Raw genomic sequence first — 144,179 nt, 5'->3', positions numbered from 1 at the left:
AGCAAAAAGCATCCTGGGATTTATTAACGGGGGCACGGGGCCGAGAGGTTCTGTCAGACTTGTACAAAACACCCAGTCCAGTCCTGGGCGCTGGATTTTGGAGTGAGAGAGAGAGAGAGGAACAGGCAGAGAGGAGCAGACATAGGGAGAGAGAAAGAGAGAGACAAAGGGACAGAGAGACAGAGAGGAGAGAGACACAGAGGGGGAGAGAGACAGACAAAGGGAGAGAGAGAGAGACAGACAAAGGGAGAGAGTGAGACAGACAGAGAGGACACAGAGAGGAGGGAGAAAGACAGAGGGAGAGAGACAGACAGAAAGAGAGAGAGAGAGACGGAGATATGAAGGGACAGAGAGCGAGAGAGACACAGATGGCGAGTAAAAGCTGAATGCCAGAGGTGAACTGAGAGTGACTGCCCTTGACACCGAGGCAGCATTCGACCGGGTGTGGCATCAAGGAGCCCGAGCTAAACTGGAGTCAGTGGGAATCAGGGGGAATCAGGGGGAAAACTCTCCCCTGGTTGGAGTCGTACCCGGCACAGAGGAAGATGGTCGGAGGTCAATCATCTCAGCTCCAGGACATCACTGCGGGAGTTCCTCAGGGTCGTGTCCCCGGTCCCCAACCACCTTCAGCTGCCTCATCAATGACCTTCCCTCCATCATATGGTCAGAAGTGGGGATGTTTGCGGGTGACTGCACCATGTTCAGCACCATTCGCGGCTCCTCAGATAATGAACCGTCCCTGTCCAAATGCAGCAAGACCTGGACAATATCCAGGCTCGGGGCTGACGAGGGGCAAGTTACATTCACACCACACAAGTGCCCGGCAATGACCATCTCCTCCAAGAGAGGATCTAACCACCGCCCCTTATTCAATGGCATTCCCATCGCTGAATCGCCCACAATCAACATCCCGGGGGTTCCCATTGACCAGAAACTGAACTGGACCCAGAATCTATCTCCACTTGGAGAGGCAAGGTTTGATCTGGAATAGTCAGCATGACTTTTTGAATTTTGGGGCAAAAAATTTGAATTTTCTGAGCATGTGACCATGTGTGTAGATGAGGGTAGTGCAGCTGATGTAGTTTACGTGGATTTCAGCAAAGCCTTTGACAAGGTTCCACATGGGAGACTTATAAAGAAGGTAAATGCACACGGGGTACAGGGCAACTTGATCAGGTGGATTCGAAACTGTGTTAGTTGTAGGAGACGGAGGGTGATGACAGACGGCTGCTTAGTGACTAGAAGTCAGTGTCCAGTGGCGTACCGCAGGGATGTGTGCTGGGCCCCCTATTATTCATTATTTATATAAACGACATGGATGACTGTGTGGGGGGTAGGATCAGTAGGTTTGTGGAGACACGGCGGATGGTTAACAGTGAGATTGAGTGTTTTGGTTACAGGTCGATGTAGACGGTCAAACGGGCGGATGGAATTTAACCCTGGAAAGTGTGAGGTGGGACACTTTGGAAGGAGCAATGTGACGAGGAAGTATCCAATGAATGGCCTGACACTGGGAAACTGAGGATCAAAGGGACCTTGGCCTGTTTGTCTATAGATCTCTGAAGGCAGAAGAGCAGGTTAATAGGAGGTGAAAATGACATATGGGACACTTGTCTTTATCAATCAGGGCATAGATTACGACAGCAGGGAGGTCATGTTGGAGATGTATAGAACGTTGGTGAGGTCACAGCTGGAGCACTGTGTGTTATTCTGGTCACCACATTATAGGAAGGATGTGATTGTACTGGAGGGGGTGCAGAGATTCACCAGGATGCTGCCTGGGATGAAACATTTCAGTGACGAAGAGAGGTTGGATAGGCTTGGGTTATTTACGCTGGAGCAGAGAAGACTGAGGGGGCGACCTGACCGGGGTGGACAGGATTATGAGGGACGTGGACAGGGAGGCTAGGGAGCAGACGTTCCCCTTAGTTGAAGGGTCGGTGACGAGGGGGACACAAGTTCAAGGTCAGGGGCAGGAGGTTTAGGAGGGATTCTAGGGAAAAACCTTTTTTCCCCAGAGGGTGGTGAGGGTCTGGAACGCACTGCCTGGGAGGGGGGGTAGAGGTGGGTCGCCTCACATCCTTTAGAAAGTACCTGGGTGAGCACTTGGCACGTCACAACATTCAAGGCTCCGGGCCTAGGGATGGCAAATGGGGTTAGGTTCGGAGGTCAGGTGTTTTCCCTGTGCTGGTGCAGAGTCGATGGACTGAATGGCCTCTTCTGCAGTGTGTTAGTCTGCGATTCATATTAATACTTAGCAGGTCAGAGGCTAGGAATCCTATGGAGATCAGCTGGGGAGTATGGAGTGAGGCACTGCGAAGGGTAAACGGGACCTCCTCTTGTGCGAGGCTGAGCCTGATACAGTTTAAGGTGGTGCACAGGGTGCGAGTGACTCGGGCGAGAATGAGTGGGTTCTTTCAGGGGGTAGCAGACGAGTGTGAGAGGTGTGGGCGGGGGGCCAGCGAATCACGCGCACATGTTTTGGGGTTGTGAAAAATTGGGAAGGTTCTGGGCGGGAGTGTTCGAGGTCTTAGCCAGGGTAGTGGAGGAGGGAGTGGACCTGGACCCTTCGGTGGCGATATTTGGTACTTCCGAGAAGCCGGAGCTCATGGAGAGGAGGGAGGCCGATGTCGTGGCCTTCGCCTCTCTGATTGCACGGCGGAGAATTTTGCTGGAGTGGCGGTCGGCATCGCCACCGGGGGTAGGAGCTTGGTTGGGTGACCTATACGAGTTCCAGCGGTTAGAGAAGATAAAGTATGAGTTGAGGGGGGTTTGAGGAAAGGTGGGGGATGTTTGTGACCATATTTGAGGAGCTGTTCGTCGCAGGAGGAGGGGTGGGTGAAAAAGGAAAGCAATGGGCTGACTGTAGAGTTGATTGTTGGGAAGTATGTTTCCCGGGGCGTTTATTCGCCGTAACCTGTTTTGATACCTGTTTGTAACAAAATACATGTTTTTTTTAAAAAGGAATCCTGCGGAGAGTAACTCACCTCCTGACCCCCCCCCAAAGCCTGTCCACCATCGACAAGGACACAAGTCAGGAGTGTGATGGGACCCTCTCCACTTGCCTGGATGGGTGCGGCTCCCAACAACACTGGAGAAGCTCGACACCAGTGGGTTCGCACCGCTGCCTCTCAGCGCCGAGGTCCCAGGTTCGATCCCGGCTCTGGGTCACTGTCCGTGCGGAGTTTGCACGTTCTCCCCGTGTCTTCCTGGGGTTTGCCCCCACAACCCAGAGATGTGCAGCGTGGGCGGATTGGCCGCGATAAATTGCCCCTTCATTTGAAAAAATGAATTGGGAGGTTCCCCCTCCAAGTCACTCACCGCCCCGACTGGGAAATATATCGGCCGACATATATCGGGACGCCCACTTCCCATAAATTAATTTTGAGAAATGGTTGTCTTTTTCTTGTGGCTTTGTGTTGGGCGCTCTGGTCCCCGTGTCCGTCTCTCTTCAGCCCCCCCTCTTGCTGTTTCCCGCCCCCCCCCCCCCGTTCCTGTGGCTCCCATGCTCCCCTCTCCCGCTCTATCCGTTGTTGGCCTCGAACAGGTCCTGGAGCAGGTCGATGAATGCCCCCCCCCCCCCCCCCCCCCCCCGCCACGCTTTGTGGAAGCCCCTCGTCCGACCCTCGGAAGGCGGAGTTGATCGTCTCCGGGTGGAGAAATTCCGATAGGCCGGCCGGCCAGTCAGCAGCTGCGGGCGGGGCTGCCGATCGCCGGGCGAGCAGGATTCTCCGGCGGGCGATGAGGGAAGCGGAAGCGACTCTCGGGCCCCCCCTTCCCCGTGTGTAACTCTGGCTGCTCCGACACCCCGAAGATCGCCACTCTCGGGCATGGCTCCACCCTCACCCCCCGCAACCCTGGACGTCGCCTCGGAGAAGGCTGCCCAGAACCCAGCAAGCTTGGGGCCAGCCCAGAACATGTGGGTGTGGGTGGCCGGGCCCGTCTGGCACCGCTCACGTCTGTCCTCCGCCTCCGGGAGGAACCTGCTCATTGGGGTCCTGGTCAGGTCCGCTGTGTGCACCACTTTGAGCTGCATTAGGCTTAGCGTTACGCAGGAGGAGGTGGAGTTGGCCCTGCTCAGTGCTTCGCTCCAGAGTCCCCCACCCCACACCCATCCCGCGCTCTTCCTCCCATTTCTCCCTCGTTTCGTCCAGTGTGGAGCGTGTCCTTTCTAAAAGCCGTCCGCACATGTCCCTTTCCCAGACTGCCCGTGTCCAGTAACTCCTCCACCGGTGTGTCCCTCGGGCCCTGGGGTACCTCACCACCTCCTTGCGGAGAAAGCTTTTGATTCGCAAATGTCGGAGTTCCTGTTTGTTTGGTAGTTCTAGGGTTGCCAGTCTGCTCCCCCCCCTCCCCCCCCCCCCCCACCCCCACCCCCCGCCCGTGTAAATGTCCCCAAACGTCAGCGTCCCCCTGTCCTGTCTCCGCCTCGTAAAGATGGCGTCCAGCATGGCTGGTGGAAACCTGCGGATATTGCAGATGGGGGGCTGTGATGGACACCTCGTGCTGCCTCATCTGACTCCAGGTTCTGCGTGTTGCTCTGAATCATTTTGTCAATGGCCTTGGGTGTGAAGATCGGTTTGGATCTGAACAGGAAGAGGACCCTGGGCAGTATGTTCAGCCAACTGGTCATTGACTTCAGGAAGCAAAGTACTGTACACACCCCTGTCCGCATCAACGGGGCCGAGGTGGAGATGGTTAGCATCAAATTCCTCGGGGTGCACATCTCCAAACATCTGTCCTGGTCCACCCACGTCGACGCGACCACCAAGAAAGCACGACAGCGCCTATACTTCCTCTGGAAACTAAGGAAATTCGGCATGTCCACATTAACCCTTACCAACTTTTACAGGTGCACCATAGAAAGCATCCTATCGGGCTGCATCACAGCCTGGTATGGCAACTGCTCGGCCCAGGACCGCAAGAAACTTCAGAGAGTCATGAACACCGCCCAGTCCATCACACAAACCTGCCTCCCATCCATTGACTCCATCTACACCTCCCGCTGCCTGGGGAAAGCGGGCAGCATAATCAAAGACCCCTCCCACCCGGCTTACTCACTCTTCCAACTTCTTCCATCGGGCAGGAGATACAGAAGTCTGAGAACACTCACGAACAGATTCAAAAACAGCTTCTTCCCCACTGTCACCAGACTCCTAAATGACCCTCTTATGGACTGACCTCATTAACACTACACCCTGTATGCTTCATCCGATGCCAGTGTTATGTAGTTACATGTATATGTTGTGTTGTCCTATTATGTATTTTCTTTTCTTCCCATGTACTTAATGATCTGTTGAGCTGCTCGCAGAAAAATACTTTTCACTGTACCTCAGTAACGTGACAATAAACAAATCCAATCCAATCCAATCAATGTATGTCTTGTCCCCGCCTACCCTGAACTGCAGAAGGCCTGAGGGGTCCAAAAGGCCTGTTTGTGGGCTAGGGCCGATTTCGGGCGGGGCCGACGACGGAGCAACACTGCTCCCTGCTGTCCATGCTCAGTTACTGCATCTGCACGGTGTCAAAATGAGATGTCAGGACCAGTCTCTTTCAGCGCTGAGTCAGGCTGAAGCAGAATTCTTCTCGACTGATGAAGGACGGAGGGAGCGCCGCACTGTCAGAGGGTCAGTACTGAGGGAGTGCCGCACTGTCAGAGGGTCAGTACTGAGGGAGTGCTGCACTGTCAGTGAGTCAGTACTGAGGGAGTGCCGCACTGTCAGAGGGTCAGTACTGAGAGAGCGCCGTACTGTCAGAGGGTCAGTACTGAGGGAGCACCGCACTGTTAGAGGGTCAGTACTGAGGGAGTGCCGCACTGTCAGAGGGTCAGTACTGAGGGAGAGCCGCATTGTCAGAGGGTCAGTACTGAGGGAGTGCCGCACTGTCAGAGGGTCAGTACTGAGGGAGCACTGCACTGTCAGAGGGTCAGTACTGAGGGAGTGCCGCACTGTCAGAGGGTCAGTACTGAGGGAGCACTGCACTGTCAGAGGGTCAGTACTGAGGGAGTGCCGCACTGTCAGAGGGTCAGTACTGAGGGAGTGCCGCACTGTCAGAGGGTCAGTACTGAGGGAGTGCTGCACAGTCAGAGGGTCAGTACTGAGGGAGCGCCGCACTGTCAGAGGGTCAGTACTGAGGGAGTGCTGCACTGTCAGAGGGTCAGTACTGAGGGAGCGCCGCACTGTCGGAGGGTCAGTACTGAGGGAGTGCTGCACTGTCAGAGGGTCAGTACTGAGGGAGTGCCGCACTGTCGGAGGGTCAGTACTGAGGGAGTGCCGCACTGTCAGAGGGTCAGTACTGAGGGAGTGCAGAACTGTCAGAGGGTCAGTACTGAGGGAGTGCCGCACTGTCAGAGGGTCAGTACTGAGGGAGTGCCGCACTGTCAGAGGGTCAGTACTGAGGGAGTGCCGCACTGTCAGAGGGTCAGTACTGAGGGAGTGCTGCACTGTCAGAGGGTCAGTACTGAGGGAGTCCCGCACTGTCAGAGGGTCAGTACTGAGGGAGTGCCGCACTGTCAGAGGGTCAGTACTGTGGGAGTGCCGCACTGTCGGAGTGTCAGTACTGAGGGAGTGCCGCACTGTCAGAGGGTCAGTACTGAGGGAGTGCCGCACTCTCAGAGGGTCAGTACTGAGGGAGTGCCACACTGTCGGAGAGTCAGTACTGAGGGAGCGCCGCACTGTCAGAGGGTCAGTACTGAGGGAGTGCCGCACTGTCAGAGGGTCAGTACTGAGGGAGTGCCGCACAGTTTGAGGGTCAGTACTGAGGGAGTGCCGCACTGTCAGAGGATCAGTACTGAGGGAGTGCCGCACTGTCAGAGGGTTAGTCCTGAGGGAGTGCCGCACTGTCGGAGAGTCAGTACTGAGGGAGTGCTGCACTGTCAGAGGGTCAGTACTGAGGAAGTGCCGCACTGTCAGTGGGTCAGTACTGAGGGAGTGCTGCGCTGTCAGAGGGTCAGTACTGAGGGAGCGCCGCACTGTCAGAGGGTCAGTACTGAGGGAGCGCCGCACTGTCAGAGGGTCAGTACTGAGGGAGTGCTGCGCTGTCAGAGGGTCAGTACTGAGGGAGCGCCGCACTGTCAGAGGGTCAGTACTGAGGGAGCGCCGCACTGTGAGAGGGTCAGTACTGAGGGAGTGCTGCACTGTCAGATGGTCAGTACTGAGGGAGTGCCGCACTGTCAGAGGGTCAGTACTGTGGGAGTGCCGCACTGTCAGAGGGTCAGTACTGAGGGAGTGCTACACTGTCAGAGGGTCAGTACTGAGGGAGTGCCGCACTGTCAGAGGGTCAGTACTGAGGGAGTGCTGCACTGTCAGATGGTCAGTACTGAGGGAGTGCCGCACTGTCAGAGGGTCAGTACTGAGGGAGTGCTACACTGTCAGAGGGTCAGTACTGAGGGAGTGCCGCACTGTCAGAGGGTCAGTACTGAGGGAGTGCTGCACTGTCAGATGGTCAGTACTGAGGGAGCGCCGCACTGTCAGAGGGTCAGTACTGAGGGAGGGCCGCACTGTCAGAGGGTCAGTACTGAGGGAGTGCTGCACTGTCAGATGGTCAGTACTGAGGGAGTGCCGCACTGTCAGAGGGTCAGTACTGTGGGAGTGCCGCACTGTCAGAGGGTCAGTACTGAGGGAGTGCTACACTGTCAGAGGGTCAGTACTGAGGGAGTGCCGCACTGTCAGAGGGTCAGTACTGAGGGAGTGCTGCACTGTCAGATGGTCAGTACTGAGGGAGTGCCGCACTGTCAGAGGGTCAGTACTGAGGGAGTGCTACACTGTCAGAGGGTCAGTACTGAGGGAGTGCCGCACTGTCAGAGGGTCAGTACTGAGGGAGTGCTGCACTGTCAGATGGTCAGTACTGAGGGAGCGCCGCACTGTCAGAGGGTCAGTACTGAGGGAGGGCCGCACTGTCAGAGGGTCAGTACTGAGGGAGGGCCGCACTGTCAGAGGGTCAGTAGTGAGGGAGCGCCGCACTGTCGGAGAGTCAGTACTGAGGGGGCGCCGCACTGTCGGAGAGTCAGTACTGAGGGGGCGCCGCACTGTCGGAGAGTCAGTACTGAGGGGGCGCCGCACTGTCGGAGAGTCAGTACTGAGGGGGCGCCGCACTGTCGGAGAGTCAGTACTGAGGGGGCACTCAATGCTGTTGTTCCCTTCTTCGTTTCAGTATATCGTTGCATACATTTGCGGCGCATGGTTCTCCAGCTTTCTGCTTAAATAAATCCAGAACATCTTTCTCAACCTCTTCCCTGTGGAAGCAAGTTCCACATTTTTCCTTTTCTCCGGGTCAAGAAGATTCTCATGAATGGATTTATTGTCAAATACCCCATGTTGATGAGAAGGGTTCCCAACAGAACAGGAACGCTGTCTGGGGCTGGACAATCTGTGGTTTCAGCATAGTTTTGTGGAAGGGGATTTGTTTGACGAATATGGAGGGTCGATCAGGGCGTACCTGTAGATGTAGAATATTCGGATTTTCAGACGGAAGGCAGCCAATAAAGTTCCACTGTGAGGTTCCTTCCTGCTGAGTCCGTTATTTCCCCGTTCTTTTATTCCGTCGTTACATTTTCGCTCCATGGATGGTTATTGGTAATGTGTGTTTGAGGCAGTCTTTATCTTTCGTTCAAGGGGAGAAATCAGGAAGTGACAAGGGAGAACATTCTGCTGGTCTGAACTGGTTTAAACAAGAGCGGCAGAATTGTTGGCACCGCTGACAATCGGGGGGGTGGGGGGGGGGGTGGGGGGGGGGGGGGGACACACACGCAGTTTGATGGGGTTACTGGGTTACGGGGATAGGGTGTGAGCTTAGGCAGGGTGCTCTTTCCAAGGGGCCGATGCAGACTCATAGAATCATAGAATCATAGAAGTTTACAGCATGGAAACAGGCCCTTCGGCCCAACCAGTCCATGCCGCTCAATGGGCCGAATGGCCTCTTTCTCCACTGTAAATTCTATGATAAGAGTGCTGTGGGTTTTTTTTTTGGTTTCAAATGTTTTATGATCAGCTGGTTTCACATCGTAGAAAAAGAACCCCAGGATTTTTCCTCCCGTATGTTTTCACTTGGCCTCTACATGGTCCGTGCCAGCTGAGTTTGTTAGAAAAAGATAGCCAAACTGACGGGAAGGTAGTAGACCATTTTTCCTCCTTTTTAGCTCCTTGACTTGAACATCGAATCGGGGACTAATGGCACACTTGTCCAGTCTGTGAGATGCTATTATCCCACCCCCGTGGTCATCAATGATTTCAAACTCTCCCATGTAGCCATGCTTCGTCGTTAGTCAGGAATCTCGCAATCCCTGGTAGCCCGGCGAAGGATCTTGTTAGTGTGGAAAGATGCGAAGCCACCCCCCCCTCAGTGTGGAAGCCTGGATAAATGACAGGGCAGGGTTTATCAAGTTGGCTTGAGAGGGTCTGTGCAGGGGTTCTCCAGGCGGTGACAACCGTTCCTCGGCCATCTCGCGGAGCGTTAGATGAGGCGCTCCCTCAGTACTGACCCTCTGACAGTGCGGCTCTCCCTCAGTACTGACCCTCCGACAGTGCGGCTCTCCCTCAGTACTGACCCTCTGACAGTGCGGCACTCCCTCAGTACTGACCCTCTGACAGTGCGGCTCTCCCTCAGTACTGACCCTCCGACAGTGCGGCTCTCCCTCAGTACTTACCCTCTGACAGTGCGGCACTCCCTCAGTACTGACCCTCTGACAGTGCAGCACTCCCTCAGTACTGACCCTCTGACAGTGCGGCACTCCCTCAGTACTGACCCTCTGACAGTGCGGCTCTCCCTCAGTACTGACCCTCCGACAGTGCGGCTCTCCCTCAGTACTTACCCTCTGACAGTGCGGCACTCCCTCAGTACTGACCCTCTGACAGTGCAGCACTCCCTCAGTACTGACCCTCTGACAGTGCGGCGCTCCCTCAGTACTGACCCTCTGACAGTGCAGCACTCCCTCAGTACTGAACCTCTGACAGTGCAGCGCTGCATCAGTACTTACATAGACAGTACGGCTCTCCCTCAATACTGACCCTCCGACAGTGCAGCGCCCCGTCAGTACTGACCCTCTGACAGTGCGGCACTCTCTCAGTACTGACCCTCTGACAGTGCAGCACTCTCTCAGTACTGACCCACTGACAGTGCGGCACTCCCTCAGTACTGACCCTCTGACAGTGCGGCACTCCCTCAGTACTGACACTGACAGTGCGGCACTCCCTCAGTACTGACCCTCTGACAGTGCAGCACTCCCTCAGTACTGACCCTCTGACAGTGCGGCGCTCCCTCAGTACTGACCCTCTGACAGTGCGGCACTCCCTCAGTACTGACCCTCTGACAGTGCGAAACTCCCTCAGTACTGACACTGACAGTGCGGCGCTCCCTCAGTACTGACCCTCTGACAGTGCGGCACTCACTCAGTACTGACACTGACAGTGCGGCGCTCCCTCAGTACTGACCCTCTGACAGTGCGGCACTCCCTCAGTACTAACCCACTGACAGTGCGACACTCCCTCAGTGCTGACACTCTGACAGTGCGGTGCTCCCTCAGTACTGACCCACTGACAGTGCGACACTCCCTCAGTGCTGACCCTCTGACAGTGCGGCACTCCCTCAGTACTGACCCACTGACAGTGCGACACTCCCTCAGTGCTGACCCTCTGACAGTGCAGCACTCCCTCAGTACTGACCCTCTGACAGTGCGGCGCTCCCTCAGTACTGACCCTCTTGACAGTGCAGCACTCCCTCAGTACTGAACCTCTGACAGTGCAACGCTGCATCAGTACTTACATAGACAGTACGGCGCTCCCTCAATACCGACCCTCCGGCAGTGCAGCGCTCCGTCAGTACTGACCCTCTGACAGTGCGGCACTCTCTCAGTACTGACCCTCTGACAGTGCGACACTCCCTCAGTACTGACCCTCCGACAGTGCAGCGCTCCGTCAGTACTGACCCTCTGACAGTGCGGCACTCTCTCAGTACTGACCCACTGACAGTGCGACACTCACTCAGTACTGACCCACTGACAGTGCGACACTCCCTCAGTGCTGACACTCTGACAGTGCGGTGCTCCCTCAGTACTGACCCACTGACAGTGCGACACTCCCTCAGTGCTGACCCTCTGACAGTGCGGCACTCCCTCAGTGCTGACCCTCTGACAGTGCGGTGCTCCCTCAGTACTGACCCTCTGACAGTGCAGCACTCCCTCAGTACTGACCCTCTGACAGTGCGGTGCTCCCCAGTACTGACCCTCTGACAGTGCGGCACTTCCTCAGTACTGACCCTCTGACAGTGCGGCGTTCCCTCAGTACTGACCCTCTGACAGTGCGGCACTCCCTCAGTACTGACCCTCTGACAGTACTTAGGTATTAGTTAATAATTAACCAGTTGCATTAGCTGCATCTTTCATTCTAGTTCTTGCTGTAAATGAATAGTAATCATGTTTATATTTATAGTTCTGGTCGCCGCACTTCAGGAAGGATATGACTGCACGAGATGGTGCAGAGGGAGTTCACCTGGGCGGTTAGGATGGTCTTGTTTTCGTCAAGGGTGTCCATGTGCGTGAATCACAGAACATCAGTATGCAGCTACAGCAAGGACTGAGGAAGGCAAACGCCCTGTTGGCTTGCCTTACAGAGGAATTGGAGCATAACGATGAAGAAGTCTTGTGACAATTATACAAAGCATTGGTGCGTCCAGTTTGCGGTCTCCGCACACAAGGAAGGACAACCTTGCACCGGAGGAGCTTCCCCAGACTGGCTCCTGGGATTCCCCCTCCCCGAATGAGGCGAGATCGGGAAGAATGGGTCTATCTTCCCTGGGGTTTCGAAAAATTAGAGGTGATCTCATTGAAACAGGTACAATTCTGAAGGGCTTGGGCGGGGGCGACACCGAGAGGGTGTTTCACCCTCAGGCTGCAAAGTCTGAAGCACCGAGGGTGGGGGGGGGGGGGGGGCTCACAGGATAAGGAGTCGGCCATTTTAGATAAAGATGAGGGGTAATGCTTCTCCCAGGAGGGTTACGTCATTGGAATTCTCTTCCGTAAAGAGCTGTGGACCGCAGTCACCGATTAGATTGGAGGCCGAAATCGAGAGATGGTCGAGACACCGAGAGATATGGGGAAGAGGGCGGCAAGGTGGGCATTTGATGTGGATGATCAGCCGCAGATTAAGGGAGAAGCAGACTCCAAGGGGGCGAATGCCTCCCTGTTTCTTCTGAGCAAGTGCTCCATGTATGTTCTGCACGACCTCCTTACCTCTGGGCCCCGTCCTCCCAGGCAAAATGTTATCAACTTGAAAGATTTGTGCACTCCCCCTTCACGGCTTTTGGTGTCTAGTGGGTGCCACAGGGGCATTGTTGCTCCCAAGAACGTCACTTCATTTCGCATTAGACTTCCGACCTCATCACCCCCCCCCCCGCCGACCACTCAGACGGCCTACCTCCACCTCCGTGACATCGCACCAACTCTGCACGTTACAGCTGTTTCGCTCCTTGAAACCCTCGTCCGTGGCCTTCGTCACCTCCAGACCCGACTATTCCCGAAGCGCTCCCACATTTTGATGACTGTAGGAAATGTTTTTTATATTGTTTTATGTATCAACCGTTGCAGCAATGTTATTAAAAGCCTTGGTGTATATATAAATCCTGTTGCAGTAACATTCTTCAAAAATCCTGCTTTTACAGGCCAGCGGTGTGCCTGCAAAAGGCGCGATTAAGATGTTGTAAAAGTGAGTTCATCGTTTCTTCCAACCAGGTATTTGTTTACAAAGAGGAACATGATGGAATATTATGACTGCTGGAGGCCAGATGATTTGAGACATTGTGTTTAGATTTAGGTGAGGTCAGGGGATTGGAAGGGGACAAATATGGTGCACTTGATTGGAGGAGCCAGGTCTGTCTGCAGTTTGATATAGGTTTGGCAAGGCTGCTCAGAGATTTTAAGCTGAGCAGCAGCTGTTGCCAAGTTGTCAGGTTAAGCAGTAGTCTGACACAGACAGAACAATCACAGTAAAAATGTTTCCTTGTGTTAAGAATTCTGTTCCTGAAAAAGTCATTTTCTGTGATGCTTATGTGTTTAAGCCTGTTTGAAGAATAAAGTTTGTTTTAATTGTAAGGATCCTCCTGTTAAAACCCTGCTGACCCTTGTGATTTCTGTAACTTTTCACTATTGCAATTTTGGTCCATGGCTGGTTAATAGCCTGGACTTTTCTTTCATTTTAAACAGGAATCTCCACCGGGATGCGCTGTTTGGTCTGACCTCAGTGATGATACATCTTGATGGACTTGGCTAGTGGCCAACGAGGTTTCCCATAAACCGGGTTCTTCGAGGACAGGCAGTGATTGTTCGAGGGTTTCTCTGGACTGTTCCTCCCCCTGTGACTGCTTGTACTTCCAATTTGATCAGAAGCTGGAGTGCCACAGTCCTGGTATCTCTCTCTCTCACCTGATGGGAGTCTGTCTAAAGATACAAAGGAAAGACCTTTCTCTCTGCACAGTCAGATTGAACTGCAGGAAGATCCAGTCCAGCAGCTGGTATTTAGAAACCTTTTGGGAAAAAATCGTGTGTGTGGAGCTGTTCTCATCTCAAGACTGTTGGGTACTCTGGCAGAGTTGGAAACAAATAAGAATGATACAGGCTCGAGGCAGTTATTTTGGTGTTGATACAAGTTAAAGTGACTTCCCCAGAGGGAATCCTACAGCCTGGGCGTTCTGACTAAATGCCTATGCCAGAACATCCACATTAGTAATCCACCCAGTGGTTTCAAACGCTGTGCATCCTGGGAGAACAGCCTGCTGCACCGACCTCAACGTCAGAAACAAGGACACTCGTCTGCCCATTTGAATTTTAATTGTTAATAATTGCATATTTCTAACTTTTGAGGGGGGGCAGGGTGGCGCAGTGGGTTAGCCCTGCTGCCTCATGGGTCACTGTCCGTGTGGAGTTTGCACATTCTCCCCGTGTCTGCGTGGGTTTCGCCCCCACAACCCAAAGGTGCAGGTGGATTGAACAGGCGAAATGGCCCTTAATTGGAAAAAAAAAAATGAATTGGGTACTCTAAATCCATTTGAAAAAAAAATTTCAAACTTTGTTCCTGTTATAAAGTTTTGCGTCCAACTTTCAAACCTGGCGGCTGTAACTTATTGAGCAATCAAGAGGCCAAAGATTCTGCAAATTTTATACGAATTGCGTTGGGGCTCTGGAGCCTGTGGGGCTGAAATTGACCACACACTCGCCCAGGGTGTTGTAACGTATCAAAGATAGTTAATAATCAATGGAATCACCCCGGAACCGAGTCTCCTTTCCACACAGTTTTTGTTTAGTGTTTGGCATTCTTATCCAGCATCGTAACAAATGTTGGGGTCTGGCCCGGATCTTAACATTGTCCCCACTGGAAACTTCATCTCCTCTGAAATTCTGCTGCCTCCACACCCCACTACACACCGTGCCAACTCTCAGCATGTCCCCATTCACCACTCAGCTGGCAGTGAGCATCCTGGGTAACACTGGCTCCCCGCTCCAGCAACGCCTCGTTTCAAAATTCCCATCCTCATTTTGAAATCCCTCCATGTCCCTCAAAACTGTTCCCCATCTCTGTAACCTCCTCCTACCGTTACAGCCCTCCCTATCTCTGTAACCTGCTTTGCCCATCCAACCCTATTTATTCCTGTAACCTCCTCCAGCCCCTACAACCCTCCCCATCTCTGTTCCCTCCTCCAGACCCGACAACCCTCCCTATCTCTGTAACCTCCTCCAGTCCTTACAACCCTCATCTCTGTAAACTCCTCCAGCCCCGACAACCCTCCCTACCTCTGCAACTCCCTCCAGCCCGGACAACCCTCCCTATCTCTGTAACCTCCTCCAGCCCCGACAACGCTCCCTATCTCTGTACCCTCCTCAAGCCCCTACAACCCTCCCTATCTCTGTAACCTCCTCCAGTCCTTACAACCCTCATCTCTGTAAACTCCTCCAGCCCCGACAACCCTCCCTACCTCTGCAACTCCCTCCAGCCCGGACAACCCTCCCTATCTCTGTAACCTCCTCCAGCCCCGACAACGCTCCCTATCTCTGTACCCTCCTCAAGCCCCTACAACCCTCCCTATCTCTGCAACCTCCTCCAGTCATTACAACCCTCATCTCTGTAAACTCCTCCAGCCCCGACAACCCTCCCCATCTCTGCAACCCCCTCCAGCCCCTACAACGCTCCCTACCTCTGCAACCCCCTCCAGCCCTCCCTACCTCTGCAACCCCCTCCAGCCCTCCCTATGTAACCTCCAGTCCCTACAACCCTCCCTATCTCTGTAACCTCCTCCAGCCTCTACAACCCTCCCTATCTCTGTGACCTCCTTGGTCCCTCCAATCCCTCCATCTCTTAACCCGCTCCCATCCCTCCAGCCCGGCATCTAAACTCCCTAAGGCCCCTCCAACCCTCCTTATCTCTAACCTCCTCCAGGCCCTCCCGATCTCTGTAACCTCCTCCAGGCCCTCCAATCCTCCCTATCTCTGTAACCTCCTCCAGCCCCTCCAACCCTCTGAGATCTCTGCGTTGTGTGAGTTCAGAAGCTGTACTCTTTTCATCGATGATGGGGGTGGGTGTTAAGAGAGGAGTTGCCATTGAGAGTTCACTGTGTGTTGAACTGCCCCAAGTCATTGGCATGCAATGAAGCTGGGGCTTTTTATCACTGAAGATTAGTGGCCTCCCCCAAACCCAAATCTTACTGTTAGATGGGATTCTGGGACCGGGCAGCACTTGCTGGACAACCCTAAGTGCGCTATTGACTCATTTATACCTGGCTCAAGATAACAAGCATCCCGCACCCAGGGAACCCGCCTGGCCTGCAAACAAAAGGAATGTGTTCAAAAGGCCGAACTTCAAAAAAATTCAATTCTTCGTTCTTTTCTCCATGGAAGCGTGTCGTCAATCAAAGTTGACATGCCCGCAACGTGCCCCCCACCCGGGCAGTAAATGTTGTTGAGAGGCAGAAACTGGGCATTCTTGCGCAGTGTCGGAAAGGATGAGACACCGATCTAGCTTTTTTTCTTCAGGCGGGTAGCATTCACGCTCAACCTACCCCGCACCCACCCCCTCCCAAACCAGCATTGTCGTTCAGAGGCAGTATAACCTGCCCGTGTTAACCCGACTCCTAGGGGTCCGGCAACCAAGCAATTCGAGAGAACCCGCTGCAATTATCACACTCCCCTCCAAAATCCCAGGTTGCTCTCTGCCTCTGCAGCACAGTAGCTTGGGTTCCAAAAGACTTGCCACAATTCCGTCACAGAGAGATTGAGAGGAGAGAGAGCAAAAGAATGCAAGACAGAGAGAGCAAGAAAGGGGACTGATAAGACACCAGTCAGTGTACAGATATCTCACTGAGAGAGAGAGGGGACTGAGAGACACCAGTCAGTGTACAGATATCTCACTGAGAGAGAGAGGGGACTGAGAGACACCAGTCAGTGTACAGATATCTCCCTGAGAGAGAGAGGGGACTTAGAGACACCAGTCAGTGTACAGATATCTCCCTGAGAGAGAGAGAGGGGACTGAGAGACACCAGTCAGTGTACAGATATCTCCCTGAGAGAGAGAGGGTGCTGACAGACACCAGTCAGTGTACAGATATCTCCCTGAGAGAGAGAGGGGACTGAGAGACACCAGTCAGTGTACAGATATCTCCCTGAGAGAGAGAGAGGGGACTGAGAGACACCAGTCAGTGTACAGATATCTCCCTGAGAGAGAGGGGACTGAGAGACACCAGTCAGTGTACAGATATCTCCCTGAGAGAGAGGGGACTGAGAGACACCAGTCAGTGTACAGATATCTCCCCAAGAGAGAGAGAGGACTGAGAGACACCAGTCAGTGTACAGATAGCTCCCTGAGAGGGGACTGAGAGACACCAGTCAGTGTACAGATATCTCCCTGAGAGAGAGAGGGGACTGAGAGACACCAGTCATTGTACAGATATTTCCCTGAGAGAGAGGGGACGGAGAGACACCAGTCAGTGTACAGATATCTCACTGAGAGAGAGAGGGGACTGAGAGACACCAGTCAGTGTACAGATATCTCCCTGAGAGAGAGGACTGAGAGACACCAGTCAGTGTACAGATATCTCCCTGAGAGAGAGAGAGGGGACTGAGAGACACCAGTCAGTGTACAGATATCTCCCTGAGAGAGAGGGGACTGAGAGACACCAGTCAGTGTACAGATATCTCCCTGAGAGAGAGAGTGGACTGAGAGACACCAGTCAGTGTACAGATATCACCCTGAGAGAGAGAGAGGGGACTGAGAGACACCAGTCAGTGTACAGATATCTCCCTGAGAGAGAGGGGACTGAGAGACACCAGTCAGTGTACAGATAGCTCCCTGAGAGGGGACTGAGAGACACCAGTCAGTGTACAGATATCTCCCTGAGAGAGAGAGGGGACTGAGAGACACCAGTCATTGTACAGATATTTCCCTGAGAGAGAGGGGACGGAGAGACACCAGTCAGTGTACAGATATCTCACTGAGAGAGAGAGGGGACTGAGAGACACCAGTCAGTGTACAGATATCTCCCTGAGAGAGAGGACTGAGAGACACCAGTCAGTGTACAGATATCTCCCTGAGAGAGAGAGAGGGGACTGAGAGACACCAGTCAGTGTACAGATATCTCCCTGAGAGAGAGGGGACTGAGAGACACCAGTCAGTGTACAGATATCTCCCTGAGAGAGAGAGTGGACTGAGAGACACCAGTCAGTGTACAGATATCTCCCTGAGAGAGAGAGAGGGGACTGCGAGACACCAGTCAGTGTACAGATATCTCCCTGAGAGAGAGGGGACTGAGAGACACCAGTCAGTGTACAGATATCTCCCCAAGAGAGAGAGAGGACTGAGAGACACCAGTCAGTGTACAGATATCTCCCTGAGAGGGGACTGAGAGACACCAGTCAGTGTACAGATATCTCCCTGAGAGAGAGAGGGGACTGAGAGACACCAGTCATTGTACAGATATTTCCCTGAGAGAGAGGGGACTGAGAGACACCAGTCAGTGTACAGATATCTCACTGAGAGAGAGAGGGGACTGAGAGACACCAGTCAGTGTACAGATATCTCCCTGAGAGAGGGGACTGAGAGACACCAGTCAGTGTACAGATATCTCTCTGAGAGAGAGAGGACTGAGAGACACCAGTCAGTGTACAGATATCTCCCTGAGAGAGAGGGGACTGAGAGACACCAGTCAGTGTACAGATATCTCCCTGAGAGAGAGGGGACTGAGAGACACCAGTCAGTGTACAGATATCTCTCAGAGAGAGAGGGGACTGGGAGACACCAGTCAGTGTACAGATATCTCCCTGAGAGAGAGAGGGGACTGAGAGACACCAGTCAGTGTACAGATATATCCCTGAGAGAGAGGGGACTGAGAGACGCCAGTCAGTGTACAGATATCTCCCTGGGAGAGAGAGGGGACTGAGAGACACCAGTCAGTGTACAGATATCTCCCTGAGAGAGAGAGAGGGGACTGAGAGACACCAGTCAGTGTACAGATATCTCCCTGAGAGAGAGGGGACTGAGAGACACCAGTCAGTGTACAGATATCTCCCTGAGAGAGAGAGGGGACTGAGAGACACCAGTCAGTGTACAGATATCTCCCCGAGAGAGAGGGGACTGAGAGACACCAGTCAGTGTACAGATATCTCCCTGAGAGAGGACAGAGAGACACCAGTCAGTGTACAGATATCTCCCTGAGAGAGAGAGGGGACTGAGAGACACCAGTCAGTGTACAGATATCTCCCTGAGAGAGAGAGGGGACTGAGAGACACCAGTCAGTGTACAGATATCTCCCTGAGAGAGAGGGGACTGAGAGACACCAGTCAGTGTACAGATATCGCCCTGAGAGAGAGAGGGGACTGAGAGACACCAGTCAGTGCACAGATATCACCCTGAGAGAGAGAGAGAGCACTGAGAGACACCAGTCAGTGTACAGATATCTCCCTGAGAGAGAGGGGGCTGAGAGACACCAGTCAGTGTACAGATATCTCCCTGAGAGAGAGAGAGTGGACTGAGAGACACCAGTCAGTGTACAGATATCTCCCTGAGAGACACCAGTCAGTGTACAGATATCTCCTTGAGAGAGAGAGGGGACTGAGAGGCACCAGTCAGTGTACAGATATCTCCCTGAGAGGGGGCTGAGAGACACCAGTCAGTGTACAGATATCTCCCTGAGAGAGAGGGGACTGAGAGACACCAGTCAGTGTACAGATATCTCCCTGAGAGAGAGGGGACTGAGAGACACCGGTCAGTGTACAGATATCTCCCTGAGAGAGGGGACTGAGAGACACCAGTCAGTGTACAGATATCTCCCTGAGAGAGAGAGAGGGGACTGAGAGACACCAGTCAGTGTACAGATATCTCCCTGAGAGGGGACTGAGAGACACCAGTCAGTGTACAGATATCTCCCTGAGAGAGAGGGGGGACTGAGAGACACCAGCCAGTGTACAGATATCTCCCTGAGAGAGAGGGGTCTGAGAGACACCAGTCAGTGTACAGATATCTCCCTGAGAGAGAGAGGACTGAGAGACACCAGTCAGTGTACAGATATCTCCCAGAGATAGAGGGGACTGAGAGACACCAGTCAGTGTACAGATATCTCCCTGAGAGAGAGAGAGGGGACTGAGAGACACCAGTCAGTGTACAGATATCTCCCTGAGAGAGAGGGGACTGAGAGACACCAGTCAGTGTACAGATATCTCCCCAAGAGAGAGAGAGGACTGAGAGACACCAGTCAGTGTACAGATATCTCCCTGAGAGGGGACTGAGAGACACCAGTCAGTGTACAGATATCTCCCTGAGAGAGAGAGGGGACTGAGAGACACCAGTCATTGTACAGATATTTCCCTGAGAGAGAGGGGACTGAGAGACACCAGTCAGTGTACAGATATCTCACTGAGAGAGAGAGGGGACTGAGAGACACCAGTCAGTGTACAGATATCTCCCTGAGAGAGGGGACTGTGAGACACCAGTCAGTGTACAGATATCTCTCTGAGAGAGAGAGGACTGAGAGACACCAGTCAGTGTACAGATATCTCCCTGAGAGAGAGGGGACTGAGAGACACCAGTCAGTGTACAGATATCTCCCTGAGAGAGAGGGGACTGAGAGACACCAGTCAGTGTACAGATATCTCTCAGAGAGAGAGGGGACTGGGAGACACCAGTCAGTGTACAGATATCTCCCTGAGAGAGAGAGGGGACTGAGAGACACCAGTCAGTGTACAGATATATCCCTGAGAGAGGGGGGACTGAGAGACGCCAGTCAGTGTACAGATATCTCCCTGAGAGAGAGGGGGGACTGAGAGACACCAGTCAGTGTACAGATATCTCCCTGAGAGGGGGGACTGAGAGACACCAGTCAGTGTACAGATATCTCCCTGAGAGAGAGAGAGGGGACTGAGAGACGCCAGTCAGTGAACAGATATCTCCCTGAGAGAGAGAGGACTGAGAGACACCAGTCAGTGTACAGATATCTCCCTGAGAGAGAGAGGGGACTGAGAGACACCAGTCAGTGTACAGATATCTCCCTGAGAGAGAGAGAGGGGACTGAGAGACACCAGTCAGTGTACAGATATCTCCCTGAGAGAGAGGGGACTGAGAGACACCAGTCAGTGTACAGATATCTCCCTGAGAGAGAGAGGGGACTGAGAGACACCAGTCAGTGTACAGATATCTCCCTGAGAGAGAGAGGGGACTGAGAGACACCAGTCAGTGTACAGATATCTCCCTGAGAGAGAGGGGACTGAGAGACACCAGTCAGTGTACAGATATCGCCCTGAGAGAGAGAGGGGACTGAGAGACACCAGTCAGTGTACAGATATCACCCTGAGAGAGAGAGAGGGGACTGAGAGACACCAGTCAGTGTACAGATATCTCCCTGAGAGGGGACTGAGAGACACCAGTCAGTGTACAGATATCTCCCTGAGAGAGAGGGGGGACTGAGAGACACCAGTCAGTGTACAGATATCTCCCTGAGAGAGAGGGGGCTGAGAGACACCAGTCAGTGTACAGATATCTCCCTGAGAGAGAGAGAGTGGACTGAGAGACACCAGTCAGTGTACAGATATCTCCCTGAGAGAGAGGGGGCTGAGAGACACCAGTCAGTGTACAGATATCTCCCTGAGAGAGAGAGAGTGGACTGAGAGACACCAGTCAGTGTACAGATATCTCCCTGAGAGACACCAGTCAGTGTACAGATATCTCCTTGAGAGAGAGAGGGGACTGAGAGGCACCAGTCAGTGTACAGATATCTCCCTGAGAGAGAGGGGGCTGAGAGACACCAGTCAGTGTACAGATATCTCCCTGAGAGAGAGGGGACTGAGAGACACCAGTCAGTGTACAGATATCTCCCTGAGAGAGAGGGGACTGAGAGACACCGGTCAGTGTACAGATATCTCCCTGAGAGAGGGGACTGAGAGACACCAGTCAGTGTACAGATATCTCCCTGAGAGAGAGAGAGGGGACTGAGAGACACCAGTCAGTGTACAGATATCTCCCTGAGAGGGGACTGAGAGACACCAGTCAGTGTACAGATATCTCCCTGAGAGAGAGGGGGGACTGAGAGACACCAGCCAGTGTACAGATATCTCCCTGAGAGAGAGGGGTCTGAGAGACACCAGTCAGTGTACAGATATCTCCCTGAGAGAGAGAGGACTGAGAGACACCAGTCAGTGTACAGATATCTCTCAGAGAGAGAGGGGACTGGGAGACACCAGTCAGTGTACAGATATCTCCCTGAGAGAGAGAGGGGACTGAGAGACACCAGTCAGTGTACAGATATATCCCTGAGAGAGAGGGGACTGAGAGACGCCAGTCAGTGTACAGATATCTCCCTGAGAGAGAGGGGGGACTGAGAGACACCAGTCAGTGTACAGATATCTCCCTGAGAGAGGGGGGACTGAGAGACACCAGTCAGTGTACAGATATCTCCCTGAGAGAGAGAGAGGGGACTGAGAGACGCCAGTCAGTGAACAGATATCTCCCTGAGAGAGAGAGAGGACTGAGAGACACCAGTCAGTGTACAGATATCTCCCTGAGAGAGAGAGGGGACTGAGAGACACCAGTCAGTGTACAGATATCTCCCTGAGAGAGAGGGGACTGAGAGACACCAGTCAGTGTACAGATATCTCCCTGAGAGAGAGAGGGGACTGAGAGACACCAGTCAGTGTACAGATATCTCCCTGAGAGAGAGGGGACTGAGAGACACCAGTCAGTGTACAGTTATCTCCCTGAGAGAGAGGGGACTGAGAGACACCAGTCAGTGTCCAGATATCTCCCTGAGAGAGAGGGGACTGAGAGACACCAGTCAGTGTACAGATATCTCCCCGAGAGAGAGGGGACTGAGAGACACCAGTCAGTGTACAGATATCTCCCTGAGAGAGGACAGAGAGACACCAGTCAGTGTACAGATATCTCCCTGAGAGAGAGAGGGGACTGAGAGACACCAGTCAGTGTACAGATATCTCCCTGAGAGAGAGAGGGGACTGAGAGACACCAGTCAGTGTACAGATATCTCCCTGAGAGAGAGGGGACTGAGAGACACCAGTCAGTGTACAGATATCGCCCTGAGAGAGAGAGGGGACTGAGAGACACCAGTCAGTGTACAGATATCACCCTGAGAGAGAGAGAGAGCACTGAGAGACACCAGTCAGTGTACAGATATCTCCCTGAGAGAGAGGGGGCTGAGAGACACCAGTCAGTGTACAGATATCTCCCTGAGAGAGAGAGAGTGGACTGAGAGACACCAGTCAGTGTACAGATATCTCCCTGAGAGACACCAGTCAGTGTAGAGATATCTCCTTGAGAGAGAGAGGGGACTGAGAGGCACCAGTCAGTGTACAGATATCTCCCTGAGAGAGAGGGGGCTGAGAGACACCAGTCAGTGTACAGATATCTCCCTGAGAGAGAGGGGACTGAGAGACACCAGTCAGTGTACAGATATCTCCCTGAGAGAGAGGGGACTGAGAGACACCGGTCAGTGTACAGATATCTCCCTGAGAGAGGGGACTGAGAGACACCAGTCAGTGTACAGATATCTCCCTGAGAGAGAGAGAGGGGACTGAGAGACACCAGTCAGTGTACAGATATCTCCCTGAGAGAGCGGACTGAGAGACACCAGTCAGTGTACAGATATCTCCCTGAGAGAGAGGGGGGACTGAGAGACACCAGTCAGTGTACAGATATCTCCCCGAGAGAGAGGGGACTGAGAGACACCAGTCAGTGTACAGATATCTCCCTGAGAGAGGACAGAGAGACACCAGTCAGTGTACAGATATCTCCCTGAGAGAGAGAGGGGACTGAGAGACACCAGTCAGTGTACAGATATCTCCCTGAGAGAGCGGACTGAGAGACACCAGTCAGTGTTCAGATATCTCCCTGAGAGAGAGAGAGGACTGAGAGACACCAGTCAGTGTACAGATATCTCCCTGAGAGAGAGAGGGGACTGAGAAACACCAGTCAGTGTACAGATATCACCCTGAGAGAGAGAGAGAGCACTGAGAGACACCAGTCAGTGTACAGATATCTCCCTGAGAGAGAGAGGGGACTGAGAGACACCCGTCAGTGTACAGATATCTCCCCGAGAGAGAGAGGGGACTGAGAGACACCAGTCAGTGTACAGATATCTCCCTGAGAGAGGGGACTGAGAGACACCAGTCAGTGTACAGATATCTCCCTGAGAGAGAGAGGGGACTGAGAGACACCAGTCAGTGTACAGATATCTCCCTGAGAGAGAGAGGGGACTGAGAGACACCAGTCAGTGTACAGATATCTCCCTGAGAGAAAGAGAGGACTGAGAGACACCAGTCAGTGTACAGATATCTCCCTGAGAGAGAGGGGACTGAGAGACACCAGTCAGTGTACAGATATCTCCCCAAGAGAGAGAGAGGACTGAGAGACACCAGTCAGTGTACAAATATCTCCCCGAGGTCACTAGGGAATACATCAGGGGGCGAGGAAATGTAAACGAGAGGCAGGCGCAGAGTTCCGTGCCAGCTCATACACGCTCGCGTAGAGAAACCCAATCAGTCACCGTGCAACGAACATATCTCTGCCCAACTTCACACCGCCAACAGACACTTGGTTAAGAACAGATTGATCAACCATTAATTTTATTGTTTTCTTTTGTGGTGTATGTGCGTGTGTGTTGAAGGAAGGGGAGTGTTACAGAACTGGGTTTGGGAGGAGGCGGAGGGTGGTGAGAGTGGAAACCCAAAGTTGTTCTTTTGTTTGAAATGTCCGACAGGGACTATCAGTCCCATTGTAAAATGGTGTTCCCCATTACCGGTAGACAGGCTTCCCACCAGCATGTTCGGTTTGCTCCTTGGGTTATTTTTTGTTTAGAAAGACCCTGCATCCCGTCCCCACATAACAGCCGTCCTTTCCGAATTGTCGATATGCCGAACGCGGTCCATCGTATTACAAAAAAAAAACACAGGGGGGAAAAAAATAATGATAAAAACGCAAAAAGGAAAATAATACAAGGTTTGTTCATCACAGTCTCGAGGGAACCTACAACAAAGCAAAGAGTTCGTCCAACCCGGGGAGTAAGATGACGTCCGTTGCCGGGGAGACCAGATGATCGGGTCTAAGGAGATCTGGAAGAGAGAGAAAGAAAGAGAGCAGTGGAGGAGGTGTCAGTACAAAGAACAAAGAAATGTACAGCACAGGAACAGGCCCTTCGGCCCTCCAAGCCCGTGCCGACCATGCTGCCCGACTAAACTATAATCTTCTACACTTCCTGGGTCCGTATCCTTCTATTCCCATCCTATTCATATATTTGTCAAGATGCCCCTTAAATGTCCCTATCGTCCCTGCCTCCACTACCTCCTCCGGTAGTGAGTTCCAGGCACCCACTACCCTCTGCGTAAAAAACTTGCCTCGTACATCTACTCTAAACCTTGCCCCTCTCACCTTAAATCTATGCCCCCTAGTAATTGACCCCTCTACCCTGGGGAAAAGCCTCTGACTATCCACTCTGTCTATGCCCCTCATAATTTTGTATACCTCTATCAGGTCGCCCCTCAACCTCCTTCGTTCCAGTGAGAACAAACCAAGTTTTTTCAACCGCTCCTCATAGCTAATGCCCTCCATACCAGGCAACATTCTGGTAAATCTCTTCTGCACCCTCTCTAAAGCCTCCACATCCTTCTGGTAGTGTGGCGACCAGAATTGAACACTATACTCCAAGTGTGGCCTAACTAAGGTTCCATACAGCTGCAACATGACTTGCCAATTCTTATACTCAATGCCCCGGCCAATGAAGGCAAGCATGCCGCATGCCTTCTTGACTACTTTCTCCACCTGTGTTGCCCCTTTCAATGACCTGTGGACCTGTACTCCTAGATCTCTTTGACTTTCAATACTCTTGAGGGTTCTACCATTCACTGTATATTCCCTACCTGCATTAGACCTTCCAAAATGCATTACCTCACATTTGTCCGGATTAAACTCCATCTGCCATCTCTCCGCCCAAGTCTCCAGACAATCTAAATCCTGCTGTATCCTCCGACAGTCCTCATCGCTATCTGCAATTCCACCAACCTTTGTGTCGTCTGCAAACTTACTAATCAGACCAGTTACATTTTCCTCCAAATCATTTATATATACTACAAAGAGCAAAGGTCCCAGCACTGATCCCTGTGGAACACCACTGGTCACAGCCCTCCAATTAGAAAAGCATCCCTCCATTGCTACTCTCTGCCTTCTATGGCCTAGCCAGTTCTGTATCCACCTTGCCAGCTCACCCCTGATCCCGTGTGACTTCACCTTGTGTACTAGTCTACCATGAGGGACCTTGTCAAAGGCCTTACTGAAGTCCATATAGACAACATCTACTGCCCTACCTGCATCAATCATCTTAGCGACCTCCTCGAAAAACTCTATCAAGTTAGTGAGACACGACCTCCCCTTCACAAAACCGTGCTGCCTCTCACTAATACGTCCATTTGCTTCCAAATGGGAGTAGATCCTGTCCCGAAGAATTCTCTCCAGTAATTTCCCTACCACTGAAGTAAGGCTCACCGTGCCTGTAGTTCCCGGGATTATCCTTGCTACCCTTCTTAAACAGAGGAACAACATTGGCTATTCTCCAGTCCTCCGGGACATCCCCTGAAGACAGCGAGGATCCAAAGATTTCTGTCAAGGCCTCAGCAATTTCCTCTCCAGCCTCCTTCAGTATTCTGGGGTAGATCCCATCAGGCCTTGGGGACTTATCGACCTTAATATTTTTTAAGACACCCAACACCTCGTCTTTTTGGATCACAATGTGACCCAGGCTATCTACACCCCCTTCTCCAGACTCAACATCTACCAATTCCTTCTCTTTGGTGAATACTGATGCAAAGTATTCATTTAGTACCTCGCCCATTTCCTCTGGCTCCACACATAGATTCCCTTGCCTATCCTTCAGTGGGCCAACCCTTTCCCTGGCTACCCTCTTGCTTTTTATGTACGTGTAAAAAGCCTTGGGATTTTCCTTAACCCTATTTGCCAATGACTTTTCGTGACCCCTTCTAGCCCTCCTGACTCCTTGCTTAAGTTCCTTCCTACTTTCCTTATATTCCACGCAGGCTTCGTCTGTTCCCAGCCTTTTAGCCCTGACAAATGCCTCCTTTTTCTTTTTGACGAGGCCTGCAATATCACTCGTCATCCAAGGTTCCCGAAAATTGCCGTATTTATCTTTCTTCCTCACAGGAACATGCCGGTCCTGTATTCCTTTCAACTGACACTTGAAAGCCTCCCACATGTCAGATGTTCATTTGCCCTCAAACATCAGCCCCCAATCTAAGTTCTTCAGTTCCCGCCTAATATTGTTATAATTAGCCTTCCCCCAATTTAGCACATTCATCCTCGGACCGAGTAGAGGGAAATACAAGTACCAACAGTTGGGATTGGGGTCCACTGGGAGCGAATTGGAGCCCATTGGAATTGTGTAAAGTGGGAGTGAATGGGAAGGGGTTCGGGTCCATTGGGATTGTGTACAGTGGGAGTGAACGTGAATGGGTTTGGGTCCATTGGGATTGTGGACAGTGGGAGTGAGCGGGAAGGGGTTTGGGTGCATTGGGATTGTGTACAATAGGAGTGAACGGGAAGGTGTTTGGGACCATTGGGATTCTGTACAGTGGGAGTGAACGGGAAGGGGTTCGGGTCCATTGGGATTGTGTACAGTGGGAGTGAACGTGAATGGGTTTGGGTCCATTGGGATTGTGGACAGTGGGAGTAAACGGGAAGGGGTTTGGGTCCATTGGGATTGTGTACAGTGGGAGTGAACGGGAAGGGGTTTGGGTCCATTGGGATTGTGTACAATAGGAGTGAACGGGAAGGGGTTTGGGTCCATTGGGATTGTGTACAGTGGGAGTGAACGGGAAGGGGTTTGGGTCCATTGGGATTGTGTACAGTGGGAGTGAACGGGAAGGTGTTTGGGTCCATTGGGATTGTGTACAATATGAGTGAACGGGAAGGGGTTTGGGTCCATTGGGATTGTGTACAGTGGGAGTGAACGGGAAGGGGGTTGGGTCCATTGGGATTGTGTACAGTGGGAGTGAACGGGAAGGGGTTTGGGTCCATTGGGATTGTGTACAGTGGGAGTGAACATAAAGGGGATTGAGTCCATTGGGATTGTGGACAGTGGGAGTGAACGGGAAGGGGTTTGGGTCCATTGGGATTGTGTACAGTGGGAGTGAACGGGAAGGGGTTTGGGTCCATTGGGATTGTGTACAGTGGGAGTGAACATAAAGGGGATTGAGTCCATTGGGATTGTGGACAGTGGGAGTGAACGGGAAGGGGTTTGGGTCCATTGGGATTGTGTACAGTGGGAGTGAACGGGAAGGGGTTTGGGTCCATTGGGATTGTGTTCAGTGGGAGTGAACGGGAAAGGTTGGGGATTACTCAATACTGACATTGATACTTCTCCGTACCTGCGGTACCTCCTCCGCTCCCGAGGACTGGGCGAGTCATGACGTCTCTTCCTCACCGGTGATTCGCTGCCCGAGTGCCGCCTTCGGCGCTCTCGTTCTCTATACTCGATGGGTGGGAGAAGAGGAGGTATTGTTAACAGGACAGTCACACACAATTCGAGCAAATTAAAATTTACTCCACAAATCAGAGCTAAATTTGCACCAATCGAGGCCAACAATCCCGCCAATAATCTGCCTAATCCCACCCCGTCTGATCTCACTCCTCCCCTACGGGAGGGGAGGGGTAAGGGTTTGTCTTCTGAGGCAATGTTTGGGCAGGTTGAAGCCTACACCCTTTAGCGTTTAGAAGAATGAGTGGGTTTTCCGATTTAAAAATATCAGATTCTGATGGAGGAGGGGGGGCTCGACAGGGTCCATGCTGAGAGGATGCTTCCCCCATTATGAGGGGGATGGTGGGGGGAGAATTGAAAACGAGGTGGGTACAGTTCCAGCATAAGGGCATGTACCCCTGAAGATAGAGATGAGGAGGGATTTCTTCTCTCGAAGGGTGGGGGGGGGGACTTCATTGGTGTGACGAATGTGGGTATTTCCGATATAGATTGTATTCTGCGTAGCTGGCACAGTAATGGTTAAAAGTCCGAGTCGGTGTGCTATCAACTCCAGTCATATTTTTTAAAATCCTGGTTTAAAAGGCAGGCAGACAATGTGGCTGCAGGAGGGGTTATTATGGCATGATAAAAACGATCATTCTTATTTCACCCATGCTGATGTGAAAGGACAAACCGAATGGATTTCTGGGGAGTACATAGTTCGAGACACTGTGTTTAAACGCAAGCGATCAGGTGGCGGGATAAGGATGATGTAATTAACGGGAAGAGACAGGTTTTGACTCACGTCAGTTTAGCATTGGCTATGAACAGAACAGTAGCTTCTGGGAAATGTTGTCAAGTTAAACAGTGGTTTGATACAGGCAAGAATCTATAAGCTGTTTCCTGAAGGATCTCTCTCTATCTCTCGCTCCAAGACATCTCTATACAGTAAATATTCCTGTGTTTGCGAACTGCATTTAAAAGCGGGTTTTGACGAGAGATGGGTTTTGCTTGATTGGAGATAGCAGTTAGAATGTTGAAGTGTTTCATCTTATTGTTAAGCATTGTTTAGCTGTTATTGTAACCTATTTCTATTATGATGTTAGCTTCAGTTTAATACCATGTTGATAACAACGTTTGTTTTAATACACCATATTTGTGCATGGAGTCACTCCTGGAGTGAAGTATACGTTCCTCACAGCTTTACAAATTTTTGAAAAATTGGAGTTTCTGTCGGATATCCCAGCACATGTTGGGGTCAGGTCTGGGATCGTAGTATCAGTCTGTGGAATTCTCTCCCTGGGAGAGCAGTGGGGTCTTCGGTTCATCGAATATATTCAAGACCAAGTTAGACGTGTTGCTGATGGACAACGGAGTCAAGGGTGATGGGGAAGAGACAGGAGAATGGAGTTGAGGCCACAATCTGATCAGCCAGGATCTTATTGAACTCCTCTTGTTCCTACTTCTGACATTGAACCGACCCTTAGATTACTCATCCAAAACCCACAACTGACAAATCACAAACAAATCCTTGGTGTTTGGATTGTGTACAGTGAGAGTGAACGGGAAGGGGTTTGGGTCCATTGGGATTGTGTACAGTGGGAGTGAACAGGAAAGGGTTTGGGTCCATTGGGATTGTGTACAGTGGGAGTGAACGGGAAGGGGTTTGGGTCCATTGGGATTGTGTACAGTAAGAGTGAACGGGAAGGGGTTTGGGTCCATTGGGATTGTGTACAGTGGGAGTGAACGGGAAAGTGTTTGGGTCCATTGAGATGGTGTACAGTGGGGGTGAACGGGAAGGGGTTTGGGTCCATTGGGATTGTGTACAGTGGGAGAGAACGGGAAGGAGTTTGGGTCCATTGGGATTGTGTACAGTGGGAGTGAACTGGAAGGGGTTTGGGTCCATTGGGATTGTGTACAGTGGGAGTGAACTGGAAGGGGTTTGGGTCCATTGGGATTGTGTACAGTGGGAGTGAACTGGAAGGGGTTTGGGTCCATTGGGATTGTGTACAGTGGGAGTGAACGGGAAAGTGTTTGGGTCCATTGAGATGGTGTACAGTGGGGGTGAACGGGAAGGGGTTTGGGTCCATTGGGAATGTGTACAGTGGGAGTGAACGGGAAGGAGTTTGGGTCCATTGGGATTGTGTACAGTGGGAGTGAACTGGAAGGGGTTTGGGTCCATTGGGATTGTGTACAGTGGGAGTGAACTGGAAGGGGTTTGGGTCCATTGGGATTGTGTACAGTGGGAGTGAACTGGAAGGGGTTTGGGTCCATTGGGATTGTGTACAGTGGGAGTGAACTGGAAGGGGTTTGGGTCCATTGGGATTGTGTACAGTGGGAGTGAACGGGAAGGGGTTTGTGTCCATTGGGATTGTGTACAGTGGGAGTGAACGGGAAGGGGTTTGTGTCCATTGGAATTGTGTACAGTGAGAGTGAACGGGAAGGGGCTTGCGTCCAGTGGGAGAATGATGAGCGGTTTACCGTCTGCCATACGAGTCCCTGGATTGTCGAGAACGCCTCCGGTCCACTGGCGAATAACTCAGTGAACGGGAATCCCGCAACGAATCGATTGGCTTTCGTGGGCTCCGTGTCCTCCTGTTAGGAGAGGAGAATGGATTCGGAATAATGTAAGATGGATCTATACAGTCACATCCATGTGTCTCTAACACCCCTATTTCTCCTGTATCTGGGGAGGTCTCTCTGACCCTCTCTCTCTCTCACACACACTCCTATATCTGGGGAGGTCTCTCTAACCCTCTCTCTCTCTCTCACACACACTTCTGTATCTGGGGAGGTCTCTCTAACCCTCTCTCTCTCTCTCTCACACACTCCTGTATCTGGGGAGGTCTCTCTAACCCTCTCTCTCTCACACACTCCTGTACATGGGGAGGTCTCTCTAATCCTCTCTCTCTCGCTCTCTCTCTCACTCCTGAATCTGGGGAGGTCTCTAACCTCTCTCTCTCACACACACACTCCTGTATCTGGGGAGGTCTCTCTAATCCTCTCTCTCTCACACACTCCTGTATCTGGGAAGGTCTCTCTAACCCTCTCTCTCTCTCACACTCCTGTATCTGGGGAGGTCTCAAACCCTCTCTCTCTCCCCCTCTCTCTCACACACACGCCTGTATCTGGGGAGGTCTCTCTAATCCTCTCTCTCACGCTCCTGTATCTAGGGAGGTCTCTCTAACCCCCTCTCTCTCGCTCTCACACTCTCCTGTATCTGGGGAGGTCTCTCTAAACCTCTCTCTCTCTCACACACACACACACTCCTGTATCTGGGGAGGTCTCTCTAACCCCCTGTCTCTCGCTCTCACACTCACCTGTATCTGGGGAGGTCTCTCTAACCCTCTCTCTCTCTCTCGCTCTCACACACACTCCTGTATCTGGGGAGGTCTCTCTACCCCCCTGTCTCTCGCTCTCACACTCACCTGTATCTGGGGAGGTCTCTCTAACCCTCTCTCTCTCTCTCTCACACACACTCCTGTATCTGGGGAGGCCTCTCTAACCCTCTCTCTCACACACACACACACACTCCTGTACCTGAGGAGGTCTGATTAACCCCCAGCTTTTCTCTCATTCCTCTATCTGGGGTGGTTTCGCTAATCACATCCCCCCTTCTATCTCCCTCACACACACACTCTCCCTCACACACACACTCTCCCTCACACACACACTCTCCCTCACACACACACTCTCCCTCACACACACTCTCCCCTCTCTCACTCTCCCCCCAGTCTTCCCCTTTCTCACTCCTCCCCCACTCTCACTCCCCTCCACACTCCCCCTCTGCCCTCTCATTCCCCCCCCCCACACACCTCACTCCACACTCCCCCACGCTCTACTCTCCCCCCCCACACTTCCCTCCCCCCCCCCACTCCTCTCATGCCCCTCCTCCCACCTCTCAAGCCCCTCCCCACTCACACCCCTCCCCCCAACCCTCTCAGGCCCCTCCCCACTCACCTCTCACACCCCTCCCCATTATCTCACACCCCTTCCCACTCCCCCTCTCACACGCCTGTATCTGGGAGGGGTCCCTCATTCCCCTGTCTCTCACACACCACCCTGTAACTGCATGGACTGATACCCCTCTCTAATGAACAAGTCCCAACCTCGCGACCCCCCCCCAGTCAGTTATAGACCTATTCCCAATCCGCGGCAGCACCCCCACCTGTAGTAACCCCACTCACCGTCTGTGAGGTGGAGGGGAACGCCGCTTGGGTTCGACTCGCCTCCGAGGGCCTGAACGCGATCGGGATGAGGAGCTGCCAGATACGCTGCTGGAGGTCCGCCCTCGCTGTCGGCGGCCCTGCTGCTGCCCACGCCCCACTCTGCGTCGGGGCTCGCTGGGGCTTCGGCGCAGCCTGCCGTGCCCTGGGGCCCCCCTCCGGGCGGGGGACCGGGAACGACGCCGCCCCCGGTCGGAAGAGGAGCTGCGGCTGCGTGCCCGCCGCTTCGGAGCGGGGTTGCTACAGGTTGCCAGAGAGAGAAAAATAAAGGGAATTAACAAGTACCCCCGTTTTCCATCAGATCTCCAGCTCTGCGGCCCCTCCCGAAGCAGGACTGAGGTTCGATTCCCCCACCAACCCAATCTGCCTCCCCCTTATCCACGTGCTCGCCCAGTTTAACGCCCTGCCCTCTCCCCTCACTCACCAATCCTTGCGCCCATCTCGTTCCCTCGGGGGCGTGGGTGACATGCTGCTCCGCGAGTCTGACGAGCTGGAGCTGGAGGGGGAGCGGGAGGCTCGACGTCGCTGGGCGGGCGGGGAGGGCCGCCGGCTGGGGTCCGGGCCCCCCACCCGTACAGGGGAGGGGGAGCGAGAAGGCGGCAGGGACTTGGAGGCAGAGCGCTGGCAGGGAGCGGCCGCAGGGGACGCCAGTGGCGGTGTTGTCTTCCTCCTCTGGGGTGACGGCCCCGTCTGGTGCACCTTGCCTACTTGGGCCGGCGACCGGCTGGGCGAAGCGGCTCCTCCGCCTGGCGACGGCACCTCTCCTGCGTCTGGCTCGGATCTCTGGTCTTCAGGCGACGGTGGGCTGCTGCTTCTGGGGGAGCTCCTGCCTGCTGCCGGCGGTGCGGAGGGGCTTCCTCCAGGCGGTGGAGGCTCCTGTCTCGGTGCTGCCCGCTCCTCGGCCTGCACCGGCTTCTCCATCTCCTTTGCCGGTGGGCTGTTGCTATGTCTAGGGGGTGAAACTGCTCCACTCGGCGACGAACTCCCCAAAGTCAGCGGTGAACGTTTACCGTCTAGTGATGCCCTTTCGCGCCCGGGTGACTCACTCCTCCTTGGCGATGCTTTAGTCTGCCTTGACGATGACCTCTCGCACTTTGGAGAATCACTCCTCCTTGATGATGACCTCTCGTGCCTCGGCGACTCGCTCCTCCTTGACGATGACCTCTCACGTCTTGGCGATGATTTCTCCTGCCGTGGTGACGCGCTCTTCCTTGGCAATGACCTCTCACGCCTGGGTGATGACCTCTCCTGCCTTGGCGACTCGCTCCTCCTTGATGACGACCTCTCGCGCCCTGGCGACTTGCTCCTCCTTGGCAATGCTTTAGTCAGCCTTGGTGATGACCTCTCGCACCTTGGTGACTCGCTCCTCCTTGGCGATGCCTTATTCTGCCTTGGCGATGACCATGCCCGTCTTGGTGATGCCCTCTTGCACCTTGGTGACTCGCTCCTCCTTGGCGATGCCTTATTCTGCCTTGGTGATGATCTTCCGCGCTGTGGCGACTTACTCCTCCTTGGTGATGTTTTAGTCTGCCTTGGTGATGACCTCTCACACCTTGGCGACTCGATCCCCATGCGCGCTGCCTTATTCTGTCTTGGTGACGACTCTTCCCGTCTTGGGGACATACTCCTTTGTGGTGATGAACTCTCTGTCCTTGGTGATAACCTCTCTGGCCTTGGCGATGACCTCGGGCGCCTGGGTGACACACTCCTCCGGGGTGATAATCTCTCGCACCTTGGCGACAGGCTTCTCCTTGGCGACCTATCTGACCGCGGCGGTGACCTCTGGCACCTTGGAGTCGCACTCCTCCTCGATGACGGCCTCTCTGTCCTCGGCAATGATCTCTCACGTCTTGGTGATGACCTCTGGCGTCTTGGCGACTTGCTCCTCCGTGGTGACGCTTTAGTCTGCCTTGGTGACTCACTCCTCTTTTGTGGTGCCTTGCTCTGCCTTGAAGACGACCTCTTGCGCCTCACCGGGGATCTCTGGTGCCTTGGTGATGCACTCCTCCTTGGTGACGCTTTAGTCTGCCTGGGCGACGACCTCCCCCTCCATGGCGATGACCTCTTGGACCTCGGTGATGCACTCCTCCTTGGTGATGCTTTAGTCTGCCTGGGCGATGACCTCCCTCCCCATGGCGATGACCTCTTGGACCTTGGTGATGCACTCCTCCTTGGTGACGCTTTAGTCTGCCTGGGTGACGACCTCCCCCTCCATGGCGATGACCTCTCACGCCTTGGCGACATGCTCCGCATTGGTGATGCCTTATTCTGCCTTGACGATGACCTCTCCTGATCCGGAGACTCGCTCCTCCTTGGGGACAACCTTCCCTTCCTTGGCGGTGACCTCTGGCGCCTTGGTGACTGGCTCCTCAGTGGTGATGCTTTAACCTGTCTAGGCGGCGACCGCCCCCTCCTTGATGATGATCTGTCCCGCCTGGGTGACGCGCTCCTCCTTGGCGATGACCCTTCGCGCCTTGGTGTCACACTCCGGGTCGGCGATGACACCGTACACTGTCGCTCACGCCTTGGGGGTGACCTCCCGCGCCGGGGGGATGCTCCACCAACTCTCCTGGGCGACTGCCTGCCACGAGCAGGGGGGCTCCGGTCGTGTCGGGTGCCCCGTGACGGCGAGCGGGGAAAGCCAGGTGATGTGCCCTCTCTTCCTGGCGGGGTCCTGGCCGGCCTGGCGGGTGAGCGCCTGGCCCCCCGGGTGGGAGGCGGGGAGCGGGTGCGACCCCTAGCCGGCGAGCCCCGGTTCCTCTCCCGTGAGTGCCACCTGCCCCCGCTCCCTGGCTCTGCCGAGGCCCTGTTGCGGGTCGGTGAGCGAGAGCCCCTCCTGTCAGCCCAGCGGGAGGAATTCCGCTCGCACGGTCTGGCCGGAGACATCGGTGCCAACTGCTGCCGAGACTTCTGAACTGGCGAGGCGTCCACGGAGCTCTGGAAGACACAACAGGTAAAAGAAGCTCAAAGCAAACGCTGCAAGGATGCCTGCCCCGTCAACCCCTCACTTCCACGAAAAGCACAATATCCGTTAAAATTCTCATCCCGCCTATGCACATTGCTTCGGGGTCTCACCATTGCCCCAACTCCCCCCTTCCCTCCTCCTGCTCTACAAGCCCCCCTCAGTATCTTCACAATCCTCCATAAGCTGCCTTCCTGCATATCACCCCCCCCCCCCCCCCCCCCCCCCCCACACACAGTATCATTGCACAATCAGCAAGTGCTGAGGGAGGCGACTGGAATGCTGTCCTTTATCACGGTGGGAGGAATGGAGTATAAAAATCAGGAAGGCGTGCGACAACTGTACAGGACGTTGGCGTTTCCGCAGCTGGGGTACTGCGTACAATTTTGGTCTCCGTACTCGAGGAGGGATAGACTCAGGTTGAAAGAAGTTCAGAGGCAGTTCTCTGGCTGATTCCTGGGATGAGGGGGTTTGTATCTCACAAGGAGAGGTTTGAGCAGGTTGAATTCCCCCCACTCACTGGAGTTTAAGGCCGAGCGGTGATCATATTGAAACAAATCAGATTCTATGACGAGGGGCCAGGGGTAGATATGGTGGATGCTGAGAGGATTCCCCCCTCCTCCTCCTCAACACAAGACGAATCTAGAACGAGGTGGGGAGGGGCACACTTTCAGGATAAGGGGGTCTCCCCATTAAGAGACGGAGATGAAGAGGTATTTCTTCTCTCGGGAGGGGGATCAGTCTGCGGAATTCTCTCCCCCACGGAGTGCAGTGGGGGTGGCAGCTCATTGAATACATTCGAAGCTGAGTGAGACAGATTTCTGAAGGGAGAGTGGAGTCAACCAGGAGTGTGGAGTTGAGGTTGCAATCAGGTCAGGCAGGATCTTGTTGAAGCAGATTGGGGAGGCTGAATGGGCTTCTCCTGCACTCGTTTCGAACTTATGTGCAGGTTGGGTGGATTGGCCATGCTAAACTGCCCCTTAGTGTCCAAAAGGTTAGGTGGGGTTGCTGGGATAGGGCGGGGGATTGGGCTTAAGTAGGGTGCTCTTTCCAAGGGCTGGTGCAGACCCGATGGGCCGAATGGCCTCGTTCTGCACTGTAAATTCAACGATTGGGGGACCCCAGAGGAACGATGAGAACACGCCATCGCCAACACATATCATCACACGCCCACCTGACCGTCCTGTCCGAAGGGGCAGATCCAGAGCTGCTGCTGGGTTTTTGTGGTGGATTGGGTCCCAGGAGGGGAGGGTCTCTGGGGACGGCAAATCAACAATAATGGGGTGTTGGGCTCTGTGGCCTGACCACTGTCCCTCCATCCCTCAGCAGGTTGTGCAGTGGTTAAGTGAGTGACGGCACAAATCATCAAGAGGTCAGTCGAGAGTTCAAATCAAATGGCCTCTGAATTCTATCCCCCATTCACTCCCCCCCACACACCCATGTACATTCTCCCCGATCACTGACTCTATCCTCCCATTCACTCCCCTCCCACACCCCCATGTCCACTCTCCCCTATCACTGACACCCCCCCCATTCACTCCCCTCCCACAACCCCATGTACACTCTCCCCTATCACTGACTCTACCCACCCATTTTATCCCCTCCCCAGCCCCATGTACACTCTCCCCTATCACTTACTCTACCCCCCCATTCACACACACCCACATCCCCATGTACACTCTCCCCTATCACTGACTCTACCCCCCAATTCACATTCCCTCCCACACCCCCATGTACACTCTCCCCTATCACTGACTCTACCCCCCAATTCACTCCCCTCCCACACCCCCATGTACACTCTCCCCTATCACTGACTCTACCCACCATTCACCCCCCTCCCACACCCCCATGTACACTCTCCCCTATCACTGACTCGACCCCCCATTCACTCCCCTCCCACATTTCCCATGTACACTCTCCCCTATCACTGACTCTACCCCCCATTCACTCCCCTCCCACACCCCCATGTACACTCTCCCCTATCACTGACTCTACCCCCCCATTCACTCTCCCCCATGTACACTCTCCCCTATCACTGACTATACCTCCCATTCACTCCCCTCCCACATCCCCATGTACACTCTCCCCCATCACTGACTCTAACCCCCATTAACTCGCCTCCCACACACCCATGTACACTCTCCTCTATCACTGACTCTACCCCCATTTAATCCCCTCCCACACCCCCATGTACACTCACCCCTATCACTGACTATACCCCCCATTCACTCCCCGCCCACATTCCCCATGTACACTCTCCCCTATCACTGACTCAACCCACCATTCACTGGCCCCCCACATCCCCATGTACACTCTCCCCCATCACTGACTCTACCCCCCATTAACTCGCCTCCCACACCCCCATGTACACTCTCCCCTTTCACTGACTCTACCCACCCATTTAATCCCCTCCCCAGCCCCATGTACACTCTCCCCGATCACTGACTATACCCCCCATTCACTCCCCTCCCACACACCCATGTACTCTCCCCTTTCACTGACTCTACCCCCCCTCCACTCCCACCCCCACACCCCCATGTACACTCTCCCCTATCACTGACTCTACCCCTCATTCACTCCCCCCACACCCCCATGTACACTCTCCCCTTTCACTGACTCTACCCACCCATTTAATCCCCTCCCCAGCCCCATGTACACTCTCCCCTATCACTGACTCTACCCCCCCATTCACTCCCCTCCCACACCCCCATGTACACTCTCCCCTATCACTGACTCTACCCCCCATTCACTCCCCTCCCACACCCCCATGTACACTCTCCCCTATCACTGACTCTACCCCCCATTCACTCCCATCCCACACCCCCAAGAACACTCTCCCCTATCACTGACTCCACCCCCCATTCACTCCCCTCCCACAACCCCATGTACACTCTCCCCTATCACTGACTCTACCCACCCATTTTATCCCCTCCCCAGCCCCATGTACACTCTCCCCTATCACTTACTCTACCCCCCCATTCACACACACCCACATCCCCATGTACACTCTCGCCTATCACTGACTCTGCCCCCCTTTCACTCCCCTCCCACACCCCCATGTACACCCTACCCTATCACCGACTCTACCCCCATTCACTCCCCCCCACACCATGTACACTCTCCCCTATCACTGATTCAACTCCCAATTCACTCCCCCCCCACACCCCCATGTACACTCTCCCCTATCACTGACTATACCCCCCCATTCACTCCCCTCCCACACGCCCATGTACACTCTCCCCTATCACTGACTCTACCGCCCATTCACTCCCCTCCCACACCCCCATGTACACTCTCCCCTATCACTGACTCTACCGCCCATTCAATCCCCTCCCACACCCCCATGTACTCTCCCCTATCACTGACTCTACCCCCCATACCCCCATGTACACTCTCCCCTATCACTGACTCTACCACCCATTCACTCCCCTACCACACCCCTATGTACACTCTCCCCTATCACTGACTCTACCCCCCATTCACTCCCCTCCCACATCCCCATGTACACTCTCCCCCATCACTGACTCTACCCCCCATTAACTCGCCTCCCACACCCCCATGTACACTCTCCCCTATCACTGGCTCTACCCCCCAATTCACATTCCCTCCCACACCCCCATGTACACTCTCCCCTATCACTGACTCTACCCCCCAATTCACTCCCCTCCCACACCCCCATGTACACTCTCCCCTATCACTGACTCTACCCACCATTCACCCCCCTCCCACACCCCCATGTACACTCTCCCCTATCACTGACTCGACCCCCCATTCACTCCCCTCCCACATTTCCCATGTACACTCTCCCCTATCACTGACTCTACCCCCCATTCACTCCCCTCCCACACCCCCATGTACACTCTCCCCTATCACTGACTCTACCCCCCATTCACTCCCCTCCCACACCCCCATGTACACTCTCCCCTATCACTGACTCTACCCCCCCATTCACTCTCCCCCATGTACACTCTCCCCTATCACTGACTATACCTCCCATTCACTCCCCTCCCACATCCCCATGTACACTCTCCCCCATCACTGACTCTAACCCCCATTAACTCGCCTCCCACACACCCATGTACACTCTCCTCTATCACTGACTCTACCCCCATTTAATCCCCTCCCACACCCCCATGTACACTCACCCCTATCACTGACTATACCCCCCATTCACTCCCCGCCCACATTCCCCATGTACACTCTCCCCTATCACTGACTCAACCCACCATTCACTGGCCCCCCATATCCCCATGTACACTCCCCCCCATCACTAACTCTACCCCCCATTAACTCGCCTCCCACACCCCCATGTACACTCTCCTCTATCACTGACTCTACCCCCCATTTAATCCCCTCCCACATCCCCATGTACACTCTCCCCTATCATTGACTCTACCCCCCCATTCACTCCCCTCCCACACCCCCATGTGCACTCTCCCCTATCACTGGCTCAACCCTCCCATTCACTCCCCTCCCACACCCCCATGTACACTCTCCCCTATCACTGATTCAACTCCCAATTCACTCCCCCCCACACCCCCATGTACACTCTCCCCTATCACTGACTATACCCCCCCATTCACTCCCCTCCCACACGCCCATGTACACTCTCCCCTATCACTGACTCTACCGCCCATTCACTCCCCTCCCACACCCCCATGTACACTCTCCCCTATCACTGACTCTACCGCCCATTCAATCCCCTCCCACACCCCCATGTACTCTCCCCTATCACTGACTCTACCCCCCATACCCCCATGTACACTCTCCCCTATCACTGACTCTACCACCCATTCACTCCCCTACCACACCCCTATGTACACTCTCCCCTATCACTGACTCTACCCCCCATCACTCCCCTCCCACATCCCCATGTACACTCTCCCCCATCACTGACTCTACCCCCCATTAACTCGCCTCCCACACCCCCATGTACACTCTCCTCTATCACTGGCTCTACCCCCCATTTAATCCCCTCCCACACCCCCATGTACACTCACCCCTATCACTGACTATACCCCCCATTCACGCCCCTCCCACATTCCCCATGCTCACTCTCCTATATCACTGACTCTACCCCCCCATTCACTGGCATCCCACATCCCCATGTACACTCTCCCCCATCACTGACTCTACCCCCCATTAACACGCCTCCCACACCCCCATGTACACTCTCCTCTATCATTGACTCTACCCCCCATTTAATCCCCTGCCACATCCCCATGTACACTCTCCCCTATCATTGACTCTACCCCCCCCATTCACTCCCCTCCCACACCCCCATGTGCACTCTCCCCTATCACTGACTCTACCCCCCCATTCACTCCCCTCCCACACCCCCATGTACACTCTCCCCTATCACTGACTCTGCCCCAAATTCACTCCCCCCCTCCCACACCCCCATGTACCCTCTACCCTATCACCGACTCTACCCCCCATTCACTCCCCCCCAACACCCCCATGTACACTCTCCCCTATCACTGATTCAACCCCCCATTCACTCCCCCCCCACACCCCCATGTACACTCTCCCCTATCACTGACTCTACCCCCCATTCACCCCCCCCCACACCCCCATGTACACTCTCCCCATCACTGACTCTACCCCCCATTCACTCCCCTCCCACACCCCCATGTGCACTCTCCCCTATCACTGACTCTACCCCCCATTCACTCCCCCCCCCACGTACACTCTCCCCTATCACTGACTCTACCCCCCATTTAATCCCCTCCCATACCCCCATGTACACTCTCCCCTATCACTGACTCTACCCCCCATTCACTCCCCTCCCACACACCCATGTGCACTCTCCCCTATCACTGACTCTACCCCCCATTCACTCCCCTCCCACACCCCCATGTACACTCTCCCCTATCACTGACTCTACCCCCCCAATCACTCTCCCCCATGTACACTCTCCCCTATCACTGACTATACCTCCCATTCACTCCCCTCCCACATCCCCATGTACTCTCCCCCATCACTGACTCTAACCCCCATTAACTCGCCTCCCACACCCCCATGTACACTCTCCTCTATCACTGACTCTACCCCCATTTAATCCCCTCCCACACCCCCATGTACACTCACTCCTATCACTGACTATACCCCCCATTCACTCCCCTCCCACATTCCCCATGTACACTCTCCCCTATCACTGACTCAACCCACCATTCACTGGCCCCCCACATCCCCATGTACACTCTCCCCCATCACTGACTCTACCCCCCATTAACTCGCCTCCCACACCCCCATGTACACTCTCCTCTATCACTGACTCTACCCCCCATTTAATCCCCTCCCACATCCCCATGTACACTCTCCCCTATCATTGACTCTACCCCCCCATTCACTCCCCTCCCACACCCCCATGTGCACTCTCCCCTATCACTGGCTCAACCCTCCCATTCACTCCCCTCCCACACCCCCATTTACACTCTCCCCTATCACTGACTCTGCCCCCCTTTCACTCCCCTCCCACACCCCCATGTACACCCTACCCTATCACCGACTCTACCCCCCATTCACTCCCCCCCACACCATGTACACTCTCCCCTATCACTGATTCAACTCCCCATTCACTCCCCCCCCACACCCCCATGTACACTCTCCCCTATCACTGACTATACCCCCCCATTCACTCCCCTCCCACACGCCCATGTACACTCTCCCCTATCACTGACTCTACCGCCCATTCACTCCCCTCCCACACCCCCATGTACACTCTCCCCTATCACTGACTCTACCGCCCATTCAATCCCCTCCCACACCCCCATGTACTCTCCCCTATCACTGACTCTACCCCCCATACCCCCATGTACACTCTCCCCTATCACTGACTCTACCACCCATTCACTCCCCTACCACACCCCTATGTACACTCTCCCCTATCACTGACTCTACCCCCCATTCACTCCCCTCCCACATCCCCATGTACACTCTCCCCCATCACTGACTCTACCCCCCATTAACTCGCCTCCCACACCCCCATGTACACTCTCCTCTATCACTGGCTCTACCCCCCATTTAATCCCCTCCCACACCCCCATGTACACTCACCCCTATCACTGACTATACCCCCCATTCACGCCCCTCCCACATTCCCCATGCTCACTCTCCTATATCACTGACTCTACCCCCCATTCACTGGCATCCCACATCCCCATGTACACTCTCCCCCATCACTGACTCTACCCCCCATTAACACGCCTCCCACACCCCCATGTACACTCTCCTCTATCACTGACTCTACCCCCCATTTAATCCCCTGCCACATCCCCATGTACACTCTCCCCTATCATTGACTCTACCCCCCCATTCACTCCCCTCCCACACCCCCATGTGCACTCTCCCCTATCACTGACTCTACCCCCCCATTCACTCCCCTCCCACACCCCCATGTACACTCTCCCCTATCACTGACTCTGCCCCAAATTCACTCCCCCCCTCCCACACCCCCATGTACCCTCTACCCTATCACCGACTCTACCCCCCATTCACTCCCCCCCAACACCCCCATGTGCACTCTCCCCTATCACTGACTCTACCCCCCATTCACTCCCCCCCCCCACGTACACTCTCCCCTATCACTGACTCTACCCCCCATTTAATCCCCTCCCATACCCCCATGTACACTCTCCCCAATCACTGACTATACCCCCCATTCACTCCCCTCCCACATTCCCCATTGACACTCTCCCCTATCACTGACTCAACCCCCCATTCACTCCCCTCCCACACCCCCATGTGCACTCTCGCCTATCACTGACTATACCCCCATTCACTCCCCTCCCACACCCCCATGTACTCCCCCTATCACTGACTCTACCCCCCCATTTACTCCCCCCCATGTACACTCTCCCCTATCACTGGCTATACCCCCCATTCACTCCCCTCCCACACCCCCATGTGCACTCTCCCCTATCACTGACTCTACCACCCCATTCACTCCCCTCCCACACCCCCATGTACACTCTCCCCAACACTGACTCTGCCCCTCATTCACTCCCCCCCCACACCACCATGTACACTCTCCCCTATCACTGACTCTACCCCCCATTTACTCCCCTCCCACACGCCCATGTACACTCTCCCCTATCGCTGACTCTACCCCCCATTCACTCCCCTCCCACACCCCCATGTACACTCTACACCCCATTCACTGGCCTCCCACATCCCCATGTACACTCTCCCCTATCACTGACTCTACCCCCCATACCCCCATGTACACTCTCCCCTATCACTGACTCTACCCCCCATTCACGCCCCTCCCACATTCCCCATGCTCACTCTCCTATATCACTGACTCTACCCCCCATTCACTGGCATCCCACATCCCCATGTACACTCTCCCCCATCACTGACTCTACCCCCCATTAACACGCCTCCCACACCCCCATGTACACTCTCCTCTATCATTGACTCTACCCCCCATTTAATCCCCTGCCACATCCCCATGTACACTCGCCCCTATCATTGACTCTACCCCCCCCATTCACTCCCCTCCCACACCCCCATGTGCACTCTCCCCTATCACTGACTCTACCCCCCCATTCACTCCCCTCCCACACCCCCATGTACACTCTCCCCTATCACTGACTCTGCCCCAAATTCACTCCCCCCCTCCCACACCCCCATGTACCCTCTACCCTATCACCGACTCTACCCCCCATTCACTCCCCCCCAACACCCCCATGTACACTCTCCCCTATCACTGATTCAACCCCCCATTCACTCCCCCCCCCACACCCCCATGTACACTCTCCCCTATCACTGACTCTACCCCCCATTCACCCCCCCCCACATCCCCATGTACACTCTCCCCATCACTGACTCTACCCCCCATTCACTCCCCTCCCACACCCCCATGTGCACTCTCCCCTATCACTGACTCTACCCCCCATTCACTCCCCCCCCCACGTACACTCTCCCCTATCACTGACTCTACCCCCCATTTAATCCCCTCCCATACCCCCATGTACACTCTCCCCTATCACTGACTCTACCCACCATTCACTCCCCTCCCACACACCCATGTGCACTCTCCCCTATCACTGACTCTACCCCCCATTCACTCCCCTCCCACACCCCCATGTACACTCTCCCCTATCACTGACTCTACCCCCCCAATCACTCTCCCCCATGTACACTCTCCCCTATCACTGACTATACCTCCCATTCACTCCCCTCCCACATCCCCATGTACTCTCCCCCATCACTGACTCTAACCCCCATTAACTCGCCTCCCACACCCCCATGTACACTCTCCTCTATCACTGACTCTACCCCCATTTAATCCCCTCCCACACCCCCATGTACACTCACCCCTATCACTGACTATACCCCCCATTCACTCCCCTCCCACATTCCCCATGTACACTCTCCCCTATCACTGACTCAACCCACCATTCACTGGCCCCCCACATCCCCATGTACACTCTCCCCCATCACTGACTCTACCCCCCATTAACTCGCCTCCCACACCCCCATGTACACTCTCCTCTATCACTGACTCTACCCCCCATTTAATCCCCTCCCACATCCCCATGTACACTCTCCCCTATCATTGACTCTACCCCCCCATTCACTCCCCTCCCACACCCCCATGTGCACTCTCCCCTATCACTGGCTCAACCCTCCCATTCACTCCCCTCCCACACCCCCATTTACACTCTCCCCTATCACTGACTCTGCCCCCCTTTCACTCCCCTCCCACACCCCCATGTACACCCTACCCTATCACCGACTCTACCCCCCATTCACTCCCCCCCACACCATGTACACTCTCCCCTATCACTGATTCAACTCCCCATTCACTCCCCCCCCACACCCCCATGTACACTCTCCCCTATCACTGACTATACCCCCCCATTCACTCCCCTCCCACACGCCCATGTACACTCTCCCCTATCACTGACTCTACCGCCCATTCACTCTCCTCCCACACCCCCATGTACACTCTCCCCTATCACTGACTCTACCGCCCATTCAATCCCCTCCCACACCCCCATGTACTCTCCCCTATCACTGACTCTACCCCCCATACCCCCATGTACACTCTCCCCTATCACTGACTCTACCACCCATTCACTCCCCTACCACACCCCTATGTACACTCTCCCCGATCACTGACTCTACCCCCCATTCACTCCCCTCCCACATCCCCATGTACACTCTCCCCCATCACTGACTCTACCCCCCATTAACTCGCCTCCCACACCCCCATGTACACTCTCCTCTATCACTGGCTCTACCCCCCATTTAATCCCCTCCCACACCCCCATGTACACTCACCCCTATCACTGACTATACCCCCCATTCACGCCCCTCCCACATTCCCCATGCTCACTCTCCCCTATCACTGACTCAACCCACCATTCACTGGCCCCCCACATCCCCATGTACACTCTCCCCCATCACTGACTCTACCCCCCATTAACTCGCCTCCCACACCCCCATGTACACTCTCCTCTATCACTGACTCTACCCCCCATTTAATCCCCTCCCACATCCCCATGTACACTCTCCCCTATCATTGACTCTACCCCCCCATTCACTCCCCTCCCACACCCCCATGTGCACTCTCCCCTATCACTGGCTCAACCCTCCCATTCACTCCCCTCCCACACCCCCATTTACACTCTCCCCTATCACTGACTCTGCCCCCCTTTCACTCCCCTCCCACACCCCCATGTACACCCTACCCTATCACCGACTCTACCCCCCATTCACTCCCCCCCACACCATGTACACTCTCCCCTATCACTGATTCAACTCCCCATTCACTCCCCCCCCACACCCCCATGTACACTCTCCCCTATCACTGACTATACCCCCCCATTCACTCCCCTCCCACACGCCCATGTACACTCTCCCCTATCACTGACTCTACCGCCCATTCACTCTCCTCCCACACCCCCATGTACACTCTCCCCTATCACTGACTCTACCGCCCATTCAATCCCCTCCCACACCCCCATGTACTCTCCCCTATCACTGACTCTACCCCCCATACCCCCATGTACACTCTCCCCTATCACTGACTCTACCACCCATTCACTCCCCTACCACACCCCTATGTACACTCTCCCCGATCACTGACTCTACCCCCCATTCACTCCCCTCCCACATCCCCATGTACACTCTCCCCCATCACTGACTCTACCCCCCATTAACTCGCCTCCCACACCCCCATGTACACTCTCCTCTATCACTGGCTCTACCCCCCATTTAATCCCCTCCCACACCCCCATGTACACTCACCCCTATCACTGACTATACCCCCCATTCACGCCCCTCCCACATTCCCCATGCTCACTCTCCTATATCACTGACTCTACCCCCCATTCACTGGCATCCCACATCCCCATGTACACTCTCCCCCATCACTGACTCTACCCCCCATTAACACGCCTCCCACACCCCCATGTATACTCTCCTCTATCACTGACTCTACCCCCCATTTAATCCCCTGCCACATCCCCATGTACACTCTCCCCTATCATTGACTCTACCCCCCCATTCACTCCCCTCCCACACCCCCATGTGCACTCTCCCCTATCACTGACTCTACCCCCCCATTCACTCCCCTCCCACACCCCCATGTACACTCTCCCCTATCACTGACTCTGCCCCAAATTCACTCCCCCCCTCCCACACCCCCATGTACCCTCTACCCTATCACCGACTCTACCCCCCATTCACTCCCCCCCAACACCCCCATGTGCACTCTCCCCTATCACTGACTCTACCCCCCATTCACTCCCCCCCCCACGTACACTCTCCCCTATCACTGACTCTACCCCCCATTTAATCCCCTCCCATACCCCCATGTACACTCTCCCCAATCACTGACTATACCCCCCATTCACTCCCCTCCCACATTCCCCATTGACACTCTCCCCATCACTGACTCAACCCCCCATTCACTCCCCTCCCACACCCCCATGTGCACTCTCGCCTATCACTGACTATACCCCCATTCACTCCCCTCCCACACCCCCATGTACTCCCCCTATCACTGACTCTACCCCCCCATTTACACCCCCCCATGTACATTCTCCCCTATCACTGGCTATACCCCCCATTCACTCCCCTCCCACACCCCCAAGTGCACTCTCCCCTATCACTGACTCTACCACCCCATTCACTCCCCTCCCACACCCCCATGTACACTCTCCCCAACACTGACTCTGCCCCTCATTCACTCCCCCCCCACACCCCCATGTACACTCTCCCCTATCACTGACTCTACCCCCCATTTACTCCCCTCCCACACGCCCATGTACACTCTCCCCTATCGCTGACTCTACCCCCCATTCACTCCCCTCCCACACCCCCATGTACACTCTACACCCCATTCACTGGCCTCCCACATCCCCATGTACACTCTCCCCTATCACTGACTCTACCCCCCATACCCCCATGTACACTCTCCCCTATCACTGACTCTACCCCCCATTCACCCCCCCCCCACACCCCCATGTACACTCTCCCCTATCACTGACTCTACCGCCCAATCACTCCCCCCCACATCCCCATGTACACTCTCCCCTCTCACTGACTCAACCCCCCAATCACTCCCCTGCCACACACCCATGTACACTCTCCCCTATCACTGACTCAACCCACCCATTCACCCCCCTCCCACACCCCCATGTACATTCTGCCCTATCACTGACTCTCCCCCAATTCACTCCCCTCACACCCCCATGTACACTCTCCCCTATCACTGACTCTACCCACCCATTCACTCCCCTCCCACACCCGCATGTACACTCTCCCCGATCACTGACTCTACCCCCCATTCACTCCCCTCCCACACCCCCATGGACACTCTCCCCAATCACTGACTCTACCCCGCATTCACTCCCCCCCCCCCACACCCCCATGTACACTCTCCCCTATCACTGACTCTACCCCCCAATCACTCCTCTCCCACACCCCCATGTATACTCTCCCCTATCAGTGACTCTACCCCCCATTCACTCCCCCCCACACCCCCATGTACACTCTCCCCTATCACTGACTCTACCCCCCAATCACTCCGCTCCCACACTCCCAAGTACACTCTCCCCCATCACTGACTCTACCCCCCATTCACTCCCCTCCCACAGCCCCATGTACATTCTCCCCTATCACTGACTCTACCCCCCATTCACTCCCCTCACACCCCCATGTACACTCTCCCCATCACTGACTCTACCCACCCATTCACTCCCCTCCCACACCCCCATGTACACTCTCACCGATCACTGACTCTACCCCCCATTCACTCCCCTCCGACACCCAAATGTACACTCTCACCAATCACTGACTCTACCCCGCATTCACTCCCCCCCCCCACACCCCCATGTACACTCTCCCCTATCACTGACTCTACCCCCCATTCACTCCCCTCCCACACCCCCATGTACACTCTCCCCTATCACTGACTCTTCCCCCCCATTCACTCCCCTTCCACACCCCCATGTACACTCTCCCCTATCACTGACTCTACCCCCCATTCACTCCCCTCCCACACCATGTACACTCTCCCCTATCACTGACTCTACCCACCCATTCACTCCCCTCCCACACCCTCATGTACACTCTCTCCTATCACTGACTCTACCCCCCATTCACTCCCCACCCACACCCCCATGTACACTCTCACCTATCACTGACTCTAACCCCCCCCATTCACTCCCCCCCCACGTACACTCTCCCCTATCACTGACTCTACCCCCATTTAATCCCCTCACATACCCCATGTACACTCTCCCCTATCACTGACTATACGCCCCATTCACTCCCCTCCCACATTCCCCATTGACAGTCTCCCCTATCACTGACTCAACCCCCCATTCACTCCCCTCCCACACCCCCATGTGCACTCTCCCCTATCACTGACTATACCACACATTCACTCCCCTCCCACACCGCAATGTACACTCTCCCCCATCACTGACTCTACCCAGTCATTCACTCCCCCCCCCCACACCTCCATGTACACTCTCCCCTATCACTGACTCTACCGCCCATTCACTCCCCCCCACATCCCCATGTACACTCTCCCCTATCACTGACTCTACCCCCCATACCCCCATGTACACTCTCCCCTATCACTGACTATACCCCCCATTCACTCCCCTCCCACACCCCCATGTACACTCCCCTATCACTGACTCTACCCCCCATTTACACTCTCCCCTATCACTGGCTATACCCCCCCATTCACTCCCCTCCCACACCCCCATGTGCACTCTCCCCTATCACTGACTCTACCACCCCATTCACTCCCCTCCCACACACCCATGTACACTCTCCCCAACACTGACTCTGCCCCTCATTCACTCCCCCCCCACACCCCCATGTACACTCTCCCCTATCACTGACTCTACCCCCCATTCACTGCCTCCCACACGCCCATGTACACTCTCCCCTATCGCTGACTCTACCCCCCATTCACTCCCCTCCCACACGCCCATGTACACTCTCCCCTATCGCTGACTCTACCCCCCATTCACTCCCCTCCCACACCCCCATGTACACTCTCCCCTATCACTAACTCTACCCCCCATTCACTCCCCCCCCACACCCCCATGTACACTCTCCCCTGTAACTGACTCTACCGCCCATTCACTCCCCTCCCACACCCCCATGTACTCTCCCCTATCACTGACTCTACCCCCACACCCCCATGTACACTCTCCCCTGTCACTGACTCTACCGCCCATTCACTCCCCTCCCACACCCCAATGTACACTCTCCCCTATCACTGACTCTACCCCCCATACCCCCATGTACACTCTCCCCTATCACTGACTTTACCCCCCATTCACCCCCCCCACACCCCCATGTACACTCTCCCCGATCACTGACTCTACCCCCCATTCACTCCCCTCCCACACCCCCATGTACACTCTCCCCTATCACTGACTCTACCGCCCATTCACTCCCCCCCACATCCGCATGTACACTCTCCCCTATCACTTACTCTACCCCCCCAATCTCTCCTCTCCCACACCCCCATGTATACTCTCCCCTATCACTGACTCTACCCCCCCCATTCACTCCCTCCCCACACCCCCATGTACTCTCCCCTATCAATGACTCTACCCCGCATTCACTCCCCTCCCACACCCCCAAGTACACTCTCCCCCATCACTGACTCTACCCCCCACTCACCGCCCTCCCACACCCCCATGTACATTCTCCCCTATCACTGACTCTCCCCCCCATTCACTCCCCTCACACCCCCATGTACACTCTCCCCTATCACTGACTCTCCCCCCCCATTCACTCCCCTCACACCCCCATGTACATTCTCCCCTATCACTGACTCTCCCCCCCATTCACTCCCCTCACACCCCCAAGTACACTCTCCCCCATCACTGACTCTACCCCCCATTCACACCCCCCACACCCCCATGTACACTCTCCCCTATCACTGACTCTACCCACCCATTCACCCCCCTCCCACACCCCCATGTACATTCTCCCCTATCACTGACTCTCCCCCCCCATTCACTCCCCTCACACCCCCATGTACACGCTCCCCTATCACTGACTCTACCCACCCATTCACTCCCCTCCCACACCCCCATGTACTCTCTCCCCGATCACTGACTCTACCCACCCATTCACTCCCCTCCCACACCCGCATGTACACTCTCCCCGATCACTGACTCTACCCCCCATTCACTCCCCTCCCACACCCCCATGGACACTCTCCCCAATCACTGACTCTACCCCGCATTCACTCCCCCCCCCCCACACCCCCATGTACACTCTCCCCTATCACTGACTCTACCCCCCAATCACTCCTCTCCCACACCCCCATGTATACTCTCCCCTATCAGTGACTCTACCCCCCATTCACTCCCCCCCCACACCCCCATGTACACTCTCCCCTATCACTGACTCTACCCCCCAATCACTCCGCTCCCACACCCCCAAGTACACTCTCCCCCATCACTGACTCTACCCCCCATTCACTCCCCTCCCACAGCCCCATGTACATTCTCCCCTATCACTGACTCTACCCCCCATTCACTCCCCTCACACCCCCATGTACACTCTCCCCATCACTGACTCTACCCACCCATTCACTCCCCTCCCACACCCCCATGTACACTCTCACCGATCACTGACTCTACCCCCCATTCACTCCCCTCCGACACCCAAATGTACACTCTCACCAATCACTGACTCTACCCCGCATTCACTCCCCCCCCCCACACCCCCATGTACACTCTCCCCTATCACTGACTCTACCCCCCATTCACTCCCCTCCCACACCCCCATGTACACTCTCCCCTATCACTGACTCTTCCCCCCCATTCACTCCCCTTCCACACCCCCATGTACACTCTCCCCTATCACTGACTCTACCCCCCATTCACTCCCCTCCCACACCATGTACACTCTCCCCTATCACTGACTCTACCCACCCATTCACTCCCCTCCCACACCCTCATGTACACTCTCTCCTATCACTGACTCTACCCCCCATTCACTCCCCACCCACACCCCCATGTACACTCTCACCTATCACTGACTCTAACCCCCCCCATTCACTCCCCCCCCACGTACACTCTCCCCTATCACTGACTCTACCCCCATTTAATCCCCTCACATACCCCATGTACACTCTCCCCTATCACTGACTATACGCCCCATTCACTCCCCTCCCACATTCCCCATTGACAGTCTCCCCTATCACTGACTCAACCCCCCATTCACTCCCCTCCCACACCCCCATGTGCACTCTCCCCTATCACTGACTATACCACACATTCACTCCCCTCCCACACCGCAATGTACACTCTCCCCCATCACTGACTCTACCCAGTCATTCACTCCCCCCCCCCACACCTCCATGTACACTCTCCCCTATCACTGACTCTACCGCCCATTCACTCCCCCCCACATCCCCATGTACACTCTCCCCTATCACTGACTCTACCCCCCATACCCCCATGTACACTCTCCCCTATCACTGACTATACCCCCCATTCACTCCCCTCCCACACCCCCATGTACACTCCCCTATCACTGACTCTACCCCCCATTTACACTCTCCCCTATCACTGGCTATACCCCCCCATTCACTCCCCTCCCACACCCCCATGTGCACTCTCCCCTATCACTGACTCTACCACCCCATTCACTCCCCTCCCACACACCCATGTACACTCTCCCCAACACTGACTCTGCCCCTCATTCACTCCCCCCCCACACCCCCATGTACACTCTCCCCTATCACTGACTCTACCCCCCATTCACTGCCTCCCACACGCCCATGTACACTCTCCCCTATCGCTGACTCTACCCCCCATTCACTCCCCTCCCACACGCCCATGTACACTCTCCCCTATCGCTGACTCTACCCCCCATTCACTCCCCTCCCACACCCCCATGTACACTCTCCCCTATCACTAACTCTACCCCCCATTCACTCCCCCCCCACACCCCCATGTACACTCTCCCCTGTAACTGACTCTACCGCCCATTCACTCCCCTCCCACACCCCCATGTACTCTCCCCTATCACTGACTCTACCCCCACACCCCCATGTACACTCTCCCCTATCACTGACTCTACCCCCCATTCAGCCCCCCCCCACACCACCATGTACACTCTCCCCTATCACTGACTCTACCCCCCATTCACTCCCCTCCCACACCCCCATGTACACTCTCCCCAACACTGACTCTGCCCCTCATTCACTCCCCCCCCACACCCGCATGTACACTCTCCCCTATCACTGACTCTACCCCCCATTCACTCCCCTCCCACACGCCCATGTACACTTTCCCCTATCACTAACTCTACCCCCCATTCACTCCCCCCCCACACCCCCATGGACACTCTCCCCTGTCACTGACTCTACCGCCCATTCACTCCCCTCCCACACCCCAATGTACACTCTCCCCTATCACTGACTCTACCCCCCATACCCCCATGTACACTCTCCCCTATCACTACTTTACCCCCCCATTCACCCCCCCCACACCCCCATGTACACTCTCCCCGATCACTGACTCTACCCCCCATTCACTCCCCTCCCACACCCCCATGTACACTCTCCCCTATCACTGACTCTACCGCCCATTCACTCCCCCCCACATCCGCATGTACACTCTCCCCTATCACTTACTCTACCCCCCCAATCTCTCCTCTCCCACACCCCCATTTATACTCTCCCCTATCACTGACTCTACCCCCCCATTCACTCCCTCCCCACACCCCCATGTACTCTCCCCTATCAATGACTCTACCCCGCATTCACTCCCCTCCCACACCCCCAAGTACACTCTCCCCCATCACTGACTCTACCCCCCACTCACCCCCCTCCCACACCCCCATGTACATTCTCCCCTATCACTGACTCTCCCCCCCATTCACTCCCCTCACACCCCCATGTACACTCTCCCCTATCACTGACTCTCCCCCCCCATTCACTCCCCTCACACCCCCATGTACATTCTCCCCTATCACTGACTCTCCCCCCCATTCACTCCCCTCACACCCCCAAGTACACTCTCCCCCATCACTGACTCTACCCCCCATTCACACCCCCCACACCCCCATGTACACTCTCCCCTATCACTGACTCTACCCACCCATTCACCCCCCTCCCACACCCCCATGTACATTCTCCCCTATCACTGACTCTCCCCCCCATTCACTCCCCTCACACCCCCATGTACACTCTCCCCTATCACTGACTCTACCCACCCATTCACTCCCCTCCCACACCCCCATGTACTCTCTCCCCGATCACTGACTCTACCCCCCATTCACTCCCCTCCCACACCCCCATGTACACTCTCCCCAATCACTGACTCTACCCCGCATTCACTCCCCCCCACACCCCCATGTACACTCTCCCCTATCACTGACTCTACCCCCCATTCACTCCCCTTCCACACCCCCATGTACACTCTCCCCTATCACTGACTCTACCCCCCATTCACTCCCCTCCCACACCATGTACACTCCCCTATCACAGACTCTACCCACCCATTCACTCCCCTCCCACACCCTCATGTACACTCCCCTATCACTGACTCTACCCCCCATTCACTCCACTCCCACACCCCCATGTACACTCTCCCCTATCACTGACTCTACCCCCCATTCACTCCCCCCCACGTACACTCTCCCCTATCACTGACTTTACCCCCATTTAATCCCCTCCCATGCCCCCATGTACACTCTCCCCTATCACTGACTATACCACCCATTCACTCCCCTCCCACATTCCCCATTGTCACTCTCCCCTATCACTGCCTCAACCCCCCATTCACTCCTCTCCCACACGCCCATGTGCACTCTCGACTATCACTGACTATACCCCCCATTCACTCCCCCCCACACCCCCATGTACTCTCCCCTATCACTGACTCTACCCCCCCCCATTTACTCCCCCCCATGTACACTCTCCCCTATCACTAGCTATACCCCCCCCATTCACTCCCCTCCCACACCCCCATGTGCACTCTCCCCTATCACTGACTCTACCACCCCATTCACTCCCCTCCCACACCCCCATGTACACTCTCCCCAACACTGACTCTGCCCCTCATTCACTGCCTCCCCCACACCCCCATGTACACTCTCCCCTATCACTGACTCTACCCCCATTCACTCCCCTCCCACACCCCCATGTACACTCTCCCCTATCACTGACTCTTCCCCCCCATTCACTCCCCTTACACACCCCCATGTACACTCTCCCCTATCACTGACTCTACCCCTATTCACTCCCCTCCCACACCATGTACACTCGCCCCTATCACTGACTCTACCCCCCATTCACTCCCCTTACACACCCCCATGTACACTCTCCCCTATCACTAACTCTACCCCCCATTCACTGGCCTCCCACATCCCCATGTACACTCACCCCCATCACTGACTCTAACGCCCATTCACTCCCCTGCCACACCCCCATGTACTCTCCCCTATCACTGACTCTACCCCCCATACCCCCATGTACACTCTCCCCTATCACTGACTCTACCCCCCATTCACCCCCCCACACCCCCATGTACATTCTCCCCTATCACTGACTCTACCCCCATTCACTCCCCTCCCACACCCCCATGTACACTCTCCCCTATCACTGACTCTACCCCCCATTCACTCCCCCCCCCACACCCCCATGTACACTCTCCCCTATCAATGACTCTACCCCGCATTCACTCCCCTCCCACACCCCCAAGTACACTCTCCCCCAACACTGACTCTACCCACCCATTCACCCCCCTCCCACACCCCCATGTACACTCTCCCCAATCACTGACTCTACCCCGCATTCACTCCCCCCCACACCCCCATGTACACTCTCCCCTATCACTGACTCTACCCCCCATTTACTCCCCTCCCACACGCCCATGTACACTCTCCCCTATCGCTGACTCTACCCCCCATTCACTCCCCTCCCACACCCCCATGTACACTCTACACCCCATTCACTGGCCTCCCACATCCCCATGTACACTCTCCCCTATCACTGACTCTACCCCCCATACCCCCATGTACACTCTCCCCTATCACTGACTCTACCCCCCATTCACCCCCCCCCCACACCCCCATGTACACTCTCCCCTATCACTGACTCTACCGCCCAATCACTCCCCCCCACATCCCCATGTACACTCTCCCCTCTCACTGACTCAACCCCCCAATCACTCCCCTGCCACACACCCATGTACACTCTCCCCTATCACTGACTCTCCCCCAATTCACTCCCCTCACACCCCCATGTACACTCTCCCCTATCACTGACTCTACCCACCCATTCACTCCCCTCCCACACCCCCATGTACACTCTCCCCGATCACTGACTCTACCCCCCATTCACTCCCCTCCCACACCCCCATGGACACTCTCCCCAATCACTGACTCTACCCCGCATTCACTCCCCCCCCCCCCACACCCCCATGTACACTCTCCCCTATCACTGACTCTACCCCCCAATCACTCCTCTCCCACACCCCCATGTATACTCTCCCCTATCAGTGACTCTACCCCCCATTCACTCCCCTCACACCCCCATGTACACTCTCCCCTATCACTGACTCTCCCCCCCCATTCACTCCCCTCACACCCCCATGTACATTCTCCCCTATCACTGACTCTCCCCCCCATTCACTCCCCTCACACCCCCAAGTACACTCTCCCCCATCACTGACTCTACCCCCCATTCACACCCCCCACACCCCCATGTACACTCTCCCCTATCACTGACTCTACCCACCCATTCACCCCCCTCCCACACCCCCATGTACATTCTCCCCTATCATTGACTCTCCCCCCCCATTCACTCCCCTCACACCCCCATGTACACTCTCCCCTATCACTTACTCTACCCACCCATTCACTCCCCTCCCACACCCCCATGTACTCTCTCCCCGATCACTGACTCTACCCCCCATTCACTCCCCTCCCACACCCCCATGTACACTCTCCCCAATCACTGACTCTACCCCGCATTCACTCCCCCCCACACCCCCATGTACACTCTCCCCTATCACTGACTCTACCCCCCATTCACTCCCCTTCCACACCCCCATGTACACTCTCCCCTATCACTGACTCTACCCCCCATTCACTCCCCTCCCACACCATGTACACTCCCCTATCACAGACTCTACCCACCCATTCACTCCCCTCCCACACCCTCATGTACACTCCCCTATCACTGACTCTACCCCCCATTCACTCCACTCCCACACCCCCATGTACACTCTCCCCTATCACTGACTTTACCCCCCATTTAATCCCCTCCCATGCCCCCATGTACACTCTCCCCTATCACTGACTATACCACCCATTCACTCCCCTCCCACATTCCCCATTGTCACTCTCCCCTATCACTGCCTCAACCCCCCATTCACTCCTCTCCCACACGCCCATGTGCACTCTCGACTATCACTGACTATACCCCCCATTCACTCCCCCCCACACCCCCATGTACTCTCCCCTATCACTGACTCTACCCCCCCCCATTTACTCCCCCCCATGTACACTCTCCCCTATCACTAGCTATACCCCCCCCATTCACTCCCCTCCCACACCCCCATGTGCACTCTCCCCTATCACTGACTCTACCACCCCATTCACTCCCCTCCCACACCCCCATGTACACTCTCCCCAACACTGACTCTGCCCCTCATTCACTGCCCCCCCCACACCCCCATGTACACTCTCCCCTATCACTGACTCTACCCCCATTCACTCCCCTCCCACACCCCCATGTACACTCTCCCCTATCACTGACTCTTCCCCCCCCATTCACTCCCCTTACACACCCCCATGTACACTCTCCCCTATCACTGACTCTACCCCTATTCACTCCCCTCCCACACCATGTACACTCGCCCCTATCACTGACTCTACCCCCCATTCACTCCCCTTACACACCCCCATGTACACTCTCCCCTATCACTAACTCTACCCCCCATTCACTGGCCTCCCACATCCCCATGTACACTCACCCCCATCACTGACTCTAACGCCCATTCACTCCCCTGCCACACCCCCATGTACTCTCCCCTATCACTGACTCTACCCCCCATACCCCCATGTACACTCTCCCCTATCACTGACTCTACCCCCCATTCACCCCCCCACACCCCCATGTACATTCTCCCCTATCACTGACTCTACCCCCATTCACTCCCCTCCCACACCCCCATGTACACTCTCCCCTATCACTGACTCTACCCCCCATTCACTCCCCCCCCCACACCCCCATGTACACTCTCCCCTATCAATGACTCTACCCCGCATTCACTCCCCTCCCACACCCCCAAGTACACTCTCCCCCAACACTGACTCTACCCACCCATTCACCCCCCTCCCACACCCCCATGTACACTCTCCCCAATCACTGACTCTACCCCGCATTCACTCCCCCCCACACCCCCATGTACACTCTCCCCTATCACTGACTCTACCCCCCATTTACTCCCCTCCCACACGCCCATGTACACTCTCCCCTATCGCTGACTCTACCCCCCATTCACTCCCCTCCCACACCCCCATGTACACTCTACACCCCATTCACTGGCCTCCCACATCCCCATGTACACTCTCCCCTATCACTGACTCTACCCCCCATACCCCCATGTACACTCTCCCCTATCACTGACTCTACCCCCCATTCACCCCCCCCCCCACACCCCCATGTACACTCTCCCCTATCACTGACTCTACCGCCCAATCACTCCCCCCCACATCCCCATGTACACTCTCCCCTCTCACTGACTCAACCCCCCAATCACTCCCCTGCCACACACCCATGTACACTCTCCCCTATCACTGACTCTCCCCCAATTCACTCCCCTCACACCCCCATGTACACTCTCCCCTATCACTGACTCTACCCACCCATTCACTCCCCTCCCACACCCCCATGTACACTCTCCCCGATCACTGACTCTACCCCCCATTCACTCCCCTCCCACACCCCCATGGACACTCTCCCCAATCACTGACTCTACCCCGCATTCACTCCCCCCCCCCCACACCCCCATGTACACTCTCCCCTATCACTGACTCTACCCCCCAATCACTCCTCTCCCACACCCCCATGTATACTCTCCCCTATCAGTGACTCTACCCCCCATTCACTCCCCCCCCACACCCCCATGTACACTCTCCCCTATCACTGACTCTACCCCCCAATCACTCCGCTCCCACACCCCCAAGTACACTCTCCCCCATCACTGACTCTACCCCCCATTCACTCCCCTCCCACAGCCCCATGTACATTCTCCCCTATCACTGACTCTACCCCCCATTCACTCCCCTCACACCCCCATGTACACTCTCCCCATCACTGACTCTACCCACCCATTCACTCCCCTGCCACACCCCCATGTACACTCTCACCGATCACTGACTCTACCCCCCATTCACTCCCCTCCGACACCTAAATGTACACTCTCACCAATCACTGACTCTACCCCGCATTCACTCCCCCCCCCCCACACCCCCATGTACACTCTCCCCTATCACTGACTCTACCCCCCATTCACTCCCCTCCCACACCCCCATGTACACTCTCCCCTATCACTGACTCTTCCCCCCCATTCACTCCCCTTCCACACCCCCATGTACACTCTCCCCTATCACTGACTCTACCCCCCATTCACTCCCCTCCCACACCATGTACACTCTCCCCTATCACTGACTCTACCCACCCATTCACTCCCCTCCCACACCCTCATGTACACTCTCTCCTATCACTGACTCTACCCCCCATTCACTCCCCACCCACACCCCCATGTACACTCTCACCTATCACTGACTCTAACCCCCCCCATTCACTCCCCCCCCACGTACACTCTCCCCTATCACTGACTCTACCCCCATTTAATCCCCTCACATACCCCATGTACACTCTCCCCTATCACTGACTATACGCCCCATTCACTCCCCTCCCACATTCCCCATTGACAGTCTCCCCTATCACTGACTCAACCCCCCATTCACTCCCCTCCCACACCCCCATGTGCACTCTCCCCTATCACTGACTATACAACACATTCACTCCCCTCCCACACCGCAATGTACACTCTCCCCCATCACTGACTCTACCCAGTCATTCACTCCCCCCCCCACACCTCCATGTACACTCTCCCCTATCACTGACTCTACCGCCCATTCACTCCCCCCCACATCCCCATGTACACTCTCCCCTATCACTGACTCTACCCCCCATACCCCCATGTACACTCTCCCCTATCACTGACTATACCCCCCATTCACTCCCCTCCCACACCCCCATGTACACTCCCCTATCACTGACTCTACCCCCCATTTACACTCTCCCCTATCACTGGCTATACCCCCCCATTCACTCCCCTCCCACACCCCCATGTGCACTCTCCCCTATCACTGACTCTACCACCCCATTCACTCCCCTCCCACACCCCCATGTACACTCTCCCCAACACTGACTCTGCCCCTCATTCACTCCCCCCCCACACCCCCATGTACACTCTCCCCTATCACTGACTCTACCCCCCATTCACTGCCTCCCACACGCCCATGTACACTCTCCCCTATCGCTGACTCTACCCCCCATTCACTCCCCTCCCACACGCCCATGTACACTCTCCCCTATCGCTGACTCTACCCCCCATTCACTCCCCTCCCACACCCCCATGTACACTCTCCCCTATCACTAACTCTACCCCCCATTCACTCCCCCCCCACACCCCCATGTACACTCTCCCCTGTAACTGACTCTACCGCCCATTCACTCCCCTCCCACACCCCCATGTACTCTCCCCTATCACTGACTCTACCCCCACACCCCCATGTACACTCTCCCCTATCACTGACTCTACCCCCCATTCAGCCCCCCCCCACACCACCATGTACACTCTCCCCTATCACTGACTCTACCCCCCATTCACTCCCCTCCCACACCCCCATGTACACTCTCCCCAACACTGACTCTGCCCCTCATTCACTCCCCCCCCACACCCGCATGTACACTCTCCCCTATCACTGACTCTACCCCCCATTCACTCCCCTCCCACACGCCCATGTACACTTTCCCCTATCACTAACTCTACCCCCCATTCACTCCCCCCCCACACCCCCATGTACACTCTCCCCTGTCACTGACTCTACCGCCCATTCACTCCCCTCCCACACCCCAATGTACACTCTCCCCTATCACTGACTCTACCCCCCATACCCCCATGTACACTCTCCCCTATCACTGACTTTACCCCCCATTCACCCCCCCCACACCCCCATGTACACTCTCCCCGATCACTGACTCTACCCCCCATTCACTCCCCTCCCACACCCCCATGTACACTCTCCCCTATCACTGACTCTACCGCCCATTCACTCCCCCCCACATCCGCATGTACACTCTCCCCTATCACTTACTCTACCCCCCAATCTCTCCTCTCCCACACCCCCATGTATACTCTCCCCTATCACTGACTCTACCCCCCCATTCACTCCCTCCCCACACCCCCATGTACTCTCCCCTATCAATGACTCTACCCCGCATTCACTCCCCTCCCACACCCCCAAGTACACTCTCCCCCATCACTGACTCTACCCCCCACTCACCCCCCTCCCACACCCCCATGTACATTCTCCCCTATCACTGACTCTCCCCCCCATTCACTCCCCTCACACCCCCATGTACACTCTCCCCTATCACTGACTCTCCCCCCCATTCACTCCCCTCACACCCCCATGTACATTCTCCCCTATCACTGACTCTCCCCCCCATTCACTCCCCTCACACCCCCAAGTACACTCTCCCCCATCACTGACTCTACCCCCCATTCACACCCCCCACACCCCCATGTACACTCTCCCCTATCACTGACTCTACCCACCCATTCACCCCCCTCCCACACCCCCATGTACATTCTCCCCTATCACTGACTCTCCCCCCCCATTCACTCCCCTCACACCCCCATGTACACTCTCCCCTATCACTGACTCTACCCACCCATTCACTCCCCTCCCACACCCCCATGTACTCTCTCCCCGATCACTGACTCTACCCCCCATTCACTCCCCTCCCACACCCCCATGTACACTCTCCCCAATCACTGACTCTACCCCGCATTCACTCCCCCCCACACCCCCATGTACACTCTCCCCTATCACTGACTCTACCCCCCATTCACTCCCCTTCCACACCCCCATGTACACTCTCCCCTATCACTGACTCTACCCCCCATTCACTCCCCTCCCACACCATGTACACTCCCCTATCACAGACTCTACCCACCCATTCACTCCCCTCCCACACCCTCATGTACACTCTCCCCTATCACTGACTCTACCCCCCATTCACTCCACTCCCACACCCCCATGTACACTCTCCCCTATCACTGACTCTACCCCCCATTCACTCCCCCCCACGTACACTCTCCCCTATCACTGACTTTACCCCCCATTTAATCCCCTCCCATGCCCCCATGTACACTCTCCCCTATCACTGACTATACCACCCATTCACTCCCCTCCCACATTCCCCATTGTCACTCTCCCCTATCACTGCCTCAACCCCCCATTCACTCCTCTCCCACACGCCCATGTGCACTCTCGACTATCACTGACTATACCCCCCATTCACTCCCCCCCACACCCCCATGTACTCTCCCCTATCACTGACTCTACCCCCCCCCATTTACTCCCCCCCATGTACACTCTCCCCTATCACTAGCTATACCCCCCCCATTCACTCCCCTCCCACACCCCCATGTGCACTCTCCCCTATCACTGACTCTACCACCCCATTCACTCCCCTCCCACACCCCCATGTACACTCTCCCCAACACTGACTCTGCCCCTCATTCACTGCCCCCCCCACACCCCCATGTACACTCTCCCCTATCACTGACTCTACCCCCCATTCACTCCCCTCCCACACGCCCATGTACACTTTCCCCTATCACTAACTCTACCCCCCATTCACTCCCCCCCCACACCCCCATGTACACTCTCCCCTGTCACTGACTCTACCGCCCATTCACTCCCCTCCCACACCCCAATGTACACTCTCCCCTATCACTGACTCTACCCCCCATACCCCCATGTACACTCTCCCCTATCACTGACTTTACCCCCCATTCACCCCCCCCACACCCCCATGTACACTCTCCCCGATCACTGACTCTACCCCCCATTCACTCCCCTCCCACACCCCCATGTACACTCTCCCCTATCACTGACTCTACCGCCCATTCACTCCCCCCCACATCCGCATGTACACTCTCCCCTATCACTTACTCTACCCCCCAATCTCTCCTCTCCCACACCCCCATGTATACTCTCCCCTATCACTGACTCTACCCCCCCATTCACTCCCTCCCCACACCCCCATGTACTCTCCCCTATCAATGACTCTACCCCGCATTCACTCCCCTCCCACACCCCCAAGTACACTCTCCCCCATCACTGACTCTACCCCCCCACTCACCCCCCTCCCACACCCCCATGTACATTCTCCCCTATCACTGACTCTCCCCCCCATTCACTCCCCTCACACCCCCATGTACACTCTCCCCTATCACTGACTCTCCCCCCCATTCACTCCCCTCACACCCCCATGTACATTCTCCCCTATCACTGACTCTCCCCCCCATTCACTCCCCTCACACCCCCAAGTACACTCTCCCCCATCACTGACTCTACCCCCCATTCACACCCCCCACACCCCCATGTACACTCTCCCCTATCACTGACTCTACCCACCCATTCACCCCCCTCCCACACCCCCATGTACATTCTCCCCTATCACTGACTCTCCCCCCCCATTCACTCCCCTCACACCCCCATGTACACTCTCCCCTATCACTGACTCTACCCACCCATTCACTCCCCTCCCACACCCCCATGTACTCTCTCCCCGATCACTGACTCTACCCCCCATTCACTCCCCTCCCACACCCCCATGTACACTCTCCCCAATCACTGACTCTACCCCGCATTCACTCCCCCCCACACCCCCATGTACACTCTCCCCTATCACTGACTCTACCCCCCATTCACTCCCCTTCCACACCCCCATGTACACTCTCCCCTATCACTGACTCTACCCCCCATTCACTCCCCTCCCACACCATGTACACTCCCCTATCACAGACTCTACCCACCCATTCACTCCCCTCCCACACCCTCATGTACACTCTCCCCTATCACTGACTCTACCCCCCATTCACTCCACTCCCACACCCCCATGTACACTCTCCCCTATCACTGACTCTACCCCCCATTCACTCCCCCCCACGTACACTCTCCCCTATCACTGACTTTACCCCCCATTTAATCCCCTCCCATGCCCCCATGTACACTCTCCCCTATCACTGACTATACCACCCATTCACTCCCCTCCCACATTCCCCATTGTCACTCTCCCCTATCACTGCCTCAACCCCCCATTCACTCCTCTCCCACACGCCCATGTGCACTCTCGACTATCACTGACTATACCCCCCATTCACTCCCCCCCACACCCCCATGTACTCTCCCCTATCACTGACTCTACCCCCCCCCATTTACTCCCCCCCATGTACACTCTCCCCTATCACTAGCTATACCCCCCCCATTCACTCCCCTCCCACACCCCCATGTGCACTCTCCCCTATCACTGACTCTACCACCCCATTCACTCCCCTCCCACACCCCCATGTACACTCTCCCCAACACTGACTCTGCCCCTCATTCACTGCCCCCCCCACACCCCCATGTACACTCTCCCCTATCACTGACTCTACCCCCATTCACTCCCCTCCCACACCCCCATGTACACTCTCCCCTATCACTGACTCTTCCCCCCCATTCACTCCCCTTACACACCCCCATGTACACTCTCCCCTATCACTGACTCTACCCCTATTCACTCCCCTCCCACACCATGTACACTCGCCCCTATCACTGACTCTACCCCCCATTCACTCCCCTTACACACCCCCATGTACACTCTCCCCTATCACTAACTCTACCCCCCATTCACTGGCCTCCCACATCCCCATGTACACTCACCCCCATCACTGACTCTAACGCCCATTCACTCCCCTGCCACACCCCCATGTACTCTCCCCTATCACTGACTCTACCCCCCATACCCCCATGTACACTCTCCCCTATCACTGACTCTACCCCCCATTCACCCCCCCACACCCCCATGTACATTCTCCCCTATCACTGACTCTACCCCCATTCACTCCCCTCCCACACCCCCATGTACACTCTCCCCTATCACTGACTCTACCCCCCATTCATTCCCCCCCCCACACCCCCATGTACACTCTCCCCTATCAATGACTCTACCCCGCATTCACTCCCCTCCCACACCCCCAAGTACACTCTCCCCCAACACTGACTCTACCCACCCATTCACCCCCCTCCCACACCCCCATGTACACTCTCCCCAATCACTGACTCTACCCCGCATTCACTCCCCCCCACACCCCCATGTACACTCTCCCCTATCACTGACTCTACCCCCCATTCACTCCCCTTCCACACCCCCATGTACACTCTCCCCTATCACTGACTCTACCCCCCATTCACTCCCCTCCCACACCATGTACACTCCCCTATCACAGACTCTACCCACCCATTCACTCCCCTCCCACACCCTCATGTACACTCTCCCCTATCACTGACTCTACCCCCATTCACTCCACTCCCACACCCCCATGTACACTCTCCCCTATCACTGACTCTACCCCCCATTCACTCCCCCCCACGTACACTCTCCCCGATCACTGACTTTACCCCCCATTTAATCCCCTCCCATGCCCCCATGTACACTCTCCCCTATCACTGACTATACCACCCATTCACTCCCCTCCCACATTCCCCATTGTCACTCTCCCCTATCACTGACTCAACCCCCCATTCACTCCTCTCCCACACCCCCATGTGCACTCTCGACTATCACTGACTATACCCCCCATTCACTCCCCTCCCACACCCCCATGTACTCTCCCCTATCACTGACTCTACCCCCCCCCCATTTACTCCCCCCCATGTACACTCTCCCCTATCACTGGCTATACCCCCCCATTCACTCCCCTCCCACACCCCCATGTGCACTCTCCCCTATCACTGACTCTACCACCCCATTCACTCCCCTCCCACACCCCCATGTACACTCTCCCCAACACTGACTCTGCCCCTCATTCACTCCCCCCCCACACCCCCATGTACACTCTCCCCTATCACTGACTCTACCCCCATTCACTCCCCTCCCACACCCCCATGTACACTCTCCCCTATCACTGACTCTTCCCCCCCATTCACTCCCCTTACACACCCCCATGTACACTCTCCCCTATCACTGACTCTACCCCTATTCACTCCCCTCCCACACCATGTACACTCTCCCCTATCACTGACTCTACCCCCCATTCACTCCCCTTACACACCCCCATGTACACTCTCCCCTATCACTAACTCTACCCCCCATTCACTGGCCTCCCACATCCCCATGTACACTCACCCCCATCACTGACTCTAACGCCCATTCACTCCCCTGCCACACCCCCATGTACTCTCCCCTATCACTGACTCTACCCCCCATACCCCCATGTACACTCTCCCCTATCACTGACTCTACCCCCCATTCACCCCCCCACACCCCCATGTACACTCTCCCCTATCACTGACTCTACCCCCATTCACTCCCCTCCCACACCCCCATGTACACTCTCCCCTATCACTGACTCTACCCCCCATTCACTCCCCCCCCCACACCCCCATGTACACTCTCCCCTATCAATGACTCTACCCCGCATTCACTCCCCTCTCACACCCCCAAGTACACTCTCCCCCATCACTGACTCTACCCACCCATTCACCCCCCTCCCACACCCCCATGTACATTCTCCCCTATCACTGACTCTCCCCCCATTCACTCCCCTCACACCCCCATGTACACTCTCCCCTATCACTGACTCTACCCACCCATTGACTCCCCCCCACACCCCCATGTACACTCTCCCCGATCACTGACTCTACCCCCCATTCACTCCCCTCCCACACCGCCATGTACACTCTCCCCCATCACTGACTCTACCCCCCATTCACTCCCCTCCCACATCCCCATGTACACTCTTCCCTATCATTGACTCTACCCCCCATTCACTCCCCTCCCACACCGCAATGTACACTCTCCCCCATCACTGACTCTACCCAGTCATTCATTCACCCCCCCCACACCCCCATGTACACTCTCCCCTATCACCGACTCTACCCCCATTCACTCCCCCCCCCACACCCCCATGTACACTCTCCCCTATCACTGACTCTACCCACCCATTCACTCCCCTCCCACACACCCATGTACACTCTCCCCTATCACTGACTCTACCCCCCATTCACTCCCCTCCCACATCCCCATGTACACTCTCCCCTATCACTGACTCTACCCCCCATTCACTCCCCTCCCCCACCCCCATGTGCACTCTCCCCTATCACTGACTCTACCCACCATTCACTCCCCTCCCACACCCCCATGTAAACTCTCCCCTATTACGGACTCTACCCCCCATTCACTCCCCTCCCACATCCCCATGTACACTCTCCCCTATCACTGACTCTACCCCCCCATTCACTCCCCTCCCACACCCCCATGTACACTCTCCCCCATCACTGACTCTACCCCCCATTTACTCCCCCCCCCACACCCCCAAGTACACTCTCCCCCATCACTGACTCTACCCCACAACCACTCCCCTCCCACACCCCCATGTACACTCTCCCCGATCACTGACTCTACCCACCCATTCACTCTCCTCCCACACCCCATGTACACTCTCCCCTATCACTGACTCTACCCCCCCCATTCACCCCCCCCATGTACACTCTCCCCTATCACTGACTCTACCCCCCCATTTAATCCCCTCCCATACCCCCATGTGCACTCTCCCCTATCACTGACTCTACCCACCCATTCACCCCCCTCCCACACCCCCATGTACATTCTCCCCTATCACTGACACCCCCCCCCATTCACTCCCCTCCCACACCCCCATGTACACTCTCCCCGATCACTGACTCTACCCCCCATTCACTCCCCTCCCACACCCCCATGTACACTCTCCCCAATCACTGACTCTACCCCGCATTCACTCCCCTCCCACACCCCCATGTACACTCTCCCCCTCTCGCTGACTCTTCCCCCCCATTCACTCCCCTTACACACCCCCATGTACACTCTCCCCTATCACTGACTCTACCCCTATTCACTCCCCTCCCACACCATGTACACTCTCCCCTATCACTGACTCTACCCCCCCATTCACTCCCCTTACATACCCCCATGTACACTCTCCCCTATCACTGACTATACCCCCCATTCACTCCCCTCTCACATTCCCCATTGACACTCTCCCCTATCACTGACTCAACCCCCCATTCACTCCCCTCCCACACCCCCATGTGCACTCTCCCCTATCACTGACTATACCCCCCATTCACTCCCCTCCCACACCCCCATGTACACTCTCCCCCAATCACTGACTCTACCCCCCATTCACTCCCCTCCCACACCGCAATGTACACTCTCCCCCATCACTGACTCTACCCAGTCATTCACTCCCCCCCCCCCACACCCCCATGTACTCTCTCCCCTATCACCGACTCTACCCCCCATTCACTCCCCCCCCCCCACACCCCCATGTACACTCTCCCCTATCACTGACTCTACCCCCCATTCACCCCCCTCCCACATTCCCCATGTCCACTCTCCCCCTATCACTAACTCTACCCCCCATTCACTGGCCTCCCACATCCCCATGTACACTCTCCCCCATCACTGACTCTACCGCCCATTCACTCCCCTCCCACACCCCCATGTACTCTCCCCTATCACTGACTCTATCCCCCAATCACTCCCCTCCCACACCCCCATGTACTCTCCTCTATCACTGACTCTTCCCCCCCATTCACTCCCCTCCCACACCCCCATGTACACTCTCCCCTATCACTGACTCTACCCCCCATTCACTCCCCTCCCACACCATGTACACTCTCCCCTATCACTGACTCTACCCACCCATTCACTCCCCTCCCACACACCCATGTACACTCTCCCCTATCACTGACTCTACCCACCCATTCACTCCCCTCCCACACCCCCATGTACACTCTCCCCTATCACTGACTCTACCCCCCATCCACTCCCCTCCCACACCCCCATGTACACTCTCCCCTATCACTGACTCTACCCCCCATTCACTCCCCTCCCACACCCCCATGTGCACTCTCCCCTATCACTGACTCTACCCACCATTCACTCCCCTCCCACACCCCCATGTACACTCTCCCCTATTACGGACTCTACCCCCCATTCACTCCCCTCCCACACCCCCATGTACACTCTCCCCTATCACTGACTCTACCCCCCCATTCACTCCCCTCCCACACCCCCATGTACACTCTCCCCCATCACTGACTCTACCCCCCATTTACTCCCCCCCCACACCCCCATGTACACTCTCCCCCATCACTGACTCTACCCCACAACTACTCCCCTCCCACACCCCCATGTACACTCTCCCCTATCACTGACTCTACCCACCCATTCACTCCCCTCCCACACCCTCATGTACACTCTCCCCTATCACTGACTCTACCCCCCCATTCACCCCCGTCCATGTACACTCTCCCCTATCACTGACTCTACCCCCCCCATTTAATCCCCTCCCATACCCCCAAGTACACTCTCCCCTATCACTGACTCTACCCCCCCATACCCCCATGTGCACTCTCCCCTATCACTGACTCTACCCCCCAGTCACTCCCCTCCCACACCCCCATGTACACTCTCCCCTATCACTGGCTATACCCCCCCATTCACTGCCACATAGGCACCCACCCACCCACCCACAACCCCAATACCAACCTCCCGCTTGCTTTTGCCCGCACCGTGACCTGGGCTTCCACTGGAACTCCTTGCCCTCGGACCGGCCCTCTCTGGCGAAACAGGAGAGTTACCCCGGGCCGGCGAGGGCTTGCGAGCTGCCACCTCCGCTGTCCGACCTTCGCCCTCTGACCTTGTGGGCGGCCTCTGCGAAGGGCTGCTGCTGACCGGCAGCGTGGGGACGGCGGGTACTGCCTTCGGGCTCCCGGACCTGCAGAGAAACAATGTTGGGGGGTGGGGGGTGGGTTTGGGGAGGAGGAGGGGGAGGTGGGGGAGTGAGAGAGAGAGAGAGAGAGAGAGAGAGAGAGAGAGAGAGAGAGAGGCAAATCAGAAACAATGCTGCGGGTATTTTCAGCAAATGGCACAAATCCACCCCGGCCCCCGTTGGTAACTGGCACCTCCTCCACTCAGCACTAGGCTGGAAAGGGAAGGCAGGGGAGGTAGGGCTGGCAGGAAATCTGGGCCCTCCTTCTGCGCGCTCACAGCCCAAAGCCAGGTGAACAGACGAGAGAGGAGGCGGCCCCTCGGACAATGCTCCGCCCAGTCGATAAGGTTGTGTCTGAACCGATTGTCACCTCAACCCCACGTTCTTTTCACTCACCCCTGAAGGTTGGGGATCAAACTAGGCTCAGGGAAAGGTGGGTAGGGCAGGTCTTTCATTCAAGATTAGATTTGAAGACGAGGGGTTGCCGGTTTTGATAAATAAGCGGGTAGCTTTTGAAGTGGGGAGCATATTGGCAGACTCCGGGGGGTGAGTGGGAAGTTGGAGGGGGTGCCGGGGGTGTTTATGCCCCAAACAGGGACGATGTGGAGTTTATGAGGGGGTGCTTGGGAGGACCCCTGATCTGGTTCGGTGACTTTTATAAAAGATTGTATGAGTCGGAGGAGGAACTGGTGGAGGCACTGGGAGTCCCCATTGGGCTGGTGGAGGGTCTTGGGACGATGCAGGCAGGGAAGGACCCGAGCCCGGATGGGTTCCCGGGGGAGAATTTTACAAAACTTCTCAGGGGACTTGGGGCTCCTGCTGGTGAGGGTGTTTAATGAGACAAGCGAGCAGGGGGTGCTCCCCACTACGTTATCACAGGCCTCGATCTCCTTAATTTTAATGAGGGATAAGGATTGCGGAGCAGTGTGGGTCGTACAGGCCAATTTCATTATTAAATGAGGACGCTGGGTTGCTGGCCAAGAGCCTGGCCTCACATATTGAGGTGATAGGGGAGGACCAGGCGAGGTTTGTCAAGCAGGCGTTTCTGTCGGCTATGCCCCCGGAGGGATGCCCACTCTCCCCATTTCTCTTTGCCTTGGCGATAGAGCCACTGGTAATGGCGCTGAAAGTGTCAAGGGACTGGCAGGGGTTAGTATGGAGAAGAGCGAGGTTTTCCCGATCCAGGCGAGGGGGCAGGAGAAGAGGCTGGGGGAGTTGCCATTTCGAGTAGTGGGGGAGAGCTTTCGGTATTTGGGTATTCAGCTGGGGTACGAGGGTGGGAGCAGCTGCACAAGCTGAATCTGGCTTGGTTGGTGGAACAGATGAAGGTGGATTTTAGGAGGCGGGATGAGTTCCTGCTGTCGGGACGGGTGCGATTGGTGAAGATGATGGTTCTTATTTGTGTTCTAGAATCTCTCGATCCGCTTTCCTTTTTAAAAAAATTTAGAGTACCCAATTGATTTTTTCCAATTAAAGGGCAATTTAGCGTGGGCATCAAATTGAGGGGAGATATAGGACAGATGTCAGAGGTAGGTTCTTTACTCAGAGAGTAGTAAGGACGTGGAATGCCCTGCCTGCAACAGTAATGGACTTGCCAACATTAAGGGCATTTAAATAGCCATTGGATAGACATATGGACGATAAGGGAATAGTGTAGATGGGCTTTAGAGTGGTTTCACAGGTCGGCGCAACATCGAGGGCCGAAGGGCCTGTACTGCGCTGTAATGTTCTATGTTAATTCACCTACCCTGCACACCTTTGGGTTGTGGAGACGAAACCCACGCAGACACGGGGAGAATGTGCAAACACCTCACGGACAGTGACCCAGAGCCGGGTTTGAACCCGGGTCCTCAGCGCCATGAGGGAGCAGTGCTAACCCACTGTGCCACCGTGCTGCCCGTGCGATCCTCATTCCTAAGGCTTTTTTTTTTAGGAGGTTGAATGCACTGATTTGGGGGTTTGTTTGGGCGGGTAAAGCCACGCGGGTGAAGGTGGTGCTGGAGCGGCGTTGGTGGGGGGTTTAGCTCTTCCAAATTTGATGAACTACTATTGGGCGCCAAATATAGCCATGGTTAGGAAGTGGGTAGTGGGGGAAGAAGTCGGTATGGGAGCGGATGGAGGCAGCCTCTTGTAAAGACTGAAGTTTGGGGGCACTGTTGACGGCGCCTTTACCGTTCTCACTGGCCAGGTACTCCACAAGCCCGATGCTGGTGGCGGCCCTGAGGGTGTGTGGTCAGTGGCGGCAGCACCGGGGGCTGGAGGGGGCCTCTGTTTGGGCACCGATCTGTGGGAATCACAGGTTTGTTCCGGGGAGTCTGGATGGGGGTGGCAAGGGGCAGGGATTGAGCAGATTGGGGATCTATTCGTTGGGGGGCAGCTTCTTGAGCTTGGAGGGGTTGGCGGAGGAACACACTTTACAACACATTTTCCTACCTAATGGTGAAGCTGGGTAATCTCAGCAGAGGACTGCAGGGCTCACACTATTCAGCGTTCCTGAGTGGAAGGCTCGGCATGATGGGGCGGGCACGGGGGCGGAGGGTTTAAACCTGTGGGTCGCTACACAAACTGGAAAGCTCACCTACTCCGCGACGGCGAGGAGCTCCTGGAGGAAGAAGAATTCTGCGAGGTGGAGGAACTACGCGCCCTCCGATGCTTCCGCGGAGGTGAATGAGTCGGGCTCCTGAGGGTCAGAATTTAGAGTTTTAATTTGAAAGCTTCTCACTGAAACTGAACTGGACCCAGCCACATAAACACGGTGGCTCCCAGAGCAGGTCAGAGGCTGGGAATCCTGCGGAGAATAACTCACCTCCTGACCCCCCCAAAGCCTGTCCACCATCTACAAGGACACAAGTCAGGAGTGTGATGGGACCCTCTCCAGTTGCCTGGATGGGTGCGGCTCCCAACAACACTGGAGAAGCTCAACACCATCCAGGACAAAGCAGCTCCCGCTCGATCGACACGCTGACCCCCACCTTCCACACCCGCTCCCCCCCCCCCGACGCACCGCGGCAGCCGTGTGTACCGTCTACAAGATGCACGGCAGCCACTCGCCGAGGCTCCTTCGACAGCACCTTCCAAACCCGCCGCCTCTCCCACCCAGAAGGACAAGGGGCAGCAGAGGCCCGGGAACACCCACCGCCTGCAAGACCCCCATCCGAGGCCCCCCCCCCCCCACCATCCTGACTGGGAAATATCTCGGCCGCTCCTTCACTGTCGCCGGGTCAGAATCCCGGAACTCCCTCCCTCCCTAACAGCACGGTGGGTGTACCTACACCACATGGGACTTCAGCGGCTCAAAATGGTGACCCACCCACCACCTTCGTGAGGGGGCAATTAAGGATGGGTAACTAATGCAAGGCCCGGCCAGCGATACCCATATCACGGGAGAGAATGCAGAGAAAGCTCGGCTGGGATCTTTGCCCAGCAATTGTAACGGCGCGGAGATCCCGCAGCTCTTTCCAGCTTCATCAACGTGCTCGGGGTGGGTATATTACCCTCGATGTCACAACTCCATGAGGGGGGGGGATGTCTTTGCCCTCATGGCTCTGCCCATCCTCATCCCCCCAGCACAGGATCAGCAGTATAGTATCTTGAGTGGGGGGCGGTTTGAAGGAGTCGGGGAGGGGGGGGTTTGAAGGAGTCGGGAAGACCTCGGGGGGGGGGGGGGGGTTTAAGGAGTCACGGAGGACCTCCGTCAGAAAAGTTGCGGAGGATGCCGAAAAGTCTCACCTCTTTCTCTTCTTGTCCTTGGTCCCACGTTTGCTCTTGGGGCTGGTAGATCTGTGGAGGAAGAGAGTCAGGCTGTTATACGGACAGAGCCCCCCTTCACTCAGGGGGCTCAGATGTAGCACCTCCTGCTGAGTAATCCCCTCCCCCACTCACCAAATTCCCCCTCTCCCCGCCATTCATGGGTTGCTGAAACCCTCCCCCATGACCTTCATCATGTTCAATGTCGACCATTCCCCACACTCAAGGTTCAAGGTCTGGCAACACCAAGTTTAAATTCTCACCCTCGTTCTCAAACCTATCCGTGGCCTTTATCCCCTTCTCCCTATCTCTGTAACCTCCCCCAAACCCCTACAGCCCTATCTCTGTAACCTCCCCCAAACCCCTACAGCCCTATCTCTGTAACCTCCCCAAGCCCCTACAGCCCTATCTCTGTAACCTCCCCCAAACCCCTACAGCCCTATCTCTGTAGCCTCCCCAAGCCCCTACAGCCCTATCTCTGTAACCTCCCCCAAACCCCTACAGCCCTATCTCTGTAACCTCCCCAAGCCCCTACAGCCCTATCTCTGTAGCCTCCCCAAGCCCCTACAGCCCTATCTCTGTAACCTCCCCCAAACCCCTACAGCCCTATCTCTGTAGCCTCCCCAAGCCCCTACAGCCCTATCTCTGTAACCTCCCCAAGCCCCTACAGCCCTATCTCTGTAACCTCCCCAAGCCCCTACAGCCCTATCTCTGTAGCCTCCCCAAGCCCCTACAGCCCTATCTCTGTAGCCTCCCCAAGCACCTACAGCCCTATCTCTGTAGCCTCCCCAAGCCCCTACAGCCCTATCTCTGTAGCCTCCCCAAGCACCTACAGCCCTATCTCTGTAGCCTCCCCAAGCACCTACAGCCCTATCTCTGTAACCTCCTCCAGCCCCTACAACCTTCCCTATCTCTGTAACCTACTCCAGCCTCCACATCCCTCCCTATCTCAGTAACCTCCTCCAGCCCCTACAACCCTCCTCATCTGTGTAACTTCCTCCAACCCCTACAACCCTCTTCTGTAACTTCCTCCAGCCCCTACAACCCTCCCTGTTTCTGTAACCTCCTCCAGCCCCTACGTGTGGGGTAAATGTCTGGATGAGTCTCTCTCTGCCCCCGTTATAGTGTCTCTGTGTGGGGGTATCAGACTGTTTATATGTTGTGACACTACGCTACAACAGGTAAGCATCAATGGGCTGAGTCAGCAGTGGGAAACCTGCGCTCCAGGGGCCACCTCCGGCACCATCTGGGTTCTGAGTGTGGCCCACAAGACATTTTGTTGATCGTTGCCCACGCGAAGGGTTGCCACATTTTGCTGATTTACGTCCTACCGGTTTAACGGAAGAGCTTCGCACATAAAGAGGGCGAGCGCTCACAGCATTGACAGAGAGCAGTGCACTTACTCTGCGTCCAAAGTGCAAATATTTATTTCGCTTTTTAAAAAAACCATTAATACAACGGTGCGACTTGTATTAATGTCAACGATGAAGCCCCGGTGGATGATATCCTCCTGTGTGCGGCTCAGCCTGATCCAGCTCAAGGTGGTGCTCAGGCTCACCTGGCCAAGGCAAGAACGAGTGGTTCCTTTTCAGGGGTAATGGACAGGTGTGAGCGGCGTTCCCGTAGGACAGCTAACCACACTCATCTGTTCTGGGCATGTCCCGCGTCGCTAAGCTTTTGGGGCTGTTTCCTCAACGCCGCGTCGCTGATTCTCACCGTCGAACCTCGTCGGCTGGCGGCCAGTTTGGGGGTCTCGGGCTCGCCGGTGCTGTAGACGGGGGTGAAGGCGGATGCCCGCGACTTTGCCTCATTGATCGCTCGGAGGCGAGTTCTGCTGGGGTGGAGGTCTCCTACTCCGCCCAACTGCCTTCGGCCTGGTTGGGTGACCTGCATTTGGAGAAGGTCAGGGGTTCGGTTGAGGGGTTCTCCCGGAGATAGCAGCCATTTGTTTAGTCACCGTCAGGTGTTAGGGAGGGTGGGTGTTTTGGACGTGATCTCTACTGTGGGTTGAGTTTCTTTTATATTGTAGCATGTAACATCCGTTTTTATATGGTTATATTGTTAAACATGAAATTTATTCAAAATAAATAATTTAAAAAAAAATAGATCTTATTCATGGAGCTGTGGTGAGTGAACAAGCCCCAATTTCAGTCTTGCGGCCCCCTCAGATGAAGGGGGTCCACTCATGTAGCCCACTCGCTAGCCGAGGTTGCCCATCAGACTGGGTTGATCACACTCCTGAGCAGCCTGCACCGGTGGGTTAACCTGGCCCTCACCTGTGTTTCTTTTTGCTTTTCGACTTCGACTGGGACCTACGAATCAAAGAAAAGTTGGGAGGTCAGAACGTGCCGAGCAGGACGAGTTGTTCAACGCGCCGCCGACGGCGGTGGCACGTGCCCGCGGAAGCGCCCGCCCGCTGTGCGCTCGTACCTGCTTTTCTTCTTGGAGCTTTTTTTCTTCTTCTCCTTGGAGCGGGCGGACGGACTGGCAGACCTGCAAGTCCACAGAGAGGACGTGTTAGGAACCTCGGCATCGAGTGCCCCCCTCCCCTACAAAATCGGGGTGAATTCGGCTCCCTTCCACCCATTCCCCGGGCAGGTGGGGGCATCGCTGAGAGGAGAGAAGGGACTCAATCTTGTGCGGTATGTGGAGCAGCGTCCACTCCTTCCCCAGCACAGCACTGTCGAGTTGCTGGGAAGTACGGGAATGGTGCGGAAAAGTCTTGCGCTCGTCGACAAATTGCAAGAATGCCGGATTTCAGACAACTTCCGCCAATGGTGCCGATTGTTTGCCAACTTGATTGTGACTGGATCAGAATTACCGTGGCGAAAGGCTCGGGGAACATTTGGTTCTACAAGTGGCCGGGTAATTATATTATTTTGAAACGGGACGAAGCCTGAAGATAATCCTTTAGTTTGCACATGAATGGGTGTTGCTTCGAGCACGCATAGATAAGCAGTGTTAAGCAGCTCGACTGATTGTCTGAAATTGGTTGTCTGTGGCACACTCAGGATTGTTCACTGAGTGCTGACGAAACGCTCCAGCAACCTATGGCACTCCAGCAACATTTTGTTGAATGGGGGTGGTGGGGAAGGATCTTTGGGGAGGAAGAGGCCCTCCGCGGTCGAAAGAATAGGGCGGGAGGCAGTTAGGACGGAAACACCGAGAGAAGGGACCAGTCTGGGGCGCGGGTAAGGTCTGAAAAAACCTCCAACACCGCTGAAACTTTCCGATGTCATACCAAATCTGGACTCACCGTCCCCGGCTCCGAGCCTTCTTCTTCTTCCTCCTCTTGGGCGAAGGCGATCGTGACCGGACAGGTTCGCGGACGATGCTATGGAGGCGAAGTAGGGGGGAGAAGAATAAAACAGAGTTTGAAAAACAGACACATGCTGTCGAAGTTTTCAGTTTCGCACTCATCAGGGTGGGGACAAGAATGCCAAATTTGAAAGGGGACAATAATTTAAAAGGTGCGAGAAAAGGCTTCTTAGCAAGTCAATTCTGACTGGTCATGGCCTTGCACCGGCAACTGTTTGCTCCTCCTCGCTTTTGTTGAATTCAAAAGGATGGCGTAATGCCTGGTCACGTTCCTTCAATTTGCAGATGACGTATGAATATATCGCAGCTCGGAACACGCGTAAGCGAACCACATCGAGAGCACGACTGATGGTGTTAAAATTGGCCATTAGCATTTATTCTTCTCACTCAGGGTTGTTCAAGATGTGCTGTCCAACTGTGAAACCACATTGAACGGTATACACAGGCTGTCTGAGCATGGTCAGAGATCTGCCAAAAGGCACGGGCTGCTTGATACAAACCGACACTCTTTGTCAAGGGCGGCCTTACAGGCCCGATAGGCAGAGTGAGAGGGTGGGCGGACAGCGAGCGGTAAGAGAAAGGGGGGGAAAGAGAGGGAAGGTGGGAGAAAGAGAGGGAAGGTGGGAGAAAGAGAGGGAAGGGGGGAGAAAGAGGGGGGAAGGGGCGGAGAGGGGGGAAGGGCGGAGGGGGGGGAAAGGGGCGGAGGGGGGGGGAAGGGGCGGAGGGGGGGGAAAGGGGCGGAGGGGGGGGAAAGGGGCGGAGGGGGGGGAAAGGGGCGGAGGGGGGGAAAGGGGCGGAGGGGGGGGAAAGGGGCGGAGAGGGGGAAAGGGGCGGAGAGGGGGAAAGGGGCGGAGAGGGGGAAAGGGGCGGAGAGGGGGAAAGGGGCGGAGAGGGGGAAAGGGGCGGAGAGGGGGAAAGGGGCGGAGAGGGGGAAAGGGGCGGAGAGGGGGGAAAGGGGCGGAGGGGGGGAAAGGGGCGGAGGGGGGGAAAGGGGCGGAGGGGGGGAAAGGGGCGGAGGGGGGGGAAAGGGGCGGAGGGGGGGGAAAGGGGCGGAGGGGGGGGAAAGGGGCGGAGGGGGGGGAAAGGGGCGGAGGGGGGGGGAAAGGGGCGGAGGGGGGGGAAAGGGGCGGAGGGGGGGGAAAGGGGCGGAGGGGGGGAAAGGGGCGGAGGGGGGGGAAAGGGGCGGAGGGGGGGGAAAGGGGCGGAGGGGGGGAAAGGGGCGGAGGGGGGGGGAAAGGGGCGGAGGGGGGGGAAAGGGGCGGAGGGGGGGGAAAGGGGCGGAGAGGGGGGGAAAGGGGCGGAGAGGGGGGAAAGGGGCGGAGAGGGGGGAAAGGGGCGGAGGGGGGGAAAGGGGCGGAGAGGGGGGAGAGGGGCGGAGAGGGGGGAGAGGGGCGGAGAGGGGGGGAGAGGGGCGGAGAGGGGGGAGAGGGGCGGAGAGGGGGGAGAGGAGCGGAGAGGGGGGGAGAGGGGCGGAGAGGGGGGGAGAGGGGCGGAGAGGGGGGAGAGGGGCGGAGAGGGGGGGAGAGGGGGGAGAGGGGCGGAGAGGGGGGAGAGGGGCGGAGAGGGGGGGAGAGGGGCGGAGAGGGGGGAGAGGGGCGGAGAGGGGGGAGAGGGGCGGAGAGGGGCGGAGAGGGGGGGAGAGGGGCGGAGAGGGGGGAGAGGGGCGGAGAGGGGGGAGAGGGGCGGAGAGGGGGGAGAGGGGCGGAGAGGGGGGAGAGGGGCGGAGAGGGGCGGAGAGGGGCGGAGAGGGGGGAGAGGGGCGGAGAGGGGGGAGAGGGGCGGAGAGGGGGGAGAGGGGCGGAGAGGGGGGAGAGGGGCGGAGAGGGGGGAGAGGGGCGGAGAGGGGGGGAGAGGGGCGGGCAGGGGGAGAGGGGCGGGCAGGGGGAGAGGGGCGGGCAGGGGGAGAGGGGCGGGCAGGGGGAGAGGGGCGGGCAGGGGGGAGAGGGGCGGGCAGGGGGAGAGGGGCGGGCAGGGGGAGAGGGGCGGGCAGGGGGAGAGGGGCGGGCAGGGGGAGAGGGGCGGGCAGGGGGAGAGGGGCGGGCAGGGGGAGAGGGGCGGGCAGGGGGAGAGGGGCGGGCAGGGGGAGAGGGGCGGGCAGGGGGAGAGGGGCGGGCAGGGGGAGAGGGGCGGGCAGGGGGAGAGGGGCGGGCAGGGGGAGAGGGGCGGGCAGGGGGGAGAGGGGCGGGCAGGGGGAGAGGGGCGGGCAGGGGGAGAGGGGCGGGCAGGGGGAGAGGGGCGGGCAGGGGGAGAGGGGCGGGCAGGGGGAGAGGGGCGGGCAGGGGGAGAGGGGCGGGCAGGGGGGAGAGGGGCGGGCAGGGGGAGAGGGGCGGGCAGGGGGAGAGGGGCGGGCAGGGGGAGAGGGGCGGGCAGGGGGAGAGGGGCGGGCAGGGGGAGAGGGGCGGGCAGGGGGAGAGGGGCGGGCAGGGGGAGAGGGGCGGGCAGGGGGAGAGGGGCGGGCAGGGGGAGAGGGGCGGGCAGGGGGAGAGGGGCGGGCAGGGGGAGAGGGGCGGGGCAGGGGGAGAGGGGCGGGCAGGGGGAGAGGGGCGGGCAGGGGGGAGAGGGGCGGGCAGGGGGAGAGGGGCGGGCAGGGGAGAGGGGGCGGGCAGGGGGAGAGGGGCGGGCAGGGGGAGAGGGGCGGGCAGGGGGAGAGGGGCGGGCAGGGGGAGAGGGGCGGGCAGGGGGAGAGGGGCGGGCAGGGGGAGAGGGGCGGGCAGGGGGAGAGGGGCGGGCAGGGGGAGAGGGGCGGGCAGGGGGAGAGGGGCGGGCAGGGGGAGAGGGGCGGGCAGGGGGAGAGGGGCGGGCAGGGGGAGAGGGGCGGGCAGGGGGAGAGGGGCGGGCAGGGGAGAGGGGCGGGCAGGGGGAGAGGGGCGGGCAGGGGGAGAGGGGCGGGCAGGGGGAGAGGGGCGGGCAGGGGGAGAGGGGCGGGCAGGGGGAGAGGGGCGGGGCAGGGGGAGAGGGGCGGGCAGGGGGAGAGGGGCGGGCAGGGGGAGAGGGGCGGGCAGGGGGAGAGGGGCGGGCAGGGGGAGAGGGGCGGGCAGGGGGAGAGGGGCGGGCAGGGGGAGAGGGGCGGGCAGGGGGAGAGGGGCGGGCAGGGGGGAGAGGGGCGGGCAGGGGGAGAGGGGCGGGCAGGGGGAGAGGGGCGGGCAGGGGAGAGGGCGGGCAGGGGGAGAGGGGGCGGGCAGGGGGAGAGGGGCGGGCAGGGGGAGAGGGGCGGGCAGGGGGAGAGGGGCGGCAGGGGGAGAGGGGCGGGCAGGGGGAGAGGGGCGGGCAGGGGGAGAGGGGCGGGCAGGGGGAGAGGGGCGGGCAGGGGGAGAGGGGCGGGCAGGGGGAGAGGGGCGGGCAGGGGGAGAGGGGCGGGCAGGGGGAGAGGGGCGGGCAGGGGGAGAGGGGCGGGCAGGGGGAGAGGGGCGGGCAGGGGGAGAGGGGCGGGCAGGGGGAGAGGGGCGGGCAGGGGGAGAGGGGCGGGGAGGGGGGAGAGGGGCGGGGAGGGGGAGAGGGGCGGGGAGGGGGAGAGGGGCGGGGAGGGGGGAGAGGGGCGGGGGAGGGGGGAGAGGGGCGGGGAGGGGGAGAGGGGCGGGGAGGGGGAGAGGGGCGGGGAGGGGGGAGAGGGGCGGGGAGGGGGAAAGGGGCGGGGAGGGGGAAAGGGGCGGGGAGGGGGAAAGGGGCGGGAGGGGGAAAGGGGCGGGGAGGGGGAAGGGGCGGGGAGGGGGAAAGGGGCGGGGAGGGGGAAAGGGGCGGGGAGGGGGAAAGGGGCGGGGAGGGGGAAAGGGGCGGGGAGGGGGAAAGGGGCGGGGAGGGGGAAAGGGGCGGGGAGGGGGAAAGGGGCGGGGAGGGGGAAAGGGGCGGGGAGGGGGAAAGGGGCGGGGAGGGGGAAAGGGGCGGGGAGGGGGAAAGGGGCGGGGGAGGGGGAAAGGGGCGGGGAGGGGGAAAGGGGCGGGGGGAGGGGGGGGGGAAAGGGGCGGGGAGGGGGAAAGGGGCGGGGAGGGGGAAAGGGGCGGGGAGGGGGGAAAGGGGCGGGGAGGGGGAAAGGGGCGGGGAGGGGGAAAGGGGCGGGGAGGGGGAAAGGGGCGGGGAGGGGGAAAGGGGCGGGGAGGGGGAAAGGGGCGGGGAGGGGGAAAGGGGCGGGGAGGGGGAAAGGGGCGGGGAGGGGGAAAGGGGCGGGGAGGGGGAAAGGGGCGGGGAGGGGGAAAGGGGCGGGGAGGGGGAAAGGGGCGGGGAGGGGGAAAGGGGCGGGGAGGGGGAAAGGGGCGGGGAGGGGGAAAGGGGCGGGGAGGGGGAAAGGGGCGGGGAGGGGGAAAGGGGCGGGGAGGGGGAAAGGGGCGGGGAGGGGGGAAAGGGGCGGTGGGAGACATAGTGAATCGGGAAGAGGACAGACAAGAAGGCAGCAAAAAAGAGCACGCAACAGCCAAGTATTGAAAAGGTGACAACCAGGGTGACTGAGGCCAGAAGCCATGCCTCGGCCGGCTGAACCTACCCATACTGCTTCTGAGGCTCACTCTTGGCAACCGCCTCTTGTGCGCGTCTCTTGGGTCAAAGGAACTGCCGTCCACATAGCTGTCGCTGATTCCAAAAGCAGCCCGTAGGCGTTCGTTCTTCTTCTCATTCGCCTCGGCCAGCTGGTGAGTCTCACTGACACTGGGGGTGGGGTGGTAGAAATGAGTAAGGCCATAATACACACACAACAAATCGCGAGGGGCCGACTCCACAACAGGAGGCGAGAAACTATGGTTGGTCTGATTCAGCTCAACTCCGCTCTCCTGTCTCTCTCCCACTTCCCCCATCACCCTCGACACCCACCCCCACCATTGTCGATCAGGAATCTCTCTCACTCGGCCTCAAATATAGTCAATGAGCCGCAGCCCCCCACTGCTCTCCCAGGGAGGGGGGGGAATGAAAGGGAATGACTACCTTCTGAGAGACAAACCTCCAAAACGCCAACACTCTGTACAGTTGTAGCAAGACTTCCCCAGTGAACCTCCTCTGAACAGCCTCCAACACGACTCTATCCCTCCCCAAGTAAGGAGACTGAAACCATACGCAGTACTCCAGCTGTGGAAACGCCAACGTCCTGTACAGTTGTAGCGAGACTTCCCCAGTGAACCTCCTCTGAACAGCCTCCAACACGACTCTATCCCTCCCTAAGTAAGGAGACCGAAACCATACGCAGTACTCCAGCTGCGGAAACGCTGTAGCGAGACTTCCCCAGTGGACCTCCTCTGAACTGCCTCCAATGCAATAATGCCCTTTCTGTAGTGAGCATCCTATTGAGGGGATTAAAAGGGCGAAGCGGTCGATAAGAATAAACAATTTATTTTGCTGATTGTGTGGCTGGGTGCTCGGGAGGGAAAGACCTTGCAATTAAGTTCCAGGACTTTAGGGAATTTAATCTGGGAATAGTTCTTCGGTCAAAGCCTTGCAACTGTTGTACGGGGCTCTGGCGAAACCACACCAGGGATAGTGTATACGCAGTTTTGATTTCCATATTTAAGAATGATTGGCCCCTAGGATGAGTTGACCTATGATGAGGGGCTGGGCAGATATTCTCCGGAGTTTCGAATAACGAGAGGCGATCTCATTGAAATGTCTCTCTGAAAGAGGTTTGGTAGGCTGGTCACCTGGACTGATTCTGCTGGTTGTGGAATTGAAACCATATCCACAGTCAGTCTCAGGGTAAGGACTGAGATGGGAGGGGGGGGCGGGGGGGTTGAAAATCCTTTCAAATCTCTCCCCTGGGAGGTGGTGGATGCTCCGTCAGGAGTGGATGCACGAGGAGGTAGAGGGATTTGGATGCCCCAGCGGATGATTGCACAAGGGTTGGCAGGGAATTGAATATCCATAGAATTCCCACAATGCAGAAGGGAAGCCATTCAGCTGGAGTCTGCATCGACCCTCCGAAAGAGCACACTAACCTAGGTCCACTCCCCCGCCCCATCCACGCAACCCCACCTCACCCGCACATCTTTGAACTTTGGGAGGAAACTGGAGTACCCGGAGGAAACCCACGCAGACTCAGGGAGAACGTGCAGTCTCCAGGCACCCGAGGCCGGAATCGTACCTGGGTCCCCTGGCGCTGAGGCAGCAGCGCTAACCACTAACCATATAAAATTCAGCAGGTTGTGCTTCAGCTGTACGGGGTGTTGGGGTGACCACATCTGGAGTAGGGTGCACAGTGTCGGTCTCCTTATTTAAGGAAGGGTGTCCTTTCTCGCTGGGGAAACCATGGATTGGCCCGATCGCATGGAATTGCAAAGCAGGATAAGGGTGTTGAAAGGCCCACCTTATCACCTTTTTGTCACACAGCGTCGTGCTTATGTTAAGCTCTCCCGATTGTATTTGATGGCAAACCTCAAACGCCATTCACAACCTGCATTTGTCACGGCACCCAAGAAACCTGATCGATATAAACCACTGAACTCAGTCATCCCAAATGTTGCCCGAAAGGAACTAACCATTGTTGCTTGACATTCAATGGCATTTCCATTGATTGCTGAATTTCAACCCCCCCCCCCCCACCCTCCTCTATTAAAATCCTGGGGACCGGTTCGCATTGCTCACAAACTGGACCCAGCCATAAACACACTGTGGCTGTAAGAGCAGGTCAGAGGCTGGGAATCCTGCGGAGAGTAACTCACCTCCTGACTCCCCCACCCCAAATCTACAAGGACACTGGTCAGGAGTGTGATGGGACTCCCCGTGTCTGCGTGGGGTTCACCCCCACAACCCAAAGATGTGCAGGTTAGGTGGATTGGCCGCGCTAAATTGCCCCTTAATTGGAAAAAGATTGGGTACTCTGAATTTATTTTTAAAAAAGGAGTGTGGTGGAACCCTCTCCAGTTGCCTGGATGAGTGCGGCTCCCAACAACACTCGAGAAGCTCGACACCATCCGGGACAAAGCTGCTCCCGCTCGATCGACACGCTAACCCCCACCTTCCACATTCGCACCGCCCCCCCACCGACGCACAGCGGCAGCCGTGTGCACCGCCTACAAGATGCACGGCAGCCGCTCGCCGAGGCTCCTTCGACAGCACCTTCCAAACCCGCCACCTCTACCACCCAGAGGGACAAGGGGCAGCAAACGCATTGGTAACCACCCACTGCCTGCAAGTCCCCCCATGAGCCAATTGCACACCATACTGAAGAAGCACTTCACGAGAATAAGAGAGAGAGAGAGGGAGACAGAGAGAGAGAGAGAGGGAGACAGACAGAGAGAGAGACAGAGAGAGAGACAGAGAGAGAGACAGAGAGAGAGACAGAGAGAGAGACAGAGAGAGAGACAGAGAGAGAGACAGAGAGAGAGACAGACAGAGAGACAGACAGAGAGACAGACAGAGAGACAGACAGAGAGACAGACAGAGAGACAGACAGAGAGACAGACAGAGAGACAGACAGAGAGACAGTACAAAGAATTTTTTAAAAATAAATTTAGAGTACCCAATTTTTATTTTCCAATTAAGGGGCAATTTAGCGTGGCCAATCCACCGAAACTGCACATCTTTGGGTTGTGGGGGTGAAACCCACGCAGATACAAACTAGGACAGTAGAAAGACGAGGGTAACTGAATCAGCAGTAATGCAAGCCTCGCGATGTGTCTGAAGTACTTACGCCGCCCGTGATTTCGCTTCCTCTTTGCCCTGGCTCCCATCTTTCTCCACCAGCATCTGTCTAAAAGTTGCTACCTTCTGCTGGATCTCCTCCTCAGAATACCTGAAAGAAAAATAGAAAAACATCAGCAACAGCACATACTGACACCTGTCCAGGCAATTGGAGACACAACAGTAATGCTCATGGAAAGTCATGCTCATGGCCAAGAATACCAAACCACTGGACTCCCACTGTACACAATCCCAAAGGACCCAAACCCCTTCCCGTTCACTCACACTGTACACAATCCCAATGGACCCAAACCCCTTCCCGTTCACTCCCACTGTACACAATCCCAATGGACCCAAACCACTTTCCCGTTCACTCCCACTGTACACAATCCCAATGGACCCAAACCCCTTCCCGTTCACTCCCACTGTAAACAATCCCAATGGACCCAAACCCCTTCCCGTTCACTCCAACTCTTCACAATCCCAATGGACCCAAATCCCTTCCACTTCCACCGTACACAATCCCAATGGACACAAACCTCTTCCCGTTCACTCCCACTGTACACAATCCCAATGGACCCAAACACCTTCCCGTTCACTCCCACTGTACACAATCCCAATGGACCCAAACCCCTTCCCGTTCACTCCCACTGTAAACAATCCCAATGGACCCAAACCCCTTCCCGTTCACTCCAACTCTTCACAATCCCAATGGACCCAAATCCCTTCCACTTCCACCGTACACAATCCCAATGGACACAAACCTCTTCCCGTTCACTCCCACTGCGCACAATCCCAATGGACCCAAACACCTTCCCGTTCACTCCCACTCCAACGAATCCCAATGGACCCAAACCCCTTCCCGTTCACTGCCATTGTACACAATCCCAATGGACCCAAACCCCGTCCCCGTTCACTCCCACTGTACACAATCCCAATGGACACAAACACCTTCCCGTTCACTCCCACTGTACACAATCCCAATGGACCCAAACCCCTTCCCGTTCACTCCCACTGTACACAATCCCAATGGACCCAAACACTTCCCGTTCACTCCCACTGTACATAATTCCAATGGACCCAAATCCCTTCCCCTTCCACTGTACACAATCCCAATGGACACAATCACTTCCCGTTCACTCCCACTGCGCACAATCCCAATGGACCCAAACACCTTCCCGTTCACTCCCACTACAACGAATCCCAATGGACCCAAACACTTCCCGTTCACTCCCATTGCACACAATCCCAATGGACCCAAACCCCTTGCTGTTCACTCCCACTGTACACAATCCCAATGGACCCAAAGCCCTTCCCGTTTACTCCCATTGTACACAATCCCAATGGACCCAAACCCCTTCCCGTTCACTCCCACTGTACACAATCCCAACGGACCCAAACCCCTTCCAGTTCACTCCCACTGTACACAATCCCAATGGACCCAAACCCCTTCCCATTCACTCCCACTGTTCACAATCCCAATGGACCCAAACCCCTTGCTGTTCACTCCCACTGTACACAATCCCAATGGACCCAAACCCCTCCCATTCACTCCCACTGTTCACAATCCCAATGGACCCAAACCCCTTCACACCCATTGAACACAATCCCAATGGACCCAAACCCCTTCCCGTTCACTCCCACTGTACACTCCCAATGGACCCAAACCCCTTCCCGTTCACTCCCACTGTACACAATCCCAATGGACCCAAACCTCTTCCCGTTCACTCCCTCTGTACACAATCCCAATGGACCCAAACCTCTTCTTGTTCACTCGCGCTGTACACAATTCCAATGGACCCAAACCCCTTCCCGTTCACTCCCAATGGACCCAAACTCCTTCCTGTTCACTTGCGCTGTACACAATCCCAATGGACCCAAACCCCTTCCCGTTCACTCCCACTGTACAGAATCCCAATGGACCCAAACCTTCCCGTTCACTCCACTGTACACAACCCCAATGGACCCAAACCCCTTCCCGTTCACTCCCACTGTACACACTCCCAATGGACCCAAACCACTTCCCGTTCACTCCCACTGTGCACAATCCCAATGGACCCAAACCCCTTCCCGTTCACTCCCACTGTACACAATCCCAATGGACCCAAACCCCTTCCCGTTCACTCCCACTGTACACAATCTCAATGGACCCAAAACCCTTCCCGTTCACTCTTACTGTACACAAACCCAATGGACCCAAACCCCCTTCCCGTTCACTCCCACTGTACACAATCCCAATGGACCCAAACCCCTTCCCGTTCACTCCCACTGTACACAATCCCAATGGACCAAACCCCTTCCCGTTCACTCTTACTGTACACAAACCCAATGGACCCAAACCCCTTCCTGTTCACTCACACTGTCCACACTCCCAATGGACCCAAACCCCTTCCCGTTCACTCCCACTGTACACAATCCCAATGGACCCAAACACCTTCCCGTTCACTCCCACTGTACACAATCCCAATGGACCCAAACCCCTTCCCGTTCACTCCCACTGTACACAATCCCAATGGACCCAAACCCCTTCCTGTTCACTCCAACTCTTCACAATCCCAATGGACCCAAATCCCTTCCCCTTCCACTGTACACAATCCCAATGGACACAAACCACTTCCCGTTCACTCCCACTGCGCACAATCCCAATGGACCCAAACACCTTCCCGTTCACTCCCACTCCAACGAATCCCAATGGACCCAAACCCCTTCCCGTTCACTGCCATTGTACACAATCCCAATGGACCCAAACCCCGTCCCGTTCACTCCCACTGTGCACAATTCCAATGGACCCAAACCCCTTCCCGTTCACTCCCACTGTACACAATCCCAATGGACCCAAACCCCTTCCTGTTCACTCCCACTGTACACAATCCCAATGGACCCAAACCCTTCCCGTTCACTCCCACTATACATAATCCCAATGGACCCAAACTCTTCCCGTTCACTCCCACTGTACACAATCCCAATGGATCCAAACGCCTTCCCATTCACTCCCACTGTACACAACCCCAATGGACCCAAACCCCTTCCTGTTCACTCCCACTGTACACAATCCCAATGGACCCAAACCCCTTCCCGTTCACTCCCACTGGACACAATCGCAATGGACCCAAACCCCTTCACACCCACTGAACACAATCCCAATGGACCCAAACCCCTTCCCGTTCACTCCCACTGTACACAATCCCAATGGACACAAACCTCTTCCCGTTCACTCCCACTGTACACAATCCCAATGGACCCAAACCCCTTCCCGTTCACTCCCAATGGGCCCAAACCCCTTCCCGTTCACTTGCGCTGTACACAATCCCAATGGACCCAAACCCCTTCCCGTTCACTCCCACTCTACACAATCCCAATGGACCCAAACCCCTTCCCGTTCACTCCCACTGTACACACTCCCAATGGACCCAAACCCCTTCCCGTTCACTCTCACTGTACACAATCCCAATGGACCCAAACCCCTTCCCGTTCACTCCCACTGTACACAATCCCAATGGACCCAAACCTCTTCCTATTCACTCGCGTTGTACACAATTCCAATGGACCCAAACAACTTCCCGTTTACTCTCACTGTACACAATCCCAATGGACCCAAACCCCTTCCCGTTCACTCCCACTGTACACAATTTCAATGGACCCAAACAACTTCCCGTTCACTCCCACTGTACACAATCCCAATGGACCCAAACCCCTTCACACCCATTGAACACAATCCCAATGGACCCAAACCCCTTCCCATTCACTCCCACTGTACACTCCCAATGGACCCAAACCCCTTCCCGTTCACTCCCACTGTACACAATCCCAATGGACCCAAACCTCTTCCCGTTCACTCCCACTGTACACAATCCCAATGGACCCAAACCCCTTCCCGTTCACTCCCAATGGACCCAAACCCCTTCCCGTTCACTTGCGCTGTACACAATCCCAATGGACCCAAACCACTTCCCGTTCACTCCCACTGTGCACAATCCCAATGGACCCAAACCCCTTCCCGTTCACTCCCACTGTACACAATCCCAATGGACCCAAACCCCTTCCCGTTCACTCCCACTGTACACAATCTCAATGGACCCAAACCCCTTCCCGTTCACTCTTACTGTACACAAACCCAATGGACCCAAACCCCTTCCCGTTCACTCCCACTGTACACAATCCCAATGGACCCAAACCCCTTCCCGTTCACTCCCACTGTACACAATCCCAATGGACCCAAACCCCTTCCCGTTCACTCTTACTGTACACAAACCCAAAGGACCCAAACCCCTTCCCGTTCACTCCCACTGTACACAATTCCAATGGACCCAAACAACTTCTCGTTCACTCTCACTGTACACAATCCCAATGGACCCAAACCTCATCCCGTTCACTCCCACTGTACACAATTCCAATGGACCTAAATAACTTCCAGTTCACTCTCACTGTACACAATCCCAATGGACCCAAACCCCTTCCCGAGCACTCCCACTGTACACAATCGCAATGGACCCAAACCCCTTCCTGTTCACTCACACTGTCCACACTCCCAATGGACCCAAACCCCTTCCTGTACACTCCCACTGTACACAATCCCAATGGACCCAAACACCTTCCCGTTCACTCCCACTGTACACAATCCCAATGGACCCAAACCCCTTCCCGTTCACTCCCACTGTACACAATCCCAATGGACCCAAACCCCTTCCTGTTCACTCCAACTCATCACAATCCCAATGGACCCAAATCCCTTCCCCTTCCACTGTACACAATCCCAATGGACACAAACCACTTCCCGTTCACTCCCACTGCGCACAATCCCAATGGACCCAAACACCTTCCCGTTCACTCCCACTCCAACGAATCCCAATGGACCCAAACCCCTTCCCGTTCACTCCCACTGTACACAATCCCAATGGACCCAAACCCCTTCATGTTCACTCCAACTCTTCACAATCCCAATGGACCCAAATCCCTTCCCCTTCCACTGTACACAATCCCAATGGACCCAAACCCCTTCCCGTTCACTCTCACTGTACACAATCCCAATGGACCCAAACCCCTTCCCGTTCACTCCCACTGTACACAATCCCAATGGACCCAAACCTCTTCCTATTCACTTGCGTTGTACACAATTCCAATGGACCCAAACAACTTCCCGTTTACTCTCACTGTACACAATCCCAATGGACCCAAACCCCTTCCCGTTCACTCCCACTGTACACAATTTCAATGGACCCAAACAACTTCCCGTTCACTCCCACTGTGCACAATCGCAATGGACCCAAACCCCTTCCTGTTCACTCCCACTGTCCACACTCCCAATGGACCCAAACCCCTTCCCGTTCACTCCCACTGTACACAATCACAATGGACCCAAACCCCTTCCTGTTCACTCCCACTGTACACAATCCCAATGGACCCAAACCCCTTCCCGTTCACTCCCACTGTACACAATCCCAATGGACCCAAACCCCTTCCCGTTCACTCCCACTGTACACAATCCCAATGGACCCAAACCTCTTCCTGTTCACTCGCGCTGCACACAATCCCAATGGACCCAAACCCCTTCCTGTTCACTCCCACTGTACACAATCCCAATGGACCCAAACCCCTTCCCGTTCACTCCCACTGTACACAATCCCAATGGACCCAAACCCCTTCACACCCATTGAACACAATCCCAATGGACCCAAACCCCTTCCCATTCACTCCCACTGTACACTCCCAATGGACCCAAACCCCTTCCCGTTCACTCCCACTGTACACAATCCCAATGGACCCAAACCTCTTCCCGTTCACTCCCACTGTACACAATCCCAATGGACCCAAACCCCTTCCCGTTCACTCCCAATGGACCCAAACCCCTTCCCGTTCACTTGCGCTGTACACAATCCCAATGGACCCAAATCCCTTCCCGTTCACTCCCACTCTACACAATCCCAATGGACCCAAACCTTACCGTTCACTCCCACTGTACACAATCCCAATGGACCCAAACCCCTTCCCGTTCACTCTCGCTGTACACAATCCCAATGGACCCAAACCCCTTCCCGTTCACTCCCACTGTACACAATTCCAATGGACCCAAACAACTTCCCGTTCACTCTCACTGTACACAATCCCAATGGACCAAAACCTCATCCCGTTCACTCCCACTGTACACAATCCCAATGGACCCAAACACCTTCCCGTCCACTCCCACTGTACACAATCCCAATGGACCCAAACCCCTTCCCGTTCACTCCCACTGTACACAATCCCAATGGACCCAAACCCCTTCCTGTTCACTCCCACTGTACACAATCCCAATGGACCCAAACCCTTCCCGTTCACCCCCACTCTACACAATCCCAAAGGACCCAAACCTTCCCGTTCACTCCCACTGTACACAATCCCAATGGACCCAAACTCTTCCCGTTCACTCCCACTGTACACAATCCCAATGGACCCAAACCCCTTCCTGTTCACTCCCACTGTACACAATCCCAATGGACCCAAACCCTTCCCGTTCACTCCCACTCTACAGAATCCCAATGGATCCAAACCCTTCCCGTTCACTCCCACTGTACACAATCCCAATGGACCCAAAGCCCTTCCTGTTCACTCCCACTGTTCACAATCCCAATGGACCCAAACCCCTTCCCGTTCACTCCCACTCTACACAACCCCAATGGACCCAAACCCCTTTCCGTTCACTCCCATTGTACACAATCCCATTGGACCCAAACCCCTTCCTGTTCATTCCCACTGTTGAGAATCCCAATGGGCCCAAACACCTTCCCGTCTTTCCCACTTACCCCTGTTCCTCCATCATGTCTTCCAGTTCGATACACTTGAGCTCCACCTTACGTTTGCGCTCGTGATCCAGGATGTCCTGATTTGGTTTCTTCATCAGGCCGGACTCCAGCTTCTTCAGCTCCTCCTCCGACTTGTAGTCCACCCGGTCCTTCTTGTGACGGACGGAGGACAGGTTCCGCTGGACGTAGCCATTGGTGCCACTCCCCCTGGGGGTGGGCAGGCCGATGCCGTTATACATGGCGGGGCCGCGCTGCCACTAGTCGCTGCTGTGAGGCGTGGGGGAGAGAAGCAATACAAGGACAAACAGTCAGAGAGAATGGGGTGAAAGGTCATCACAAATAGTATCCACACTCAAATGCCCCCAACAGCACGGCTCGCCCTTCACTCGGTTGCAGAAGTTTTAACCTCGCTACGCGGGGTTCAAAACGCCACTAACCCCCCCTCCCCCAATCATCTAGCAGTGGTTAGCACTGAAGCACTGCAGCTTCACTGCGCCAGGGGCTTGGGTTCGATTCCCGGCTTGGGTCACTGTCTGTGCGGAGTCTGCACGTCCTCCCCGTGTCTGCGTGGGTTTCCTCCGGGCGCTCCGGTTTCCTCCCACAGTCCAAAGATGTGCAGGTTAGGTGGATTGGCCATGATCAACAACGGGCTTACAGTGATAGGGTGGGGTCGTGGACCTTGGTAGGGTGCTCTTTCAGAGGCTAGGTGCAGATTTGATGGGCCAAATAGCCTCCAGCTGCACTGCAGGGCTTCTGGTTTCAAATTGGCTTATTCTGAATGAAAACAGTTTGAATTTGAAATCAACATTGAGCTAGACTACCAGGCATTTTTCAGAGAAGTTGAGCTTGAGATCGGGGTGTGAGCAGAAATCAAGCATCTGCTCTCAATACAGTTCAGTTAAAGATTTGCCTGGGGATCGACCAGAAGCAGCCGATCTCAAGTCAGCGAGTTCAGGATTTGCCTGCGGACAGAATCGGCAGCTCCAGTTGAGTTGAGGCCGATAGGAGTTTGCAGTGGGTTCCTGGGAGTCAAACCGTGAAGACAGCTTCTGAAGACTTCAGCTGGAGTTCCTGCATTGTTCTGCCAGGATTCTGGTCTGTCTCTGAAAACAGGTCTCAAAGAACATCTCTGAAGCAAGTTTGCCTGAGTACTCACTGTATTTAAAAGTGGATTGAGAGCTGAGATGGTTTTGTTGTTTGAGTGTAAGTAAAGATAACAGTTCAGAAGATATACAAGCAGAAATAGGCCACTTGGTCCATAAAGTCTGCTCTGTCATTCGATCAATTAGCCTTAACTCCACCGCCCTGCCTGTTCTCCATAACCCTTCAACACGTTACCAATTTAAAAATCTGTCCAACTCCTCCTTAAATTTACTCACTGTCCCAGCATCCACCGGATTCTGAGGTAGCGAATTCCACATTCACAACCCTTTGGGAGTAGTTTCTCATCAACTCGGTTTTAAATTTGCTACCTCTTATCCTAACACCATGATCTCTCGTTCTAGAATGCCCCACAAGAGGAAGCATCCACTCCATGTCTATTTTATCATCTTATACACCTCAATTAGATCTTTCCTCATTCTTCTAAACTCTGGAGAGTATCGGCCTAAACTGTACATTTCTCTTCATAAGACAAACCCCTAATCTCTGGAATCAACCTCGTGAACCTCCTCTGAACTGCCTCTAATGCCACTACTTCTTACGGGCGACATGGTAACACAGTGGTTAGCACTGTTGCTTCACAGCACCAGGGACCTGGGTTCGATTCCCAGCTTGGGTCACTGTCTGTGCGGAGTCAGCATGTTCTCCCCGTGTGTGCGTGGGTTTCCTCCGGGTGCTCCGGTTTCCTCCCACAGTCCAAAGATGTGCAGGTTGGGTGGACTGGCCATGATCAATTGCCCTTAGTGTCCAAAAAGGTTATGTGGGGTTACTGGGATAGGGTGGAGGTGTGGGCTCAAGTAGGGTGGTCTTTCCAAGATCCAGTGCAGACTTGATGGGCTGAATGGCCTCCTTCTGCACTGCAAATTCTATGAATGTTGAACAAACTTTCCTCAAAAAAGGGGACCAAAACTGTGCGCAATACTCAAGGTGCGGTCTCAGCCACGTTTCCTTAATTGTAAACTATTTCCTTCTGTCATGTTAAAGGTCTTTTAATATTGTGTTAGTAATAAAGTTTGTTTTAATCTATCTTATCCCTATTTTTGCATGAAATCACTCCTGGAGGTAGGAATCCTTTCCTCACACTCTTAGAAAATTAAAATCAAATATTGAGGTTTCTGTCCAGCATCGTAACCACTGCTGGAGTCTCGTCTGGGATTGTAATAAGGGTGAAATTCAAATTCAACAGAAATCTGGAATTAAAACTCCAACGATGACACTGATGTCCTTGAGGGAAGGAAATCTGCTGCCCTTACCCTGGTCTGGCCTACACGCGACTCCAGATCCGCAGTCATGTGGTCCATTCTGAAATGCCCTTGGGGATGGACAATAAATGTTGGGCCCAGTCAGCAACGCCCACATCCCAACGAATAATAAAAAAGAACACAGTTCATGGTTTAAAATTTAAATTCAGTTATGGTTTGTAGGGTCACAATCATAAGAGCTTTACAGGGCAGACAGAGACCTCTTGGCCCGGCACGTTAACACTGATCATCAAGTCCCTGTGCATTCTAATTCTATTGTTCAGCGCTTTGTCCATAGCCTGGCACAGCTATGGCATTTGAAGTGCTCGTCTAAATACTTTAAAAGATTTTTTTTAGAGTACCCAATTCTTTTTTCCCCCAATTAAGGGGCAATTTAGCGTGGCCAATCCACCTACCCTGCACATCTTTGGGTTGTGGGGGCGATACCCACGGAAACACGGGGAGAACGTGCAAACTCCACATGGACAGTGACCCGGGTGCGGGATCGGACCGGGGTCTTCAGCGCCATGAGGCAGCAGTGACATAGACATAGAATTTACAGTGCAGAAGGAGGCCATTCGGCCCATCGAGTCTGCACCGGCTCTTGGAAAGAGCACCCTACCCAAGGTCCAAACCTCCACCCTATCCCCATAATCCAGTAACCGCACCTAATCCCCATAACCCAGTAACCCCATCCTACACTAAGGGCAATTTTGGACACTAATGGCAATTTATCATGGCCAATCCACCTAACCCGCACATCTTTGGACTGTGGGAGGAAACCGGAGCACCCGGAGGAAACCCACGCACACACGGGGAGGATGTGCAGACTCCGCACAGACAGTGACCCAAGCCGGGAATCGAACCTGGGATCCTGGAGCTGTGAAGCAATTGTGCTAACCACCATGCTGCCCGTACCGTGCTAAGCACTGCGCTACCCGTTAATGGTTCTTCAATGTTGTGAGGGCTCCTGCCTCCAGCACCCATTCAGGCAGCCAGATTCCAACTACCCTGTGGGTGAAAAGGTTTTTGCCTCAAATCTCCGGCTCCTTACCATAAATCTATGCTTCCTGGTTATTGACCCCTCTACTAAGGTTTCTTCCTATTTACCAGCCCAGGCAACATCCTGGTGAATCACCTCTGCAAGCGTTACGATTTAATATCCAGATAACGATGTCAATTTGTTATAGCCACGGTTTAAATAGTTTGGGTTTAAAACAAAGTACAATTTCCGGTTGAAACTTGCCTTTGCTTCAATTACACAGTTAAGATTTAAATCAAATCTTCGCCGCCTTAAATTTGGTCAGTTATGGCCCAAGTTCTAAACAAACATTTATAATAATTATGGTTAAAGTCAAACAGTTGATAGTTTAATTAACTCTCACCTTTGACTTATAATAGTTAGCAGCTCATAGTTGAAGTTTGTGAATAATCATGATTTGAATAGTAAAATGTGAAATCAGAGACAGGCTATGGTTTAAATCTGTGAATTGTCATGGTTTAAATAATTACCGTTCAAATCAACGATTTATGATTTAAATTTATAACAATTTAATCGGCTGTGGTCGATATGGAGTTGGTGTTTTTATCCATTAATCTCAGATTGTTTATATTTGATGGAGTTGGTGTTTTTACCCATTAATCACACAGATTATGTTTAAATTTGATGGAGTTGATGTTTGTATCCATTAATCACACAGATTATGTTTAAATTTGATGAAGTTGGTGTTTTTATCCATTAATCACAGAGATTGTGTTTAAATTTGATGGAGTTGGTGTTTGTATCCATTAATCACACAGATTGTGTTTAAATTTGATGAAGTTGGTGTTTTTATCCATTAATCTCAGATTGTTTAAATTTGATGAAGTTGGTGTTTTTATCCATTAATCACAGATTGTGTTTAAATTTGATGGAGTTGGTGTTTTATCCATTAATCACACAGATTGTGTTTAAATTTGATGAAGTTGGTGTTTTTATCCATTAATCTCACAGATTATGTTTAAATTTGATGAAGTTGGTGTTTTTATCCATTAATCACAGATTGTGTTTAAATTTGATGGAGTTGATGTTTTTATCCATTAATCACACAGATTGTGTTTAAATTTGATGGAGTTGGTGTTTTTATCCATTAATCTCACAGATTACGTTTAAATTTGATGGAGTTGGTGTTTTATCCATTAATCACACAGATTATGTTTAAATTTGATGGAGTTGGTGTTTTATCCATTAATCACACAGATTATGTTTAAATTTGATGGAGTTGGTGTTTTATCCATTATTCACACAGATTATGTTTAAATTTGATGGAGTTAGTGTTTTTATCCATTAATCACACAGATTATGTTTAAGTTTGATGGAGTTGGTGTTTTATCCATTAATCACACAGATTGTGTTTAAATTTGATGAAGTTGGTGTTTTTATCCATTAATCTCACAGATTATGTTTAAATTTGATGAAGTTGGTGTTTTTATCCATTAATCACAGATTGTGTTTAAATTTGATGGAGTTGATGTTTTTATCCATTAATCACACAGATTGTGTTTAAATTTGATGGAGTTGGTGTTTTTATCCATTAATCTCACAGATTACGTTTAAATTTGATGGAGTTGGTGTTTTATCCATTAATCACACAGATTATGTTTAAATTTGATGGAGTTGGTGTTTTATCCATTATTCACACAGATTATGTTTAAATTTGATGGAGTTAGTGTTTTTATCCATTAATCACACAGATTATGTTTAAGTTTGATGGAGTTGGTGTTTTATCCATTAATCACACAGATTGTGTTTAAATTTGATGGAGTTGGTGTTTTTATCCATTAATCTCACAGATTATGTTTAAATTTGATGAAGTTGGTGTTTTAGCCATTAATCACACAGATTGTTTAAATTTGATGGAGTTAGTGTTTTTATCCATTAATCTCAGATTGTTTAAATTTGATGGAGTTGGTGTTCTTATCCATTAATCACACAGATTGTGTTTAAATTTGATGAAGTTGGTGTTTTTATCCATTAATCTCACAGATTATGTTTAAATTTGACGAACTTTGTGTTTTTATCCATTAATCACACAGATTATGTTTAAATTTGATGAAGTTGGTGTTTTTATCCATTAATCTCACAGATTATGTTTAAATTTGATGAAGTTGGTGTTTTTATCCATTAATCACACAGATTGTGTTTAAATTTGATGAAGTTGGTGTTTTTATCCATTAATCTCAGATTATGTTTAAATTTGATGAAGTTGGTGTTTTATCCATTAATCACACAGATTGTTTAAATTTGATGGAGTTAGTGTTTTTATCCATTAATCTCAGATTGTTTAAATTTGATGGAGTTGGTGTTCTTATCCATTAATCACACAGATTGTGTTTAAATTTGATGAAGTTGGTGTTTTTATCCATTAAATTTGACGAACTTTGTGTTTTTATCCATTAATCACACAGATTATGTTTAAATTTGATGAAGTTGGTGTTTTTATCCATTAATCTCACAGATTATGTTTAAATTTGATGGAGTTGGTGTTTTATCCATTAATCACACAGATTGTGTTTAAATTTGATGGAGTTGGTGTTTTATCCATTAATCACACAGATTGTGTTTAAATTTGATGAAGTTGGTGTTTTATCCATTAATCACACAGATTGTGTTTAAATTTGATGGAGTTTGTGTTTTTATCCATTAATCACACAGATTGTGTTTAAATTTGATGGAGTTGGTGTTTTTATCCATTAATCTCACAGATTATGTTTAAATTTGATGGAGTTGGTGTTTTTACCCATTAATCACAGATTGTTTAAATTTGATGGAGTTAGTGTTTTTATCCATTAATCTCATTGTTTAAATTTGATGAAGTTGGTGTTTTTATCCATTAATCACACAGATTATGTTTAAATTTGACGAACTTTGTGTTTTTATCCATTAATCACACAGATTATGTTTAAATTTGATGAAGTTGGTGTTTTTATCCATTAATCTCACAGATTATGTTTAAATTTGATGAAGTTGGTGTTTTTATCTATTAATCACACAGATTGTGTTTAAATTTGATGGAGTTGGTGTTTTATCCATTAATCACACAGATTGTGTTTAAATTTGATGGAGTTGGTGTTTTATCCATTAATCAGATGTTTAAATTTGATGAAGTTGGTGTTTTTATCCATTAATCACACAGATTGTTTAAATTTGATGAAGTTGGTGTTTTATCCATTAATCTCACAGATTCTGTTTAATTTTGATGGAGTTGGTATTTTTGCCCATTAATCACAGATTGTGTTCAAATTTGATGGAGTTGGTATTTTTACCCATTAATCACACAGGTGTTTAAATTTGATGGAGTTGGTGTTTTATCCATTAATCTCAGATTATGTTTAAATTTGATGGAGTTGGTGTTTTATCCATTAGTCACACAGATTATGTTTAAATTTGATGAAGTTGGTGTTTTTATCCATTAATCACACAGATTATGTTTAAATTTGATGAAGTTGGTGTTTTTATCCATTAATCACACAGATTGTGTTTAAATTTGATGAAGTTGGTTTTTTATCCATTAATCACACAGATTGTGTTTAAATTTGATGGGAGTTGGTGCTTTTATCCATTAATCTCACAGATTATGTTTAAATTTGATGGAGTTGGTGTTTTTATCCATTAATCACAGAAATTGTGTTTAAATTTGATGGAGTTGGTGTTTTAATCCATTAATCTCACAGATTATGTTTAAATTTGTTGGAGTTGGTGTTTTAATCCATTAATCACACAGATTAAGTTTAAATTTGATGGAGTTGGATGTTTTCATCCATTAATCACACAGATTAAGTTTAAATTTGATGGAGTTGGATGTTTTCATCCATTAATCACACAGATTATGTTTAAATTTGTTGGAGTTGGTGTTTTAATCCATTAATCACACAGATTATGTTTAAATTTTTATCGCTTCTCGGTCTTTTGGCCAAAATGAGTGTGGGATCGGGTGTAATGCCTGGGTCTGGTAGGTCTCTCTTGTGGAGACCATGAATTGGATTCAATTTGAATTGGTTTTTGGAGCCGGTAAGGAGCTGGAATAGGGGTTCGCCCCTGTCCACACTGAGCTCTGGCTTTGTAACTCTGATAAAGAAATATATATTTTAAAATGTTTAAATTTGATGGATATGATGTTTTTATCCATTAGTCACACAGATAATAATTAAATTTAATGGAGATGGTTTTTTTATCCATTAATCACACATTGTGTTTAAATTTGATGGGAGTTGGTGTTTATATCCATTAATCGCGAAGATTTATGTTTAAATGTGATGGAGTTGTTTTGAGGGGGGAGTGTATCCTCTCTCTCTCCCCCGGGGTGAGGAGGAGGTTGGGCGGCCTGGGCCGCTCACTCGAGGCCGAGGCTTTCTGCGCGGCCTAACGGCTCGAACCGCCCCTTCCGCAGGCCGCCCGCTCGGCACCCCGAGCCCGCTCGCCACCCCCGTCCCCCGAGAGACTGACCTGGGCGGCCGTGGATGCGGGCGGTCAAGGTGCCTGAGGTGAGGAGGGCCGGTCGCCTTCTCCCCGCTTCCCTCCGTCTCTCCCTCTTCACTGCGACACCAACATGGAGTCCGGCGGGGGAAGACCCGAGGGAGATGGCGGCGGGGAGGGAGAGCGTGAGCCTGTGCTTGGCCTCCCGGGACTTGTAGTTTCTCCAGCCCCCGCCGCCCATTGAGGGCAACGGGCGGCCGTGGCCTGACTGGACTACAATGCCCGGCGGCCCCCGCGCGCACGGTCCGGGCGTCCTCTCAAAATGGCGGCGGCTATCCAGAGAGGCGTTCAGCTGTGGAGCGGTGTCCGACGGGGGTTGTCGTCAACTGCAACGGGGAGGAACTACAAATCCCGACGAGCAAAGCGCCAGCGCTCCCCCACAAGCCACCACGGCCGGATCGACGGCCGAGGTCGGGCGGGAGTAGCCCGCATGTGCGTTGCCGCCCTCCACCGCCAGCACGCACCCGGCAAAGGAGGACTGCAGCTCCCAAAAGGCATCGCGCCGGATGGGGCCGGGCATCGTCCCGCGAAGGACGCCGGGTAATGTAGTTCACTGGCGCCACCGCTCCCATTGGAATATATAGAGGAGCCGCCTGCTTCCGAACTACAACCCTCAGTGGGCTATGAGAGGCATGGGGAAGAGAAGATCATGGGCCTCTCCAAAGGGAGGCAATGATAACCCCCTGATGACCTATAGGCCATCGGAAATGCACGTTGTATTTCTGCCTCACCCTCCCCAAAAAGCCCACGCAGGGCCAAAGAAGCAAATTGTAGTACCCTCAATGACGACACGAGAGTGTGGAACTAGCCAGCTACAGAGATGAGTGCTCACTGAGTACCGCCTACAGGGCGTCACCTTATATACGGCTCCCTGGTGGTCAGAGCTGGAGGCGGAGTCACCCAGAGTTCCAAACCCAGTCTTAAAGGGGCATCACCTCTATGGTGTTAAGGGTACAGTAACCATTCATCACATTCACCCCCTGTTTAAAAAAAAACGCATAGTCCGTCGGGGGTGAAGTGGAATTACTTGACTATTCTTTTTGGCTTCCTGATCGTCCTCGTCGACCTCCTCAGCTCGGGCGGTGGTGCGGGGGTCATGGACGTCTTTGGTGAGGGTACATCCGGGAGCACGGTGGTCGGAGCCTTGGTCGGGGTCGGGGGGCAGAGGGAATAGCTGCCGGGGTAGCGGTGCCAGCGCCGGCGGGGAGTGTGGAGGGGGGGTTGCTAGGGGGGGGGCGCGGTCGGTGACTACCAGTGGTGTGGGGGGCCCAGGGAGGGTCATCAGTGGGGGTACCAGCGGGTGCCAGATCCCGGAGGGAAACCATGTCTTGCCTTCCGTCGGGGTGCACGACGTAGGCGTATCGGGGGTTCACATGTAGCAGTTGGACCCTTTCGACCAGGGGGTCCGTCTTATGGCTCCTCGCGTGCCTCCGGAGAAGAACAGATCCCGGAGTCGTCAACCAAGGTGGCAGCGAGACCCCAGAGGTGGACTTCCTGGAGAAGACAAACAATCGCTCATGAGGGGTCTCATTCGTGGCCGTGCAGAGGAGCGACCTAATGGAGCGGAGGACATCGGGTAGGACCTCCTGCCAGCGGGTGGTTGGGAGATTTCTCGACCGCAGGGCCAGAAGGACAGCCTTCCAAACTGTCGCATTCTCCCTCTCCACCTGCCCGTTTCCCCGTGGGTTATAACTGGTCGTTCTGCTCGAGGCGATGCCCTTGCTGAGCAGATACTGACGCAGCTCATCGCTCATCAACAATGTACCCCGGTCGCTGTGGATATAAGCGGGGAAACTGAACAGGGTGAAGATGCTGTGCAGTGCCTTTATCACGGTGGCAGAGGTCATATCGGGAAAGGGTATGGCGAATGGGAAGTGGAAGAACTCGTCGATGATGGTTAGGAAGTAGATATTGCGGCTTCCGGTTGCGGCTATACAGATCTAAGTCGCATGTTCGGCAGCTCTCGCTTGGAACGGACTTTTGGGCTCTTTACAGGGCCCCCAACGGCATTTTTTCAACATTTCCCGGTGTGGGAAGAAGACTGCAACATTCCCCCGACAGTGTACCCCAGGAATGGTATGTCTCTTGGTTACCAGACCCGGCAGAAACAGTAAAGGATTTGGCTGGAGCTGCAGGAAAGACAAAAGCCTCTTCCAGCATGCAGGCGGGGGAAGGGCAAGCTTAAAGGCTTCAAGCTGACTTGAGGGCCTTTATTAAAGGTGAATTCTAGCAGCAGAGGGAACAACTGTGAAAAGATCTCACCAAAGCCACTGAAGAAGCGGGGACGAGGCTTCCGGTGGCGGCCATGGAGGAGTAGGTCGCGCATTCGGCAGCTCCCGTCTGGAACTTACTCTCAGATCTTTTTCAGGAGTTTCCACAGACTTTTTGGGGCAGATTGGTGAAGCGAACACTGCCAAAAGGATTCCCTCTCGAGACTTCCGGTTGCGGCTATGCGGAGCTAAGTCGCACATTCGGCGGCTCCCGCAAAAACGGACTTTTGGGCTCTTTTCAGGGCCCCCAACTGCACTTTTTTGACGTTTCCCGGTGTGTGAAGGAGTTAATAATAGCTCCCCGTCAGTATATGGCTTTAACTAGGAGCGGGGCGACAAAAAAGGTGGTGGTGGACCCGAAGAAGGGAGGGAAGAAGGACAAAATGGCGGCGGGTGGAGACCAGGCAGTGGGCGGAGGAGCAACAGGAGGGTATCCAGTGCTGCCTCAGAGAGATTAAAACGGACCTGCTAGAGCCGATGAAGGCTTCTATTGATAAGCTGCTGGAGACACAGACGGCCCAGGGGGTGGCGATCCGAGAGGCTCGACAAAAGACCTCTGTCAATGAGGACGAGATCTTAGGCCTGGCGGTAAAGGTGGAGGCGCACGAGGCGCTCCACAAGAAATGGCAGGAGCGGTTCGAGGAGATGGAGAATCGGTCGAGGCGGAAGAATCTGCGGATTTTGGGCCTCCCGGAGGGGCCGGACGTGGGGGCCTATGTGGTCACCATGTTGAACTCGCTGATGGGAGCGGGGTCCTTCCAGGGGCCCCTGGAGCTGGAAGGGGCCCATAGAGTGCTGGCGAGGAGGCCCAAGGCTAACGAGCCTCCGCGGGCGGTGCTGGTGCGGTTCCATCGGTTAGTCGATCGGGAGTGTGTGCTCAGGTGGACCAAGAAGGAGAGGAGCAGCAGGTGGGAGAACGCAGAGGTTCGAATATACCAGGACTGGAGTGCGGAGGTGGCGAAGAGGAGGGCCGGGTACAACCGGGCGAAGGCGGTGCTGCACAGGAAGGGGGTGAAGTTTGGCATGTTGCAGCCGGCGCGACTGTGGGTTACCTACAAGGACCGGCACCATTATTTTGAGTCTCCGGAGGAGGCGTGGGCCTTTGTTCAGGCCGAGAAGCTGGACACAGACTGAGGGTCGGGATGGGCGATTGGGGACTGCGGTGGATATGTTATGCCTATTTTTGGTTCGGGGGGGGCCTTTGCATTGTTTGGGGGGGTTTTTTCTCTGTGTTTTTCTCTTTCGGGTTGGGGAGGGTGGATGGGGCGGGTTGGGCACTGTTTTGGTTGGTGGCGGGGCCTGGTAGGTGGAGAGCGCGGGCTTTCTTCCCGCGCCGAAGACTGGGGGGGGGGGGGTCGGGGAAGCGAGGATTGTTTCCCGCGCTTAGAACGGAGGAGGGAGGGGGAGAGCCTGTGGATGGGGAGCGGGAGAGCAGGGTGTGCCACACAATGGGAGGAGTCGAAGGGGAGGCGGGAGTGGCCGGGGTCAGCTGACTTGCGGAAGTGCAATGGGGGGAGTAAACCAGCTAGGATGGGTCCTAGCCCGGGGGGGGGAATCGAGTTGCTGCTGCTAAGATCAAGGAGGAGCTGGAGCGAGTGGGGTGGATCAAGGTGGGGGTATGCCGCTCTGGGGAACGGGCCGGGTGTGGAGTGCGGGCACGTGGCTGGCCGAGGAGGGGTCATGGCTAGTCGGCGGGGGAGGGGGCCAGGTAGCCCCCTAATCCGGCTGATAATCTGGAATGCAAGGGGACTGAATGGGCCGGTTAAGCGGGCCCGCGTGTTCGCGCACCTGAAGGGGCTCAAGCCGGATGTGGTTATGCTTCAGGAGACACACCTGAAGGTGGCAGACCAGGTAAGATTGAGGAAAGGGTGGGCAGGTCAGGTGTTTCACTCGGGGCTAGATGCCAAAAATCGAGGGGTGGCGATCTTGGTGGGAAAGAAGGTGTTATTCGAGGCGTCGAGCATTGTGGCAGATAATGGCAGTAGGTACATAATGGTAAGTGGTAAGTTGCAGGGAGAGAGGGTGGTACTGGTCAATGTGTATGCTCCGAACTGGGACGATGCGGGTTTTATGCGGCGTATGTTGGGTCGGATCCCAGACTTGGAAGTGGGGGGCCTGATAATGGGGGGAGACTTTAACAGGGTGCTGGATCCGGCACTGGATCGCTCCAGGTCTAGGACGGGTAGGAAGCCGGCGGCGGCTAGAGTGCTGAGGGGGTTTATGGACCAAATGGGAGGGGTGGACCCTTGGAGATTTGCAAGGCCGGGGGCTAGGGAATTTTCATTCTTCTCACATGTCCATAAGGCTTATTCTCGAATCGACTTTTTCATTTTGAGTAGGGCGCTGATAGCGAGAGCAGAGGATACCGAGTATTCGGCAATAGCCATTTCGGACCACGCCCCGCATTGGGTGGACTTGGAGATGGGGAGGAGAGGGACCAGCGCCCGCTGTGGCGCTTGGAGGTGGGGCTGTTGGCGGACGAGGAAGTGAGCGAGCGGGTCCGAGGAAGTATAGAGAGGTACCTGGAGACCAACGACAACGGGGAGGTCCGAGTGGGGATGGTATGGGAGGCACTGAAGGCGGTGGTGAGGGGAGAGCTGATCTCCATTAGGGCCTACAAGGAGCGGAGGGAGCGGGGGGAGAGGGAGAGGCTGGTGGGGGAGATGGTGAGGGTAGACAGGAGGTATGCGGAAGAGCCTGAGGAAGGATTGTTGAGGAAGAGGTGCAGCATCCAGACCGAATTCGACCTGGTGACCACCAGGAAGGCGGAGGTGCAGTGGAGGAAGGCCCAGGGGGCGGTCTACGAGTATGGGGAAAAGGCAAGCCGGATGCTGGCGCATCAGCTTCGGAAGCGGGACGCAGCTAGGTAGATCGGGGGAGTTAAGGACAGGGGAGGGAGCGTGGTGCGGAGTGGGGTTGGCATCAATGGGGTCTTCAGGGACTTTTACGAGGAATTGTACCGATCCGAGCCCCCACGGGAGGAGGGAGGGATGGGCCGTTTCTTGGACCAATTGAGGTTTCCAAAGGTGGAAGAGGGACTGGGGGCCCCGATTGGGCTGGAGGAGCTGGCCAAAGGGATAGGGAGGATGCAGGCGGGGAAGGCACCGGGGCCGGACGGTTTCCCAGTCGAGTTCTATAAAAAATATATGGACCTCTTGGGCCCCCTGTTAGGTAGGACCTTTAATGAGGCAAGGGACGGGGGGGCTTTACCCCCGACGATGTCCCGGGCACTGATCTCCTTGATCCTGAAGCGGGACAAGGATCCCCTGCAGTGTGGGTCTTACAGACCGATTTCCTTGCTAAATGTAGATGCCAAGGTGCTGGCGAAGGTCTTAGCCACGAGGATTGAGGATTGTGTGCCGCAGATCATCCACAAAGACCAGACGGGGTTTGTGAAGGGGAGACAGTTGAACGCGAATGTGCGGAGGGTTTTGAACGTTATCATGATGTCGGCGAGGGAGGGGGAGGCGGAGATTGTGGTGGCGATGGACGCTGAGAAAGCCTTCGATAGGGTAGAGTGGGGGTACCTGTGGGAGGTGCTGAAGAGGTTCGGGTTTGGGGAGGGGTTTGTCAGGTGGGTTAGACTGTTGTACGAGGTCCCGATGGTGAGTGTAGCCACAAATAGGAGGAGGTCCGAGTACTTTCGGTTGCACCGAGGGACGAGACAGGGGGTGTCCCCTGTCCCCCCTGCTCTTCGCACTGGCGATTGAACCCTTGGCTATGGCACTGAGAGAGTCGAGGAACTGGAGGAGGTTGGTGCGGGGTGGGGAGGTGCATAGAGTGTCGCTTTATGTGGACGACTTGCTGCTGTATGTGGCGAACCCGGTGGGGGGAATGCCAGAGGTAATGAGGATGCTTAGGGAATTCGGGGACTTTTCGGGGTACAAGCTCAATATGGGGAAGAGCGAGCTGTCCGTAGTTCAGCTAGGGGACCAGGAGAGGGGGATTGGCGAGCTCCCACTAAAAAAGGCGGAGAGGAGCTTCAGATATTTGGGGGTCCAGGTGGCCAGGAGCTGGGGGGCCCTGCATAGGCTCAACTTTACAAGGCTGGTGGAGCAAACGGAGGAGGAGATCAAGAGGTGGGACGCGTTGCCGCTGTCCCTGGCGGGTAGGGTGCAGTCAATCAAAATGACGGTGCTCCCAAGGTTTTTGTTCCTGTTCAACTGCCTCCCCGTGTTTATCCCGAAGGCTTTTTTCAGGCGGGTTAACAGGAGTATAATGGGGTTTGTGTGGGCGCGAGGGACTCCGAGGGTGAGAAGGGTGTTCCTGGAGCGGAGTAGAGATAGGGAGGGCTGGCGCTGCCCAACCTCTGTGGGTACTACTGGGCCGCCAATGCGACAATGGTGCGCAAGTGGGTGATGGAGGGGGAGGGGGCTGCATGGAAGAGGCTGGAGACGGCGTCCTGTGTGGGTACGAGTCTGGAGGCGCTGGCAACGGCGCCGCTGCCGCTCCCTCCAAGGAGGTATACCACGAGCCCGGTGGTGGTGGCGGCCCTCAAAATGTGGGGGCAGTGGAGGCGGCATAGGGGGAAAGTTGGGGCCTTGGCGTGGACCCCATTACGGGGGAACCACCGGTTCGCCCCAGGAAGAACAGGTGGAGGGTTTTCGGGGTGGCACAGGGCAGGTATACGAAAGTTGGGGGACCTGTTTGTGGACGGGAAGTTCGCGAGCTTGGGTGAGCTGGAGGAGAAGTACGGGCTCCCCCCGGGGAACACCTTCAGGTACTTACAGGTAAGGGCGTTTGCCAGACGGCAGGTGGTGGAATTCCCGCGGCTACTGCCACACACAGTACAGGACAGGGTGCTCTCGGGGGGGTGGGTGGGATTGGGGAAGATCTCGGAAACTTACCAGGTGATTCAGGAGGAGGAGGAGGCCTCGGTGGTGGAGTTGAAAGGTAAGTGGGAGGAGGAGTTGGGAGAGGAGATCGAAGAGGGGACGTGGGCAGATGCCCTAGGGAGGGTGAACTCTTCCTCTTCATGCGCGATGCTCAGCCTCATACAGTTTAAGGTGCAGCACAGAGCACACATGACCGGGACAAGGATGAGCTGGTTTTTTGGGGGTGAGAACAGGTGTGTTAGGTGCTCAGGGAGCCCAGCAAATCACACCCATATGTTCTGGGCATGCCCAGCGCTGGAGGGATTTTGGAAGGGCGTAGCGAGGATGGTGTCGAGGGTGGTAGGATCCAGGGTCATACCGGGCTGGGGGCTCGCAATATTTGGGGTGGCAGAGGAGCCGGGAGTGCAGGAGGCGAAAGAGGCCGGAATTCTGGCCTTTGCGTCCCTGGTAGCCCGGCGAAGGATTCTCCTTCAGTGGAAAGATACGAGGCCCCCAAGTGTGGAATCCTGGATCAGCGATATGGCAGGGTTCATTAAATTGGAGAGGGTGAAATTGGCCTTGAGAGGGTCGGTACAAGGGTTCTTTAGGCAGTGGCAACCGTTCTTAGACTTTCTGGCAGAACGCTAGACATTGGTCAATGGCAGCAGCAGCTCGGGGGGGGGGGGTTTACTTTATTTTTGTTTATGTTATTTACACTGGAAGGGTCTGAGGGGGTGTATACACCTGTTGTCTTAAGTCAGGGCGTTAATGTTAATTTATTATTTAGGTACGGGGGGGGAGGGGTTTGGGGTCCGGGAGAAGAACGCTACTTGCCTGCCTGCCTGGTTGAGGATAGCAGCCAGGACGATGACTGACGCATCGCTCTCTACCTGGAAAGGGTTGGTTTCGTCCACTGCGTACATAGCGGCCTTGATGATGTCGGCCTTGATGCGACTGAAGGCCAATCGAGCCTCAGCCGTCGGGAAATGTCGTGGTCTTTATGAGTGGGCGGGCTTTGTCCGCATATCTGGGGACCCACTGGGCGTAATAGGAGAAAAGCCCCAAGCACCGTTTGAGGGCCTTGAGGCTGCGGGGGAGAGGGAGTTCCTTAAGGGGGCGCATGCGGTCGGGGTCGGGACCTAGGACCCCGTTTTCCACGACAAAGCCGAGGACGGCTAGTCAGTTTGCGTGGAAAACGCATTTTTCCTTGTTGTAGGTCAGGTTGAGGGCCCAGGCGGTCCGGAGGAACTTTTCGAGGTTAGCGTCATGGTCCTGCTGATCATGGCTGCAGATGGTGACATTGTCCAAGTACGGGTATGTAGCCCGCAAACCGTACTGGACCATCCTTTGGTCCATTGCCCTCTGGAAGACGGAGACCCCATTTGTGACGCCGAAGGGGACCCTGAGGAAGTGGAAGAGCCGGCCAGCTGCTTCGAAGGCAGTATAGAGGCGGTCTTCCGGTTGGATAGGGAGCTGGTGGTAGGTGGATTTTAGGTCGACAGTGGAAAATACTCGGTATTGGGCGATCCGATTGACCATCTCTGCTATGTGGGGAAGGGGGTACGCATTGAGCTGCGTGAAGCGGTTTACGGTCTGGCTATAATCCACGACCATCCGTTTCTTCTCCCCGGACCGGACTACCCCCACTTGTGCTCTCCAGGGGCTGTTGCTAGCCTCGATGACCCCCTCTCCCAGTAAACGCTGGACCTCTGACTTGATAAAAGCCATATCTTGGGCACTGTAGCGCCGGCTCCTGGTGGCGACGGGCTTACAGTCGGGGGTAAGCTTTGCAAATAGAGAGGGGGGTGCGACTTTCAGTGTTGCAAGTGAGGGGGGGCAAGGGTCCGCTGAACTTCAGTGTCAGGCTTCGGTGGCTGCACTGGAAATCCAGACCGAGCAGCAGGGGGGCACAGAGGTGAGGGAGGATATAAAATTTGAAACGGGTGTATTCGGCGCCCTGGATCGAGAGATCCGCAATACAGTACCCCGTGATTTGTACCGAGTGGGACCCGGATGCGATGGCTATGGTTTGGGATGTGGGATGGGTGCGTAGGGAGCAGCACCTTACCGTTTCTGGGTGGATAAAGCTCTCCGTGCTCCCGGAGTGGAAGAGGCATGCAGTGTCGTGCCCGTTGACCAGGACCTGCATCATGGAGTTCCGCAAGTGCTTTGGCTTCGATTGGTCGAGGGTGATCGCTCCCAGTTGCGGGTAGTCTGAGTCCTCAGCCGAGTCGGATTCACAAAATGGCCGCCGCCGTCGGTTCCACGTGTCGGGTTTAGAAGATGGCCACCGCCAAGATAGCCCATGACTCGCACAAGGCCGATGACGTGTCAGAAAGGGGCGTGTCCGGCCGCTGCGCAGCCGCGTTGCGGGGCCTGCGGGCCGGTGAGCTCGATTTTCGGGCCTGGTGAGCTTTTTGTTTCTGGGCCTTGGGCCTGGCCAGGCAGACCCTCGCGAAATTCCCCTTCTTTCCGCAGTCGCTGTAGATGGCGGAGCGGGCTGGGCAGCGTTGATGTGGATGCTGGCCCTGCCCACAGAAATAGCACGGTGTGCCCCCGGTCTGGGCGGGTCGCGCAGGCCCGTAGCGTGGCCGAGTCTGGGGAAGTCCGAGGGGGGTCCGCGGGGTACGTGCCTAGGATGTGGCGGGCCACTTCCAGTGAGGTAACGAGCGTTACCGTGTCCTGAAGGTCTTTAGCTCCATTTTCGAGGAGTCGCTGCCTGATATAGGTCGAACGGATGCCGGACACGAAAGCGTCTCGGATGTGCAGGTTCATGTGGACTTCCCCTGTCATCTCTTGATGATTGCAGTTCCTGGCGAGCGCGGTGAGCTTCTCCACGTACTCGTCCAGCGTTTCCCCTGAGCGCTGCCGGCAGGTAGAGAGCAGGTGCCGTGCATGTACCTCGTTTATGGGTTTGACGAAGCGCTTTTGCAGGATCTCGATCGCCTCGTCGTAAGTGGCCGCCTTCTCGATCATGGCGGAGATTCTATGGCTCACCCGGGCGTGGAGTAGGCGCAGCTCGCGAGGCCCTTCGACGGGAGTTGCCGAGAATTCTAGGTAGGCCTCGAAGCAGCGGAGCCAGTACTTAAAAATGTATTTGGCCTCCGGTGTCCGTGCTTCCAGGTTGAGCTTTTCTGGCCTGAGACTGGCGTCCATCCTAACGTACTCTGCTTATTAAATTGTAGTCCCCTCAATAACGACACGAGAGTGTGGAATGGTAAATGAAGGCTTTAATAAGCAGAGAACTAGTCAGCTACAGAGACGTGTGCTTACTGAGTGCCGCCTACAGTATTTTTTAAAACAAAACAATGTTTATTCTATGAACTCAAGTTAACCTTTTTAAAACATACAGTGAACCATTAATTCAAATACAACCCCCAAAGAATACAACTCTAAGTAATCCTTAATAACTTCCCAAACAACATCCAGAAGACCCAAGAAACACCTTTTAACAGAAGCACATTAGGTTTGCATTCACGACTGAGAACATGTATAATTCTGAATTCACCAAATGATCAAGAGATAGTCTTTTGATGGCAGAGAGAACAGCCGTACACATGCTCTGTCTGGCTTCAGCTCCAACACTGAAAACGAAACGAAAACACACCCTGCAGCAAACAGCCTTAAACGAAAGTAAAAAGCTGACAGACAGCCCAGCTCCACCCACTCTCTGACATCACTGATAAACACCCATTTCTCAAAGGTACTCTCACATGACAGCACCTACATTCCTTGGAGTTTGGAAGAACGAGAGGTGATCTCATCGAAAGCTATAACATTCTGAAGGGTTTTTCCACCCCCACCCCACCAGCTGGAGAATCTGGAGTGCGTGGGGGAGCGGAGGGGAGCTCACAGTGTCAGGGAACGGCCATTTCCGACTGTGATGAGAGACTTCTTCTCCTGGAGGGTGTGTGAATATTTGGAATTCCCTACCCCCCCCCCCCCCCCCCCCCCGGGAGAAGCCAGCCACTGATAATATCTTTCCTTCAATCTGCAGACCACAACTGCTCACATTACTCCGAAGGCAGTCTTATACTGTTCCCTTGTACAGTTGCAGCAAGTATTATGATCCCAAACCACACCCCAACTGTGGCTAGGATGCTGGAGCCCAATATTTTAGTTTCTTTTAAGACTGTGCGGAAAGAATGTTTCGCCCCGGGAAAGATTGCTTGACGAAATAGTGATTTGGTACTTCTGAAACAAAATTTTATTTTTGGATACAATATTAAACTTTTTACTTCACACCTGAAAATACCCCTTGGCACAACTGTACAATTTTCCAATTAAACACCAATAAAAGGAACATACAGCTCTTAATCCATCTTAAAAATGAGTAGCGCATAAGTGATGCTTGCTTTATAAAACAGATTGGGCTCTGGGTGGAACCCCTTCAGACTCTGGCTGAATATCTTCGAATAGCTGCTTCACTTAGATTTTTCGTTTCAGCCTCTTCCTTGTCTAGGGACAGAACCGTTCTGCTTTAAAATATTGTTGCTCTTTTTTTTTTTGTGCTACTTGGAAAGAATTGCGGCCTGAGAGTCAGGCAGATCAGAACTCAGCTCCCCTCTCTCTCTCTCTCTCTCAAAGCTTCTCTAAACTCACTGCCTTCGACAATTTCACCTGCTATTCCTTTCCAAAACCATGATCACTGCAGTCACACACACTACCCCCAGGCTTTGAACTCTTAACTGGTCCCAGTGTTAAGCTAATGTTCCTACAATCCTCCACTCGTCACAGAAGACTTCCCGGCCCTTATACTCCCAACTCCCTTGAAATAAGGGCCAACGTTCCATTCGTCTGCCTGATCACCTGCTGCTCCTGTGTGCGAGCCTTCTGCGTTTTGTGCACATTCCCCGCACCAAGCCCTTTTGTGTTGCAGCTTTCTCTCGATTTAAATAAGAGTCTGTCCTTTTGTTCTCCTGTCCGAAATGGACAAGTTCACATTTTCCCACGTTGTCTGCCAGCCTCTTGCCCACTTCCCCCATCCATCAGCATCTCTTGGCAAACTGCTTGAGTCCCCTCTCGCAACTTGCCTTCCCACCTGTTTTTTGTGCTGTCTGGCTGGGAGAGTGGCTGTAGCCACCTGGGGCGGCCGCTTCCCGATTACAAAATGGCCACTTTGCAAGGATTGCAGGGAAAATGGACAACACCTGAGAAAACAAGCAGGTTCAGGGTTTGCCTGCGTATCGGAGCCGCAGCTCCCGGACAAGACCGAAACTGCAGGCCCATTAGCATACCATCTCCGGGGACGAAAGAGTAACATTTGAGTAACCGATACTAAGGCAGACACTCCGGCGCCAGAGGAGACCAGAACAAAGCAGGCCAGCGGCCACCTAGGACACGCCCAGCCATCAGGGCACCCACCCCTTTATTGGAGGAGATCGATAGGAACGATTGAGAAACGACCCAATTAATTGGGGTCAAGTTCAAGGCCCGCCCAAAAGCGCGCAAAGCCCCCTTTGGGTATAAGAAGGAGCCCCCAAGAGAGAATCGTTCTCTTGGCTCCGGCTCTCACCAAGGAGAGACCTGCCCAACAGCTGCACCAGAACACGTAAGTCCAAGGTCAACGCTCGCTACCAGACAGACGTCCTTAGCTGTTATCCCATACCAGTTCCACCCCAGCAGCCTCAGAACCGAACAACGGCCATTGTTCCTCTGACTGAGTGGGCCCCCGAAGCTAAGTATAGGCTTTAGCAGGAGTGATAGTTTAGTCTGTAGTATTTGTGCATGAGTATATTTAACTGTGTGTGTGAATAAATAAGCATTGACTTTGAACTAACTAACTGGTGTATCGAGTCTTTGATCAGTATTCGGTTTGAACCTTGTGGTGGCATCGAGAGATACCTGCCGACTCTAGAGCAAACATAATTAGAATTAAGGAAGGCGACCACATTGACCGCCATATTCAGAGCCAAATAAAGAGAAACACAATTAGCAGCAGTGGGCAAAGAAGTGGCAGATGGAATACAATGTGGAAAAGTGTGAGGTTATGCACTTTGGAAGGAGGAATTTAGGCATAGACTATTTACTAAATGGGAAAAGGCTTTGGAAGTCAGAAGCACAAAGGGACTTGGGAGTCCTTGCTCACAATTCTCTCCAGGTTAACGTGTAGGTTCAGCCGGCAGTTAGGAAGGCAAAATGCAATGTTAGATTTAACTTGTTTCATTCCTAAGCTGTCCATAACTTCCTTGAATGACTTTGACATAAAATTGGATCCCTGATCTGACTGAATTTCTTTTGGTAGTCCATATCGGGGGGGGGATCTTATTGAAACATATAAAATCATGAAGGGAATAGATAGGATAGATGCGGGCAGGTTGTTTCCACTGGCGGGTGAAAGCAGAACTAGGGGGCATAGCCTCAAAATAAGGGGGGGTAGATTTAGGACGGAGTGTAGGAGGAACTTCTTCACAGGGTTGTGAATCTATGGAATTCCTTGCCCAGTGAAGCAGTTGAGGCTCCTTCTTTAAACGTTTTTAAGAAAAAGATAGATACCTTTCTAAAGAATAAAGGGATTCGGGGATTTGGTGTACGGGCCGGAGAGTGGAGCTGAGTCCAAAAGATCAGCCATGATCTCATTAAATGGCGGAGCGGGCTCGAGGGGCCAGATGGGCTACTCCTATTCCGAGTCCTTATGTTCTTAAAATAATTTGGTTAACTCCTCCACAACAGTCTTAGAAGTAACGTTTCTCAATGGAGTGGCCTTGGGAAATCTAGTAGACACATCCATTATGGTCAACAGATACCGATTCCCACCTTTTGTTTTAGGCAGGGGTCCCACACAATCAACGTGGACCCTAGTCGCAATGTTGTTAAAATTAGTTTCGTTCTTCAAAAGAGATTTGTGTATCTTTGTGATCGCTATGCCTTCCTGGAACCCCCTCGCCACAATGACAAACATTCAGGGGGCACAGGAGCGAACTGCAACAATTGTCTATCCTTGTCAGGCACAAAGGTAAAATGGGAAAGGTGTCCAATCCATGTCTCCGATGGGAAATTAGAGATGGTATGTGATCCGAGGAGGAAGCAGAGAGATAGACCAAGAAAAATAACAGGCTGGGGATTGGGAGCAGTTTAGAATTCAGCAAAGGGATTGCTTAAGAAGCAGAAAATAAGAGTACGAGAGTAAGCTGGCAGGGAGCAAAAAACAAAACTGACTGTAAAAGATTCTGGAAGCCAGGCATTTTCAAAGTGGGTGTCGCGACCCATGGGTGGGTCGGGGGCGGGTGTCAGGAGGGTGGCGGAGCCATCCATCGCGGCGTTCCCGATTTGTGGCAACCGGCCCCAGCGGCCGGCTTGTAAAAACGTCGACCCCGACCGGCTTTAAGAATGCGGGCGCGCTGCACATGCGTGCCCGCTCATCAGTGTGCAAGCCCGGAGCCCAGAGAGAAACAGCACCTCCTCCTGACGTCAGCGCGCTGACCCCAGAGAAGATTTTTTTTTTCAAAATCCAGTCCAGTTTTCCTCCATCTGTCTTGAACAGGCTCAATGGCTGAGCCGCAGAACTCTCTCTGTTACTGAATTTTACAGATTAAAAAGATTCACAATACTTTGAGTTGAGTCTAAAATCATCACATTGTAATTTGCAGACTATATCTCCAGTCTGTAAACCACCCATCTGAGGAGAATTTACATTCTGCATTTGCTTTGTAGAAGCGTGTGAGAATAATGCCTGTTTCAATGAGGTAATTTCTCATTCTTCGCTACTCTGGTGCAGAGACTATGAGCCCAGGCTCACCTCTCGCATTAAAGGTAAGAGAAAATAGTGGTGAAGGTCGGCCGGCGTGGGTCGCGAAGGTCGGCCGGCGTGGGTCGCGAAGGTCGGCCGGCGTGGGTCGCGAAGGTCGGCCGGCGTGGGTCGCGAAGTTTGGCCGGCGTGGGTCGCGAAGGTCGGCCGGCGTGGGTCGCGAAGGTCGGCCGGCGTGGGTCGCGAAGGTCGGCCGGGTTGGGTCGCGAAGGTCGGCCGGCGTGGGTCGCGAAGGTCGGCCGGCGTGGGTCGCGAAGGTCGGCCGGCGTGGGTAGCGAAGGTCGGCCGGCGTGGGTCGCGAAGGTCGGCCGGCGTGGGTCGCGAAGGTCGGCCGGCGTGGGTCGCGAAGGTCGGCCGGCGTGGGTCGCGAAGGTCGGCCGGCGTGGGTCGCGAAGGTCGGCCGGCGTGGGTCACGAAGGTCGGCCGGCGTGGGTCACGAAGGTCGGCCGGCGTGGGTCGCGAAGGTCGGCCGGCGTGGGTCGCGAAGGTCGGCAGGCGTGGGTCGCGATGGTCGGCAGGCGTGGGTCGCGAAAGTCGGCCGGCGTGGGTCGCGAAGGTCGGCCGGCGTGGGTCGCGAAGGTCGGCCGGCGTGGGTCGCGAAGGTCGGCCGGCGTGGGTCGCGAAGGTCAGCTGGCGTGGGTCACGAAGGTCGGCCGGCGTGGGTCGCGAAGGTCGGCCGGCGTGGGTCGCGAAAGTCGGCCGGCGTGGGTCGCGAAGGTCGGCCGGCGTGGGTCGCGAAGGTCGGCCGGCGTGGGTCACGAAGGTCGGCCGGCGTGGGTCGCGAAGGTCGGCCGGCGTGGGTCCCGAAGGTCGGCCGGGTTGGGTCGCGAAAGTCGGCCGGCGTGGGTCGCGAAGGTCGGCCGGCGTGGGTCTCGAAGGTCGGCCGGGTTGAGTCGCGAAGGTCGGCCGGCGTGGGTCGCGAAGGTCGGCCGGCGAGGGTCGCGAAGGATGGTCGGTTGGTAAAAATGTGTCCCGGAGGGCAGCACGGAGGCGCAGTGGGTTAGCACTGCTGCCTCACGGCACCAAGGTCCCAGGTTCGATCCCGGCTCTGGGTCACTGTCCGTGTGGAATTTGCACATTCTCCCCGTGTCTGCGTGGGCTTTGCCCCCACAACCCAAAGATGCGCAGGGTAGGCGGATTGGCCGCGATAAACTGCCCCTGAATTGGAAAAAATAATTGGGTACTCCAAATTTATTTTAAAAATGTTTTAAATGGGTCCCGGTCAAAAAAAGTTTGAAAAACACTGCTTCGGCACATGTAGAGAGAAAGATTGGTGCAGACAAATGTAGGCCCATTGTTGCGAGTTTCTTTTACTTGTCTTTTCTGTGGCTCTGTTCCAATTATGGCAATCAGTGAATTTGTCCTTCTTTCTGTGTTATCTGTGTCCGAATGCTTACAGTCGCCAGGTCGAATGATACCACCACAAGTTTCAACCGGCTATCGGTCAAAGAGCCAAACAGCAGTTAGTTAGTTCAGGGTCAAGGGGACTTTATTATTTTTTTTAACAAATAATTTTATTGAGGTATTTTTTGGCATTGTAAACAGTTACAGATAACAGAAATGTGCAAACATCAACAGAAAATCAACACTTCAATCAAACCATACTGCACATGCCCGCTCCTCTCCCCGAGACACTACCCGCCTATTTATCCCTCCTACTCTACTCTAATCTCCCCCCCCCCCCCCCCCCGACGTTCACTCTCCCGCGAAGAAGTCGATGAATGGTTGCCACCTCTGGGCGAACCCCAGTACAGATCCCCTCAAGGCGAACTTAATTTTTTCCATACCCAGAAAACTTGACATGTCCGAAAGTCATAGTTCGGTCTTCGGGGGTTTTGAGTCCCTCCATGCCAGCAGTATTCGCCTCCGGGCTATCAGGGAAGCAAAGGCCAGAACATCTGCCTCTTTCTCCCCCTGGACTCCCGGGTCCTCCGAAACCCCGAAAATTGCCACCTCTGGACTCATCACCACCCTTGTTTTCAGCACCCGGGACATGACCCCCGCAAATCCCTCCCAGTACCCCCTAAGCTTAGGACATGCCCAAAACATGTGAACATGGTTTCGCTGGTCCTCCCGCGCATCTAGCGCACTTGCCCTGTACCCCAAAGAATTTGCTCATCCGAGCCACCGTCATGTGGGCCCGGTGAACAACCTTAAATTGAATCAGGCCGAGCCTGGCACATGTTGCGGTTGAGTTTACCCTACTCAGGGCTTCCGCCAATACCCCATCCTCCATCTCCCCGCTGAGCTCCTCCTCCCATTTGAGTTTCAGTTCCTCCGTCTGGGACTCTTCTCCCTTCACGAGCACCTTGTAAATATCCGAGACTCTACCCTCTCCTCCTTCTCCTCCAGAGGCTATTCTGTCCTGGATCCCTATTGGCGGGAGGCGTGGGAAGGATGGGACCTGTCTGCATACAAAGTCCCGCACCTGTAAGTACCTAAAGTCATTTCCCCTTTCCAGCCCAGCTTTCACCTCCAACTCCCTCAAACTCGCAAAGCTCCCCTCCAGGAACATATTGCCCACCCTCCCCACCCCCGCCCGCCGCCATGTTCGAAACCCTCCATCCATGTTCCCGGGGGCGAATCGATGGTTATCACATATTGGAGCCCAAACAGCCCCCCCCCACCCCCCCACATACCTCCTCCACTGGCCCCAAATCCGCGGGGCCGCCCCCACTACTGGGCTGGTGGAATACCTGGCCGGCGACAGCGGTAGGGGAGCCCTGACCAGGGCTGGCAAACCGGTGCCCCTGCACGAAGCTGCCTCCACTCGCTCCCAGATAGACCCCGTGCCCACCATCCACTTCCTTATCATGGCTATGTTAGCCACCCAGTAGTAGTTGATCAGACTCTGCAATGCCAATCCCCCCTCGCTGCGGCTCCTTTCAAGCATCGCCTTCCTCACCCGCGGGGATTTTCCCGCCCAGACAAAGCTCATGATGGTTTTGCCGGTCCTTTTGAAGAAGGACCGTGGGATAAAGATCGGGAGGCACTGGAAGATGAACAGAAATCTAGGGAGGATTGTCATCTTTACCGTCTGCACCCTCCCCACCAGTGACAGCGAGAGTGCATCCCATCTCCGAAACTCCCTCTTCATTTGTTCCACCACCATAGTCAAATTTAACTGATGCAACCTGCCCCAGTCTCGTGCCACCTGTATCCCCAAGTACCGGAAACTTTCCCCAACCAGCCTAAATGGCAGCTCCTTCAGTCTATTCTCCTGGCCCCTTGCCTGCACCACAAACATCTCACTCTTGGCCATATTTAATTTGTACCCCGAAAACCGGCCGAACTTCCTCAATGTTTCCAGTATATTTTCCATCCCGGCCAGTGGGTCTGACACGTACAGGAGCAGGTCGACCGCATAGAGAGAGATCCCATGTTCCACTACCCCCCCCCCCCCCCCCAGTCATTCCCTTTCACCCCTTCGCAGCTCTCAACGCCATCGCCAACGGCTCTATGGCCAGCGCAAACAGCGACGGGGAGAGTGGGCACCCCTGTCTGGTCCCGCAGTGTAGTCTGAAATAATCTGACATTATCCTGTTCGTCCTAACGCTAGCTTTTGGGGCCTGGTACAAGTCTGACCCAATTAACCAGTCCCTCCCCGAACACAAACCGTCCAAGCACCTCCCACAAATAGCCTCACTCCACCCGGTCAAAGGCCTCCTCGTCCATTGCCACCACCACCTCCACCTCCTTGCCCGTCGTGGGCATCATGATCACATTAAGCAATCTTCTCAAGTTAGCTGTCAGCTGCCTGCCTTCCACAAACCCTGTCTGATCGTCCTCAATCACCTCCGGTACGCAGTCCTCAATTCTAATCGCCAGGACCTTGGCCAGGAGCTTGGCATCCACATTGATCAGGGAGATTGGCCTGTATGATCCGCAGGCTTCCAGGTCCTTGTCCCGCTTCAGTATCAGCGAGATGGTGGCTTGCGACATAGTCGGTGGCAGGGTCCCTCTGTCCCTTGCCTCATTAAAAACCCTTGTCTGGACCGGTCCCACTATCTCCGAGAACGTCTTGTAAAACTCTACTGGATATCCATCCGGCCCCGGGGCTTTCCCCGACTCCATGGCCTTTAGGCCCCCCAATACCTCCTCCGCTCTAATCAGGGCCCCCAGCCCGTCCACTAGTCCCCCGCCTACTTTTGGGAAGGTTAGTCCATCCAGGAACCTTTTCATCTCCTCCGGCTCTTCCGGGGGTTCTGAAGTGTACAGCTTACTAGAGAAGTCCCGAAATACCTTATTCAGTCCTGCCGGGGCCTCCACTCTGCTCCCCTCCCCATCAACCACTCTACTTATTTCCCTGGCCGCCTCCCTCTTCCTGAGTTGCTGCGCTAGCAATCTGCTGGCCTTCTCCCCATGCTCATACACCACTCCCCTCGCCTTCCTAAGTTGTTCCACGGCCCTTCTCATGGATAGCACCCCCAGTTCCGCCTGCAATCTCCGTCTCTCCCTGAGTAGGTCCTCCCCCGGGAACCCCGCATGCTCCTCGCCTGTCCAGTGGATCTCCTTAACCAAGCTACCCATTTCTGCTCTGTCCGCCCGACCCTGTGAGCCCGAATTGAGATCAGCTCCTCCCTCACTACTGCCTTCAGCGCCTCCCACAGGGTCGCTGCTGAAACCTCCCCCGTATCGTTCACCTGCAAGTAATTTTGCATACACTTCCGCAGTCTCTCACATATCCCCTCCTCCAACAGCAATCCTACGTCTAACCTCCATTGCTGGCGTTGGTAATTCCCCCCCCCCCCCCCCCGACCTGCTGGTCCACCCAGTGCGGGACATGGTCCGAGATAGTGATCGCCGAGTATTCCGTATTCTTTACCTCCCCTACACAGTCCCTGCTCAAGATAAAAAAATCAATCCTAGAATATACTTTATGAACATGCGAATAAAACGAGTAGCCCCTTCCCGCCGGCTGTCTGGCTCTCCATGGGTCCACTGCCCCCATTTGCTCCACGAACCCTTTCAGCTCCCTTGCCATTGCTGGGAGTCTGCCCGTTCTGGGACATGACCGGTCCAGCCCCGGGTCAAGGACGGTATTAAAGTCCCCCCCCCCCATCATCAACTTACGTGAGTCTAGGTCCGGGATCTTCCCCAGCACTCTTTTGATAAAGTCATCGTCGTCCCAGGTCGGGGCATATATGTTCACCAGCACCACTCTCCTCCCCTCCAGCTTGCCCCGAATCTGCCCCCGCCATCTGCGACTACGCCCTCCGCCTCAAATTGAACCCGCTTATTGATCATAATTGCTACCCCCCTGGACTTAGGATCCAAGCCCGAGTGGAAGACCCGGCTGATCCAGCCCCTCCTGAGCCTAGTCTGGTCAGACACTTTCTGATGTGTCTCCTGCAACATAATTACGTCCGCCTTTCGAGCCCGCAAGCGCGCGAGCACACGTGCCCTTTTAACTGGCCCGTTTAGTCCTCTGACATTCCAGGTGATCAGCCTGGTTGGGGGGCACAACCCCCCACCCCGCCGGTCAGCCATAACTTTTCTTGGGCCCGCCCCCGGCCCACGCGCCGTGCCAGTCCTGGCTCGCCTCTTGGCTGCCTCCACCCCCGACCTCCTTTCCATTACCTACTTCAGATCCTCCCCCCCCCCCCGTCAGCAAAATAACTCTCCACCCCCCCCTCCCCAGCAACATCCCCTGATAACCCCACCCCTGCCATTCACTGGCTGTATTCTCCCCCCCCCCACCTGATTCCCTTGACTAGCCAATCTGCTAGCCCGGTGACTCATCGCTCCTGAGTGTCCTGCCTGCTCATTGGTCGTGTCCTGTTCTCTGTGTTCATTAGCTGCCTGTCTGTGTATCATTATCTGCATGTCTGCCTATCATGACTGATGCACTAAGCGTCAAGAACCACAAAGACATGTGAGACTTTAACCAAGGCTTTAATACACTACATAGGAAGCTTACCCGACACAGACGACCCCAGACAAAGTGGGTCAGGTCTCAGAAGCGGGGTCTTATACCTAACACCCGGGGGAGTGGCCAAGGCGGAGCTCTCCATGGCCAGGTCAGGTTACATACAGGTGACCGAACCTCTACAGAGCTACAGTACAATACACAGTACCATACACAGGATTACAGGGCCACGTTACACACAACTATTATATAACTATGTACAATGCTAGGGAAGTACAGTGGTGTATCACCACATTCACCCCTTGTTTAGAAGGAAGTCCGGGGTGAAAATATGGAGTAGCAAACACAGTGAACAAACAGGGAGTAACAAACAGAGTCCATCAGGAGGTTCCGTGTCGTCAGATGTCGAGACGAACGATGGGTTTGGTCGATCTCTTTGAACGTCGGAGCTGCGGCGCTGAGGTAGTGTCCGGTGGTATCCGTGCGGTCGGTGGTGCTGGGTCGCGAGGCGGCATGACGTCCCCCACCGCTTCGGCTGGCTCGAGGCGAAACTGCGGGATGACAGCGGCTGGCACGGAGTAGTAACAGGCCGAGGGATCGACGGGAGCAGAGAGGGAGTGGGGTGGAGGCTGCGGGGCGGGGGCGGCAGGGGCCCCAGAGGGGGCCAGGTCCTTGATGGAGACGGTCTCCTCACGCCCGTCGGGGTACGCTATGTAGTACTGTGGGTTGGCGTGGAGGAGACGGACTCTCTCCACCAGGGGCTCCGCCTTAGAGGTCCGCACGTGCTTGCGGAGCAGGACGTCTCCCGGGGACAGGAGCCAGGATGGAAGCGATGTCATGGATGCCGATCTCCTGGAGAAGAGAAACATCCGCTCATGAGGGGTAGCATTCGTTGCCGTACACAAAAGAGACCGGATGGAGTGGAGTGCGGCAGGGAGGACCTCCTGCCAACAGGAGACTGGTAGGCCTTTGGACTTGAGGGCTAGCAGCACGGCCTTCCAAACTGTCGCGTTCTCCCTCTCCACCTGTCCGTTCCCCCGGGGGTTGGAACTGGTCGTCCTGCTCGAGGCAACGCCCCTGGCGAGCAGGTACCGACGCAGCTCCTCGCTCATGAAGGAGGAGCCCCGGTCACTGTGAACGTAATTGGGATAACCGAACAGCATGAAGAGCTCGTGCAACGCTTTGATGACGGTGGCGGAGGTCGTGTCGGGGCAGGGAATGGCGAAGGGGAACCGCGAGTACTCGTCGATGACGTTGAGGAAGTACGTGTTGCGGTTGTGGGTGGGGAGGGGCCCTTTGAAGTCAATGCTGAGACGTTCAAAGGGGCGGGTAGCCTTGATTAGGTGCGCCTTGTCTGGCTTGTAGAATTGCGGCTTGCACTCCGCACAGACTTGGCAGTCCCTAGTCATGGCCTTGACCTCCTCGACTGAGAAGGGCAGGTTGTGGCCCTTGATGTAGTGGTAGAGCCGCCTGACGCCCGGGTGACAGAGGTCATTATGTAGTGCCCGCAGTCGGTCATCCTGTGCGTTGGCACAAGTACCACGGGACAGGGTATCAGGAGGATCATTGATATACCTGGCCAGTATAAGATACTATAATTGTAGGTGGAGAGTTCGATCCTCCACCGTAATATCTTATCATTTTTGATTTTACCCCGTTGTTTGTTGTCGAACATGAACGCAACTGATCGTTGGTCAGTAACGAGGGTAAATGGTTTTCCGGCCAGGTAGTGCCTCCAGTGCCGGACGGCTTCCACTATGGCTTGTGCCTCCTTCTCAACAGAGGAGTGGCGGGTCTCGGGGCCTTGGAGTGTGCGGGAAAAGAAGGCGATGGGCCTGCCCGCCTGGTTGAGGGTGGCACCCAGGGCAAAGTCGGAGGCATCGCTCTCGACTTGGAATGGTGCAGACTCGTCTACCGCATGCATGGCGGCTTTGGCGATAGCGGTTTTTAGGAGGTGGAAGGCCTGGCAGGCCTCGGGCAGGAGGGGGAATGAGGGGGAACGGAGGAGGGGTCGGGACCTGTCAGCGTACTCGGGCACCCACTGGGCATAGTAGGCAAAGAACCCGAGGCATTGCCTGAGTTCTTTGGGGCAGGTGGGAATAGGGAGTTCGAGAAGGGGGACGCAGACGGTCGGGATCGGGGCCGAGGACACCGTTCTCCACCACGTAGCCGAGTATGGCGAGGCGGGTGGTGCAGAAAACACATTTTGCCTCGTTGTACGTGAGATTGAGGCGTTTGGCAGTTTGGAGGAATTTAGTGAGGTTGATGTCATGGTCCTGCTGGTTGTGGCCGCAGATGGTGACGTTGTCCAGATACGGGAAGGTAGCCCGCAGTCTGTTCTGGTCCACCATTCGGTCCATCTCCCGTTGGAAGACCGAGACTCCATTGGTGACGCCAAAGGGTACCCTAAGAAAGTGGTAGAGGCGGCCGTCCGCCTCGAAGGCCGTGAAGTTACGGTCCTCCGGGCGGATAGGGAGCTGGTGGTAGGCGGATTTCAAGTCTATGGTGGAGAACACCCGGTACTGTGCAATCTGGTTGACCATGTCAGATATGCGGGGGAGGGGATACGCATCAAGCAGCGTGTACCGGTTGATGGTCTGACTGTAGTCAATGACCATGCGGTGTTTCTCGCCAGACTTGACTACCACCACTTGGGCTCGCCAGGGGCTGGTGCTGGGAGCAATGATCTTTTCCGAGAGAAGGCGCTTAATCTCCGCTCGAATGAATCGGCGGTCCCCGAAACTGTAACGCCGACTTTTAGTAGCCACGGGCTTACAGTCGGGGGTGAGATTACCAACAGTGAAGGGGGGGGGGATCCTGAGCGTGGAGAGACTACAGGTGGGACCCGGGGGGGTATCAGGGAAGAACTGGGGGTTGGAGACCGTGAGGGGGGGGGGAGGGGGCCGTTAAAATGCAAGGTGAGGCTGCGCAGGTGGCATTGGAAGTCCAGGCCGAGGATCGCGGCGGCACAGAGGTGAGGGAGGACCATGAATTTGAAATCCTGGAACACCGCGCCGTTCACTGAGAGGGTGACGACGCAGTAGCCCGAAACCTCGGCCGACTGGGAGTTGGAGGCCATGGAAATATGCCTGCGCGTGGGTAGTACCTTGAGGGAGCAGCGGCACACAGTGTCCGGGTGGAGGAGGCTCTCCGTGCTGCCGCTGTCGAAGAGGCAGGTAACAGTGAAACGGTTTACCTGAACCTCCATGGTGGATCTGGCGAGCTGATGCGGTCGGTCCTGGTCGAGGACGATGGATGCGATGGTGGAGCTGCTGGAGAAGGGTGCCGGATCCGGGGAGCGGCCTGCGGAAGAAGGTGGAGGCGCCCAGGCGTCGTAGGCTGCTGTTGGAGGCCAGGTTGCTGTCGTTGGCTGCATCTCAGTTGTTTGCAGCATTTCGGTCGAGTGCGCAGGACCGGAAGTGACGATCAGCGGCGGACTGGAAGTGACGTGCGGCGGACCGGAAGTGAAGGAAGCCGGGCCGGGGATAATCAAAGATGGCGGCGCCCCTGCGTCGCACGTGTCGAATAGCGAGCCGGGAACGGAGGATGGCGGCACCCCGGAGTAGCAGACCACGGTGTTGGACCCCGAGGCAGCAGTGGAGCGGCAGACGTTTGCAAAATGGCCTTTCTTGCCACAGGCTGAACAGGTAGCATCTCTAGCAGGGCAGCGTTTCCCGGGGTGTTTTGCCTGGCCACAAAAGTAACACTGGGGCCCAGGCATTATTTTTACTGCTGGTGTGGCTGGGTGGGCCGTGACTTGCAGGGGTTGTTGCTGGGCGGGCGGCAGGGAGGTAGTGGCCACGTAGGGAACGTGGGCAGGCGCATAGGAAGTATGGGCAGGCGTGTAGGACGCATTATTGTCATAGGCTGCCTGTTGGGCCTCTGCCATAGTGACTGCCGTGTCCAGAGTCAGGGTAGTTTGTGCCAGTAGGAGTTGGCGAATTGGGACAGAAGCGATGCCGGCTACAAAGGCATCGAGCACCAGGGCCTCAGTGTTCTGCTCAGCGGAGACTGCTGGCGCGTTGCAGGTGAGCGCGAGGGCACGGAGGTCCCGAACGAACACGGATAGGGGTTCACCCGGCTGCTGGTGCCGGGAGGCTAGGCCGTGGCGGGCGTAAATAGAATTAACAGTTCGTGCATACCGGCTTTTGAGCTTCACGATGGCATCGGCGTAGGTCGTTGTTCCCGTGATGAGATCGAAAAGCCCGTAGTCGAGCCGTGAGCACAGGAGGTTGAGTCGGTCAGCGTCCGTTTTGGCGAAGGATGCTTCCAGGTAGGCCTCGAAACACCGGAGCCAGCAGTTGAAAAGGTGGTCCGCGCGTGGAGCGTGGGGGTCGAGCGAGAGCTTGTCGGGTTTCAGAGCAGCCTCCATTATAACTGTAGTGTATTAAATTGATGCACTAAGCGTCAAGAACCACAAAGACATGTGAGACTTTAACCAAGGCTTTAATACACTACATAGGAAGCTTACCCAACACAGACGACCCCAGACAAAATGGGTCAGGTCTCAGGAGCTGGGTCTTATACCTAACTCCCGGGGGAGTGGCCAAGGCGGAGTTCTCCGTGGCCAGGTCAGGTTACATACAGGTGACCGAACCTCTACAGAGCTACAATACAATGCACAGTACAATACACAGGATTACAGGGCCACGTTACACACAACTATTATATAACTATGTACAATGCGAGGGAAGTACAGTGGTGTATCACCACAATGACAGAAGGTAAGCGTGCAGGTACAGCAGGCAGTAAAGAAGGCCAATGGTATGTTCACCTTTATACCGCGAGGGTTCGAGTACAGGAGCAGGGATGTCTTGCTGCAATTGTACAGGGTCTTGGTGAGACCACACCTGGAGTATTGTGGGCAGTTTTGGTCTCCTGATCTGAGGAAGGATGTTCTTGCTCTCGAGGGAGGGCAGCGAAGGTTTACCAGGCTGATTCCTGGTATTCCAAGACTGATGACCGAGGAGAGATTGAGTCGATTAGGATTGTATTCGCTGGAGTTGAGAATGATGGAGGGGGGGGGGGGTCTCCTAGAAACCTATAAAACTCTAACAGGACTGGACAGGGTCGATGCAGGAAGGATGTTCCCGATGGTGGGGGGTGTCCAGAACCAGGGGTCACAGTCTGAGGATACGGGGTAGGACAGAGATGAGGAGAAATGTCTTCACCCAGAGAGAGGTGAGACTGTGGAATCCATTACACAAGAAATGGATGAGGCCAAAACATTGTATGTTTTCAAGTAGCAAATTTATAAAGCAATTTGGGTGAAGGGGGTCAACGGATATGGGGGGAAGGTGGGATTAGGCCATTGAGTTGGATGATCAGCCATGATCATAATGAATGGCGGAGCAGGATCGAAGGGCCGAATGGCCGTCCTCTGCTCACATTTTCGATGTTTCTATGTTTCAAACTACATATCTCCTTACCTCGCACCATTAAAGATTAACTTGCCCTTGTATCCCGCAAGGTCTTAACCTCCTCGCCTACTTCACCTTGTACACGTGAGTAAACCTTACCCTCACAAATAAAATCCTTAAAACGTTCATGCTTATCCACTAACCTCTGAACAGGCTGTACACTCTCGAGCATGGTTTTTCTTAACACTTCATTAAAAACCCCACCGAGTCGGTCTACTTTTCTTTTTTTTTAAAAAAATATTTTTATTGAAGTATTTGCAAAATTTTGAGAACAATAACAAAAGCAATAATAACATAAACATCAACATGGTAAAATAGGCATTTCCCACCCGACCCCTTCTGTACATCCCTCAACCATATCGCACCTACCCGCCCCCCTGCTTCCGCCGACATTTTAATTTTCCCCGAGAAGGTTGACGAGCGGCTGCCCCGTCCGAGAGGACCCCAACATTGACCCTCTCAAGGCAAACTTTACTTTCTCCAGCCTGAGAAACCCAGCCACATCACTGACCCAAGTCTCCGAGTCCCTCCACATTAAAGTCAGAGAGATCTAGGTGTACAGGTCCACAGGTCACTGAAAGGGGCAACGCAGGTGGAGAAGGTAGTCAAGAAGGCTTACGGCATGCTGGCCTTCATTGGCCGGGGCATTGAGTATAAGAATTGGCAAGTCATGTTGCAGCTGTATAGAACCTTAGGCCACACTTGGAGTATAGTGTTCAATTCTGGTCGCCACACTACCAGAAGGATGTGGAGGCTTTAGAGAGGGTGCAGAAGAGATTTACCAGAATGTTGCCTGGTATGGAGGGCATTAGCTATGAGGAGCGGTTGAATAAACTCGGTTTGTTCTCACTGGATGAAGGTTGAGGGGCGACCTGATAGAGGTCTACAAAATTATGAGGGGCATAGACAGAGTGGATAGTCAGAGGCTTTTCCCCAGGGGAGAGGGGTCAATTACTAGGGGGCAGAGGTTTAAGGTGAGAGGGGCAAGGTTTAGAGTAGATGTACGAGGCAAGTTTTTTACACAGAGGGTAGTGGGTGCCTGGAACTCGCTACCGGAGGAGGTGGTGGAAGCAGGGACGATAGTGACATTTAAGGGGCATCTTGACAAATACATGAATAGGATGGGAATAGAGGGATACGGACCCAGGAAGTGTAGAAGATTGTAGTTTAGTCGGCACGGGCTTGGAGGGCCGAAGGGCCTGTTCCTGTGCTGTACATTTCTTTGTTCTTTGTAAAAGGATCCGTCTCCGTCCTACCAGGGAGGCAAAGGCCAGACAGTCGGCCTCTTTCACCTCCTGAACTCCCGGAACTTCTGACACTTCAAAGACCGCTACCTCCGGACTCGGCACCACCCGCGTGTCTAGCACCCTGGACGTTGCTTCAGCAAAACCCTGCCAAAATCCTCTAAGCGTTGGGCACGCCCAAAACATGTGGATATGGTTTGCTGGGCTTCCCACATTCCCAGTACTTTTCTTAAGCCACCAACACTGTGACTTCAAGTGTCCAACTTTATTACAATGAAAACCGTTAAGTTTTCTTATCCCTCTTCCACTATCATAGGCTTCCTTATTAACCTGGGGCAAACTCTCGTTAACATCACCAACTAGACCTTCACCTTGACCAGAGGTGATATTCTAATTTCCTCAATTTCTATCCTTCACAGATTGAAATTGTTTTGAAAACCAGACTTTGTTTTGTGAACTAATTCAAAATCATCTGCCATTTCTGCTGCCCGACTAGCTGTTTTAACTCTTTGCTCTTCCACGTGAGTTCTCACTACTGTGGGAAATGAATTTTAAAATTCCTCCAAAATAATCATTGCTCTCAGACAGTCATTCATTTCTATTTTTCATGTTCTTATTCTTTATTTTGTTTCATCCTTTCGAATTCTATATAGGTCTGACCTGATTCTTTACTTAAATGTCTAAACTCCTGTCTGTAGGCTTCTGACACTAGTCCTCATGCATTTAATATGGTTTTCCTCACATCAACATAATCCCTCTGATAGTGATGTAATCACTTCACTAGCTCTACCTACCAGCTTTGTTTGAACCAACACTACCCACATGGTCTTTGACCAATTGAATTGTTTAGTCACTTCCTCAAATTACATAAAAAAGGCTTCCACATCTTTCTCATCAAATCTTTGCAGTGCTTGAATATATTTAAACATATTCCAACTAAGCTTCAGGCTAGGAAGTGTTTCTCCTTCCTCTCGACCTTCCTCGGCATCTGTCTTTAACTCCAGCATTTTTCGTTGATCTCTTTGCAGTTGCAGTTTCCGAAGTTCAAATTCTCTCTCCTTTCCCTTTACTTCTGCCATTGCCAATCTCTCTTTTTCCTTATCCCTTTCCTCCTTTGTTAATTTATCCATTTCTACCTCAATTTTCCTCTTTCCACTTCCTTTTGAAAAGCCCTCTCTCTTTCATAGATACGTATAACAAACAGTGCAGAAGGAGGCCATTCGGCCCATCGAGTCTGCACCGCCCCACTTAAGCCTTCACTTCCACCCTATCCCCATAACCCAATAACCCCTCCTTTTTTTTTGGACACTAAGGGTGAGTTAGCATGGCCAATCCACCTGACCTGCACGTCTTTGGACTGCGGGAGGAAACCGGAGCACCCGGAGGAAACCCACGCAGACAGGGGGAGAACGTGCAGACTCTGCACAGACAGTGACCCAGCGGGGAATCGAACCTTGGGACCCTGGCGCTGTGAAGCCACAGTGCTACCGTGCTGCCCATCATTTTCTTTCATTTCCAATTTCTTTCTGTTTATCTGTTTCCTGCATTTCCAGTTGTTACATTTGTAATTGAATTCTAGCTAATTCCAACGATTCAGGCTGTGCCTCCGCAAAATTTAAATGCTGAGTTATTGTTTGCATTATCTCCACCTTCCTTTCTCCTTCAAATAAAGTTAATTGAAGCTTATCCACCAAAACCAAAGTTTAGCCTTTGTAAACCAGCCTTAGTGATCCCTCCCACACCCAGGAAAATGTTTGCAACTGAAAGAGTGATCTCTTTTCACTCCCTTTTTAAACTTCAAAACCTGCAATCATTCCTCACACGCCTTGCAAGCCGTTAACCGCCGATATGAATCATTGAGATTAATATGACTTAATCACTCATTGACACACGTGTGCGCTCCCAGGAACGGGAGGCCATTCAGCCCCTTGAGCCTGTCCCACCATTCAATGGGATCATGGCTGCTCTGTGGCTTAACCCCATCCACCTGCCTTTGGCCCAGATCCCTTAAAGTGTTCGCTCAACAAAAAACTACCTCAGATTTAAAATTAACAACTGTTGTTGCTTCGCCTGCGATGTGTGGGAGAGAGTTCCAAACCTCGACCACCCTTTGAATGAAGAAGTTCTTCCTAACATCTCTCCTGAACGGTCTGGCCCTAATTTTTAGACTGTGCCCCTCCCCCCTTAGTTTTAGAACCTCCAACCAGTGGAAATAGTTTATCTTTATCCACCCCGTCTTTCCCTGTTAATATCTTGACCACCTCGATCAGATAAACTTCTAAATTCAAGCAAAAATAGGTCTAATTTGGGTAATCTCTCCTCGTAACTCAACCCCTGTAATCCAGGTATCATTTTTGTAAACCCACATTGACCTCACTCCGAGGGCCAAATATCTTTCCTAAGGTGTGGTTCCCGCTCACTCACATTCACCCACTGAGACGTTCAATCACTATTCTGTTCTCACACAATAACTCAAAAGTGCAGTCACCCTCTCACATGACACTCCAATTGGCGGTAGCCTCCTTGTATTACGGTTGCGTTACGCCCCCGGGCTAGCGCGCGGTCAATTCCAGCCCCACTTGAGCCGGAGTGGCAACACAATGAAATGAACCAATAATGCTCAGCAAAATACCCAAAGTCTTTGTCCCTTGGCTGCCCAATAATTACAGTCACCAGGTTTGTAAATTGTAAATAATTACAGTCACCAGGTGAGAGGAGGACACCGGGACAGACAGTCAGCACCTAGAGGAGAGTGTGAGAGGAGGACACCAGGACAGACAGTCAGCACCTAGAGGAGAGTGTGAGAGTCGGACACCAGGACAGACAGTCAGCACCTAGAGGAGAGTGTGAGAGGAGGACACCGGGACAGACAGTCAGCACCTAGAGGAGAGTGTGAGAGTCGGACACCGGGACAGACAGTCAGCACCTAGAGGAGAGTGTGAGAGGAGGAGACAGGGACAGTCACCAACACCTAGAGGAGAGTGTGAGAGGAGGATACTGGGACAGGCAGTCAGCACCTAGAGGAGTGTGTGAGAGGAGGACACAGGGACTGTCAGCACCCAGAGGAGAGTGTGAGAGGAGGACACTGGGACAGACAGTCAGCACCGAGAGGTGAGTGTGAGAGGAGGACACTGGGACAGTCAGCACCTAGAGGAGAGTGTGAGAGGAGGACACTGGGACAGGCAGTCAACAGTACCTAGAGGAGTGTGTGAGGGGAGGACACTGGGACAGACAGTCAGCAAGTAGAGGATAGTGTGAGAGGAGGACACAGGGACAGTCACCAACACCTGGAGGAGAGTGTGAGAGGAGGAGACAGGGACAGTCACCAACACCTAGAGGAGAGTGTGAGAGGAGGATACTGGGACAGGCAGTCAGCACCTAGAGGAGAGTGTGAGAGGAGGACACAGGGACTGTCACCAACACCTGGAGGAGAGTGTGAGACGAGGACACTGGGACAGTCAGCACCTAGAGGAGAGTGTGAGAGGAGGACACTGAGACAGTCAGCACCTAGAGGAGAGTGTGAGAGGAGGACACAGGGCCAGTCACCAACACCTAGAGGAGAGTGTGGGTGTAGGACACAGGAACAGTCACCAACACCTAGAGGAGAGTGTGAGAGGAGGACACTGAGACTGACAGTCAGCACCTAGAGAGTGTGAGAGGAGGACACTGAGACTGACAGTTAGCACCTAGAGAGTGTGAGAGGAGGATTCAGAGACTGACAGTCAGCATCTAGAGTGTGAGAGGAGGACACTGAGACTGACAGTCAGCACCTAGAGAGTGTGAGAGGAGGCCACTGGGACAGACAGTCAGCACCTAGAGCAGAGTGTGAGAGGAGGACTCCGGGACAGACAATCAGCAGCACCTAGAGGAGAGAGTGAGGGAGGACACTGGGACAGTCACCGCCTAGAGGAGAGTGTGAGAGGAGGACACTGGGACAGTCAGCACCTAGAGGAGAGTGTGAGGGAGGACACTGAAACAATCACCACCTAGAGGAGAGTGTGAGAGGAGGACACTGGGACAGTCAGCACCTAGAGGAGAGTGTGAGAGGAGGACACTGAGACAGTCAGCACCTAGAGGAGAGTGTGAGAGGAAGACACAGGGACAGTCACCAACACCTGGAGGAGAGTGTGAGAGGAGGAGACAGGGACAGTCACCAACACCTAGAGGAGAGTGTGAGAGGAGGATACTGGGACAGGCAGTCAGCACCTAGAGGAGAGTGTGAGAGGAGGACACAGGGACTGTCACCAACACCTGGAGGAGAGTGTGAGAGGAGGACACTGGGACAGTCAGCACCTAGAGGAGAGTGTGAGAGGAGGACACTGAGACAGTCAGCACCTAGAGGAGAGTGTGAGAGGAGGACACAGGGCCAGTCACCAACACCTCGAGGAGAATGTGGGAGTAGGACACAGGAACAGTCACCAACACCTAGAGGAGAGTGTGAGAGGAGGACACTGGGACAGTCAGCAACATCTAGAAAGAGTGTGGGAGGAGGACATTGGGACAGTCAGCAACATCTAGATGAGAGTGTGAGAGGAGGACACTGGGCCAGTCAGCAGCACCTAGAGGTGAGTGTGAAAGGAGGACCCCGGGAGAGACAATCAGCACCTAGAGGAGAGTGTGAGAGGAGGACACTGGGTCAGACACTCAGCACCTAGAGGAGAGTGTGAGAGGAGGACACTGGGACAGACAGTCAGCACCTAGAGGAGAGTGTGAGAGGAGGACACTGGGGCAGTCAGTCAGCACCTAGAGGAGAGTGTGAGAGGAGGACACTGAGACAGACTGTCAGCACCTAGAGGAGAGTGTGAGAGGAGGACACGGAACAGACAATCAGCACCTGGAGGAGTGTGAGAGGAGGACATTGTGACTGACAGACAGCACCTACAGGAGAGTGTGAGAGGAGGACACTGGGACAGTCAGTCAGCACCTAGAGGAGAGTGTGAGAGGAGGATACGGAACAGACAATCAGCACCTGGAGGAGTGTGAGAGGAGGACACTGGGACTGACAGTCAGCACCTAGAGGAGAGTGTGAGAGGAGGACACCGGGACAGACAGTCAGCACCTAGAGAGTGTGAGAGCAGGACACTGGGACAGACAGTCAGCAGCACCTAGAGGAGAGTGTGAGAGGAGGACACTGGGACAGACAGTCAGCACTTAGAAGAGAGCGTGAGAGGAGGATACTGGTACAGTCAGCAGCACTGAGACGAGACTGCGTGAGGAGGACATTGGGACAGGCAGTCAGCCCCTAGAGGAGAGTGTGAGAGGAGGATACCGTGATAGGCAGTCAGCACCTAGAGGAGAGTGTGAGAGGAGGACTCCGGGACAGTCAGTCAGCACCTAGAGTAGAGTGTGAGAGGAGCACACGGGGACAGACAGTCAGCAGCACCTAGAGCAGAGTGTGAGAGGAGGACACTGGGACAGACAGTCAGCAGCACCTAGAGGAGAGTGTGAGAGGAGGATACTGGGACAGGCAGTCAGCACCTGGAGGAGAGTGTGAGAGGAGGACTCCGGGACAGACAATTAGAACCTAGAGGAGAGTGTGAGAGGAGGACACTGGGACAGATAGTCTGCACCTAGAGGAGAGTGTGATAGGACACTGGGACAGACAATCAACACCTAGAGGAGAGTGAGAGAGGAGCACTCCGGTACAGACAGATAGCATCTAGAGGAGCATGTGAGAGGAGGACTCCGGAACAGATAGTCAGCAGCACCTAGAGGAGAGTCTGAGAGGAGGATACTGGGACAGGCAGTCAGCACCTAGAGCAGAGTGTGAGAGGAGGACTCCAGGACAGACAGTCAGCAGCACCTAGAGGAGAGAGTGAGAGGATGATACTGGGACAGGCAGTCAGCACCTAGAGGAGAGTGTGAGCTGAGGACACTGGGACAGTCACCACCTAGAGGAGAGTGTGAGAGGAGGACACAGGGACAGTCACCAACACCTGGAGGAGAGTGTGAGAGGAGGAGACAGGGACAGTCACCAACACCTAGAGGAGAGTGTGAGAGGAGGATACTGGGACAGGCAGTCAGCACCTAGAGGAGTGTGTGAGAGGAGGACACAGGGACTGTCAGCACCTAGAGGAGAGTGTGAGAGGAGGACACTGGGACAGACAGTCAGCATGTAGAGGAGTGTGTGAGAGGAGGACACTGTGACTGACAGTCAGCACCGAGAGGTGACTGTGAGAGGAGGACACTGGGACAGTCAGCACCTAGAGGAGAGTGTGAGAGGAGGACACTGGGACAGGCAGTCAACAGTACCTAGAGGAGTGTGTGAGAGGAGGACACTGGGACAGACAGTCAGCACCTAGAGGAGAGTGTGACAGGAGGACACTGGGACAGACAGTCAGCACCTAGAGGAGAGTGTGAGAGTCGGACAGTGGGACAGACCGTCAGCACATAGAGGAGAGTGTGACAGGAGGACACTGAGACTGACAGTCAGCAACACCTAGAGGTGAGTGTGAGAGGACGACACTGGGACAGACAGTCAGCACCGAGCGGTGAGTGTGAGAGGAGGACACTGGGACAGACAGTCAGCACCTAGAGGTGAGTGTGAGAGGAGGACACTGGGACAGACAGTCAGCACCTAGAGGTGAGTGTGAGAGGACACTGAGACTGACAGTCAGCACCTAGAGGTGAGTGTGAGAGGAGGACACTGAGACTGACAGTCAGCACCAGAGAGTGTGAGAGGAGGACACTGGGACAGTCAGCAGCATCTAGAGGAGTGTGAGTAGAGCACACTGGACAGTCAGCACCTAGAGGTGAGTGTGAGAGGAGGACACTGAGACTGACAGTCACCACCTAGAGTGTGTGAGAGGACACTGAGACTGACAGTTAGCACCTAGAGAGTGTGAGAGGAGGACACTGAGACTGACAGTTAGCACCTAGAGAGTGTGAGAGGAGGATTCTGAGACTGACAGTCAGCACCTAGAGAGTGTGAGAGGAGGACACTGAGACTGACAGTCACCACCTAGAGTGTGTGAGAGGACACTGAGACTGACAGTTAGCACCTAGAGAGTGTGAGAGGAGGACACTGAGACTGACAGTTAGCACCTAGAGAGTGTGAGAGGAGGATTCTGAGACTGACAGTCAGCACCTAGAGAGTGTGAGAGGAGGACACTGAGACTGACAGTCAGCACCTAGAGAGTGTGAGAGGAGGCCACTGGGACAGACAGTCAGCACCTAGAGGAGAGTGTGAGAGTCGGACACTGGGACAGACAGTCAGCACCGAGAAGTGAGTGTGAGAGGACACTGGGACTGATGATGATGAGTGAGACAGGGACAGTCACCAACACCTAGAGGAGAGTGTGAGAGGAGGATACTGGGACAGGCAGTCAGCACCAGAGAGTGTGAGAGGAGGACACAGGGACTGTCACCAACACCTGGAGGAGAGTGTGAGACGAGGACACTGGGACAGTCAGCACCTAGAGGAGAGTGTGAGAGGAGGACACTGAGACAGTCAGCACCTAGAGGAGAGTGTGAGAGGAGGACACAGGGCCAGTCACCAACACCTAGAGGAGAGTGTGGGTGTAGGACACAGGAACAGTCACCAACACCTAGAGGAGAGTGTGAGAGGAGGACACTGAGACTGACAGTCAGCACCTAGAGAGTGTGAGAGGAGGACACTGAGACTGACAGTTAGCACCTAGAGAGTGTGAGAGGAGGATTCTGAGACTGACAGTCAGCACCTAGAGAGTGTGAGAGGAGGACACTGAGACTGACAGTCAGCACCTAGAGAGTGTGAGAGGAGGCCACTGGGACAGACAGTCAGCACCTAGAGGAGAGTGTGAGAGTCGGACACTGGGACAGACAGTCAGCACCGAGAAGTGAGTGTGAGAGGACACTGGGACTGATGATCATGAGTGATCATCAGGTTCAATACCCTGAATCTGCCTCCCCCCCTCCCCATATCCCTTTAGCCCAAGAGCTGTATCTAATTCCTTCTTGAAATTACACAACTCTTTGATGTTGACTACTTTCTGTGGGAGCGAATTCCACAGATTCACCACTCTCTCTGGGTGAAGAAATTTCTCCTCACCTCGGTCCTAAAAGGTTGGCCCCTGTCCCTCAATCTATGACCCCTAGACCTGAACTCCCCCCACCATCGGGAACATTCTTTCTGAATCTACCCTGTCTCAACCTGTTAAATTTTTAAAAGTTTCTATGAGATCCCCTCTCACTCTGCTAAACTCCAGTGAATATAATCCTAACCAACTGAGTCTCTCCTCATTGACCGTCCCGCCATCCCAGGAATCAGCCAGGTAAACCTTCGCTGCACTCCCTCCATAGCAAGAACATCCTTCCTCAGATGACCCCAAAACCGCTCACAATACTCCAGGTGTGGCCTCACCAATGCCCGATACAATTGCAGCAAAACATTCCTATACTCAAATCCTCTCGCTATGAAGGCCAACATACCATTTGCCTTCTTTACTGCCTGCTGTACCTGCGAGCTTACTTTCAGCGACTGATGCACGAGGCCATCAAGGTCTCGCTGAGTATCCACCTCTCAATTTACACCCATTCAAATAATAATCTGCCTTCCTATTGTTGCTACCGATGTGGATAACCTCACATTTATCCACATTATGCTGCATCTGCCATGCATGTGCCCACTCACTCAGCATGTCCAAATCCCGCTGAAGCATCTCTGTATCCTCCTCACAGCTCACCCTCCCACCCAACTTTGTGTCATCTGCAAATTTGGAGATAATACATTTAATTCCCTCGTTCAAATCAGTAATATATAATGTGAACAGTTGGGGTCCTAGCACAGATCCCTGCGGTACCCCACTAGTCACTGCCTGCCCATCAGAAGAAGACCCATTTATTCCAACTTTTTGCTTCCGGTCTGCTAACCTGCTTTCTACCCTTCCCAAGAGACTCCCCGTAATCCCATTAATCTGCTTTGTGAGACCTTGTCGAAAGCCTCCTGAAAGTCTAAATAAACCACACCCACCGGTTCTCCCTGGTCAACCCCACTCGTCCCATCTTCAAAGAATTCTGGTAGATTTGTCAAGCTTGATTTTCCTTTCGTAAATCCATGCTGACTTTGTCCGATTACACCGCAGCTTTCCAAATGTTGTGTTATGAAATCCTTGATGATGGACTCCAGCAACTTCCCTGTGACTGGCGTTAGGCTCAGTGGTCTACAGTTCCCTGTTTCCTCTCTCACTCCCTTTTTGAACAGCAAAGAGAGAAAGAAATGGAGATGGAAATGAGGAGATTTGAATTAGATAAAGAGAATTGAAAAAGCAAAAGGGAGAGAGTGCCAGCTTAAGGCCCTGGAAATTTGAGGGGAACTGCCTGGAACTAGAGGGTGTGGTGATATGCATCACTGTAAATACACAAGGGGTTAATGTAAATACACTACGACTAATTAAACACTAGAGGGAGCACCAGAGACATCATGACACGCAGACATACAGCTAATGAACACCTAGAATAGGACACGACCAATGGGCAGTCAAGACACCCAGAGGTGGCACTACCACAAGGGGGCATTATACAACCCATATATAAGGACAGGGCACACATGCACTGTCTCTTTCCACAGGCGACACTCAGAGAGTAGGACAGGGACAGATCAGAAGCATCACACCCACCATGTGGCTTAGAGTAGACTGGTTAGTTAGACTGAGTTACTGTAGCATGATTAGCAGGAGAGTCGAATTCATAGAGAACTGTGCTAATGGTTCAATAAATCCCATTGAACTTACTTCAAAGTCTGGAGTATCTTTTGGTCAAAGCTGCATCGAGTTGCAGCCTGTGTTATCCCAGAATACATAACACAACGAGGGAGCTTAATTATAGAATGGAACCCAATGGCGATATCTTTAAACTTATACAGGTCCTCCCAAAATTCGAAGAGAAGGAGATGGAAACCTTTTTGTAGGGCTTTTGGGAATCGAGGAACCCAAATGGAGTGGCTAAGAGGAAACATTACCCCGCTTCCTTGTCAGGCGGGATGACTACGAATTGCAACAAGGTAAAAAAAGGCCATTATGGATGCACATGAATTGGTTCCCGAGGCATACAGGCAGAAGTTTCGGAATTTGGAGAGACAGCCGGGACAGACTGAGTCAGCATGCGAGCGGGTTAAACAGAACAATTTTAATCGATGGGAATGAGCATTGGGAGTTGCGACTACCTATGAGGCTCTGAGGGAGGTCATTCTCTTAGAGGAGTTTAAGAATTCCTTACCTTCGATAATAAGAATCCATGTTGAAGACCAGAGGGTGAAACCTGCTGGGGAAGCAGCAGTTATGGCTGACGATTACGAGCTAATCCATAAATTCAAACCCATGTTCCATCACTCCCGTAATTTTGAGAAGTGGGAGAGCGAGAGGACGGCAGGAAGCCAAGGTAGGGAATGGATAGTTGGGAAGGCTCCGGGATCTCCGCCTCAGACCAGGAAGGAAGATGCTGGGGTGGAGGTAAGACTCGAATGCCAGGGTGTTACCCTTGAAATGAGGTGGGGCACGTTCGTCCAACATGTTGGAAGTTACGAGGGAAACCCATGGGGCTTGTGGGGGTTCACAAGGAGGATTCTGAAAAGGGAACGAAAGTGGAGAATACAAGAGGACAGACTGTATCTGTATCCCCGTAACAGCCTCCCCGAACAGGCGCCAGAATGTGGCGACTAGGGGCTTTTCACAGTAACTTCATTGAAGCCTACTTGTGATAATAAGCGATTTTCATTTTTCATTTAATCTTTAACTGGACTTTGGAGACACGAGGTAAACACTGCTGTGGGAGCAGGTATGATGAAAGAGGTAGGAGAGATACGTAGCGTTTTTGTCTAAGAGGAAGATGATCCTATTTTTACTCAACTGATGCAGCCAAACCCATAACTATCTTTTTTAAAAAAAATTAGATTGCCCAATTATTTTTTCCAATTAAGGGGCAATTTATCGCGGCCAATCCACCTCCCCTGCACATTTATGGGTTGTGGGGGCGAAACCCACTCAGACACAGGGAGAATGTGCAAACTCCACACGGGTGGTGACCCAGAGCCGGGATCGAACCTGGGACCAAGGCGCCGTGAGGCAGCTGTGCTAACCACTAGGCCGCCGTGCTGCCCTCCCACAACTATCTTAAGGAATACAGGCGCTACTTAAACTCTCTTACTGGAGAAGAATTTGATTTTCCCTCCAGAGAATTCAAGGTATTAGTGAATGGGATAGGTGGGGATTATATCCCAGTTCCATTATATAAAGTACAATTGGAGTATAGTTTATTGTCATGTCCAGTAGTTGTCGGAGTGTTTAAGAAATTCCCAGTGTCAGACTTCTGGGTGCGGCGATGACCAGCTGAGTCGCACGTTTCGGCAGCTCCCGGTGAAACGGACTTTTGGGCTCTTGATAGGAGCCCCAACGGCAATTTTGACGGCTAAAAACACTGTGCGGTAAACCAGAAGGGAATCCCCCCTAGATACGGATGAAAAAAGGAGGAGAAAGTGGCCGGATTGCAGTGGATCCTTTAGAACAGCGGCAAGGATGGCAAGCAAAAACCAAGATGGCGTCGGAAGGTGGCAGTTTAACATGGGGCCCTGAACAACAAGAGTTCTTGAAATGCTGTGTGGAAGAGCTCAAAAAGGAAATGAAGAAAGAGCTGTTGGCCCCGATACTACAGGCGATCGAAGGGCTAAAGGAGGAACAAAAGACCCAGGAGCGGGAGCTTCGGGTCGTAAAGGCAAAGGCAGCCGAGAATGAGGACGACATACAGGGCCTGGTGGTGAAGACGGAGACGCATGAGGCACATCAGAAACGATGTGTGGAAAGGTTGGAGGCACTGGAAAACAACGCGAGGAACAACCTGAGGATTCTCGGTCTTCCTGAAGGTGCGGAGGGAGCGGACGTCGGGGCATATGTGAGCATGATGCTGCACTCGTTAATGGGAGCGGAGGCCCTGGCGGGTCCGTTGGAGGTGGAGGGAGCATACCGAGTGATGGCGCGAGGACCGAGAGCAGGAGAAATTCCCAGAGCCATAGTGGTGAGATTCCTCCGTTTTAAGGATAGAGAAATGGTCCTTAGATGGGCAAAGAAAACTCGGAGCAGTAAATGGGAGAACGCGGTGATCCGCGTTTATCAAGACTGGAGTGCGGAGGTGGCGAGAAGGAGGGCGAGCTTTAATCGGGCCAAGGCGGTGCTTCATAAAAAGAAGATAAAATTTGGAATGCTGCAACCGGCAAGACTGTGGGTCACATATCGAGGGAGGCACCACTATGAGACGGCGGATGAAGCGTGGACTTTTATTGTGGAAGAAAAACTGGAATGAGCGGGTTATTAAAAAGAACGTTTGAACAAAGTGGTGGGGCGAATGTGGGGGGCGAAGAGGGGGGTTAAAAAGGGGGGAAAGAGGAGTTTTATGTACTAATCCTGCGAGGTGGCAACTTTTCTCTCTTCCACAGGTGGTGATGGGGGGAGGAGGGAAGGTGGAGGAGATGGGGCGTTGGCCACTGGGGGCGGGGCCAAGGGAGAAGCGCGGGCTTGGTTCCTGCGCTATGATAATCATGGCGGGAATAGAGAAGCAGGAAGGAGGGGGCGTCGCACGGTGCGAGCCGAGGTCACGGGGGGAAGCCGAGGTCGGCCAGAGTTTGCTGACTTCTGGGAGCAAAATGGGGGGAGTAATTACGCTAGCGGGGGATCTAGCGGGGAGGGGTGGGAGGGGGGAATTACTGGGTTGCTGCTGCTGGGGAGAGGGGGGAGCTGGTATGGGAGGGGATGGGCGGGGGGGGGGGCACCGCCTGGGGGAGATACAGCTGCGTGGGAACCGGGTGAGGAGCTGGAAAAAGGGGATGGCTAATCGACAAGGGGGAGGGTAGGAAGCCCCCAACCCGGCTGATCACGTGGAACGTGAGAGGGCTGAACGGGCCGATAAAGAGGGCACGGGTACTCGCACACCTTAAGAAACTTAAGGCAGATGTGGTTATGTTACAGGAAACGCACCTGAAACTGATAGACCAGGTTAGGCTACGCAAAGGATGGGTGGGGCAGGTGTTCCATTCGGGGCTAGATGCGAAAAACAGGGGGGTGGCTATATTAGTGGGGAAGCGGGTAATGTTCGAGGCAAAGACTATGGTGGCGGATAACGGGGGCAGATACGTGATGGTGAGTGGCAAACTACAGGGGGAGACGGTGGTTTTGGTAAACGTATATGCCCCGAACTGGGATGATGCCAATTTTATGAGGCGGATGCTAGGACGCATTCCGGACCTAGAGATGGGAAAGCTGATAATGGGGGGAGATTTTAATACGGTGTTGGAACCAGGGCTGGATAGGTCGAAGTCCAGGACTGGAAGGAGGCCGGCAGCAGCCAAGGTACTTAAAGATTTTATGGAGCAGATGGGAGGTGTAGACCCGTGGAGATTTAGCAGACCTAGGAGTAAGGAGTTCTCGTTTTTCTCCTATGTCCATAAAGTCTACTCGCGAATAGACTTTTTTGTGCTGGGAAGGGCGTTGATCGCGAAGGTGAGGGGAACGGAGTATACGGCTATAGCCATTTCGGATCACGCTCCACACTGGGTAGACTTGGAGATAGGGGAGGAAACAGGAGGGCGCCCACCCTGGAGAATGGACATGGGACTAATGGCAGATGAGGGGGTGTGTCTAAGGGTGAGGGGGTGTATTGAAAAGTACTTGGAACTCAATGATAATGGGGAGGTCCAGGTGGGAGTGGTCTGGGAGGCGCTGAAGGCGGTGGTTAGAGGGGAGCTGATATCAATAAGGGCACATAAAGGGAAGCAGGAGAGTAAGGAACGGGAGCGGTTGCTGCAAGAACTTTTGAGGGTGGACAGACAATATGTGGAAGCACTGGAGGAGGGACTGTACAGGGAAAGGCAAAGGCTACATGTAGAATTTGACTTGCTGACTACGGGCACTGCAGAGGCACAATGGAGGAAGGCACAGGGTGTACAGTACGAATATGGGGAGAAGGCGAGCAGGTTGCTGGCACACCAATTGAGGAAAAGGGGAGCAGCGAGGGAAATAGGGGGAGTGAGGGATGAGGAAGGAGAGATGGAGCGGGGAGCGGAGAGAGTGAATGGAGTGTTCAAGACATTTTATAAAAAATTATATGAAGCTCAACCCCCGGATGGGAGGGAGAGAATGATGGGCTTCTTGGATCGGCTGGAATTTCCCAAGGTGGAAGAGCAGGAAAGGGTGGGACTGGGAGCACAGATCGAGGTAGAAGAAGCGGTGAAAGGAATTAGGAGCATGCAGGCGGGAAAGGCCCCGGGACCGGATGGATTCCCAGTCGAATTCTATAGAAAATATGTGGACTTGCTCGCCCCGGTATTGACGAGGACCTTTAATGAGGCAAAGGAAAGGGGACAACTGCCCCCGACTATGTCTGAAGCAACGATATCGCTTCTCTTAAAGAAGGAAAAGGACCCGCTACAATGCGGGTCCAATAGACCTATTTCCCTCCTAAATGTAGATGCCAAGATCCTGGCCAAGGTAATGGCAATGAGAATAGAGGAATGTGTCCCGGGGGTGGTCCACGAGGACCAAACTGGGTTTGTGAAGGGGAGACAGCTGAACACGAATATACGGAGGCTGTTAGGGGTAATGATGATGGCCCCACCAGAGGGGGAAACGGAGATAGTAGTGGCGATGGATGCCGAGAAAGCATTTGATAGAGTGGAGTGGGATTATTTGTGGGAGGTGTTGAGGAGATTTGGTTTTGGAGAGGGGTATGTTAGATGGGTGCAGCTGTTGTATAGGGCCCCGATGGCGAGCGTGGTCATGAATGGACGGGGATCTGCATATTTTCGGCTCCATAGAGGGACAAGGCAGGGATGCCCTCTGTCCCCATTATTGTTTGCACTGGCGATTGAGCCCCTGGCGATAGCGTTGAGGGGTTCCAAGAAGTGGAGGGGAGTACTTAGAGGAGGAGAAGAACACCGGGTATCTTTGTATGTGGACGATTTGCTACTATACGTGGCAGACCCGACGGAGGGGATGCCAGAAATAATGCGGATACTTGGGGAGTTTGGGGATTTTTCAGGGTATAAATTGAACATGGGGAAAAGTGAGTTGTTTGTGGTGCATCCAGGGGAGCAGAGTAGAGAAATAGAGGACCTACCGTTGAGGAAGGTAACAAGGGACTTTCGTTACCTGGGGATCCAGATAGCCAAGAATTGGGGCACATTGCATAGGTTAAATTTAACGCGGTTGGTGGAACAAATGGAGGAGGATTTCAAGAGATGGGATATGGTATCCCTGTCACTGGCAGGGAGGGTGCAGGCGGTTAAGATGGTGGTCCTCCCGAGATTCCTCTTTGTGTTTCAGTGTCTCCCGGTGGTGTTCACGAAGGCTTTTTTTTAAAAAGGATTGAAAAGAGCATCATGGGTTTTGTTTGGGCCGGGAAGACCCCGAGAGTGAGGAAGGGATTCTTACAGCGTAGCAGGGATAGGGGGGGGGGCTGGCACTACCGAGCCTAAGTGAGTATTATTGGGCCGCTAATATTTCAATGGTGAGTAAGTGGATGGGAGAGGAGGAGGGAGCGGCGTGGAAGAGATTAGAGAGGGCGTCCTGTAGGGGGACTAGCCTACAGGCTATGGTGACAGCCCCATTGCCGTTCTCACCGAGGAACTACACCACAAGCCCGGTGGTGGTGGCTACACTGAAGATTTGGGGACAGTGGAGACGGCATAGGGGAAAGACTGGAGCCTTGGGGGGTCCCCGATAAGAAACAACCATAGGTTTGCCCCGGGGGGAATGGATGGGGGATATAGAATGTGGCAAAGAGCAGGAATAACGCAACTGAAAGATCTGTTTGTGGATGGGAAGTTCGCGAGTCTGGGAGCGCTGACCGAGAAATATGGGTTGCCCCAAGGGAATGCATTCAGGTATATGCAACTGAGGGCTTTTGCGAGGCAACAGGTGAGGGAATTCTCGCAGCTCCCGACACAAGAGGTGCAGGACAGAGTGATCTCAAAGACATGGGTGGGGGATGGTAAGGTGTCAGATATATATAGGGAAATGAGGGACGAAGGGGAGACTATGGTAGATGAACTAAAAGGGAAATGGGAAGAAGAGCTGGGGAGGAGATCGAGGAGGGGCTGTGGGCAGATGCCCTAAGCAGGGTAAACTCGACGTCCTCGTGTGCCAGGCTAAGCCTGATTCAGTTTAAGGTATTGCACGGCGCATATGACTGGAGCACGGCTCAGTAAATTTTTTGGGGTGGAGGATAGGTGTGCGAGGTGCTCGAGAAGCCCAGCAAATCATACCCATATGTTTTGGTCATGCCCGGCACTACAGGGGTTTTGGATGGGGGTGACAAAGGTGCTTTCAAAAGTAGTGGGGGTCCGGGTCGAACCAAGCTGGGGGTTGGCTATATTTGGGGTTGCACAAGAGCCGGGAGTGCAGGAGGCGAGAGAGGCCGATGTTTTGGCCTTTGCGTCCCTAGTAGCCCGGCGCAGGATATTGTTAATGTGGAAAGAAGCAAAGCCCCCGGGGGTGGAGACCTGGATAAATGACATGGCGGGGTTTATAAAGCTAGAGCGGATTAAGTTCGTCCTAAGGGGGTCGGCTCAAGGGTTCACCAGGCGGTGGCAACCGTTCGTCGAATACCTCGCAGAAAGATAGATGGAATGGAAAAAAGAAGGCAGCAGCAGCAGCCCAGGATCGGGGTGGGGGGGGGGGGCGGGGGGGAAGGGGGGTGTGGGAGGAGGAACCAGAAGGACTCTCAGGGTTGTTAATATATACTGTATAATATGTATAGGTCGTTGCTACAGATAATTATATATTGGACTGTTAAATTATATTTTTGGAGAGTGTTACTTGTGATAAGGCAGTTGCCAATTAGGGTCAGTTTTCATTTTTGTTATTTATTATTTATTCATTTTTGTTTATAAAATAGGTCATTGTTATTTGTGTTGTTATAATATTGTGTAAAGGATGCACAATGTACTGTGTTGGTTGACCAAAAATTTTCAATAAAATATTTATTTAAAAAAAAGAAATTCCCAGTGGACGGAGTAGACTCATTTTTGGGGAATGATTTGGGAGGAGTGAAGGTTGCAACTTCACCCATGGTGACCAAGAGTCCGGGGCAAGTATTGTGGATAGCGCATGAGATGCCAACGGTAGGACATGTCGGAGTCAGGGAAACTCAATGGACATTAAATTACTCAAATAAAGAAATATTCAGAGACATTAATCACACATCAAATGACAATGGTAGTGAATCTGATTCTGATGGAATTATCTTTACGAGAATTAGTCCTCACAGAAATTTGTCAAAGGTAAAATCTAGTAGAGAACCAGAATCCGAGAACTCCAAAACTGAAGGTGATCTTAAGAAAGAGGAGTCCGAGTCTACTAGTAATAACAGTGATGAAGATTCAGACTTTGGTTCTGATTATGAAGAAATGATAAACAACTGCTACCGAATAGATCTGTCACCAAAGAACAAAGAAAAAATACAGCACAGGAACAGGCCCTTCGGCCCTCCAAGCCTGCGCCGATCCAGATCCTCTATCTAAAACTGTCGCCTATTTTCTCAGGATCGGTATCCCTCTGCTCCCTGCCCATTCATGTATCTGTCTAGATACATCTTAAATGACGCTATCGTGCCCACCTCTACCACCTCCGCCGGCAATGCGTTCCAGGCACCCACCACCCTCTGCATAAAGAACTTTCCACGCACATCTCCCTT

The 144,179-nt window shown here is 54.4% G+C and overlaps 1 protein-coding gene and 1 long non-coding RNA gene across 2 annotated transcripts in view; one reads left to right on the top strand and one right to left on the bottom strand.

The window, feature by feature from the left end:
• LOC140396022 (uncharacterized) overlaps positions 1-5,370 on the top strand; it is a 9,506-nt gene extending 4,136 nt beyond the window's left edge. The window contains exon 2 of the long non-coding RNA XR_011936429.1: positions 4,853-5,370. This is a non-coding gene — a long non-coding RNA (uncharacterized lncRNA). The remainder of the gene's footprint in view (positions 1-4,852) is intronic.
• Positions 5,371-24,080: 18,710 nt separating this feature from the next.
• Positions 24,081-99,280, bottom strand: srrm2 (serine/arginine repetitive matrix 2). Its single transcript, XM_072484071.1, is given in 17 exon segments — positions 24,081-24,583; positions 27,905-28,003; positions 30,475-30,588; positions 32,181-32,459; positions 32,644-35,156; positions 69,584-69,812; positions 72,385-72,486; positions 73,536-73,586; positions 75,830-75,865; positions 75,984-76,046; positions 76,810-76,887; positions 81,346-81,397; positions 81,400-81,506; positions 84,475-84,576; positions 91,244-91,510; positions 93,658-93,716; positions 99,131-99,280. Coding segments are annotated over 15 exon segments (4,074 nt in total). The 5' UTR covers positions 91,483-91,510; positions 93,658-93,716; positions 99,131-99,280; the 3' UTR covers positions 24,081-24,573.
• Between the last annotated feature and the right edge of the window lie 44,899 nt (positions 99,281-144,179).

Source organism: Scyliorhinus torazame, chromosome 19 (assembly GCF_047496885.1).
Source record: "Scyliorhinus torazame isolate Kashiwa2021f chromosome 19, sScyTor2.1, whole genome shotgun sequence".
Taxonomy (NCBI): Eukaryota; Metazoa; Chordata; class Chondrichthyes; order Carcharhiniformes; family Scyliorhinidae; genus Scyliorhinus; species Scyliorhinus torazame.
The sequence above is the reverse complement of the archived record's forward strand: the minus strand, read 5'-3'. Positions and strand labels throughout refer to the sequence as shown.